The sequence below is a fragment of the Diadema antillarum genome, unplaced genomic scaffold (assembly GCF_040938485.1).
Source record: "Diadema antillarum isolate AM-2024a unplaced genomic scaffold, OU_Dant_1.0 seq00001146_RagTag, whole genome shotgun sequence".
Classification (NCBI taxonomy): Eukaryota; Metazoa; Echinodermata; class Echinoidea; order Diadematoida; family Diadematidae; genus Diadema; species Diadema antillarum.
This window is the reverse complement of record NW_027271958.1, coordinates 348855-468361: the sequence shown is the minus strand read 5'-3', so window position 1 is coordinate 468361 and position 119507 is coordinate 348855. Positions and strand designations below refer to the sequence as shown.

Genomic DNA, 119507 nt, shown 5'->3' with positions numbered 1-119507 from the left:
ATTTGCTTTATTTAGAAAAAAATAATATAATATGCTGTTATATGAAAGCAAAGCTCCGGTAGGCACCTACTTTTTAATACTTAGTTTAGGGTAATGATTAATCACACAACAGAAATTGCTCAAGAAAATTTATATTTTTGTAAATGATAGTGTGAGAATGGTGATGGCCCATCAGATACGTTACCATCAAACATGTCACATACGTTACCAATATATCGTGCAGCAAAGTTAAGTGCGCCGCGGTTTTGTGCGCGGATTTAGCCGGTTGACATTGTGCTCTATACGACTTGATAAGAAAACATGCAGTTCTAAAAAGAATTAAAAGTTTATTTAATGAAAAATCGGTTTTGAAGTGGCCAAGATATCCAAAATAAAGTAAAAGAAAGAGGTCCTAACAAAATGTGATGGCCGATCTACTTTTATTTGAACATCTTCCTTTTACTATATTATGGACATCTCAGCCATTTCTAAACCGATTTTCATCAAACAATAATAAACTTTTCGTAAGTATAAGTAACAGTTAGATTTTGATTATATTGCAAAAGACTAAAAACTGAATCCTCATCTAAACCAGAACTATTACCCCTTAGAATTATGTCATTTACAAATGTATACAAAGTGCCGTCAGATATATTATGTTAGAAATTTTATTTCTGCCTTGTTGAGGTTTTGTGTGTTTGTGTGTGAGCGTTTTGTATACCCCAATAAATTTTTGTCTGTAGAAATCAACTTAGGACCTTTAAGGGCTGAAGTGTGGTACCCACCTTATGCTGTCAACTTCACAGCAAACGAGGCTACATGAACGCTCTATACCTTTGTTTATTATAATTTTGCATCTTATCTACATAAAATGCGCTCAGTATTATGGTTAAAATCAAGAGCATTTCCTTGGTTGCACAATGCTCTGAAAATGACTGTAGGATTAATGACGTCCTGCGTTTTGCATCGGGTTTCGTTTAATCACATGATTGAGTGATCTGGGTTTGGTGTAAATTGGTAGTTAAATGTGTCAATAAACATAAATGCTTTGTCAGATACGTTACCGTCGTTTGTCGATTCGTGAGACCTAATTTATTACGGACAGGAACAAAGGGAAATTGAATTTGTGCGTATCATGTGCATAGCAATCTTTTCCAACTTCATTTTTACCGTCTTCCATGTAATTACAAAATTTCGGAACTATATCAGATAAAAAGTATTGTGGATTTCTGTTTGTTTGGTTCTCGTATTTCACGTTTTATTCAAAGTTTTGTCGAAGGGTTATCTGATCTTCTACCTATGACGAAATCCTTCTTTTTTACGTTTAGAAGTGCGGTGTTTTAACGAAAATAGTCACATTATGATGTCTTACAAGTTAAAATGAATTTATTGGCATGACTGGTGTTTGGTCTGAAACGTATGGTAACGGAACTTTTGATGCATCAGATACGTTACTACATACCGTTCTTCTTCCGATCCAGAATGTATTTAATCTGGCAGAGATGTTGCCTGGTGTTTTGCTTTTTATGAGAAGTGCAATACTTATTCATGACGTTTCATACATAATCAATGAGATAATGTATACAATTCAATTGGGGTACAAAGTCAAATTAGGGTAACATATTTCAAGCCGAAATATATTTATTTTCTTGCTTTTTATTTAGCCTTCACTTTATAAATCAGGATCATTTTTATTACACATTAGATCACAGCTGACTCACAATGTTTTCATGATATTTGGTTATGTTTAAGCTTGTAGTTTTACATAAGCATTGCCATTTTAAAGCCAGAAATAGGCAGACAATCAATGATTTTCTAAGATATTACCTCGGGTAACGTAGCTGATATATGGTACTAACATGTAAAGGACTCTGCGTTTGGGAATGTTTCTAGAAAATATGTGAGCTTTCAAAAATCAACTTTCTGAATTGATAAAACATGAATGAAATCTTTGATGTTGAATTGTTGTCATTTGTACAACTGTAATTGCACATTTTTCAGAGAATGGCCCTAGAGCAGCTGCCAGGTATAGACATCTTCTCTTCTCTGCAATGATTGTGTCTCTGGCATTCAGCATGTTGTCTCTTCCACAGCCAATCCAAAAATGACCAGGGGTTGGGGAGGCCCCTTTTTATAAGGCGTGCCCAAGTTGGCACGACACCGTCCGAATTGCGCAAACTCGTCGTGCCAATGCGGGAAGTGCGTAAACTATGCGCAAACTATGCGTAAACTATGCGCAAACTATGCGTGAACTCGTCGTGCCAGTTCGTGTAAATGTGGTCCCTGAATGGCACGCATTCGTGAATTATTCGTGAACTCGTCGTGAACTATGCATGAACTAGTCGTTAATAGTGCGGGAGCCTCCCAGTTCGTGCCCCAAAATGGCACGACTTGCCACGACAAAATCGTGGCCAAAAGTCGTGCAAGTGTCGGCCTAGCTTTAGTTAGCTGTGCTGTGCAGGTGACCTATTATGCACAGGATAGAGTGCGTTAGTGAAGGTGGGGCGCACTCGAGAGTATTGACAATGGTGCAACATGCACCATTGTTTAATACTCGAGAGTGCACCGCACCTTCACTAACGCCACGAAACTATCCTGTGCATCATTTGTTTTATAAAATGGGTCGAAAACTAACAACATTTTTCACATACCTTTGTGGGTCAGTACCAGTCAGCTAATTTACATGTAGTACTCGCTCAAAATTCAAGATGTCCGAAGATGTTCGTCCCAAACATTTACGCACGTCGCACTCGGAAATCCCGCACATACAAGTATGGTAGGTGTTCAACACACTGACCGGGTCTATATGAACCAACCGCGCTCTATAATGGCATTGTGCGTACAGAAAGAAAATGTACACATAGGACTACGCGCAACGGTGTTCGATTCTTCACTTGGCTATGCTACTGAGTAAAATGATGAACAAATAAGTATTCCCTCTAAATTACCGAAATTTAGCAAAATCGAATAAGATCTAGCATGTAACTACATATAACTAGGCTTACCTTTGCTGACTCATTGTTAGATGTAGAGTATCCTTCCGTAATAAATTTGACGGTTTTGACCGCAAAATTATCATTATACTTCTCTCTCAAACTCCGCCGCTTGTACGATCGTGCACACACGTTACACGTACACACATGACATAATTATTTTGTCGCCCGCTACGACCGTACGAGTTGTAAGCAGAAACGAGAAATGAATTTTAAAAAAACAAACCGACTCATCTAATTTATTTCAATTACGATGAAAAGTTTTCTATTTGAAAATCAATTCAAATTCATCAAATTCAGTCCTTCAAAAGTAATATTGAAGGATTCAAAATATATTCAAATATTATTGGGGAAAAAATGACGGCTAGAAAAAAATAGCAGCTTGTCGAAAAAACGCATTTAAGTGCGCTTTATACGTATTGTCAGGGTGGTCGGTTTAAATGTACAGGGCAACTGAGTGCAGAAAAAATGACACCCCACGCGTTCGAAGTCGCCATCTAGAGCGCGTACCTCAGATCGCATTTTCAGTGCGCGCTTGTGAATCCGGAGTATTTTCCTCCACACGTGAGTAAAATTTCAGGCAAATTGTGAGATTTTTCACGTTTCTATTGATAGAAAAACATTACAGTAGGTGGTCGGTGTGATGAACACCCAACCATAGTGTACGTATAAGAGTATACGTACGCCACATGTTATGCACAAGAAAGGCTGGCTGGCAGCCCGAACTAGAAGTTGTTTACAGGATTGACAGCGCATATAGTAGCGTGTGACGCACTTGTAACAACTGATTGAGTTCGCACTGCTAGTGTAAACATTGTGACGTCAGGCCGTGCATGTTAGTAAGAAAATAATGCACGCACACGTGACTCATTTCAGCGCTTCCAATTGACTACATTCTTGAACCCATTTTATAATAAACGTTGAACACTTCCTACAGGCTACGCGATACATGTAATTTAACAGTTAGGCCAAAAAAAAAAAAATTGTTGCATTGGCGTAACATGAGATTTTCAAATAGGGTCGGTCGGGCGGATTTTTTTTTTTTTTTTTTTTTTTTTTGCTACCTGCATTTTACGTGTAAAACTCGTGCTCAGCTCAGTAAACAGTTACAACTGCTGCACCGAATGTGCTGTGTTCATCTATTCTACAAATCATTTATGAGACCGATATTACTGGAATTATACCCCTTCACAGAATTTACAGATGTTGAAATCCCTATCCTGAATGTTTTCACTTCATATTTTAGTATTTTGACTTAGATAAGATAGATGCAAATTGACCCATATGTACGATCTTTTCATCGCACACGGCGATCTCTATTACAGTCCCACATATACAGATTCGTGTAAGTTCTCCACACAAGAAACCTATGGCAAAACTGTGCACAATACATCACAGTCTGAATGCTACGTATACACTGAATAAATCTTGTTAGAGTACGTGTCCGTGTTGGAAACGGATGACGTACTGATCAAGGAAGGCTTATGCGAGGCGCTAGATCTCTCCCTCATACATCCGATATCCCCAGAGCCGTTTCCACTTCCGGGTTTGTGCGATCGCGATCGCAATCAACAAGATATTTGATATCGATAGCAAAAAAAAATAATAAAAAAACATGGGGTCGGCGGAATTTTTAGGGTCGGGCGGGTTACGCCAATGCAACAATTTTTTTTTTTTTTTGGCCTTAGTTAGTTGATTCCAAGGAGGTACAGTGCACTCCCGTGATAACGAAATACTCGGGACCGGCAGTTTTCTTTCGTTATTACCGAACAAAAAAACCCAAGGATATCACGCATATTTTATATACATTATAGAGTCTAATTATAATAGGGCCTATAAAAGTCGTATAGAAAATGAGGATTTAGGATTTGGTTAAATTTTACAATTTACTATTCCAAAGATTCGGGTTTTTTTTAGTCTTTTACTAAAGTTTGTTACTTGATCGTGTCGATCCGAAAAGCTCCTTATTCCGAAGTTTCGCCATTCCCTGGATTCCGAAGGTTTGTTCATGACATTGTTTTGAAGCTTCGACAACGATTTGTTATTCCAAAAGTTCATAATTTAGTATTGTTAGTTTTCTGAAGGCTCGTTGATCAGAAAATGAAATGAGTTTTGTCATTCCGAAGGTTTGTGTATGAAAAAATGAGAAAGGTTCACTGTTCCGAAGGTTCGTTGTTACAAAGGTTTTTAAATCTGACAATGATTATTGAATAAGGTTTGTTATTCTGAAGCAGATTTGTGAATCCAAAAAAAAAAAAAAGGGAACCTAGGTTAGTTATTTCGAAGGTTCGATTATCTTAAGACAAAAAATATGAAGTTTGCAATTCCTAAGTTTTTTCAGTGAACATTGAAACACACCTTTTTCACTTTCGAATTAACAATTTTTCTTTTTTTAATGTTCCGATTAACGATCTTGTTGAATTACTATCATTTTCTGACTAACAAACCGTCGTAATAACCATATTTCATTGTCGGATTAACTAGTTAACCTTATTAATGATGAACCTTTTGAATAATGCCAAAATGTTCGTAATAACAAACCCTATTTCATTTCCGGACTAATGGACATTTAGGTGTATCAGAATCTGTGTGTTTTGTAATGAAGTACCTTTGGAACAATAAAATGAACATTGTTTGATTTCAGATTATTGTGAATACAATAATGCAAGTCCCCCTCGGAAACTGTGTGGGACACAAGAAGAGAACACACAGTGATGTGAAGTCGTCGCCCATGCAGAGACGCTATAAATGCTTGTTTCGCTACGTATTTTCGGAAGTGTTCCGCATTTTGTTATAATGGAGCACATTTCTTTTGTATTTCTTTGTCCGTGGTGCTCGGAAAAGACTTTGTTATAATAAAAATTTTGTTATAAACTTGATTGTTCAGGATATGAGCAAATTTTGTACCATAGTCCATAGACTTTAATGCCGATAATTTTGGGACCAGAAATTTTACTTCGTTTAATATAACGAAATTTCGTTTTAACTGTGTTTTACTGTTTGTTTTAACGGGAGCGCACTGTAGTGTACTACTACTAGGCGAGCTCGCTTTATACTTATAGTATCTCCTTCGTTGATACTGTACTACTACTGATCTGTACAGCGACGGGGCAGGACTGTATCTGTTAGCAGTGAGTGAGATTTGGTGATGGTTGCTCTCAGGAGACATCATTACATGGGCTCAAGTTCCATTAACCTCACCAGCGACCCTAACTCGTACCGTTACTTATAACAGTGCCCCGCTCCGGGGTAAGAGTTCCATAATTATATGAACCCCTCCCCCCTTATTAACATTTCACTGTACCACCCCTCTAGTAGCGTAGTTTAGTTACCCAGCTAGCAGACTAACATCAAAAAGACGTCATAATTTGGTCGCAAGTGGTCAAACTGGTCGCACATAATTTTTATGACCAGAAAATGATGTGATTTTAACGTCTATTTGAAATGTATTTATCATGATGATGTCATGTTAGGGACCTCCTAATGACCTAATCTTAATGTCAGTCTTCAGACATAGATACTGTTATATTTTTTCTAATATTACAATGATGTATGGAAGTAAAATTTAATTCTATTTTGTGACATGATTTTTACATCATTATAAATGACGAAAAAATAATTGTTTTTCAATGTACAGTACTCATGACGTCATGATTATGAGCAATGTAATAACGTGAAATTTACATCAGTTTTGCAATGTGTTTATTTATTAGCAATGTACTAAAGACATAAAATCCAAGTCAGTTTTGTGACATTATTCACGATATATTACATTTAAGTAAAATTTCGGCCTATTTAACAGGCTCATGCTGTTGAGAACATGAGAACATATGTCGTGAATGGTTGTTGTGTTGTTGTTGTGTGGTGTTTACATTAATCCGACGATGAGGTAGGGCAATGCCTGTTCATCAATCGAAACTACAGTCTCTATGTTGATAAATTTTCTGAGGACTTGTCAAGTTGAGTGTGTGCAAAAAAGACAGAAGTGTTCAAGAAAGACTTAAAGCCTATGCTGGGTCATAAACAAGTTTGTGGTTCATTGTCCAATATTTGTCTGATTCTTTGTCTAATTCATTCTTGAAATTTTTTATAGACGCTGCTGATAAATATGATGTATTCAGGAAGACTGTTCCACAAATTTACAACTCTATGCTGATAAAGTATTTCCTCATCAAGTCACATAATTGCTGTTTTAAACTAAGCCATGGCCACAATATGCATACATAAGTAAGGAGGTGCTCGAAGACTCGTCCATTCACAACATATGTTTTAGTAGCTGATGTTCTCACTAGCATGGCATCCAAGCCCACAGTCTTAGTAGTGGCTGGTTTGTAGGATTCTTGACTAGTGAATGCAGTACGACAGTACAGTGAATGCTAGTTTGCACGATCAGAGATTCTAACACAAGATGTGCATAAAAGCATAATCTTTCTGTGAATTTTTGATGTTTTTCAGCCACCTAAAAGTTGTAAATATCCGAAGAATTGATTTGGTAACTCAAAAAAAGGTGCAAAAATGGATGAAAAACACAAGTTTTTGACAAATATTGTTATTAGCATTTTGAAAATAATAAATTGTTTACAATTTGCCCCGGTGCCAAAATCTTGTGTGCATAAGGATGAGAAACTACTTTCTTTTTTTTCCTGGCGTTTTTGTAATGAAAGCAAAAGATTACTTAACATTGGTCAGTTCTAGCCATTTAATACTTTATCACTTCAGCATGGCATATCTAGTGGTATTGTCGTTTGAGTGGTAAAATAAAACATATTATGGGCAAATGTTTTCATGACAGGATAGTTATATAAAACAGATCATGATCAAAGATCACCAAACTTTAGCTAACATATAAAGCCATAACTCAGCTGTCTTGTCTGGCCATAACATCAGACAGGTGTGTTCAGTGGTAATGCTATTACAATAGAATGGTGAAATGAATTCACCACTGCATGAAATGATGGGATGAAATGCCACACCAAAGAACACTGATATCTACTGTAGCTATAAGAGGTTTTTAGTCATAGCATGGTACAAGTCAAATAATGATCATGAATATAATTTGGTACCATGGTCATGCTTGATCAGGAGGGCTAGTTAAACCAGTTTTTCTAAACCTAATTGTTTGAATTTCTGGTAGGTAGAGGAGTGAAGGTCATTATTTGAATGTGAAAGGACCATGCAGATCCATATATTGTGACTCTGTAGTGATGTCTTTGTTCAAATTATTTATATGTATAAGTTCAGTATATAGTGAGTGATTTCGTTCTGTATCTCTCATATCTGCAGAGCTGACAGCTGTTGTTTTACCAGGATGGATGACTGCTACATTTAGCCAAGGGGCATGCGGTGGCCCCTATTTGTACCATATCACATGATAATGATCATGAAATGATCTAGTCTTTTTTCTGTGGTTGTCCAGTGATCAGTGTACTTTCCCGACGCTAACAAAGACCAACATGGTATTAGAAAATTAAATGCTTCACATTTTAGTAAAATCAGTGGTTGAGCCATAAATTCAGTTCTTTTAGCATCCTGCTTGTAACAGTGACATCAAAGTGCTCAGAATCACCATCTCCAATTGTTTTCAGACATATTCTTGGCTATAGTTCTGATGGCATCAAAAGAGTTGTTAACTGTGTAAAAATAACAATCCCCAGCAGTAGAATAAGAACCTTTTCCCCACTGTCCTAAAGGTGAGAAGTAAGCTGGTCACTGAACAGCCACAGTTATTAAGACATCGGAGAGGCGCCTATGACATCTCTCGGGCCAAGGTCACATAGTTACTGCAAAGGTAAAACCAATTTTTATGTGTAATTGTTTAAATTTAGAATGATTCATATTTGTGTTTTCTGCTTTGCTATTGCATCAAAAAGTAGTGAGGGAAAATACAGAATGAATTGCATGAATATTGAAGTGAAATTAAGAGGCAAAGCCAAAGTACTCAAACAGTAAGACCAAGGACCAGCAGTTGCATCAGAAACTTTGTTTGGAGAAAGATATTTCATTACCAATTTGTCTGGTATTGAGAAATTGTGTATCTGTTACGTGAAAGGAGAAACATAAAAGTGTAACTTGGGAATTTCCATGTGCAATTTCAAAAAATGAAAGTTGCAGGCATTATGCCAACCTTCACCTGTTTATTACATGTTTTATTTGGAAATCTTCATGCAATAATATGTACATCATATATAATATGTGTAATTTGAGATTCTCAAAAGAAATTCACTCCTCTCCATACCCGCGTGGCCAAGTCATTGTTAGACTCATAGGTGAATCCAACATATCACTAATGAGATTAATTGATGAAGTTGTCATTGTGAATTTGTGTTGGTAAGCCTGATTGGGGGAAAACAAGCTTGTTATGTGACAGATGACGCTCTTTTGTTATTAGTAATTAGTATAACGGACATTCATTTATCTTTTCTTAATGTTTTTTATATTTTTGGATGTATACATTTTTCCCCTTCATAATTTGTCATTCTTTCCATCTGGAAATTTCAAGTAAGACTTCACATGTATACCTGTTGAGGACAGACTGATTTTACTATAACACACATTTCCAATAGACACCTGCGCAAGTATTCTCGGGACTCATCTTCAACAGGTTTAATGAGTTCCTGAGAACCTACACCTTAAAAGCAATGCTTCTACTCATATTTCACATTTATTCATTGTATTTGACAATTCACACATTCAAACTTGTAAAACATATGATAAATAACAATAGAGAACAAACAACAACAACAACAACCGTGATGGAACCATGATGGAATGATGCTGTAATTTGTTCAATTATTTCCTGTGCAGGTAAAGCCAACCTGATTGCCTGCCCTACACCATGTCCGGCCAAAGTATCCGCAGTACCAAGACGTACATCTGGTATCTGAAGGATGTCCTAGGAACGGGTGCCACAAGTTCTGTCTACATGGGGAGACATAAGGTAGGATGAGCTCATGTATTTTATCACTACTTACAACTTCTCCCACTCTTTACTGCTGTTCATTCTACTCTTTGAGTACTCACTGCTACTACAACTAATACTAACTGTAATTAAAAAGTGTACTTCTACTACTACTACTACTATCACTCCCACTACCACTACTACTACTACTACTACTACTACTACTACTACTACTAATACTACTACTACTACTGTGTACCTACTAAGTACTACTGCTACTACTACTACTACTACTACTACTACTACTACCTACTAAGTACTACTACTACTACTACTACTACTACTACTACTACCACCCCTACTACAGAGCTGTTACTACTAATGTTATAATTATGACTGCCAAAACTGTTTCCATTTTTCTACAACTACTTATAAACTCATTGCACCATGTCAATAAGTTATCTTTAACCCATGTAAAAAAAAGCAAAGAAGAAAATGATTTTTGCCAATTAAAGTCTTAAGATGCCTTATGTTTTATACCATATGTCCCCACCCACAAGAAAGGATTACAATAGTATTTTATGTGATGATAACGTACAAATATAGTGAATCAATCAAAATGCAATTTCAATATATGAAACTATAACTTATTGCCTAATTGAATGCGGTTTTCTGCAAGATGTAGGCCATACATTTGTAGCTTCATTCCCTGAAATGGCATTCTGATTATACATGTAATGATTTTGAAAGCTATCAATGCAAAATCCAAGTATGCTCTGAGACAGCCTTAGCTGATTCTGTGTTTCCCTCATTCTATCCTACTAAAGAAAACGGGAGACGTGGTGGCAGTCAAGATGTTCAATCACATGAGTTATATGAGACCCCATGATGTACAGAGGAGGGAGTTTGAAGTCCTCCTGAAACTGGACCACAAGAATATCATCCACCTCGATGCCATTGAGGATGATGTAAGTCTGAACATGATTTTGTTTTATTGTTGCAAGCCATCTGTGGAAGGTAGAGAAAATTGATACATATCACAGTCTTCTGCCATAAGAAAACTATTTTTGTATCAAATTAAAGCTGTTATACGTGTATACACAGGCAACATTTCTACGTGTTGCTACATTTGCAAGCCATACCGATGTGTTGGCTCGGTGAGTAGAGCGGCCGCCCTCACAATCGGGAGGTCGTGGGTTCAAACCCCGGCCGCGTCATACCAAAAGACGTTAAAAGATGGGAGTTGCTGCTACCTTGTTTGCCGTTCAACAGTTGAAAAGGTTAGAGCAACGTCGATCTGTTGCTGCTCAGTGGCTGCCGGGCCCACGATCAATTGGGCAAAAAGAATTTCCATTCTCGGACAATAAAATTTGGAGTTTATATCCAAAACAATTATTATTATTATTATTATTATTATTATTATTATTATTTGTGGTCCAGCAACGATTCACAAAATTCACAGAAATTTACTGTATATGCTGTATCTTTAGTAGTGAATCTATTTGTGTGTGTGTGTGTGTGTGTGTGTGTGTGTCTGTGAATTGGGACTTCCTGACAATATGGGGAGTGGTTGAATTTGTGTTTTCTTATTCATGTCGGGATCAGATATTTTCATTTGATTTTAGATTCGTAAATTTATAGCACCTGACTTGCGAAATTCGCAAAAATAAAAACTTTATGAAATATTTGGCATATACAGTAATCCCTCAGAAAAATAACATCTTTAAAATCAGCACTTTCTTGCATATTTGTATGTAAATGTGTACTTGTGTGTATGTGCATGTATAGAGTTTTCTTTCTTTGAGATTATCAGCAAAGATGCAGTGCAGTCATTTTTACAAAACAACAAAATGTTTCAGGAAGTTTACACATTAAAGGCAACTTTATTATCATTAAATCACATGCAAATGTTACACCGCTGATGTACACATATAAAATTTCTTCTGGTCTTTGTATATATCTCTGAGGATCTTATAAACTAGTACATTTTTTTTTTTTTGTGGGCTTGAGTGTTTAAAGGGGCTGTACAATACTGGCTGAGGTGGGGATTCATGTTTTGAACATTCCTAAGTGAGATAATGAGAAACTTCTTATGAAGTTTGAAAGAGCATGTAATTTTAAGAAATATTCAACATTTATTTGATGAAAATTGGTTTTCAAATGGCTGAGATATCCAATAAAGTGATTTAAGGCGACAGGCCACACCTTTTATTATGATCTCTTTGTTTCACCTTGTTTGTGGATATCTCGGCCATTCCAAAACCGATTTTCATCCAATAAACTTTAAATACCCTGTAGAATTGCATGCTCTTTGACATCTCATAGAGTGGTTTCTGAATATCTGGCAAAACGTTAAATGCTAAATCCTCACCTCGACCAGAACTGTACACACCCTTTAAATGATTGAAACTGAAGGTAGTATATGTTTTTATGGTTGCTATTTCTGAAAGGTATAGCTATATTGTAATTTGATGCAGTGTAATTGATGAGATGGTTTCTATACTGTGTCCCCCATAGTATCATCCTCGACCAATATAGTGACAGGCCAGATATATAGGTCTACCATAGTCTTTGTAGTCAATATATTTTGTAAAGGACTGTACCGGTACTGCTATTTATTCTTTACAAGATTCTTGTATGGGTTTATGTATCTTTGCTCAATAGGCGTTTTCACACCAGTCCGATGTTTCAAAATAGCGTGCTATTTTCTGACTAGGGAAATTATCTCGATGGCAAAATAGTAGTCCAGGCTAGGCTCCATAGAAAGTGCACCTAACCTTGTTTTTTGATATATACAATGTTTTTTGATGGTTTCTTGTCAATTCGAGGGTGCTGATTCCAAATCCGATTGATGCCACTCGCGTAACCTTGAGCATTTTCGGCAAAACGCAAAAATCCAAAATGGCCGCCAGATATGCTAATTTGGCCATGATAATCCCAGTTATGTCAATTTTATGACAAATTATTCCATCAAAAATTTTAAAATTTTTGTTCCTTGAGTAATTCTACTTGCACATGCAAGAAATTTTTCATTTGAAGAGGTACATTTAGTATTTTAAGCTTATTTTCAATTCAAAATGGCCGCCACTCCTATACTCATGTACTATATAAATGGCAAAAAATATGCATAGAAATAGAAGACGAATTTCCAGTCACATACCTACGCTTTTATCAAGTTTTGCATGTGCAATGCAAATCTGATGAGTGCCACTAGCAAAACAAGCAAACAAAAAAGCAAACAAACAGAAAGTTTATTGTTTTTAGGCTTATTATATTCTTCTTAATACAAAACTTCAAAATGGACGCCACTCATATACCCCTGCACAATATGAACGGCAGAGCTTGTGAAATAAACAAATTTTATTTTTTTTCTGTCACTCAGGTACACTGTTTACCAATTTGTGTGCTGATTATAAATCAGAAGGTTGTTACTAACAAAGGCTGTTTTATTTTTTTATGCAAACATCCAAATTTGCTACCTCAACCTGAAATTTTCCCTAGGTATTAGGAAAAATCCACCAAAACTTGAATTGACGCCAACATCAAGATCGTTTATCAGGAATTATAAGATATGAACATTTGATACTTACTTGCCTTGAGATGTTCAACATCAAAATATTCATTCTGATTTACTGAATTAAAAGGCTGAATCCTAGATGATGACACAAATGAAATTTCCAATTAACTGTCCTGTTCTACATTATCTAAAAGCGATATTATACAAACTTTTCAGTCCCCTCATCCGAGAAAGAACATGAGGCAGGGGAAAGTGGAAAAAGGGACCACCTCACTTCCTGTTGTCAAATCTCTGAAATGAAGACAATGCCCCAAAGTTTTTGATGTTAACCCAGATGAACATGGTAGATGAATTTTACCACGGTTTTTTTTTTTTTCGGAGTGAATGTGTTTGAGTATAGGCCTATGATATCGAGGGAGACTCTGAGATCTGTACAGTGCTGCCTTATTCTGAAAGCAGTGTTATAACAACTTCACACTGCTTGTCTTTAATCTTCAGATTCAGGATTGCTCTCGGTAACCAGACCAGCTGTGTTAGGACTCTGAATGATGGCCTCCTTAATGGTGGATGTAAATTAACTCCACTAGAGGTCTTTTTAACATATATGTGGTGACATTACATTCACTTCACGTAGGAAGTTTGCAGATGATCTTGCCTTTACGTCTCAGGGTTAAAGTCCTTGGATGACATGAGCCGAATACTGACCCATCTCAAGACAATAGTGGAGTACTTCATCTTCTGGAGACTTTGCCCCAACCTTTATTAGATTATCATCAGATCCATGCCTTCCATCTTAGTAACCATCTTGCCAACGCCATGTTCAAGACAGCCCTCTGTGGCAAGCCTTCCAAGCATAGGCTAAGGAAGTCCACCCTCCTTCACTGGCACTCAATCACTCTCCCTCACACTGGAAGGAAAGGATGGCAAGTGTCACCAGTGCCGTCAACGCATACCTTGACCTTCCAAACACGATAGCATGGGGGGGGGGGGGGGGGGCATTTCATGAAGCATTTTGTCGGACAAATTTGTCTGACAAATTTGCTCTCAGCCAATCAGATGCAAGGATTTAATAGCTTATAACAGTTTGTAAAAAAGAAAAGATCTGACAAAACACTTCATGAAATGCCCCCTTGAACAACCTGCCATCAATGCGCCTGAAATCCCACAAGCCTATAGATTTCCCTACTGTAACTTGAAAGCTTTGACCCCAAAACAGGTTGGTGCAGATGCTGGTCTGATGTCATCTCTGATACTACCCAAGTTACCGACAACACTATCTCTGGCCTGGCAACAAAAGCCACAGGGCTTCAACGGGTGGTGATCAAGCAAGTCTTCATGTCTTCATCCTGTTTCTATGGCAAATAATCGCCTTCTGACCCCTGAGGAAGTGCTGAACATCACCAGATGTGGTTGCAATTAAAACAATTGCAGGACTAATATGCATCTTTAGCCTGAGAATTCTGCAAACTTGGGGCTGATGTCGCCTGCTGCTAAACATACAATTAAATTAAGGGTTCTTTAAAGACAATAAAAATGACAGTTTTAGTTTTAAGACAACACTGAATGAGATCATGATGTCAAAGTGTATACATGTATTATCAACACCTGAGAACTGTGAGAGAACTGAAAGAGGTATCTCACATTGCTCCTTGGTTGATGTTTAATGAACAGTTTGTACGGTATTGCATTAGGACAGTTTCGTTTATGCCTTCAACAGTTTTTGTTGTTGTTTTAATTCAAGAAGAAAATCAGGTTTGCTCGATAATATCAAGGCGGCACTTCTAAATTAAATCATATCAAAGTGATGGAGATTATGATCCATTTCGAACTCGCCTCAGGACTGCTCCCTCCCCCCCCCCCCCCCCCCCCAACTCCTTGCTGGAAAAAAAAATCTACAATGTAAAGGGTTTTTAGTTGTGCCATTAATGTCCGATGTGTTTTTGTCTGCAACCATGTATCTCTGCACTTACTGTATAGGATTTTTCTGTACTTTGTTAATATGGTTTTAGGGGAATGTATATTACAAGCTTTGCTTTCTAGCTTCCCCTCCATTTTCAACATTATTTGATAAATACCATGTGATAGGCTCCTTGATATATTGTGTTAGTATTACATGTTTATATTCAACCGGCATGTAGACTATGATGGTATATTCATTCTTTGCGAGACGTTAGTGAATATATATTGTTGAGACTTTTGTTGAGACAAAATGAAATATATAAGAAATTGTGTTCAACATCGTAAGGCTTATGAATATTAAATGCTCATAATGTAGCCCCCCTATATATTGTAAGTGACACCCAACATATTGCACATACAAAACTTTATGATAGCGTAGGTAAGGGACTGGAAATACAGTAAATTTGTTCTATATTTCCATGCATATGTTTTGCCATTCATATAGTACATAAGCATAGGAATGGCGGCCATTTTGAATACAAAAATGAGCTTTAAATGCTAAATGAACCTATATGAAATGAAAATTCGCTTGCAAATGCAGATGGAGTAACTCTAGGAACAATAATGTACGAAGTTTGGTGGAATAATTGGTCATATAATGCACATTATTGTGTTTATCACGGCCGAATTAGCATATCTGGCGGCCATTTTGGATTTTTGCATTTTGCCGAAAATGCTCAAGGTTACGCGAGTGGCATCAATCGGATTTGGAATCAGCACCCTCGAATTGACAAGAAACCATCAAAAAACATTGTATATATCAAAAAACAAGGTTGGGTGCCTTCTAGCCTGGACTAATAGCACGCTATTTGATAATGTGAACGCAAATTAGCGCGCTAATTGTATCGCTCTGATCGAGAAAATTTCTGAAATAGCGGGATAGTAGCGCGCTATTTGATAATGTGAAAACGACTCGAGAAATTAGCGCGATGCATCCCATCATGCCTAGCGTGTGTGACCCGATCGATCGAGGCAAACTGCACACAAATCATGAGGAATTTTTGAGAGGGCACACACATTACTGATGTTGTTTTCACATACTCAGCTGTCGAATTAGCTCAAAAAAAAAAAATCGGGCTAATTCTCTTCGGGCTGATGTGAATTAGAAATGAAATAGCGTGCTAATTCGCTATCGCGAAAAATATCTCAAGCTTGGATTTTTATTGGGCTGATGTGAAACGCCTAATGTGTGATTCACCATGTTATTTGTGATGAGGGGACTCTGGCTGCTTATAATGAGGAAATTCAATGCATGATGTTATTTACTATCCTAATAGGATCCAGGATGTGGCATACTACGTGGTTTTGGGTAGAGTTTGTAATAAAATGCCTTTAAAGGGGATGGCTAGTAACTGATCATTGAGAATCAGTGGGAATGCTGGATGATGATTGTTCCAATCCTTGTGGGATTCATTTTAGAGTACATTATATACAATATCTATTGTTGTGTGAAAATTATTTGCTTTAGAATGGTCTCATATTCAAGTAGTGTGCAGTTCAATGTTTCCAGGTTAGCATGCCTGCACAGTGTTGGGGCGATCGTTAACAATCGTGCTAATCTGGTAACATTGAACTGCACATTACTTGAATATGAGACCATTCTGAAGCAAATAATTTTCACACAACAATATATATAAATGTACTCTTAAATGAATCCCACAAGGATTGTCCCAGAATAATCATCCCCCAACATTTCTACTGATTCCCACTGATCAGTTACAAGCCATCCCTTTAATCCTTTAGCAGCTACTTGACCTTTGTATGGAAATGACAATGTGACTTTAAAGCTGGCATAAATCTGTATGTAATGTGGCAGTGTAGGAAATATAGCATTTCATGCTAGCGCAGGGAATAATTTCCTCTTTTTTTTTTGAAACTGGAAAGCTATGTTAGGCAGTGGACATATATTTTCAACAAAATGACATGCAACTCCATAATAGTAAAATTGCTAAAAATTGCTTTACAAATTACTAAGCCAAAATGGGTAAAAGCTTAAGGTTAGAAAATATGCATAATGGGAAGCAGTCACTAAACAGGAAAGTGATCAATAATAAAGGAACCTATTTGCCACATATCACTGACATCTACCCATCCTGTTAAATGTGTTTTTGTTGGCCAGTGGTTCCTTTGAGTGTACATGTGTACTAACATAAACCTTGTGCAGTGTTGTATCAAGGAGGTACTAGTGTATGTAGAATGATTTGACTTGTAACAGAATGTTGGAGATATCACATTCGAATTCCACCCAACTGCATGTTACCTTTTGTTATTGACTCAATACAGTGCACTGAGGCATTTAAGTTAGTTACAAGTTGCATGAATGATATGCCTTCAAAACTGGTTTATTATTGTTTGTATGCTTGAACTTCCAAGTTAAAAATAGAATGAAAGCAAGCTTTAAATTATTGTTGATACAATGAATGTTTGTACATTGTATACATGTACAAGTTATTTAAGGCAAGGAGGAAGTACTCTTGTATAAATTTGTTTTTTTCTATTGAAAAGGGAATTCCCCTCCATTTTAAAGCCAGCTTCACATTTGGAGAATCCTTATACGTGTATTTACAGGTTTTACTGTCTGTTTTTTTTTTTTTTTTTTTTTTTTTTTTTTTAAAGAGACACATTGCAATTTGTATTTTGTGACTCTTCCCCCCCCCCCCCTTCAATCCCATTTTATCTGTAGATAAATGATTATTACAAGAACAGTTTCAGTGGTATTTACTTTTGGATATTTGAATCTTTCAGTGCTTTTGTTGTTGTTTATTTTCTTTCTTAATCTTGTTATGATATGGACAAATGATTTGGGTAGAACTTTGTACTACTGACCTATGCATGACTGATTTTCCCATGTATGTCTGCCTGTATGCCACAGATCCATCAATACCATTCAACAATAACCATTTTATGAATTGTCTTGGTAGTCTGTCTATTAACCCGTTGAGGACGAGTCCTTAGTACACTCGGGCATGTGTCCATGGGAAATGCGTGATTGTAGCAAAATCAGTCCATTCTCAACGGGTTAAAGCATGGCAGATGAGGTGTACTGCGCAATATTTATCACAGTCAAAAATTTAAGGTCATTAATCTATGGCTAGAGAGTCATTTTCCAGCCATAACTTCAGCTACAGTGCTATGGTATATCCGTTGGGTATATACATGTATCCGTCGGGAATATATGGTTTGTTGAGGATCGAAAAGTGCTCAATGCTGTTACTAAAGCAGAGCATATTAGGCGTACCTGTGTTTTGGTGCCTTGCCGGTAGCAGACAAGGCACCAAAACACAGGTATGCCTATATACAATATTATATATATATATATTATATATATCTATATATATATATATATATCGTCGGGTGCCCGTGCATTGGCCGCTAACGCAATACAAATTGTATTGCGTTAGCGGCCAATGCACGGGCACCCGACGATATATATATATCTATATCTATATCTATATATATATATATATATATATATATATATATATCACTATATGGTAGATAGAAATAAGATTGGAAATACAGTGATGCAATGATTAGTGTTAAGTAAAGGGAATTAAAGGTTAATCCATGAGGTCAGTAGTTAAGATCATTGAACTTTATCTGTATGCAAATTAAGGCAATACTTGTGTGGAATATAGTGATTGCATGAGAATTTGAAAGCATCCTGGTCATCTCTGTGCTGTAATTGAAGTGCTTCATTTTTTTCTTTTGTGTGTGTGTACTGGTACTCATGTATTTAGACTGCAAGTAGCAGAGATTAGAAAGCATCTGCTATGCAGAGCATTGTGTACTGCAAAGGAAAAAAAAAAACAAAATTATCTAGTAATACTGTGGACACAGTGCGGCAGAAACATAAGTAGCAAACTTGATGAGAAGTATAGGATGGTATGAATAAATTTGATTTTTTAAAATAAAATTTCAATAATATGGGGAACTTATTTTAACCTGTTGAGGATGGACTGATTTTGTTGTAATACGCATTTCTCCTAGACACCTTCCAGAGTATTCTCGGGACTCGTCCTCAGTGAGTTAAAGTGCTGTGAATACTAGTTTTGCTGACGATAGAAAGCTAGTGAATATTAACCCCATTAAAGTCACTACACTCTGTCTCTTTCTCTCTCTTTCTCAACCAAATAGAGGAGCTGAGGGATGTTTATGTATACTACACTGTATGTGCCATATATTTCACAAGGTTTTCATTTTCACAGATGTAGTGAAGCAGGTGGTATTTGTATAGTCAAGAAATCTGTGAAAATGATAACTCTGATTCTTCCATAAATGCGATGTGCATGTGTACTTGTTGAACAGGATGTGTTATGATACTGAACTCCATGATCATGAGTTTAACCACTCGCGAAATTGTCGGGAATTCCTAATGCATGAAAAATTAGACTTGCTAATATGTGGCATATATATGCAGAATTTTTCATATACACAGTATAATGTGGAGGAAGAAACAGTAAATAGTAAAAGGACAGTAAATTCTACATTAAGTGATAATATTCAGTAATAATGGGAGTGTTATGATTTGTCATTTATGTTTGAATTTGTTATCTGTGCACCTCCTCAAATGTTAATATACCAATAATCCTTCTTATCTCTGCAGCAAATCTCAAAGCAGCCTGTTATCATTATGGAGCTATGCACAGGAGGTAGTCTTTACTCTCACTTGGAGCTCCCAGAAAATCAATTTGGCCTCAAAGAAAAAGACTTTCTTGATGTCCTGCAAGATGTGTGTAAGTACAATATCAGACTTCCTTCTCCACAGGGAAATCTAAACAAACTCAATTATGATATACTGTATACGCCATATATTTCGCGAGTCTAAATTTTCGCAAAACGGGAATTCTCTACAATTTCATGAGCGTTTAAATTCGCGATCGTTAATTAAGTCCTGTGTTGAACGGAGAAGAGTACACGTGTATATGTAAGTCACATTCACATTGGGATCAGAGTTAATATTTTTGTGTGTCTTTGATTTTGCAAATAACACCTGACTCGCGAATTTTGCGAAAATAAAAACCTTGCGAAATATTTGTTGTATACAGTATTTGTAGGGTGTCATACAGGTCTTTTAAAGTTTTGGAAACAAAAACCATGAAATAATACTGCCCTTTCCAAAAAAACATACAAACTATCATGTTATATGCATTAGTATAATTGAGCTTAATTGAAAGTTTGGTTTGTTTTATTTTTAAGACTAATACTGTTGAAATGAAGTACTAGCTGCATTTTCTGTAAATAAGAATGACTTACCAGCACCCATCAAAGTTATTATTTTTTAACATTATTTATGGGGAAAAAGGTTATGCAGGATTTCAGAAAATTTCATTTGTTCAGGTTGTTGCTGCAGTTTTGTTCTACTTCTTTGTTTGTGACCTAACTTTGATATTGACATCATCACATTGATATTTTTGATGTTCATAATGAGTTTGTTCACTCAAGTTAGATTGTAATTGATATGAAGCTTACACACACACACACACACACACACCACACACACACACATGCATGCACACATAAACTTGTTTTCACACTCTTCTTAATGCACAAAAGGGCCGTAATTTTTCACTCTTGAAACATCCATTCATGCACTCATTGTGAAAGAGTTAATACCCATGTAGTCCTTTTAGATTAAAGAAAAGGCTGCTTGAAAGCATTTCACTATTAAAATGTGTATGAATTTTCATACCATGTATCCTGCCACTGCCACATATGTGTGCTTGAAATAAATCAGTTTTGGAATATCATGACTATAAGGTCGACCTTTGTAATAGTTTTCCAAGCAAAGTCATTTTTAACAACGAAAGCTCTTGCTCCCTATCACACTGAAATAACCATTGCCTCATATAGAAAAGATACTTCAAGTTCAGTCTCAGCTTTGATGGCAACTCACCCCCCCCCCCTCCAAAAAAAAAAAAAGAAATGCACTTTACTTAATTTAAATACAGTGTAATCACAGTTTTTGTATCTCGAGCAAAAATACTCCCCTCCCCCTGTTTTTGTCATTGGCAACTCTTTGATTGATTGATATTGCAAACCACCCAGGATAGAAACACAACATCGCAATTTTTATTCACTTGTGCATATAAAAGGTGTTCTGTGCTTGTGTGGTGTGTGTGTGTGCATCATCAACTCCTAACAGAAGTAACATGCAATATGCTATTATGAGATTGCTACTAGAATTGTGATTATGAATAATTACCTAATGTTTTTTGATGATATACAATTTTCATGCTCTGCTTTCCTTTCTGTATTCATGTTTGCATTTGTTATGCTGTTTTTGCATTCTTTAACCTTTCAAATAAACCCTGAAGTCTCACCATGGCTTATATTCCTCATAAAGCCTGATTACATATTGAAGAGTATAATCTCTACCATTCACCCAACCCTAAGTCTAAAATTGACAAGTACTTGCACTTGTTAGTGTACACAAAGAGACGGGGAAACATCAAATCAGTAAATACACATAGATTGCTGACACGTTTGTACAATATGACACTCTATATAGACTTTTTTTTTTTGGAAGAAATTTGGAAAATAAAAAACACTTCAAAATTTCATTAGTCAAATGAGCATAACATTTCAATGACATGTTGCCACTCGGTTTTGTGCAGTGACTTTGTTGGTATGTGCGACTTGCCAGTGCCAAAAGGAAAGTAGCTGATTTCCCCCAAAAAGATCAGCTTTTACTGCAGGAATAATAGCTGATATTGGTATACCATGTTAGCTTGGTGGGCACAATGCAAGCATGTTTCTGAAGCATTATTGGAGACATCAGAGGGCCTGTGAGTTATGTACTGGCGAGCCCATCTTGGTCCCTAGGGCTTTAAACTGCCAGGGAACGGCCCGGTGTCCATGGCAACCGCATCTTGTGGAGGAGGCTGTATCGGAAGTGTTACTTCAGCAGGAGTGACAGCATCAGTGGGAGGATGAATTCGGCCAAGTTCGTCTTCATCCTTTGTGTTGATGGTCGATTGGATCCGGCATAGAAAAAATAAAACTGGCTACAGTAGGACATTGGATACGTGTGAAGCAAGAACTGTGAAAGGTATCATCATATCTCACAGAAAGAGACTGGAAACTCTTGCCATTTTCTTGAAGGAGTGTTGACAGTTGAACGAGGATTTCATTGTGAAATTGTGACTGTTCTTGATTCAGCCAAAATTGACTGGAGACACTGCATCAGACAATGAACTATCAAACTCATAGATATGCTTGAAAGCGCTGTTCTGCTTTAAACCTTGCCTTGCCCCGTGAGGTCAAGTGAGTATGCCAAAAGGTCATGGTAAGGACTTTAAGGGCTTGTAGAAAGTACATGTATATTGCTGGATTATGCTGTGAAAATCTATTTCATGTTTTGTCAGAGTTTTAGACTTTCTATCAAATTTCCTCCCAACAATTGCACTTGCACTATTTATAAAAATAACACCACTTTCAATATGTGACCAAGAGCTTCAAATACCTTTACATGATCAGTCATTTGAGTAAGGGAATTTGATGGGATCAAATACAGCATTGGACTAAAATATGTAGCAACTCAAAATGTTGAGGTTTGGATGGAGAATGGGAATCTGAAATCACAGTGGAAATAAGAACAAATGTAGACACCTAATGACTAAAACAATCCTAACAAAATTCAAGTGATGCTTTGTAGTTTCTTTCTCAATGTAAGTGTATCAATCAACACTAATACCATTTTTGGTTGATTTGCTTCTCATCTTTTTGACATTTCATACATCAGTTATCGTGGTGTGGAAAAATATTATGTTCATTCGGCTCTATCTGGCAAGTAAAGTCATTCTGTACTCTCATGTGTGGAAGTTTTTTTGTTCTTTTTTTTCCCCCTTGTATTTATAGAGCTGTCATTCGTTCTTCACTTTCACAACTTATATTCCATACTTTGGTTCTTCATTTTAGGATCTGTGCATATGACTTGTAACGGTTTTGTGGCTGATGGTAACATTCACAATAGATTTCACTGTTTGACTTCACTTCCATTTTTAATGCTGTGAATGATAGTGAATGCACAGCTGTATATCTATCTACTTTAATATGAAAAAGTTTTCAAAGTCACTAACCATCATTTCCGTCTATTTTTGTATTTGTGATTATAATGTAGCGGCTGGAATGAAACATCTAAGAGATAAGGGAATCATACATCGCGACATCAAGCCTGGGAATATTATGATGGTTCGAGGAGACGATGGAGTCACAACTTTCAAGCTGGCTGATTTTGGAGCGGCCCGTGAACTGGATGATGGCGAGGCTTTCATGTCGCTCTATGGCACCGAAGAATATTTGGTAAGCTTATCACTTTCTTTTATATGATGATGACAAAAGCCTTTATGTATGAATATTGTGTCATTTTTGTGTAGATACAATAAGAATTAGAAAAGCACTGGGAGAGCACAGTCCTCCACCAAGCAGCTCATTTCCACCCATACACATATGTGACCCGCTACAACAAAATGATCCTAAAGTCGGGCGAGGTCGATTATTTGAAAGTTGCATGACACAATTCCCTAATCTTTCTGCTTTAAATTGATATATAACACGTCTTATAAAAATAATCGGCTGCGGAGATATCGATGTTTAAAAGAGAGCATGTCAAGACATCTGGGAATCACTGTTTCGAGAAAAGCGCCCTAAAAGTTCTCCTTGCGACGCAATCACAATCAAGAGACACGCAAGTCAGTATTCACCTCCGGACAATAGAAGTTAAGCCCCAGCAACCCCCGAAATGCTCATTCAAACACAGCGTCGGTGGTCTCCTCACCGACCAATCAATGACCAGGATGTCAGGAGAAGCGGCTAGGCATAGCGCAACCCGCCCGCACGTACCAGTCGACTGGGCAGTGTGCGAGCTTCACGCTTCGGTTAGCGGCAAGCAGCAAACTGACCAATGAGATCACTCTGGTCGTTGTTAGGGGTGGAGCCTATGTGTGGCGCTCAATCCAAATGTTCGAACTAGTTTCTGCTTCGTTGAAACGCCAAAAAACATGGCCCAGAAAAACGCTATTTTTTGGTCTTTCCTTTCATCATTTTGCTTCAAATTTTCGACAGATGATAGAAAACATGTCAGACTCTAATAATTTGTCAAATTCAGAAAACCGTAAGTTTTGACCAATTTTGATGCTCTAACTTCAAACTCGATTTTCACGGCTTCGACCGTGCGCGACTTTAGGACCATTTTGTTGTAGCGGGTCACATATAATGCTGAAAATTGCCTTATTTCCCGATATAGAATCCTTTTGTTTATGTTATCAGTTTCCAGCTATGTGGCGCCTTTCCTGAGCAGAGCACACGTTTATAGCATGTTTGCTCAGCTTGAACTCCTAAGTTCACTAACCCTGTCTGCAGAAAGATAAAAAATCCTTCAAAAATCCATAAAAGTTCCTGGGTCACCACCAAAAGTTAATCATTTGTTCTGTGTGTCATTATCAACTTTTCCAGCAAGTTTAATTCAAATGCATTCACAACTTTTTGGGTTATTTTGAAAATAGACAGGCAAACCGACACCAATGAAAACCTAATCTCCTACCTTGGCGGAGGGTAAAAAAAAATTCTCTTCAAAATCAAAAACTTATTAAAAGTGTAGGAGCTAATGAATGCTGTTTATGTAGCGCTAAGTTTGATCTGTCCAGTCTTCGTGACTCCAGGCCAGAGTTTCAATCCATTGGTGACCTTCAGTTTATACTGAGGCACCAAATTTTGACTGCTATGCAAGCTCAGACAAAAAAAGAGTGTGATTATAGATCAACATGTCATCAGGTTTGTTACTCTGGTATGCAAGTCCGTGTTTTTTTTCCACAAATCAAACTCACACCTAGAGAAGATGATTGGCAATTTGTACTAGCTTTACCAGACATCCATTACTATTCCAAACTGCTCTTATGTCATAGTAGTAGCCATAAAAGAAATCATGGGCGTACTTGAGCAGGATTCAAACCTACGACCTCCTGATTTCCAGACAGGCTCCTATCTGGAGATCAGGTTGTTAAATACAAAACTTCTCAGTTACCAAAGGGAATGGATTATTTGCAGATTAAATCCAAACAATCAAAGCTCTTGTGGTTTGCATGTAAAGGTACCATCTAGTTTTCACACATTCACTTTGACACACTTCATGGATGCACAAGAGAGAAAACCAATGTTAGACAAAGTATTAGAGGAGATGACAAAAACTAACTGTGAATTGTCAATTTTAATGTACAGGTAGAAAAGGGGTAATTCTGCCAGAATTAAAACATCATCGACCCAAAATCAGCAAAGTTGATCTTAAACCCGCCGCACACTAAACTAATACTCATGACTATACGACTGACAGACTTTGGGTCTGAAATAAACACACATGTTTATTCTGAGGATATTATGATTCATTTCAGATCCAAAGTCTTGTCAGTTGTATAAATGTGTGTGGTATATTGTGCAGCGGGCTTAAAGGACAAGTTTACCTTCACAGACATGTGGGTTGAGTGAATGCAGCAATATTAGTAGAACACATCAGTGAGAGTTTGAGGAAAATCAGACAATCCGTTCAAATGTTATGATTTTTTTGAAGTGTCTGCTCAGTCACGGCTGGATGAGAAGACTATTATAGCTTGTGATTTCACATGTGTACAACGATATAAAGAAAGTATAAATAAAATTCAACATATTTTCACTTTTTGGCATAACAAGAGAACACTCTACTTCTCTTTTTCAGAAGGCAGGGGAATAATATTACCCTTAACATATGTCAGTAACAAGGCGAAGAAATGTGCACTTTATTCAAAAAGTAAAGGTTTTGTGAAATTCTCTTTTTATTTTCCCTATATAGTACGCATGTGACATCATACAGTGTAGTAGTCTTCGCATCCAGCAGTGATTGCATGGATACTTTAAAAATTCATAGCTTTCTAACGGATTGTTGGATTTTCCCCAAACTTTCATTCATGTGTTCTACTAATATTGCTGCATTCACTCAACCCACATGTATATGAAGGTGGATTTGTCCTATAAAATGCATTCAGGAATACTGGAAAACTCAGCCATGCAACTTTTAAGTGCTTATGATGCTGGGTCATGCAAGTATTGACATGCATAATACATGTATATCAGTGTACATTGACCTTCAGGGAGACTGTCACATGCTCTGAATACAATAGAATTTTAAGTGGTTGTGTGAGGGTTTTTTCTGTTTGACAAGGTAGCTGGTCTTGTTCCAGTTTATCTGTCCATTGTTCAAGAGGTGACCTCCTGAACAATGAAGGGTATTGTTACTCCGTGTTGCAATCATTAGGGAGGGAAAAGTCACATGATATATACTAATAGTATTCAAAGAGGTTGTCATGACCACTGTCACCCTGTGTATAAGTGATACTTATGGCTTCACAGTCTTTATTTTTAGTCTACAAGAGGTTTCACTGTGAAGTAAATGAAAATTCTATGAATTGCTAGAGTTGTCGAATGAGCAAGTAAGAGCCTTACGTGCATGGTCTTTTATCCTTATTGGAATGGGAGTCAATGCATCTACTGTATATAATGCCTTCCACAAGTTTTATTTGTATTTGTGTGTGTGTGTGTGTGTGTGTGTGTGTGTGTGTGTGTGTGTTTGTCTGTATGTATGTGAGTGACTTAACAATGCCTCAGAAGTGAACCTTTTGCACCAATTAGCAAACATTCTAGTGGAATAAAAGACGACCTCTGTATCATGTTTGAATGACCTTTAAGAGTACCTGTGGCAGATTTATCTTGCCTGTTGCATTGGAAGTGCATCCGTTCAGTATGGGCAGGGAGGTGGAAAGGGATCTTTCCACCTTCCTGTTATGGGAACCTAGTATAGGGCAAGTCCAAGATAATGCGCGCGTTACGTATGGGACATTCAGAGACTTTTATGACCTGAAAAATAGTGTTAATGGCCTTTGATCATATTGAACTTTATCATGGTGATTGATATCTAGGAGAAGTATAATCATGTAAAAAATGGAGAAAAATGACCTTGACAATTATATTCTAGAAGAGAAAATATGTGCCGTTACGTATGGGACCAGAAAAATTTTGTTTTTTTTAACACTTTTTTTAACCTCAAAACTCTCTGAAAGTATTTCATTCTACAACTTGTAACTCACTGTGATGAAAGTCACAACACTCAAGATTATCAGAGGTAAGTTTCAAGTCATGAGGCAAAAAGTTCTAATTACAGGTTCTAATTAAAGACGGACATGACGTGTTACGTATGGGACAGTTACGTATGGGACACTTTGTCCCCCATTTGTTTAGTGTGTGGAGAACCATGTTAATTGGTATTTTGCATAATTATTGAAGTAAAATCAGTTGAAACTACTCAATACTGATCCAGATTGTCAAGGGAACAATATTCCCCAGATATTTACCACCATAATCATATTTAATCATATTTTATAATTTTTATGACCAACCTGAGTATGCATGCCCTTTGTCCCCCATTCGTTTAGTGTGTGGAGAACCATATTTATGGGTATTTCGCATAATTTTTGAAGTAGAATTTGTTGAAATTACTCAAATAATGATCCAGATTGTCAAGGGAATCAATATTATCCAAATATTTACCATCATAATCATATTTAACCATATTCTATATTTCTATGACCAACCTGAGTATGCATGCCCTGTATTTTTTATCAGGATAGTTACTAGTAAAAATTGAATAGTTAAGTGTTTACTTCCATTGATGAAGGGCAGTTTGCCATTCAGTTTCAATAAAAAACAAGAAATATTAATTTTGATAAATGCAATACCTGCTGCGTGGAACCCTAGTGATGGAGTAGATAAACAATATGATGTCTGTCTAGCAATTAGGTTGTTTATATGAGTCCCTCCTCATTATGTATACCCATGATTTTTGTCGTGGCTACTACTAAAAACTGAATAACTGAGATATCCAGAAAAATGGTGTCCTAATAAAATAATTTTTCATGAGGACCACTTCATTTTACTTTGTATTTGTTTGTTTTTTTGATATCTCATCCATTGCAAATTGGATCTTCATCAAATAAACTTTGAATTTCTCTAGTCTTAGAATTGTATGCTCTTTGATAATTCATATAAGGGGCTCCCAATCATCTTGTAAAACATTGAAACTGAATCTCTTTTTCTACAAAAACTGTACTATCCCTTTAATGCTGATCTTCATTGTGTATTTTGGCATCTCCCCCTCCCCCTTTCTGAAAATTGTTTAGTCAAGTACTAGTATTGATTCAATTCAAAAGTAGCTGCAAAGTTGGGATGCTTTCTGCAGGATGATTGACGATTTGTGTACTGAGAGACCTTCCCAGCTAGCTACATGCATTCACATGCAATATGTATGAGGATGTCCCATACGTAACACATTTTTCCCATACGTAACATTATTTAATTGCTTGATAAAAAATACATCTTTTACAATTTTTTTTTCTTTCTGTGGTATTTAACTTCTTTAAACAATAAATTAGAACTTCCCAGAAGGGCATTCAAATAACTTTAGAAATTTCAGAAAAAACCTAAAAAAATGACCTCAATTTGTTACGTATGGGACATCTCATGATAGGACACGAGCTAATTTGCATAATCATTTGCATAATCCCTAAATTTTCATCCCAAGTTAAACTATTTGATGAACTTCTTATGTCCACATATTAATCAAATATAATTTGCTTTCCTTTGAATAAATATGAATTTTTATAAATGTCCCATACGTAACGCTGTATTTCACATTTATGCAAATGAAGCCCTCAAAATTTGCATAAATTTGCATAATATCATATTTTCCTCCCTGGAAATCAAAACTTCAACTCATAAGCTTCAAAATGATACCAAACATGTCAATATTCAGCAAAGATGAAATTTTGCCTTCTGAGGGGACCTTATCTTGGACTTGCCCTATACTGGGTTCTCGTAGCATCAACCGATCTGGGAACCTGGTATACCAGGTTCCTAAAATGTAGACAGGAATGCCTGAATTCATATTAATTTATGTTATGTTGCCCAGAAAAATGTCTTCAATGGAAAGATTATAGTTTTTCTATCAATATCTGCTTTCTTCCTGCATGAAAACTGTGTGTATCACAGTAGTATTTGCCTTATCTCCAGTGAAGTACTAGTGTGCGCTTGTTTTGCTGTAAAACTTGTTTAAAGATGTACATAACAACCATAGTGGAGCTCAGTAGATATTTGATTTCGCTGACCCCATTCAGGTGCGTCTTTTGTGTATAACAAAAGAGTTTGTGAGCCCATCAGTGCTTGCTCTTACTAGATCATACCTTGTGCCAGATCGATATTTCGATTGTTCTATGACACATGTAGTTGACCTTGGAAAGGGGTTACATGTATCGCCTGACTGCTTTCACACAGGTGGATTACCAACTTGTCCGTTCCCAGTCAACATGCAAAAAGAATCTCATTTGGGGGCATTGAAGGTGCTCCGAGAATTGTTCAAAATTGTACAGACGCTACAATGTATGAAACTCACAGGATACAAAGATAGCATGTACAGATGATTGTGTGTACATGGAAAATTTGTCTGGCAAATATTCTCTTTTGTTTCAACATCAAAGACCTTTATTTAGTCATTTATTTTTTTGTTCCTGCCTAAGTGGTACTTTTTTTTTTCAATCTCATCCAACCTTATCAAGAAGATTAAGTGTCTCCCTTTGTAAGCAGAGAGCTGTATCTCATGACACAGACTCAATAGGCCTCAGCTTGCCAGCTTTATATATCTTTCGCAACAAGATTGTATCATGGATATATTTATCAACACTGGATGTGCAATGCAGGATGAATGGTGCAAGGTTATACAGAGTGCATGCAAGGGGAGATGAGTGATTAACCATTATTCAGCAGTCTCGTGTATGTTTGTATTACATTGGTATTGCACAATGCACCTTTTTATTTATCTTTTTTTTTTCAAGAGACAGGCACATATGGTATTTGTACAGAAGAACAGGTGTATGTGTGTCATCAGAAATGTATGATTTATGTATTGATTCCATGTCAGTTGCTTGCTATATTTCTCTGTAGATGAGATGAGGTTATGAAAAATTCAGTGAAAGCACTGGTGAAATTTTAAAAAAAGTAGTGAACATTGTCATTGATACATTTTACATCTCTCAGGGAAAGATATGAAGATTGCGCAACATCCTTTGTTTACTAACCTCATCCTGCTCTGAAAAGTTGTGGATGTTAATCAACCTCCACCATATAAACTGTACATTTCAGTTTGTGTTCATGGCACAGTTACACTAGGCTAGTGGTTTTAATAGTTGTCTCAAAAGTATTGTCAACCAATTGCCCCCATAGAATTCATTTATCTTTGTGGTAACATTATTTTGCTTTCTGGAGAATTCTGATATGGTTTAATAGTTGAGATTTGATTTGATGCTTCTTTATCTGTTTTCAAGCTGACTCAACTCTGATACTTTCTCCACTTTCTTTTGATGCAATATTATGTTCTTGAATGTGCTGAGAGGCAAAGTGTCATATTGATTTTTAAACATGAAATAAGTTATGACTTTCTTTCACACCATTACAAATAACCTTATCAATGACATGATATCGGTGTCAGTGGAAAAATAGAAAATACTGAAAAAACACAAGAACAGCAAATCACGACACCTTTGAACCCTGAAATCACATGGTTGCCTTGATTTCTCAGTAACCAAATCAGAGGGAGTGCAAGTGTGTTCGTAAGGTCAAGTATTTCAAATATTGTCTACACTTCAAGTATATGCTGTTAAAATGCCATGTGGTATGTTGCAACATATTTCAAATTGTGAGTTGTGAAATGGTGTGGAAAATTCTAGACCTGTCTTTCATGAAAGGAGAGAAGTTGTGGTGTGGAATTTAGCTTTCTTGTGCAAGATAACACATCGTCTCACATGACGACATGTCTGTGCAATCAGTTGCTATACAAAGTTCTGATGCAAGTCACCTTTAGTCGGGGATTTGTACCCATTGAAAAGGGCATACCAGTTCAAAAAAGCCACGACTATCAACATCACATGAGAACAGCAATATTCTGAAAATATTGATTGTACCAGGCATTGCAAGGATATGATGATGATCAGATTATTATGCAATGCGGATAGTACCATGGTAGTGTCATAGTAACGATTACAATAATAATCATAGATTTGAATGCTAATTAGAGTCATCATCATATGCAGATGTATGATTTTGACATGATATGATATATATTATGGAATCATGTACAGGATCTGTGTACTGTAATAAGATTTGTTGTATTAATATGATTAGAATACAATACAAGTATTTTTATGTGTGATATCCACCTAGCAAGCTGCAGTATTGAGAGTCAAAGAGGGATGAAGATGATTCTAAATCACATCTGTCTTTCATTTTCATGTGCCCCAAGAAAATTTTCAGCATGGAAAAAAAATCCACTTTCTGAGTTTACTACATGAAAACCAGTTCAATGTTTTAACTGTCATGTTAATCTTTGTACTGAATTTAGGTACATGTGAGATAAAGAATTCTATCTTGGTATATTAAAGTGTGTGAAAAGTTTTTCCTCCTTTGTTACCCCCCCCCCCCCCACGAAAATCAAAGTCTTTGTGATCTGCCAAAATCACATTGGCCAACAGAAAATAAAACTTCGTAATATTTACCATTAATGGCCATTTCATTAAAATTCAGTTTTCAGCATAGCCCCCCTCCCAGATGAAAACATATGTTTTGCTGTTTCTTTGGTGTTGTTGTTTAACTGTAAGCCTACATTGTATATTTCTGTGATCTTCATTCTGAAAGTTTTCACCTGTTTAAAAGTTTTCACCTTGAATTTATGTAAGTGTCTGTGTAACCTGGTCACATTACTAATATCATTCATCCCATGTACTTTGTTATGGAAAGAGAAGTCGTAAATGCTTATCTTTTGACATGTTTATGACAGAGATTTTAGAAGTTTGGTAGGAAAAAAAGTAAAACCAAATAAAACCCCCAGAAATTAGAAATTCATGAGCAATACTGAAAGAAGTATGGAATGAATGTAACGAGATATAGCTGTCATTCAGTTGTCTTCAACCTCCTTCCCATATACCCTCACCAGCACCCTGACTTGTATGAGCGTGCAGTCCTTGGAAAGAAAACCCAGATGCAATTTACCGCCCAGACTGACCTGTGGTCACTCGGAGTGACCTTCTACCACACAGCCAGCGGTTCTCTACCCTTCAAAGCCTATGGTGGAAGAAGCAACCGGGAAGTGATGTTAGTATCTCCAGAACTTATCCCTCACACTGGATAATTGTGTCTCTTTCATATTCTTCAAATGTCAGCATATATTCCGTAGTTACTTAATACTGTATATGCCGAATATTTCGCGAGGTTTTTATTTTCGTGAATTTTGTGAGTCAGGTGCTATGTGCAAAATTAAAGACACACAAAAATAATGACTGTTCATGTGACGTACTTGTATACATTTCTCCATTCAGTACAGGACTCCAAGTTCACAAATTTAACCACTCATGGAATCTTTGGGAAGTTCCGATTCGCGAAAATTTAGACTCGCTGAATATATGGTGTATACAGTAGATGGTAAGATATTTGTTAGTGCAATGATCAACAAATTCAAAGATGGTATGCTGTACCCTCCAAATGATTGTTTACTGGGTAATTGGTTTCATTGCTTTTAACTTATTTGACAATTTCAAGTTTCATATCAATAACTAAAGAATGAAAAGTTGTTGCATTATTCCCGCTTTGTTTAACAGGCTAGAAAATGCAGGTACAACTTCAATTCTTATTTCCCCTCGTATGTTCAGTGTGTTGCAGTTAACAGTGATTATTCAGGCTCTACAGATAAATTGCCAGTAATTGCAATATCTGTGTGACTGAAGGTAAATGATGACATCAGCAGCCTTGATGTATTTAAACAATCCTGGACTGGTCAACCAAGATGACTGCTGCTCATCTAATTCTACAGTTGTGTTAGTCATAAAAGTTCTTGACGTTTTCTTGAATAATGTGTATGTCATCAATAATGCTGTAGATATACTTTGCAATATTTCATGTGATGAGATTTACAGCAGTCAAATGAAAATTCTGACTTTCTCGTTGCAGGCACAAGATCACTACCACTAAGAAGAGTGGGATGATTTCAGGTATCCAGGAGAGTCCAAACGGTCCCATCATCTGGAGTGAAGAACTGCCCAAAAAGTGTCATCTCTCCCCCCAGATGCGTATCATAGTCACCACTCTGCTGGCCAACACCATGGAATGTGACATGTCCAAGATGTGGTCATTTGAACGCTTCTTCGATGAAGTCCAGAAGGTCATGAAGATGCGAGTAATTGACGTTTTCATAGCGCACACCTGCGAACTGCACAAGATTTATGTGTCGCCAAGCAAGGACACAGCTTACTTCCAGCAGCAGGTCGCACATTTGACTGGTATTCAGCCGGACACACAGAGTCTTCTGTGGGAGATGGCTGTCTTTGACCCCAGGAAGTGCTTTAAGTGTGAGGACCTCCCGGAGACGACCCCGGACAATCCCATGATCCTCCTGAGGATAGGGGCACAGGCCTTCCCTGGAATCAAGGCGCCCCACATGCGTATGTAATCCACTAGCTCCTACCTCGCTCCTGGCAGTGTTTGTCTGCATCTCTTGCTGTCAGCTGCTTGTCAAATTTGACGTGCTGAAAGCTTTTAGCCTTCTCATTTAGTAATGTAATCTGATATGCTTCTGTTAGTCATTCCTGTGGCAAATGAACTTAATTTCACTTCTAAACAGGTGAAATAACTCTCAATTCTGAATCCACGAAATACAAGTGCTGTTTAAAAGAAAAAAAATATTGGAAAGGACTGTGGTGTCAATGTGACTCATTAATTTTCTCTTTTTCTCTTCAAACCACAGCCACCCTGCCGAAGACAGCCACTCACTATTCCTTACAACACGATTATCCACTAGCTAAGGTAAATATCTCGTATCACAGGATAAATTTCTCATTCCGCTGACCATGGGAGGCTCATCTGATACCCAAAATGCGAAAATATTGGTATCCCGATGAGTTCCAGTGATATCTGATGCTCCAGCTCTGGAGACTCGCACCAAGGTTCACTGATACCAATACCCAATGAGCCCCAGAACCAAGACTCAAGTTAATCTGTTTGATGACTGTTTGATCGTTGGAAACTTAACAGACTGTCATAAGACATCAGCTAGACACGCCCAATAGTTGCACAACACGAGTCTAGCACACATTTGATTGACTCTACACCTCTCGGACTCACTCTACACTTATCCGACACTGACTGGACTTGCAATGGGAAATGGCTTCCGATGGCGAACTAAGCTCTGACCTTAGTTCCTTAATCAGACGATCTTGCCTCATCGGATCATGCTCGACTTGTCTGACAATGACCTGATAGTCGACCAACACAGGTTGTATTCATAAGACTGCGATACTATGCACTTCGGTGGGTGACTGGAAGCAAAAAGAGTTGCTTCTGACGAGTGTTCAATGAAAAGAAAGTATCTGTGGAACGGAGGTATTACTGGAAGCCTTCGACAGTGTGAATCCTGTACATATCCTGTATGTATAATAGCAAATGCTGCAGGGGATAAGTAGTCAGTTTAGAGAATGGATTGTTAGAATCTTTTAATCTAGTGGACAGTCTAGACTTGTAATGATTGATTTACTTCATTGTCCGCAATGGAAATTCTTTGTACACTGGATGTTACAAAAGATATGCATAAAATATTTTACAAGTACACACAAAGACACTACACAAAACTGGAACTGAAACTGAAACATATCGTACAGTATAACATACACTATCGCAATGCTATACATTATACCAAAATTTGCAACTAGAGCAAGGACTATTAATGTTTAGCTTATATGCAATTATCTGGCCTATAGCAGTGTTCATTAATGTTCTTTTCTGAGATGTGAAAAAATAATGAATAAATCATTTTGGATTATATATCATTGTATTGAAAAAAAAAACAAACAAACAAACAAGCAGAAGGATGAAAACATTATTGACTGATATAATCTGATCCTCCAAAAGCTACGCATAAAACTTATGTAATGACTCAGTCATTACGCATAAATATGAATGGAATTTGGGAAAAAAAACCCAAAACAACCTTCTAAAACAAGCATGTTGTTTGTGAGGAGGACAGAATAGGATTCCTTTCTGTCCAAATTGTAGTCACAGAGGGTGTGTGGGGCTGTAAAACCCCCTCTGTTATCAGCAGCTCTCCTGGACGCTGTGAAATGAGAGCCATTGTACAGATAAGGATTAAACGATTATGCAGTTATAAAATGTCATTAAATCCGTCCCATACAAATATGATTTTATGTAGCTTTCAACTTCACGCCCAAGTCTCCATAAAATCACAGCCAAGTCTCCATAAAATCACAGCCAAATAATATTCTTTTTAAGTGAAATGTAAGCATAACACCCTATATGTGAGAAATATATCAGCATATGACTAAAATGTTATTGTGCACTGCATGTCTACGTTAGTCACATCGATGTAGGGCTTCACGGGGGTGGGGGGGGGGGAATAACTTGTCCACTGCTTAATTGTGCTACAGTGTATGTAAATGTGAGTATCATGGATGAGTCATTTACTAAACTGGTTTTGTCGAAAGAAATCATTATTTTTATAGGCTGGTCATCTGGCTTCTGTATCTATAGTTGTGGTTAAGATTGTCATTGAACAAGCATTGATCTGAACTTACTGTATGAAAGTGAAACAGCATGTCAATGATTAACATGTCAACTATGATAATCACTAGATTTTCTGCATCTTTCTGCCATCACTTGAACTCAATAAACCTTCTCTTTGTTGTATTCTCTCCCTGCACCATGCCAATCCCCTTCTGTTGCTGGTGTCATGTGATTGCTGTCATGTGACTGATATCATGTGACATCCCGATCCAGAGCTGTGCTGCAGTGATGTGTTACTGTCAGACAATGGTCGTGATGTTTTGTACGATACAGAGTCTCATCACTAAGACTGCCAAGGCTGTGATGTAAGTTTGAATGCACTGTACCCCTATCTCTCGAGATGCCTACTAGATATCATGCTTATGACAATTTCTTGCATTGTAGAAATTATGAAAGAAAAACTCATTTTTATGCCTCCGCCACGAAGTGTTGCCGCAGGCATTATGTTTTCGGGTTGTCCGTCCGTCCTTCCGTCCTTCCGTCCTTCCGTCCTTCCGTCCTTCCGTCCGTCCTTCCGTCCGTCCTTCCGTCCGTCCGTCCGTCCGTCCGTAATCAATTTTGTGGACAGCGTATCTAAAAAAACGTTAGAGGTATCCTAATGAAACTTGGCATGTATATGTATGAGTGGGCGAAGTTGTGCCAATCAACTTTTGGGTGCACATGCTCAAGGTCAAAGGTCAAAAGGTCAAGGTCAAATGCTCAAAATTTCGCTATTTCCCCTATATCTCTGCAGTATGCCTGGAGGTATCCAGGAGGTATTTTCTTGAAACTTGGTATATACATGAACTACCAAATAAAGATTCCCCAGAGAGAGTTTCGGGTTACGAGGTCAAAGGTCAAGGGTCAAAGGTCAAGTGAAAATGTTAAAATTTCACTCTTTTCTCCATATCTCACAAATATTTCAAGGTATCTTCATGGAACTTAGTATATATGCATGTACTGACTGACAGTGAGCATGTAGGGAATTTAGGGGTCATGGGTCAAAGGTCAGGGTTCAAAGGTCAAGGTCAACTCATCAAATTGTCATTATTTCCCTCTTATCTATGCAATGCCTGCAGGATTTTTTTCATGAAACTTAGTGTATGCATGTATTACCCAATACAGATTCTCTTTGAAGTTTCTTATCAAAAGGTCACAGACCAAAAAGGTCAAAGGTCAAGTGAAAGTGCTAAATTTCACTTCTTCTTTAAACTTATGAAAGGGTCAAAAGTTGGGTACAAATCCCCAAATACCTGCACTCTTATTAGACAGTATAGCCATTCATGCAAATAAACCTAGTTCAAGGAAAGTGAACATTCAATGCATTTGTGACAAACCTGTCATTTTTAATATTTTGCCAGTTATTTGAAACTGTCATCACACATTGTCAAGACACTGTGCTATAGACCTATTCAGAGAACTTTACATTATGACGGAGGCATACCAGTCGCCATAGCGACATTTCTAGTTCATTTTCAATATCTTCATCAAATCTCCTTGAAAAAAAAGTTTGCATAATGCACACTATCACCACTCTATCTGGAGCATGCTCCGCGTGTGTGTATAAACCGTATTAATATCATCCTATCGTATGTTCCACATCAGTGTTTGATATTTGTATCTAGAGACCAGAATACTATTGGAAGATAATTGTGACATTCAGTTAGTATACAATGAGAGATAATTTCCCTACTAGATCAACTATGGATATTATGTTGCCACAGTAACATGAGCTTATACCAGAGTCAGTTATTATCTTGTTGTTTTGTTATTCTTTCAAAGGAATCATGTGTCATTGCTTGTAGAGTCTCATAATTCTTATTTTGGTTAACTTTAAACCTGCTTAAGGATTATGCTTTGGTGTTATGATGCGATGTATCTTCAGAACTTCACTTTATAATTTGATTTGTCTTGCACGAACAAAGTGTTTGACTCTGTGTTGTCAAGATTACAATGTACTACCAAGAAGAGCATATAAAACTCTGACATCATAGCCCGTAGAAACTATCTACACTCTGTGTGTAACATTGTAGTATTTGGTTTCTTAAATCATTAGGAACATTTGCATGTGTTTAGTCAGATATCTGATGAAATTAAGTGTATACTGTAGATTTCTTATGAAGAATATCTTAATGTTTAATGCAAAAGATTTGGTGGAACTTGTGAAAATGAGGTAACAAAATGATTTGTGTTCTTGAGATTGCTTAAAAAAGAAACAAAAGGACCTTGTACGTTAATCATGATATCTTCAATGAGACATAATAAAGATAAGAGAATGTCTTCTTTATTGTGCATAAATGTTTGCAGAGTTGTCCTGAGATCAGATTACTTCAAGCTTCGCAGTGAGTGCTCGCTCTTGAAGGTGGATTTTGTCCAGGGAAACACAAAACTTCAGAACATTGAGAGATTCCTCTTCACACTGAGCTTGGTTGCTAGGGGCAATGACCCCGTCCGGGCAAAGATGGAAAGATTTGAACAACTCCTTGCCTACTGCAGGGAGAGAGCATCAAATGTAAGTTCTTTTGAATGGATTTGAATGGGATTGATTTGTTTTTACGTGGTTGCTAAAGAAGCAGGGAATACTTGTAAAGCAAGCAACCATGGGGGTGATGGCTTTTTGTCTGAAAGTTTAATATGTGGAACTACCGATGGTAAACAAATAGAAAACAAAACAAAAAGAAACTGGACTTATCTGTTGTTAGGCAGTGCTTCAGTCTTTAAAAATAGACTTCTATCAATCCTGCAAGTAGGAGGATGGTCGTAGCAAAACGTTGCTTTTATGGTCCTTGCATCCCATATCTGATTTCCCCTTTCATAAGAACTGTTGGTTTCTCAAACAGCTTCTCATTTTGCAAACCATATGTTGGCACTGTCCAATGTGGCTCATTTGTGTGTGTGTGTGTGTGTGTGTGTGTGTGTGTGTGTATGTGTTTGAAGAGTGGTTTGCTCAATACAGTAGGAGTAACTAGATGTGGAATGTTATCTATGCTATTGCTATCCAGAAAAGTCCACAGATTTCACATTTTACGAAGCATACTCATTCCTTCAATTTGTAATTGACCTATTTTGAGGGTAATGTCATTCCTCCTGCTTTATGAAACAGATGTGCGAAGTGCTCTTTCATTTTACTAGAAAAACGAAAAGGGTTGATATTTCTTTGTAAACAATATCTTTATATCGTTGTCCGTGTGTGACATCACCAATCATTGTAGTCTTTTTATCCAGCAATGGCTGTACCAAAATGTACAAATACTTAACTTTTGAACACACTGTCCGATTTTCCTCAGACTTCATTGATGTGTTCTTGTACTATTTCTGAATTTACTCCATGTACATTTATATATTTGGGTTTCATTCCCCTGCAAGCAATGTGTGAAAGTTGAAAGAGTGTCAAATTATAGTTTGGTAGTTTTGGTTGCAATGTATGTCATGAATGTACTATGTAATGTAGGGAATTCTATCCTATTGACACATCACTTTTGAATGTCTCCAATGAAAAGTGAAAGTCCTTCCAGTATAGTATAGAAATGTCACTTTGTGGCAAATACAAATCATATTTCAGCAATCAATGTATGTTGTGGAGAAGCTGACTAGGCACCTCACCCTTGGCAGTGTGCACAATTATTGTTTCAGTTTGAACTTATCATTTATCATTGTCAGTGGTTTGACATAAATGATATGCATTTACCTCATCCTGTTCTCAGCTGAACGTGACATACAACCAGATCGTTGCCTCACTGGATGCCATAGCGAAGACAGCCATCTCAGATGACTATTTGTCTTCTCAATGGGAAGGCATTAGGCAGCAGCACGTTTTGCCCACAGAAAGGTTTCTATTTCTCTTTGCTTCCTCACTCTCTCATGGAACCCACACCATTAACTTAGCTGAGCATATTGATTAAAAATCACCAGAACGTTTTAAATTAATTGTGAATTCTGATGTTAGGACTTTGTTTTACCAATAATTATTAAGATTTCTCCTCCCACCCCCACCCATCCCAGCTAATGACCATTCTGTTTGTTCTTTGATATTCCAACAGTGCCATCTTGTCATGTTTCCTTCATGACGTATGAAATGTTATGCTGCAAAAGATAAAGAAGTGACTGAGGATGACTAATCTGACAATCAAAATGTGTTGCATAGTCACTGTGACAAATTCAAATTTTTCTGTTGATCTACATGATATATTTTTCACTGTGCTGAAGGCACCCCCTCCCTAGAATGTAGTGGTGAATGTCTGCAAGATACCAACATTTTACTGACTAGATTGCTTTGGGTCTTGGTACAGACAAGGGGTCATGGGAAATGAAAGTGATACTAGGTTAAGGTATCACATAAATTCTCCTTGTTTCTTTTTCTCCTACTGTTTGCCTCTTGTTCAATTACTGTGAGTGTACAAGTACTGGTTTTAAGCCCTGAATTTGGCTTATTGCACTTAGTTATCATGCTAAACAAGGCTGGAATTAACTAACAATGTATGATGATACGTCTTATAATAATTTGTGAAATATAAGGTCCCTGGACAGCATGAATGATAGAGATTCTTCATTCACATTGATATTTCAAGTAAAAGATGTTTGAAGGACAGTCTTGATTTATTGAGACCCATATCAGACCTGATTCATATTCTTCAAATGTCTGCATCAACTGTTCAATGGCTTCCAGGGAATTAAAGTTACTTTCCAAATATAGGTCAGTATTCTGTGATCCCGCCAAACTTCTTTTGCAGGAAACCTCACATAAGAAGTTTTGGAAAGAAATATCCAAAGGCTGAACAATGTGAGTGAGTTCTTCATAAATTTGCCCAGTGATTTCATAGCATCATTACGCCTGATTTTGTCTTACTGTGTCTGATACAGGATTGGACGGCTGAAAGTGCTTGTGGAAGATGCCCTAAAGATCTGCACCAACTTCAAGAAAGACAGGCAGACCAAGCAGTTGTCCTACAACGAAGAACAAATACATCGCATGGACAAGTGAGCTTATTTGTCTTTTGTTTGACAGTCCTGTATTTCACTATTTGCGACATACTGACTATACAACATCATTAGATCCTTACTGTGTAGAGGTATTAAAGAAAATGTTCTTTAGATGCACTGGGCAATAACGATTTCACAAGTTTTCAAAATTTTGAAAGTAGATTCGACAAAGACACTGTCACGTCTCGTTTGAAGTAACTTACATTTTGTTTGAAATAACTATTGTTTGAATTGAAGAAACTTAAGTCCTTGTTGGAAATAACTTGTCTTGTGTTATTTAAAGTAACTTGTGTCTTGTTTGAAGTATTATGTCTGATTTGAAGTTATTCGTGTCTGGTTTAAGTAACTGACATCCTGCTTGAAATAACTTATATCTTGTTTGAAGTAATTTAGCTTGTTAGAAATAACTTGTGTCAGGTTAATAGTAACCCATGCATGGTTCAAAGTAACTCTTGTAGGGTTTGAAAGAACATATCTGGTGTAAAGTGACTCATGCATGGTCTGAAGTAACTCGTGTTTGGTTTGAAGCAAATTATATCTAGTTTATGACATCAGTACTGTAGGAAAGAAGTTGTGCCTCGTTTGAAGTCACTCGTGTGGTTTGTATCCACTCATGTGGTTAGAATTCATTCATTCCTGGTTTGTGTAACTTGAAATAACACATATCAAGAATGGCATCATGTATGGTTGAAGTAATCATATTTATTTTGAAATAACCCATGTCTATTTTGAAGTAACAAATGTCTTGTTTGATAGCAACAACTCATGTCTGGGTTGTAATTTCTTTGTTTAAATAACTTCTGAAATGTCTGAAATTACCAGCATCGTGTTGAAAAGAAACTGTGTCAGGTTTAAAATAGCTCATGTGTGGTTTGAATCCACACAAGTGGTTACTGTACTTTTATTATCAATAACTCATATCCTGTTTGGACACAGCTCATATCTTACATCCTTTCTTATGTTTGATGTAAGTGTCTGGTTTTCCATAAATAACATCTGATTCAAATGAAATGAAATCATTGCAATCATTTATAAGGATATCCTTTATTATTTTTAGACATTTGATCAACAATGAAAGTTTTGCAGCCAGATTTGTCCCGATAAAGTGGTTCATAGTTCTGATTAAGTGTTAGAAATAACAGATGAGAAATTTAGTACAGCAAGTTTTGTTGCACTTAGCACGATTCCCGCTATGAAAGTTTTTCCCCGATTAACGGGTGAGCACTGTATTCTAAGTCTGATTTTGTTGAAAAGATTGTCATCATTTTTTACTCATATTACTCTTTATGTCAAAGCTAAGTTAAACTTGATGTGGAAGAGTGCTTTCATGGTGAGAGTTGCACCATAATCTGTTGCTGATCAATTTAACTCTTAATGAGCCATAGTGGAAACCCCCTGTGTGCCACGTTATTCTGAGACACGAAGGTAGTCATGCTTTGAGAAAAATATCTGTTTTTCCAATTTGTATAGCTTCTACAAATTTCTGTTAAGATGGGCATAATAGTAGGTAAACTTAAAGAGGAATGCCAAGCTTTGTTTCTATGTAAATTGTATGACAAATCTATTTTCAATTTTTCTTTTGAATGATCAGTTGCTACATTACTGTAAAGGCATGACTTTTGCACATAAAACCGTGACAGAAACTTAGAATGTACAAGCAAATCTGGTTGGGAACACCGCTTGATAGTCAATCACCTCATAGAATGCAAGCCGTATATTATGAGAGGAAGAAAAGCACGAGAAACGCTTTCATTGTGCCGCAGGATTAGCAGTGATTAATATTTATCGATTGGTTTTGGCGGCTTTGTTTGTTGAGCAGAATATGCGAAATTGGCACGCCGTCGACTGAGTCGGATGTGCGAATGTGGCACATAAAGAGTTAAAACTGATGTGTGATTTATGTGCGTGAGTGTATAATTTGTTTTCACTTTTCATTATCATTATGATTTCCAGGGAAAAACTTGGCAAGAAAATGATACAGGCCAAGAAGATCTCAGATGAATTGTTCACCATTCTGAAGGAACTTCACAACAACTTTGGTACATGGCACGGGTAAGCTACTAATATCGGTATTTCAATTCTTGTAATTCTGTTCTATTTCAGATATGTACTGTGGTACATATCTTGGCTCAATGTTTGTATGCACACACAGGTGGGCAGGTTAACATGGTGTGAGCACAGCACTGGTGGTTATAACTGAGTAATGTGTACAAGGTGTTCTTAACCATTTCAGAGGCATAATAAGTTCATATTCTGGTCATTATCTGTGGATACTAACCCCCCCCCCCCCCCCCCACACACACACACACACACACCACACCACACACAGACACACGCAATGTGTTATAATGTTAACAATAGTTTCCTGGAATTCCTTAAAGTCTTCAAAAGTGTAGGAAAATATACACTGTACATACTTGGCTGTTAGTTGATACAGAAATGCATCCTTCAGGTTTATTAATCTAAGAGTGAATAAATACCATTTTTTATCACTTGTTGCATTTGATGTAGAATTTATAATCACTTTATTCTGTAATGTCATACAGTTAGGATTCTTTTCTCATATCACTACATGAACTTTAACAACTTTAATGTCTTATGTTCTTTTTATTAATAAACAAGAGCTCTTTAAAAAATTGTTTTGTACCTTACATTTTGAATATGAGCATTACATTTCCACTTATTTTATGCATCCATGAATATAACCCCCACCCTAATAAATACCCGATAGTCTAATGATATGGAAGATATGAGAATTATTCATTTTAGTGTATGACAGGATATGGAAAGCTGCCATAATTTTGGTTGAGTAAAGGTATCTGGCTCATCTATGTTGCAAAGAAATTTGGGATGTTTATTGCCAAAATAAAGTATGAAGTAATCAACTGTGGTGTGACAAGGATTTCATGTGTTAGGTAAGTTAGACTGGTATGTTTTCATTTTAAGAGGTCGAGTTTTTAATTTTAAAAAAAAAATGGTATAATTATGATCTCACTTACATTCTATTTTAAGGATAACATCAGTGTTATCATAGAGTATTTTTGTTGTTTTCAGTCAAAGATATGATTAATCAAAAATTCACAATTCGTAATTGATCAATTGCTGTCCCCCATTTTATTACAACTAAAGGTATTTAATAAACCTCTTGCTGTAATCCAAATAAAAAATGCAAATATCCCTAAAAATCTCAAAGTGACCTAACAGATTTCTGGAAGAATCAAATGTATTTTAATAAACATACAGAGAAAAGAATCGTGTAATTTGCAATGACATGATCAAACACAATTGCTACTAGTAATAAAACTGATGATAACAATACATATATCAATAATATCAATAATAATGATAAAAATGGCAGTAATAGTAGTAATAGTAGTAGTTGTAGTAATGATGATATAATGATAATAGTAATAATGATGATAATGAAATAATAATGATAATAGTAATAATAATACAACATAGTAACAACAATAGTAGTCAAATGATAACAAACATAAAAAGGATAACATATCAGGTGAAGGTGTGTGAATAATTTTTCTTATTTTTACGACGACATTTTGGGAGCTCATTCTTTGCTCAGATGTATAAATGAATTTCATCGACAGACATGTCTGATACTATGTTTCCTTAAGTGTTCATCATTTAAGCTCTGTTTTAACAGAGCCTTTCAAACTAGAGTTACTGCGACAGCGTCTGGGTAATCTTTTTTCACCCTGCCTGTTATAACGGTTATTGCTCGGATGTTGTCATGATAACGTTTGCTGTTTTGCTGTCCAAGGGGGTGAATTTTGTTCTCTAGACATTGTCGCAATGTTGCTGCGGTAAGGTCTCGTAAAATAGGTCCTTAGATTCTCTGGCAGAATGAATCACGCTAAAATATACAAATAACAAAACAATGTCAATCATCATAAGATATTGAACGTGGTGTGTAAGTCAAACAAAATATATAGTTTAACAAAATATGACCTTCATTAATATATCCTCAATTTTTTTTTCTCCCATGGATATGTTGATGGTTCAATTCCAGTGGATCTTACCATGAAGAAAGAGATTTACATCACTTTCAAAGGACATCCATCACAGAAGACACGAAGGTCCACTGAGAGTGAAGAAAGCTGGTGAAGAAAGCGTCTGTAATTTTACTAAAAAGCTGGACCAAGGTCTGGTATAAGCATGAGGTCCAGGAACTCATCAAGATAGTTTCACAAACTTGATGTTGGTAGAGAGTACCATGTACAGCTATGAATAAGCAAGAAGTCATTCTCTCAAGAAATCTTAAAGGATAAATCGTTGAGGATGTACACTCCTTCTTTGGCGACAATCAGAACAGTTGTATACTGCTGTTTAATTTTATAATCTACGGTCATATTATCGTACATGTATGTATGCTACTCCATTCTCTTTATTCTCTCATATTTTCACAGTCCTTTCTAATTATTTCACATTGTTTTTACTTATCTCAAGATAGGTGTTCACAGTGTCTGTGTGTCAAATAGTGCATTAAAGATTTATGTGAACAAGAATTTACAACAAAAAGATATTTAACTTCCTTTGTGTCATCTCTCCGTCATTCCATGAAAAGTCATATTTTAGATGTAACAATTTGGACTGATGGGGACTTGGAAAGACAAATCATTCCATCTTCCTGACTATTTAACTTTGAGTCCAAAGATTGGGCACTGACTTCAGGATTTCATGGCTAAAACCCTTGGCTTTGTCTGTCAGAACCACATCAAAACAGTGGTAGAATACCATTCTATTCTCTGAAGTGACAAAACGAAGCATCCACCTTGATTTTGAGATTTTGTCTCAGTAATAATGTACTGTATAATTTGTTATCTTCGCATACAGATATTTTCAATAATGAGGAGGTCACAGGCAATTTCGCGAGATGTTGTTTTGGGGAATGGACACCGATGCTTGTTTTATTTATTGCTAACATATGTGCACTATTAACCTAGCGCATGGCGACATTTTGGCATGTTATTGAACTTGCGATCCAACAGTGATTCGCAAAAATTAAACCCTTTTGAAAATAACAGCTTATACTGTATTTACAATCAGTAGAATGTCCACTTGAGGTATCCAGGTAATAAGATTTCTGATGACCATTCTGTTCCTGATACCCTTCCAAAACTTTGAAAAAAGAAAATATTTTTTCAGATTAAACTGTTCAGGTCAAACTCCAAAGTATGAAGTATTTCTTTTCTTCCTTTTTTTTTTTTACCGGCTTAAGTTTCAGTTTGATTGTGTCATCACAGTACTCACAAAATCTATCTTATTAAGACACACTTACAGACAGGAGTTAGAAAGTGTTCTGCATGCAAACTTCAAAGGTGAACCATAGTTCTCAGAAGAGATCAAAATTCATTTTCCTCCATTTGGAATGTGCTTGCAATATAGCAAAAGGATTTACCAAGAAACTTGCTTGCCTGATGCTATTTGCCAGGATAATGAGTTGCTTTCAAGTACTTTGAGATCAGAAGTGTAAAGCAGTTTCGATCGTTTGCATACAACCTTTATTCCTGTTGGTTTGGTGAACATCACGCGATGATCAATCATGCTCTAGCAATCATATTTTCCAATAAGCGGCATGAGATTTGCTCAAGGATGGAAGATTGATGGACACTGCTGTGTCCATCAAGTACATTTTACATTTAAATGGATGTTACAGTATTGGTAGAGGTGAGAATTGGTGTTTTAACTCTTTGCGGGATATCAAGAAACCGTTTGTAAAATAGTACAGAGCATACCTTTCTACGAGGAATTCAAAGTCTACTGTAAAACGAGAAATGTTCGCGTGCATTTTAATTTTGCAAATTTCGCGAACGTCAAGATTCGCGAAATTTCTTATCTACACTATATGCATTGAACGCAAGAGGCAATTCGCGAAAATTTCTTGCCACGAAAAAGGCCGTCAGCTCCAATTCGCGAAAATTTCGTGCTGCGAATATATCATGTTTTACAGTATTTGATGAAAAAGCAGTTTTGGAATGGCTGAGACTTCCCGAAACATAGCAAAACAAAGTGATCGTAGTAAAAGTTGTGTCCCACATTTTATTAGAATTGCTCTGTTTTGGGTATCCCAGCCATTTCAAAACCAATTTTCATCAAATAAATGTTGAATTACTTTTGGAATTACATGCTCTTTCATGTTTCATAAGAGGTTTCTCATAATCTCACCCCAAAATGTTAGAAATTCGAGGTTAGGTCTCAACCAAAACTATACGATCCCTTTAAGTCAGCTTTGAGTCATATTACACCACATAAGTTTCTCCTTGATTCTGAAGAATAATAAATTCAGCCAAGGAGCTTATCAGACACTACTCTTGATTCAGCATACCACTGAAATTAGAAATGACCTAACAGTTGAGTAAATTTGTCGTTCCTATTTTGCCTCCACCATGAAGTGTCATTGAAGGCATTATGGTTTCAGTTGTCTGTCCAGCCATCCACAGTCGATTTTGTGGAAAGTGTGACTAGAGAACCATTTGAGGTGTCCAAAATAAAACTTGGCATATTTTTTATGTACGTACATAATTACGTATGATTGCACGAACCTGTGCTTATCAACTTGCGGTGCGCCGGCTCACAGTCAAAGGTCATAGGTCAAGGTCAAAATTTACAATTTCACTATCTCCCTTGCTGGAATGCCAGAAAGGATTTTCCTGAAACTAATTGCATAAATGAATTACTAGAAACAAATTCTCTAGGAAAAGTTTTTTTGCCATGGGTCAAAAGTCAAAAGTCAAATGAAAATCCTTAAATTTCCCCTTTTTTTCTCCATTATCCTGGAAATGGCTCAAGTTATCTTTGTGAACTTGAGTATGTAATGTTTTGCCTGACAAAGATTCTCTTTGGAAGTTTAGGGTCATTGGGGCCAAAGGTCAATTATCAAATGTGTGGTAAAATGTTAAAATAACACTATTTAGTTCTGAAATAGCACTGTTTATCCACACCTTGGAAATGACTTTCACTTTTAATGTAAACACTTAATCAAATTGTACATGTATTGCTACACAAAGAGTTTTGAGGGTAAGATTCGGTCAAAAGGGTCAAATGTCAAGTGGAAGTGCTAAATTTTGCAATTTTTTTTTTTTCATTCTGTAAATGGCTCAAAGTATTGTCACGAAAATTGGTGCATATATAACATGCCAGATAGTGATTATTTGGAGAAAATTGTGGACTATGAGGTCATGGTCAAGGGTCAAATGTGACCCGCTACAACAAAAGGATCCGAAAGTCCGGGGTATGACAATTTTTTGAAAATGTCATGAGATTATTCCCTTACTCTTCTACTTTAATTTGATATAAAGCACAACTCATACAACCACTCGGTTGTGGAGATATCGATGATTTTATTAGCGCATGTCAAGTGGTTAAAGAAATCAGAGTTTCGAGAAAACACCTTCAAAGTTTTCCTTCCGACGCTATCATGATCACGGGGGGCAAGACAGTTTTCACCGCTTGACAATAGAAGGCATGCTCCTAGCGACCTCTGTGATGTTCATTCAAGCTTAGCGCCAGCGGTCTACGCACGACCAATCAGTAATCAGGATGCCACGCACTGACCAATAAGATCACGCCCTCGGTGCTAGGGGCGGAGTTTAGCTTGGGCGCTAAATCCAAATCTTTGGACACGTTTCTGTTACGTTGAAAGTCGGAAAATCATGGCCCAGAAAATGGAAATTTCGGCAGATGATAGACAAAACATTAGACTACAAAATTATGCAAAAAACAGAAATCCGATTTGTTTTGACCAATTTCGATGATGGAACTTCAAACTCGATTTTGTCGGCTCAGCCATCAGCGACTTTAGGATCCTTTTGTTGTAGCGGGTCACAAATGTCTGTCCAGTCATGTCATACTGTTGCCTCACAATACCATGGTGTACTGTTTATCTGTTGGGAGTACTGTAAAAGTGGATATTTTGGCGCGACTAATTTTTCGCGCTTGGCGGAGTAAGAAGAGTTTCGCGTATTTTTAATTCCGCAGAATCGAAATTGCGCGAAAACTTCAACACCGCGAAAATTTCCACTTTTATGGTATACTAGTAGTGCAATAGAGCAAAGACATACTTGTCACCATAGTGACATTTCTGGTTTGTCCTGCAAATTTTCTGTCCTGCACTAATTGGGACTAGATGACATGAATTCAGACTTCAGACAAAATGAGTTCATCCAAAAATGTTTTTTTTTTGTGTTCTGGTGTTATCATATTATGAAGGTGGGTGAAGGAGAAATTTATTTTGCAAAATGGCAGTACCCAGTGAAAAATTCCAGTTTATTAGTCAAGTTTGAGCTTTGTTCATCTGGAATGGTTGGGGGGAGGGGGTGCATTTATTATCACACTGATGCAGTACATGTTGTCCCCTTTAGATCATTGCTAATATATCGATTTCATTCTCTCCCCTCTGCAGGGTGAATAGCGAGACTCGTCGTTTCCAGGAGCAGCTGACGAGTGCTGAGGTGAAGATGAAGGAACTCCCGTATGAATACAAAAAGCTGCTGAGTGACTTGCAAAGGGTAAGACATACAGACCAAGCTGATATATCATCTTCTACACAACATTCATTACTTTCATGTTTTCTAGATGATAGATACCTCAATGATTTTTGATGTGACTTTGTGATGAGAGAAGTTTTTTTAGCTCACCTGAGCCTTAGTGAGCTATTGCGATCGCTCTTCGTCCGGCGTCCGTCGTGCGTCGTGCGTAAACTTTTGCATTTTCATCTTCTTCTTGAGAACCCCATTGACCGATTTTCACCAAACTTGGCAGGTAGCATCCCTAGGGGTATAGTATCTCAATTTGTTCAAGTGGGCACCATACCCCACCTGGGGGCCCCAGAGGGGCCCTAACCCCTCAAAATTAAGGAATCTTAAAAAATCTTCTTCTTTAGAACCAGAAGTGATAGAGCTAAGTTAATACTATGAATTAGTACGTTATGACTGTAGTTTCAAGTTTGTTCATGGGGGAATCAGGGGTGCCCCCCTTGGGACCCAGGGGAGGGGGGTGGGGAGTGGTCCTAATGGGGCCCAAATTGTACATTTTCATCTTTTTCTTGAAAATGCCATTATGAATTTTCACCAAAGTTGGCAGGTAACATCCCTAGGGGGAAAGAATCTCATTCCCATCAAATGGGTACCATGCCCTACCTGGGGGCCCCAGGGGGCCTAGATTTGGACCGAAATTGTAAATTTTCATCTTTTTCTTGAAAATTCTATCACTAATTTTCACCAAACTTGGCAGGTAGCATCCCTAGGGAGATAGAATCTCCATTCCATCAAATGGGCACCATCCCCCACCTGGGGGGCCCCAGGGGTCCCCCCCCCCCCCTCCTGTAAGGAATCTTTACAGATTTTCTGTAGAACTGGAAGTGATTGAGCTAAGTTAATACAATGAGTCAGTATATTGATGACTGTTGTTTCAAGTTTGTTCATGGGAGAATCGGGGTGCCCTCCCCCCCCCCCCCCCCCCCACCCCCTTGGGACCCAAGGAAGCGGGATGGGATGGGGGTGTCCAAATGCAGGCCTAGATTTTCATCTTCTTGCTGAAAACAACATAATGGATTTTCACCAAACTTGTCAAGTAGTATTCCCATCGGGATAAGATCTCAAAGTGTTTGAATAGGCACCATGCTTTCCTTGGGGGCCCCAGGGGGTCCAAACCTCCTAAATTAATGAATATTCAATAATATTTTTCTCTAGTTCTAATCAAAAGTGATAGGGCTTTAAGTCTTTTTTCCCAAGCTGCATAATCCAACATTCTATAAAGTACAGTGTACTTGGCAGGTATTTTTACCAGTGTGATGGAATATGTAAATGGACACCATGCCCCCATTCTCAAAGCTACCCCCACCATAAGTTTCCAATGTTCTCAGGTAAGAGTCTGCAAGAATGCATGGAAGGTGAACTTGCGATACTCAGGTGAGTGCGTGACCCCCGGGTCTCTTGTTTTTTTAGAGAGTTTTATGTATCCGTTTATTCCGTGTTGCATAAACAGATTAAAGGCGCATAGTCCCTTAGGGTGCGAGGGCGCTGTCGGATGATACTGCCGATCACCGTTAGCATGATATGAAGATTGCCGAAGTTAAGCTGTCATCAAGAGTAAAGCGCGTAGGTGTTGCTTGGTAACGTTACCTTCGTTGTCTTCTCTGTGCATCACACAGTCTTAGTGATGCCAGGAAGCGTGCTTATGTGCTTCTTAGTATGACATCACCAAAAAAGTTTGCGTAAGCTGTCATTCCCTCAGGCGAATTATGAGCCAAACTCTGATCGGACCACTGACTGCAGTGGATCAGACTTCTTCAGACTCAGTGAAATGGGTCAAAGCGTGAGCGCTAAAGAAGAGTCAATAGCTTAGACCTCTTTAGGAAACTTGTGCTGTGCGCCAGCATACACATTCGACTAAACCACTGGGACCATGTGCCTTTAAGCTCTGTCATTGCAGAGTCAAATTGCAGGGTGAGAGATACTAACCGTTTAGAGTCTGTTGTCTTGTCTGTATTCAGATTGAAGACGATCTACAAGCCTTGGTCATTCATCACTTTGGTGGGTCAGCAGGGGCCCAGGTGGCTGGGAGCTTTGGTCAGGGGCCACCCAAGGAGGTTTCAAATACAGCTGATGTTACCACCAGCACCACACCTAGCCTGGTTCAGGTAATGAGTTGGCCTTAATAGACAGAAACTGCTGGACGTGATCTTAGATATCTGTTATCATTTTCTAATCTTTTTTGGGTCTTTTCTCGATATGTATGTTATTCATCAAAGCTGAAATACAACTAACTTGCCTTGACTCTGTGATAATGAAATCTTGCTTAACCCCCCATATGCCAAGTGATGTTTGTGCCTGTGTCACATCCATATCAAACTCAACAGTAGTAAATTTTGGCAGAAGACTTACCAAATTTACAAGCAAGTAAAGCTTGGATACTAGGGGATTTGATTTCCGAGATAATAGAATAAGTCGTAAATACATTGTACATCAAGACCAGTTGGCATAATGCAATCCTTACGGGCTGATTGCATGAAAACATAGACACCACATTCTGCAGACACTACACTCTATCGAAAGCTAGTATGCATAAACTTAGCACTGAATGTAAATTTATATGGATGTGGCATGTTAAGTTAAGGTTTAATTCTTCATGTATCTGAATACATACCTTGGAGCTATTCTAGTAGCTTTCAGTGAATTCATTATAAAATTAACATTGGGGTTTAGACAACCTAATCATGTAGATAAATCCCTATGTCTGACAACAAGGCAATTTTCATACATTGGGTACCTGTAGGAGTTCAAACCAGGAATCCATGTTTGTTGACAGATAATCAGTAGACATGTCTAAGGGGATGTTGCAAGAAAGTTGCAATTGATTGCAAGTTACAATCGATCTATCTATTGCAAAGTTGCAATAGATATTTGCAATCAATCGCAACTCGACTTTCTTGCAACACCCACTTATAGTCACAATCAGTGATCTTCCATTGTGACATGTTACTTTTAATAAAAGAAATGAACTATCACCATGTTGAAATAGCCTGTGTCTTATCAATAATCTTCTTCCATTGCTATGTTGACTTCATCTGTGTAGAAGCCTGTCACCTCTGGCCAGCCTGCTCTTCCCCCACAGAGTGCTGCTAGCAATCAGGCCAGCCTCATGCTGTCAGTACAGCAGCTCATATCAGATCTCCCTTACAACAGTCTAGGCATGGTGCCAGTCCCTCGCCAAGTCAAACAGCTGTAAGTGAGATGAACTCTTTAGTGATCTGTGTATTTGGCCACGTGTGAGCCATGGGTACCCTTTCACTACTTTCACAGAATACTTGTCCATTTACCACTGACTGCTTTGTGCAAGTTGATCTTGAATGTACGAGTAAATTAATTTATTTCAATGTCTGATATCACGCACATACAAACACATAAGTATTCATACCCTCTCCAAAAATGCAAGAAGTTCCAAACATTATAGACATTTTCTATACCTTAGATACATTTTACTTAACTGAAAGTGTGTCATATGTATCATTTTACTGCTGTTTAACATTATAAAAGGAAATATAACCAAAACAAATGTCTATTCAGTCAGTACAGAAATATTGGTAGAACATTTGAAAATTAAGGAAAATTGGAAAATCCATTCAAAAGTTATGGTTTTGGTTAAATCCACATGCTATCATGCCAGATTGAGAAGACAGCAACAGTTTGAGATGACATGTTGGTAAAACAATGAAAAGAAAATATGAAGAGAATTACACAAAATGTAATTTTGTATGAAAAGTACAAAATGTACATATTTCCTCACCATATTGCTGGCATAATATTACATTGAAGGTTAAGTTTTTCCGTCTTGCCTTCTGAATGAGGAAAGTTGAGTGTTCTTTTATTATGCTAGAAAAATTAAAGTGTGCGAAAATATCTTTATATTTTCCTGACATTCTTCCCCTTATGTGACATTTTGGACTACTATAGCCTTCTTATCTAGTGACCGACTTATGGGTAACCAAAACCTCACATTTATTTTTCAGGTAAAAGCCTCTTCAAGTGTCATTTAAATTTGACCCAAATCATCAAAAAAAAACAAAAAAAAAAAACTGGTAAATCGACATCATTCAAGTTTGTGCACAAAATGTATCATCAGATATCGCATCATTTCCTTAGGCTGCAGCAGTATGAACACAGCTTGACCAACCTCAAACAACAGCTGGACATGGAGCCAGACATCTCCACAGCATTCAAGGCTGGAGCTCAGATTGGGACGTGAAGGAAGCCAACAGCTATTTTTGCTTTTTCTTCATCATCTCGAGCAGAATCTAGAGCAGAATTGAGGATAGATCAGCACTTCGGTTCAAATGGCCTTGGCAGTTAGAGTTTCCAAGCTTCTAACATCCATTTGTCTTGATGACATTACTGCACATGCAAGCAATCTGCCGGCATTTGTGAGATTTCATTTGCTTTTTGATCACAGAGATATCATATATTCTATTATTGATATTAAAATTATTAAAGAAATTTAAAAAGTCAGTAAAAAAAAAAAAGGGATTTTTGGAAAGTTGTGTTTACTGAGAATATTATGGATTTATTTTACTTACATAAAAAAGGTACAATTGAGCAGGTTGATAAAAAGAAAAGAAAGAAAATGGATTTTTGGAAAGGTGTATTAATACTGGGTATATTTTGGATTTATTTTGCCTTCATGAAAAAAAAAGTACAATGGAGAAGTTAATAAAAAAATTGAAACTCTAAATATTCAGATCGATGTTCAAATTGTTGCCGGCTAATTGGCAGTAGAATGTTATTATATCTTGGAAAACATTATCAGTGCTTGGCAAATATACAGTAGCTGCGAAGAAGTAACTGATAATGCGCTGGAAACTCGTTAGTATGTAATAATGTAACGTAGGTTTAAACTCGAGGCCAAATATGATCTCTGAGGGATCAGTTTCAGAAACACCAATATTTCAAGGATTCTTCAGGTGTCCCGGATGATAAAATCATGGCAGCATTGTGGACATTGTCCAGGTCAGCAAACACTGTCCAGCTCAATGAAAACGGTTTTTCTCTGTGGATGTGTTCCTGGACAGTGAATCGGATTCAGCTCCAACCTCTTTTTGCTCGGCCAGGTGAGAGAGGTTTGTGAGGAAAATCTGACCATCTGCGCCAAGGAGAGGTGTTGGAGATGGAGGATTTGAAACAGAAAGAGGATGTGATTCGAAACCATTTTCATTGATTTGGATGCAATTCATTGCTAGAATACCTGGTGACAGTGCTTGAGGCTCTCACACCTTTGCTTCAAGTTTCTGATGTGTGTTTGCATGCCATAACAAAAAAAAAAAAAAATGTTCGCTTCTCCTGCAAAGATATGTGGATTCAGCACTCCCACTGACACAGACATCTGTGTGCTGTCATAGTGGAAGATATTTTTGATCTAGAGAAGTGAAGAAACCATGATCCTCGTCCAAGGCGAGATTCTTAGGAGGTCTTTTACAGTGACATGAACAAACTGAATGACATACAGAACCTATATTGATGTGTTCTTCACTGGACGGATGTGATGTTGCCTTGTGCTATTGTGTTGTGGTGATGAAGCTGAGACTCTTATCCAGTTTTCTCCAAAGGGATCATCACTATTGCCACTATACCTATTCTATTCAATATTCTAGCTTCTTACATCGTTCCTGAGAGAACAAAATAATCACAGTGTTCTTCTTACATCGTTCCTGAGAGAACAAAATAATCACAGTGTTCTTCTTACATCGTTCCTGAGAGAACAAAATAATCACAGTGTTCTTCTTACATCGTTCCTGAGAGAACAAAATAATCACAGTGGTCGAAGTTACATTGCCTTGGCATCACCAGCCCACTTCAGAAATGTGTTAATTACCACAGTGTCATATTTGTATACCTGCATATGCTACTAGCAGTTTATACTCGAGGATGAACGATGGTTGCAAAAAAAAAAAAAAAATGACTGTGTATCCAAATCAACTACTCACCGCTGTATGTGTGTAATCATCAATCGGGGAGCATCCAAGTCTCATGCCAGAGTGGTTCTGTAACTGTAACTAGCTGTTCCTTCTTTGGAGGCATAAATGAAGAAACACCCTGCTTTGTGTTTCCAGGGGTCCAATTTAGCTCACTAGGTGTAGTGGAAGATACCTATTATACTTAGGGAAATTATACAATATATTATGTGCATCTCCTCTTGTCATAATATACTATGTCCACTGCAGTGCCAGCAATAATCTAGCAGCTTTCTGTCTAACCAGATAGTATTGTGTGATACCTGCTTAGTCTAACTGTGACACATTTGATAAACTGATGCCCCACTGGAAAAATATCTTTATTCTGAATGGACAAATTATCCTTTTGGAATTCATATGTAGTATAACTCCCAATTCCAACATAACTTCCGGTTCCAGTTTATCTGACGTAAAAAATTCCAAGTCAGAGAGAGAAAAAATCTAAACATTGTGTAGAGAATAATGATATACTTGTGTTGAATGTGGGGGCGTCTGTTTGTTTGTTTGTATGTTTACTGTTCTTGCTGTGGTCAATGTTATCTAAAAATGAGTGTAGGTAGAGTGATGTGTCTTTGATTTGAAAAAGATTTTGTACACAAAGCATTTTCCTATCTGCATGAAAAAATCTCAGTCTGTGACTATTCTGCTTTAGAAATTCAAAATTTGTTGTATATTCTGTTTTGTTTTGTTCTTGCTTACAGTGCTTTGTTTTTGGTGGATCTTTAGGAGAATGCATTTACTTGTTTTAGTGACTTAGGCATATATCAGCTTGTAGTGTACTTGAGGTGTCACTATTTATATTATTATTATTATCATGGTATTATTATTATTGTTATTATTATAACCATTCTTATATAGTGGGTAATACCTTTGGCAAGTTCTCTATGCGCTTTAGATAGTCCCTTTCACTTGCTCTTCTGCAAGCGTTGTGTTAGAGTGCCTGTATGTTTTAAACTGTTAAAAAAATGTGAAATATGTGTACAGTTGTAATAACAATGCTTCATACCACTACTAGACTAGCTTTTAACAAAAATGACAGCTAAAGGAAGTTAGGGCTGGAACTAAAACAGCTATAGTAGTTAGAAATGTGAATGAGACCAGTATGCGTGTTAAAACAGATAATGGACTGCTCATCGTAATAATATGTGTCACTGTTTTTTGTGAATATTGCCCATGGACTGAAACCGGCCTTACAAATGGCTGCATTCCATCAATTTTGCAAATAGCCAATATAGCAAAGAGCCAATATTGTGAGTAAATAATATATCATCAGTCTCATTCAAACTGGTATTAATCCTATCACAGATAATTTCTGTGTATCTTTTTGTGTTAAGATCAAACTGTGATGAATATGATAGTGATTTCTATGAGATCCATTTTTTTTTTTTTTTTTTTTACAATTCAGGCAAAGGCCTCCAAAAAAGTTTAGTTTACATGTAGTCACTGTAAAATGCTCTTTACCTTACCATGTGATGGCATAGATAAGACAAGTTTTGCCATCTCATCAATAAGAAATTCAGTAAGATCGTAGTAAGAGAGCTGTGGTGATATTCTTGATAAAGAAATCAAGATGCAGTAGATAGCATTTTGCTTTAAAGTAGCAACATGCTCAAGCATGGGATATGGATGTTTGGCTGTTTCCTCTTTGCATACAAATTCTGATGTCAAAAGTTTTGTGAATCAACTGCAGTTTAATCTACTAGTAGATAGAACAACAATGTTTCGTGTAGAACATGATAGAGATATCTGTAAAAATGTTTGTTTTGTTGCTTGAAAAGTTTGTGATGTTTGGCAGTGAATAACCGTAATTATTATCTATTTATTGTTTATTATAGTGATCAGTGTATAGCTCTTGTATATAACATGTAATTATGGGAGAAAGTCCAGGGTCAGTTTGATTCTCATCATTTTGTTGATCAGTTTTTTTTTACATTAAAAAGTAACAAGCATGCTGACTTTTCTCAATAAAAAGAGTACAGATTTTATGATATACAATATATACTTTTTCTCATGAAGATACTAAATTGTTATAAACTGTGCACAGGTTGTGCATAAACTGAAATGCCTGAAGTTTGTTTTCTAAGAAGCTTGCACTGGCTGCAATTTTTCAAGTTGTATACCGTTTCAAATATTACTACTAGCTTTTGGATGTTCTTATTTGCTTCCTTCATGCTGTTTGAGCTGACTACTTCAAATCTACACACCAGAAAGGAACCTTCATTCAAAAAGCAAAGACTTATTTGTTACTTTGAAAAGAGAACCATTTTTTTTTTCTTTGTGGCAAAGGAACATATGCATAAAATGCCTCTACTTTATGGGATAATCTACCTCAGAATCTAGAATAAATTACCAACATCAATAAATTGCAATCTGCCTTTAAACGGCATCTTTTTACAATTTAAGCAAAAATTAAATTTGGTACTGTGGCAATTGCATTTTATGTTATGGCCTTTCCTTTTCTTGAGAGCATATGGAAATATACACTGTGTTATGTGCTATAGAAGCATTGTTCAGTATAATGATTATTATCAATATTTCCTTATTTACAGTGCTTGACTTTGGTGGATGCCATACTATGCCAGTGGATTAATATTTAGGGCAAGACTACTGGTATTAAAGGGATCGTATAGTTTTGGTTGAGACTTGTCTTAGGTTTCTAACATTTTTTGATGAGATGGGAAACCTTTCATGAAATATGAAAGAACATGTAATTCCAAGAGGAATTTAACATTTATTTGATGAAAATTGGTTTTGAAATGGCTGAGATATCCAAAACAGAGTGATCATGGTGAAAGGTGGGACCCACCTTTTATTTTGATCACTTTGATTTACTTTGTTTTTGGATGTCTCAGCAGTTCCATAACCGATTTTCATCTAATAAACTTTGAATTCCTCTTAGGATAGTATGGCCTGTACTATTTCATGAGTGGTTTCTTGGTATCTCGCAAAAACTTAAAAGCCCAATTCTCATCTCTACCAATACTATACTAACCCTTTAAAATTGTACAGAAGTAGCTATTGAATCAAATAGAGAACATTGATGTGATGCAGGGACTCCAACCCCAAGCACCTTCTGATCTGGAAAAACCCATATCAAACGGAGACTCCAACTTGATGTGCGCGAAGAGCACATCACGAGTGTGAAGTCCCTTGTGGTCTAGGGTTCTAGATGCTCTCTCGTGCTATCTATTGGCTTATTATTCAACATACAATGAAATTCAGTAACTGCAAAAATGGACTTTCGGCGGGAGAACTCCCGTCGAAAGCGGGAGAGTTGGAGTCTCTGGTCATGTCTCATGCACAGATAATTGGCAAGCAAAGGGAATGATGAATCTATCAACTTTGGGGTAGAGAGATTATCTTTAGTGGTGTTTTGATTCTTCGTTTGCATGCAGCTTAGCGCACCATAACCACACAATGTACCAGTAGCATACCCATACTATGTCTGTACCCATATGAAACCCTCACAGTGTATTTTAGTTTAACCCTAATCAGGCTGGGGGGGGGGGGGGCGGATTCCGCCCCCCCTCGACGTTTCGCGCAATATCTTCGCAGCGCGATAAGCTCCCGCCGCGATGTTTCATGACTTTTTTCTTTCAAGTATCGCGCAACTTTTGAGACCAAAATTGTTGCGCCCGCGCGTACCGTTTTGACGCGATGCCCGTTCGAAAAAAATTTGTCAACCCCAAAATTGCTCCAAAACGTGATTTTGTGTATACAAATCCAACGCAAATTGTGTTTTTTCAATTAATTCACATAAAAATTCATATCTTGACTTAGAATGGACGAAATTAATTTATTTTAGCATAATAAAGCTTCGAAAAATGTCTGTGACAAATTTTGGCCAAAAAACAAACAAAAACAAAAGGTCGAAAAACAATGAAATACATAAGAAATAAAAAAACAATCAAATACATAAGAGTTTAATTTCGATACAGATTTTTTTTTATCCTATGTCTCAGGAGAATGATACAAGAAACATTTTTAAAAAGAAATTAGCTTAATTAGAGCATTAATAAGTGATTTAGAGCCCAAAGCTGATTTTATGCATAAATTACAATAATTAATTAATTTAAAATATAAGAAAAATTTTTCGGAGAAAGCAACCATACATTTTGATAGTATACGTCGCGGGCGTCGCATGTGCCGATTTTCGGCGCGATCACGCATTCCATAGGCGAGATCTGAAGGGGGGGCGGAATCCGCCCCCCCCCCCCCAGATATAGCATAGCCAAAAAAGCCCAGCCTGATTAGGGTTAAGGGTTTTACAGATGTATAAAGATTTTTTTTCCCTGTAACATTAATTTCACATTCACCTCACCCCGGGAATACTTGGGACTAGTCTTCAGTGGGTTTTAAATAGTGTAATAGTTCTTTATTAAAGCTATATCAACTTGGTCCTAATTTACGTTCAGTATAAAAAAAATCAAAAAAAAAATCTCTGGAATGTGTGTGGAATCTAAGACATGATGAAAACGTTTTTCATAAACCAGTGCCAGCATAAATGGAATACATGTAATTCCAATTTTGTTTTTGATAATTGTTAATTATATCATTGTGTGATGAGATCTTGTATTCTTGATCATTCATACATTCACATCTATAGATTAACCTGTTGAGTGGTTTATGTCCACAGCCTTTCTTGACAAAGGCACAGAAATACAGTATTGAAACTTCTATTGAGAAAAAGAAGTACATGTACATGTACTAGTATTACATTAGATTGCATGCTAAGTACAGGAATGATCAGACAGAATTTACCTTGGCGCTTTATGGTTTCAAAAGCCACATGTTCCTCTTTCGTAAAATTGTTTGATTCAAACCATGATTGCTTTGCATCTTTATGGGAAATTTTCTTTAAGGACAATGATATTTGAACAGTGGCAGTGCAATAGAAGTAACAAGGTCAACTTTAAAGGAGACCTCTGGATGATTTTCAGATTTTACAATGAACAACCATGAAGTAGTTATACTATAACAGAGTTTCATGATTTATAATGACTAGGATGAAGAATAAGAATGTTTTCAAAATGTATAACAAATTGCAATGAACAAGGATAATGACATGGCAGCGTCACCGCAAGAGCGCATGAACTGGGGCTCAAGGAAGCAGAACAAACGAAGAAGGCATGCATAGATTGTACTAGGGTGAACTTGCAAGCTAGTAGTATTGTAATGGGAATTACACTGCTACATTTCTGAAATATGTGAGGCTCCTATGTCATCATCATTGTTCAGTCTAATTCGTTCAAGGTTTTTCAAAGTATTGTTCTCTACTCAAGGACCACAATAAATTCCACAAATCTACAAATGGAGCTGTCGATTTATGTACTACATGATGTGAAATTATGAAAATCATGTGGAATGCCCCTTTAAGAAAATCAATTACCAAGATTATCAACAGTGATTACAACAAAAAGTCAACTAAGAAAATGTCTCATTTGCATCTCAAAACAGTTATTGTAGACATCGTATTGAAATGGTTGAAGGAGTAATTTTTTTGCTGGTCACTTGTGTCATCTATACCTAATATTTTTTGTTTGTTTTTCAAAGACACTGGGCAAATAAAATGAGAGTAATGAAAATACAATGTATTCAAAACATACAAGACAAGTCACTCACTAACATAGCCATTCCTTTCAATCCATGGGATCAATACTAAAATGCACATGGGTGTTACAATAGTTTTTGATGTGTTTTTCTGTGCTTCAATGTGCCTGTACTTTCACTACTCTCTATATTGGCTTCACTCAAAGGGAAATTAAACCCCCAATGTATGTGTGGATTTAGTGAATACAGCAATATTAGTGGAACAATCCGTGAATTTGAGGAACATCAGACAATCCGTTCAAAAGTTATGAATTTAACAAGTTGTTATGCTGTCTGTCACTGGATGAGAAGACTACTACAGGTTTGCGACATCATTATGGAAAACTAGAGAATGTAGAAAGAAAATTTCACTTATGTTCACATAGCATAATGAAAGCACTTGACTTAATACCTCTCTCAGAAAGCAGGGGGAATATTACCCTTGTCAAATGTCAGTAACATGTCAAGGGAATGTGTACTTTTCCTCAAAATTGATTTTGTTGAATATTCTGTAGTACATGTATGTGTATTTTGTTTATACTGTCCTCCATATGTGATGCCACAAACAGTAGTAGTCTTTCAATCCAGCAACGCCAGCACCAAAACTTAAAAATTGATAAATTTTGAATGGATTGTCCCACTTTTCAAATTTCAGCTGATGTATTCCCCTATTAAAATATTACTGCATTCACTCACTCCACATATTGTATTTGGTGTGCATTCCGTTTTTAACAAGCACAGTGAAAAATCAGGTTACAATGAAGTAAAAATTCAGGCCGCAACAGTATCCACTGTTTTTTATTACTTGTTCGTTATAATGAAATTTTGATATAAAGAAAGAAAACTGCTGGTCCTGAGGACTTCTTTGTAACAGGGAGTCCACTGTATACTAGTACATGTATTCATCTTTCAAATCTCATGGATGTCACAGAAAGAAGCACACACTTGAAGAACATACTGCTTTCAATTGCAAACTAACTTTATTTCTAACATCCATTAGGGTAATTTCTTCATAAATCTACTTTTGTATAAGTTCAGGGTATCAAATGTACCATTTCAGTAACTAGAGACCACGGACACAAGCAAGTATGTCTGCTATGTGTCTGTGCTAATTCTACTTTTCCACCACCTATGATTAGGTGTACCTTGCAATTCTACATCTACTTGTGTTTAAATACATGAACATACAAATATCAATGTGCCACCATACTCGTGTAGCTACCTCTCCTGTTCAGTGGAAGGGCCCTGCTGACATGAAATAAACACAACGAGCATTCTAACCAGGCAGCTCTATCATACTCCAGAGAGGTAGGTTCATTGCAAATCACCTTGCTGTATGTTTCACAGTACAAGACAATGGCTTGCATGTCATACTTTGCAAGACATACATATTGTCATGCAACTTTGACTTGGCTTACTTGAAATAACTTTGTTAAAATGACTAAACCCTTCCTAGAGAAGAATTGCACAGCCAAAGAAATGTGTAAATTCAATGTGCAACTCAGTTCTTACACATACATGTATGTAAATAATGGCAGATGCCGTTCAAAGTAAGTTTCATCAAAATCTGTATTACCTAGACTACACAGTTTCTATGGTAATAGTGTTTTTTTTTTCTTTTGTGTTCTCAACAGAAATCTATCCTGAGGCAGTTTGTTAGTAAGGTTATCCAGATGACAGTAAGAAGCTACAGCTGTCATTGTCAAGGCAATTACATGGGACTCCTAAATAAGAGTACTCAAAAGTCACAAAGATGGAGAATGCAGCGTCTTGGCAGCGCTTGGTATATCATATCACAGTTGTCTATCAAAACACTGATACAAGCTTGCATTCTGCCTATTAAGGAAACTACACATACCCTGCAAGCCAGAGATAAACAAATCTCCAGAACAAACTCATTTCATCTAGAAATTTCTGCAAATATTTCTTTAAATTAGGAAATCTTGAAATTTCATAGTTGCCAATAGTGAGGAAAGACGCAAATTGGAACATTTATAGCCGATAGCTACTGCATAAAACACTATGCAGATTACTTCTCACAAGCAGACAGTTTTCAATATGTCAATAATCAGAAGTTGCAAAGAACACTGATCACAAATGTACAGACACATAAAGAAATCATTTCCTAGATCGAATTATCACACACAGCTATGTTAGACATTGGTCTGTTTAACGGAAGATTGACAAATGAGGTACTACCAATTTCAAACACACATTGCATCTCGACAATAGTCATTGTTCACTTACCAGCTTCAAGAGAGTTTGCTCATATTAGGGAAGATTTTGCTGTGCCAAGCAGTCATAACATTCAAATAAAAACTTACAACTCCTTCACCCCACACCTGACACTTGCTCAAGAAATAACATAATATGCAACCTTTGATTTCAGTTTGTTACACTACAGTGTACATGTGTGTGTATTTGTGTGTGTGTGTGTGTGTGTGTGTGTGTGTGTGTGTGTGTGTGTGTGTGTGTACATGTGTCTTTAATTAGGTATGGCCTAGCATCAAGTGCTTTGGAATAAAAATGTGCAAGAAACCTCTTCCTGGCAGAAGAGTGGTCATAACTATTCCATAATTTCACATACTGCCTATCACAAGTATCAATATCTTCGTCGTCGCTAATAGTTGCATACACATGACACTCTTACAATACATTTCATTCAGTGGCCAGTAATGCTTACTGCCATGTGCTGAATCAGTCCGACAATCTGCTTGAATTTCTAAAGCATGAAAATTGTAATATACATTTTGCACCAACGTCCACGTTAAGAACAAAAGTACCTTTGTTTATCAATAACGTTACTGCGATAATAATGGGATACGATTCATTTATCAAAAGTACAAAATTTACTTTGACAAAAGCTGATGTAAACAGTACAAAATATTTCCTACAGGTTTGTTTGAATAAATATCTCCACAGTATTATACCAACACAACACACACATCGAATGTATATCAAGCAATATAGTAATATCATAAATGATTTTCACATAATCAGAATACCAAATGAAAAAGGCAATGTCTGGCTATTAAAACAAAAAATGTAAGACACAGAAACATTTCACATTCTAAGGATAACACCATGTTTTCTGGGGGAATATATACATACAATACATGGTTTCTTGATTCTGTAAACGAGCATGGATATAGAGTCCGTCCTACACTTAGCTACCATCTCAAAGTTTAGGCAAGTTGGTATTCACATCTTGAATAAACATCTGCCACATAACATAATTCATGAGATATCATGTGACTAAATCGTTAAACATAAACTGCAGCATTGAGTCTGATAAACTGAATACACACATTTCTAGCAGAAATGAGCAAATTGTTGACTGTTGTGAGCTTTCTAATGGGACCACAGTTTGAGAAAAATGTGTGTTCCTTTCTTCATATGGTAAGTGATAACACATGTCTACACCAGTGATGATGACTCCTACATAAAGGTTACAATTCATATTCTGAAATGCACATAGGGTATGGTCAACTTATTCATGAAGTCATAGACCTAACATGAGCAACTGAAAGGTAAAATGTATACAATATCACTGTACAAAACACAGCGAACAGGAAGATGCTTTATAAATTATGCCATGAAATTTCCATTCCGTAGCAAATTAGTTTAGAACTTGTTATCAAGAAAGTGTAGCAAAGGAGAGAATGCTTCAAATCTGGAGAAAATATGGATGTGACAGAGTCAGATTGATAGGATTTCTGGCTATTTCCCCCCTTCAAAACAGCATCAAATCCATCAATTGTCAAAAGTAACATGACTTGAATGTAGTGATGCTCTCCTTAAATCCTAACACATTCTTCTATACATCCACGATGCAAACAGTTTCCTCAAAGTACTGTCATGAATCTGTACAACAGTGTTTCTATGACACTGTCTACCCTAATACTCTAGCACCCAGCTGGCATGGACAAGGTTTGTCTCAGTGTAAGTTGAGTCACTTTATGCACCTAAAGATTGTTTCAATTTCATTTTGAGTTGACCCGTCTACGGCATTGCTAAGCTCTTGACACTCTTTCTGAAGACCAGTGCTCTTTTCTAACATTACGAGGTGCGATTAATATCCAGTTCTATCATTAAGAACATCACTGTCACAGATATTTTTTTCTCTCTCTTCTCTTTATGGCTGGTCTTGGAGCCTCTGGAGCATGAGGCTGTCATTATCCATACGCATGATAAGGCAGCACGAGTTTCTCAACTTTCTGGATCTGTTGTCATCCCCTTGCTAAATTTCCAGTGTTTGAAAATGTTTAAGGGTTAAGACGTGTAACTACTCCACTATTTCTATCTTTGTGATGAAGGACTGATTAAAAAAAAAATAATAAATTGAAGTACAATCAATCTTGATAATGGAATGTACTCACAATATGCCAACATCCTATTCCAGCACCTGTGTGCTGAACAGTGACTTTATTCAGATTAGAGTGACATGAATTTCAGTTCTCTCATTGGACAATGACAGTATCTGCTGCATAAATGAAAGATGATCACAGATATTACCTTTACAATGTGAAATATGCAAACAGCAATATAATACAGATATTTAAAGGAACACAAATTGACTGACAGTGTAACTACAGCATCAAACAAATGGAATGAATCAATACTATTTGGTATGGTCAAAAGAAAAGCAATCACATATGTGCATACAACACGGAATTAGCAACAGACACATACACACAAATCATATCTCACCCCCACTTACACACTTTGAATCAAAATCAAAAGCTGAGGCATTAACACAAGATTATTGAGTGTTTCTCACTACAAAGTCGTGTCAGTCAATAAAATATTTTCAACCACAATGCTACTATATCAAAAGAGAAAAACGGAGAAAGAGATATTAAGTGTATTTTTCTTGGCACGTACAATATTGTGGAAATACTGGTCATCTTTCTTACCTGATGCATTAGCAGATGGGCACATGAAGAGTGATAAATGGTCAGCAGATTTATACAATACAAAGCTGCTTCACGCACATGTACTAAAGAATCCAATGTGCGTCGGAAAGAGACCTCTCTATACACAGATTTGCATGTTAGTCTGGAACATGTATCGATGCAAAGGTGTCACATGGACAAGAGATGATACATGTATAAAAACACAGGCACATTCTAATACATTGGTTTTAGAACCCAGAGTCACACAACCTATTTGTATGTCCATTCTCAGATGGCATGTATACAAAGTTAGAATAACAATGGAATCGGTGACATAGACATGTACAAATGTAAGCAAACGTTACTCTTGAAGCAAAAATATCTCTACTAATACTATCTTCTTGAATTTTTAATGGTGTTATCTATTGCTCTGTGGTTCTCTACACAGTATCTAGTTCTACAAGGAAATAAATAACATTTGCTTTGAAAAAATCTTGCAAGTGTAATCTACATGGTAAACCATTTCTATAATTTAATTGCTTTTCAAAATATAAAATAAGTCTTCATTTTCACTGTAATCAAAATAGAGATCTGTACTATTACTATATTGTATAACTTAGGATTCAAGAAAATTGAAGTGCTGTAACATACATCCACTTTATTTTTTCACAACTGTGATATATTTCTATAACTATCAATACGAAATCACATTTCTCGCTCTCTATTATGAGTACTGCATGAATCTACAGTAGTTCATGACTTTCCTGTTATTGAACAGATGTGAAAGTGAAACATTTTTTGGCAAGATCATAGAGTTGGTAACATCATATTCAGGCTCATACACAGTGAGACCATGAATAAGTAAAGACAACTTGGAAAAGTTGGCATACTGGCACTGCACATGACCAACAGTGATTACTTCTCTGGATTAATTTGGATATTTTTCCAGTGCACTCGTACAGCTACCACTCTCATTACTGGGCATGGTGCTGAATGCACTGCTCAATTGCACCAAACAATTCCATGCCATGGAACTGATGATAATTCCACAGCTGCTTTCACTTTTCTCATTTAAGTGAATGTCTAACGCATCAAAAACTGAAGAACAAATTGTCTCACCCCTTCCTCAACAGAAATGGCTTCCTTCCACCAACTGATGGGAACACAAAATCCCAACTGAATGGAGACTGTAAGGAGACATAACTGAACCAGTGTAAGGTCTGCTACAAACTGAAAGTGTTATGTCAGTGAGTGATGATGAATTCAATGCTCTTCACAAAGGCCCGCACGACTGTGCTTGTAGAGGAAAAACGACACTTTTGCTCCATGAACTCAACAGACAATCTTGTTTTCAAGTGAAACTAGATATTTGTAACTGCTGCATTAGAGCCTCGCAACACTTACTAACAGTGTAGGAGTACCAGAATGCTACACCCTCTTTATATTTTATATACACACATTGCAGTCAGATAATGTCTAGCACAAGAACACGTAATCCCTCTATATGCTACCACACAATGTAGCTATATAAAGCAGACAGATCAACTACACACATTCTAGGACCCTTCCAATATCAACACGTATTTTCTATTCCAATAACCACTGCAGACAGTGAGCATGCTGTGAATACACTCTCTGACCAGTTAACTGCCTTTCTCCGGATTACATCTCATCTTCAGCAATGATTAGTATGTTTTTTCTCGCTTGGTTGAATTTTCCTCTTCAGCTGGTTGGTGGGTAATGTAAAACCAGGTTTCTTTCTCTCCTGGTTAACTCTGAGGATCCCTCCCTAATTCATCACCAATCCACACAATCTGAATACTGGGAATCTTCCTCACTATACCCACACTCATCAGCTTGCACAGATTTGACCGTATCACCAGCGCCATCACATAACACTCCCCCCTCCTCTATGCAAATTCCACCCACAACTATCTCCTCCTCATCTTCCTCTTCCTCCTCCTCTACATCCTCCTCCTCCTCCTCCTCCACTTCTTGGTGTGCTTCCCTCTCCTCTCCTTCATCCTCTCCATCACCCTCTCCCCCATTCCCATCCTCATTCCCTTCTTCCCACTCATCATCAGCATCCACCTCTCCATCCTCATAGTGACCCTCCTCCAGTGGTCCAACATTCTCCTCCCCATCTCCAGATGTTGGGATGTCACCACTCCAGTCCGAGTCGAAGTCGTTCTCGCTGTCGCCGTCGGATCCCATGTACTGCAGGTAGTCAAGAAAGTCATCAGCCTCACTCAGCTCGCTGAAGTAATCCCATTCGTCATGCCAGAGGGATGACCCGAACAGGAAGAAGTCATCTTCATCACTTCCAAAGTCAAAGAGGCTGTTGCGTTGCTCGAAGAACTCCCAGAGGAGGTGGGGACGCAGTGTCTTGATCTTGTTGCTGGATGAGCGGCAGTGACGAATCTTAGAGCGGTCCTCCTTGGTGCCGTCTGGGAAAGCATGCAGATAGAAGCAGTCTGCCCCAAATGGACACTTTCCATTTCCCTGGTCAAAGTACTTGCATGGCTTGGAACTGAAGACCGAGGCAGAGATGTAAGATATACATTAAAATCCTTCTATCAAAATATTACCATTCGTACTGGACATAATATATTGATTCCTGCAAAAAAAAAGAGATGATAAATAAGACTGACACTTTCATTCATAATGTTTATTACATGGATTGTAAACATAACAACTGATTCCAAGCTGCAGATATCCCCACTGATCTGCAGATAGGGCCTCTCCCTTCAAAGCTGGGAATAAATTCCCTGGTATCGCATAGAAATTTACTATATACTTTGGATATAACTGCTATATGAAATGACATTTGTGGAGCACTTTCATTACACAGAATTGTACACTTCTTTGTTGGCAACATTTGCCCACTGACTAAAATTACCATCCAATTTCAAGAAGGGAAAGTATTGCCTACAATGGCGGACATTAAGACAAAATTAGACAAAAGAGACATACCTCAGAGCAGCTTTGTACTTTTCAATCAGCTTGAGCTTCTCCTCAGGGTCCTCCACCCAATAGTCACTAGGGGTCACAAAGTTTGACATCTTGCGACAGGTGGGACAGCCCCTGATACATGACATATGACATACACAGACAAGGACAGAGTTAAGAATCACGTTTCTTTGGTTCACGTCAAGCAAAATGCGTAATGTCAATAGATATGTTGGTCCCTTTAATAGTATTGATATCACCAAAGATCTGAATTGCACAACATCAAATATTCTCAAACATGTTATCTCCCTGTGGCAAGTAATAGATCATTCACAGCATACACGTAATACACATGGCATACTCTGCCTCATGTGACCTAGAAGTCACGGCAGTGTACGTTAAGTATCTTACCACTGGCTGTGCTACCGTGTATGTGTACGTATTATACAGTGCACTCCCGTTGCAACGAACACGGTTATAACAAAATTTTGTTATAACGAAGTAAAATTTCTGGTCCCAAAATTATCGCCATGAATGTCTATGGTACAAAATTCGCTCATAACGAACACGGTTATAGCGAAATTTTCGTTATAACGAAGTCTTTTTCGAGCACCACTGACAAAGAAAAACAAAAGAAATGTGCTCCGTTATAACGAAATGCGGATCGCTTTCGAAAATACGTAGCGGAACGAGGGATTTATAACGTCTCTGCATGGGCGAACGCCTCAAATCACTATGTGTTCGCTTGGTGTGTCACGCAGAGTTTCCGAGGGGAACTTGCGTTATTGTAATACAATAATCTGAAATTGATTAACTATTTGTTTTAATGTTCACATAGCTTTCCAGTGCATGACGAGTATTCAACAAACAGAATATCATATATGCATGGCTTCCTTGTTTTCGTTATATATTGTATTTGTTCGGTTATAACGAAATTTCATTATAACGAAATAAAACTGCCGGTCCCGAGCATTTCGTTATAACAGGAGTGCACTGTAGTACTGTGACCCACTGCTCAAGTACAGTGCATTCCAATCATCGAGGTATTCATAATGTGTATAAGTGTCTTAAAGTGCCTTCTACTGCACTTTAGAGACTCAGATGCAAGTGTGTTAGGTTGAGAAATATTTAGGACAAATTTGAAAACCATTCACGAGGAAGTGCGATACTACAACTAGCTTCCTAGCGTGATAGTGGGTACAAGTACATAACCATTGATACACAAGTGTTGTGCAGCGACAACTTGTCCATTCATGACATCAGTGCTGATGTTCTCTACAGCGTGCCGCATCCAGGAACACAGTAGCACAGTACACACAGCAGCAGGTTTGTGGATCATTCTTGCCCAGCGGTAGGATAGAGAGTATGCACTATCAGAGATTCTATTAACTCAACACATGCTTCGGCACATGTATTTCCCGTGTATTTGCGGCTGCCCAAAAATAGTAAATATAAAAAAATGGCAACTAAAAAAGGATGCAGACAGGGATGTGAATTACACAATTTTGATATCTTCATCAGATGAGCGCAGGGACAAGAAACTACAGGTACATCGTACTTTTTCTCTTTTTTTTCTTGGCTTAAGCTACAGAAGCATGCACATTATCGATTACAAGAACATCACTTCCGTTACTCGTTCATTTGGTATAAAAGTCATAAATCTGCTGCTTTGCGCCTTGCTCCAAATGGTTGGTGATTTTCTGCTTATTTTGTTTCATCAAACCTCCACACCAAACTCCTTTGTTCTTCTTTATTTTTTTTTGCTCACAGTTGCCTTGCAATCTCAAGAAATAACACTTGGCCATAGGTTAACACATAATAGAAATTTAGGCAATGACTTCCCTCATTATATATGCAGTTTTTGACTTCATCTGACCTTGTCCCAAGATTCCCCTTTATACAATGAAATGGTGTAGAGCCATGCTTCTCAAAATTCCAACCCGACACCAAATTTGGCTTCCACAAATCTTTTGAGGCCCAGTTAGATCCCATACGTATTTTTCTTTTCTATTTGATTCTGGCCTACATTGCTACCCCCTGCGAGCGCTTCGCGACCCACTGGTTGAAAAGTGAGGGTGTAGAGCAGATATCTACACATTAATCAGCAGCAAACTACAGCACAAGAGACACAGGTGTGCATTATTCATCCTACCTGATGATAGTCTTCTCAAACTGCTTTCCGCTCCGCCACTTCCTGATGCAATCCAAGCAGTAAGGGTGAGTGCAGTCTGAGAGGATGCCAAATTTGCGTTCCCGTGGCGACTTGTCCATGATGGTTTCCATACAGATGCCGCAGACTATATCTTTACTCTGCTGGTACAGAAATGCCTCCTGCATCTCTTTCTCATGCTTCTTGAGGCAATCCTGGGATACAATGTGAATTATCATTTTAAACATCCAAACACTGAATGATCATCACAGATATTTAAAGATTTTTATATGTCTCTCTCTTCACAAACACAAACATACTTGCATTTTGCAAAGATAGAATGACGTATAAACTGGAATATCATTTTCTTTTTTACAAAAGTTTTCAGTAAACAGGAAAGAGAAGAGAAAAACAATTCTGCAAAATTATGAAGGTCTGTAGATATCAAGAAAAAGAAGACCAGTCAACAATCACTCAGTTAACTAACTCTTGTCTTTCTTAATACAGGCATTTAATCAAGTATCACATTTTACAAACTGTAATTTGTGAACAAACTCTCTTATGCTACTGCTTAAATTCCACATAAGCACTGTCAGTTTCTATTTGAATTATACATACTCTGTCTCCAAACTATTGACTCCATGGTAAGAGACAGTAATGACATACACCTGAACACAATACAACACAACAATCCAGAACAAAATATGTGCACTGTAAGACAAAGGGTGTTGTTATCCCTGAAATATATGAAAAAGAGGCTAAAACATGTTCCCTTTTGAGGATTTCAATGTGTGTACAAATGTCTGAATCATGGAAACAATTTGTTAAGTGGTCTTGATCAATAATATCTACTACAGCCTAAAGATTATAGCTAATGTACAAATCAAATACTTGTCTGACCACATCAGTACAAATAAAGTCACCTTAAAGATAGGAAAAAGACTGCAAACTTTAGTCGCCAGTAAGGAAAGCCTTAAGAAAAATGCCATTAAAGCTCTCAAGTATGATTTGAATTCCTCTGAGATGATATGTTAAGAATTTGAACATACATTGGTATATACAGAAAACATTTTCTTGTTTATCTTGTCTGGCATCATTGTATTAAATGATGACTTACGAGGAGAACAGGAATACATACCAATCGATGTTGCTTGTTTTGCTCATCATCAAATGGCATCAAGCAAGCCTCACCACAGAGATCACAGACCTCTCCATGCATGTAGAGACACTTGGTGCCATAGCGACAGGTTCCCTTCATGGCATACGGGCACAGGACTCCCTGAGGAGGCCCAGGACTGTCAGGTTCTGCTGAGATGACCAGAGCATTACTTTCACCGGTCTTCTTGGCTGCTGCACTGTAGGTTGGAGGTACTACATTTCCGGGAAAAAAAACAAGAGACCCACGGGTCACGCGCTCACCTGAGCATCGCAAATTTACCTTCCACGATTCTTGTAGATGTCTACCTAAAGAACATTGCAAACTTGGGGAAGGGGCAGTTTAAGAGTTAATAAGTGCTACTAAGTTACTAATATCAGGTTCATTTCACCCAGCCGTCAGTCTTTTATTCGTTGAAATACAGACACCTGTGGTGGAAGTACAATACTGATATTATACAAATAATACACAGGTCACTGATTTTGGATAGTTGTTCCATCCCCCCCCCCCCCCCCCCCAAGGTCCCCCAGGTGGGGCATGGTGCCCATCTGAAACAAATTGAGATCCTATCTCCCTGGGGATGCTACCTGCCAAGTTGAGTAAAAATCAGTCAAGGGGTACTTTTCCTCAAGAAGAAGATGAAAATATACAATTTAGGCCCCATTAGGACCCCTCCCAACACCCTCCCTGGGTGCAAACGGGGGGGGGGGGGGGGGGGGGGGGGGGGGTGGCACTCCTGATTAGGCCATGAACAAACTTGAAACTACATCATCAATGTACTAACTCATAGTAACCCAGCTCTATCATGTTCTAGAGAAGAGTTTTAAAGATTCCTTGATTTTGGGGGTTGTGGCCCCCTGTAGGCTCGTCAGGTGGGCCATGGTGCCCATTTGAAACTGATTGAGATCCCAATCCCCTAGGGATGCTACCTGCCAAGTTTAGTGAAAATCAGTGATGGGATTCTCAAGAAGAAGAAGAGACCCGCGGGTCTAGCGCTCACCTGAGTATCGCAAGTTCACCTTTCACGCAGTCACTAATCTAAATTATTCACAGCTCTACCAAAATTTGACCAGGCATTCTCAAGTAGAAGATGAAAATGTACAATAAGGGCCCAATTTTTTTAAGATTCCTTAATTTGGGGGGATTGGGGCCCCCTGGGGCCCTCTGGGTGGGGCATGGTGCCCATTTTGATAAATTGAGATCCTGACCCCCCTAGGGATGCTACCTGCCAAGTTTGACAAAAATCCATCATGAGGTTTTCAGGAAGAAGATGAAAATGTACAATTCAGGCCCCCATTTGGACCCTTCAACCACCCCCCCCCCCCCCTTACCCAAGAGGGGCACCCCTGGATCTCCTATGAACAAACTTGAAACTACAGTCATTAATGTACTCACTCATAATATTATCTCAGCTCTATAACTTCTGATTCCTAGAGAAGATTTATAAAGATTCCTTCATTTGGGGGGTTTGGGACCCCTGGGGGCCCCTGGGTTGGGCATGGTGCCCATTTTAACAAATTGAGATCCTAACCCCCTAGGGATGCTACCTGCCAAGTTTGGTGAAAATGGGTCATGGGGTTTCAAGAAGAAGATAAAAATGTACAATTTAGGCCCATTAGGACCCCTCCTCATCCCCTCCCCTGGGTCCCAAGGGGGCACCCCTGATTCTGCATGAACAAACTTGAAACTACAGTCATCAATGTACTAACTCATAGTATTAACTTAGCTCTATCACTTCTGGTTCTAGAGAAGAAGATTTTTGCGGATTCCTTAATTTTGGGGGGTTTGGGACCCCTGGGGGCCCCCTGGGTGGGGCATGGTGCCCATTTTAACAAATTGAGTTCCAAACCCCCTAGGGATGCTACCTGCCAAGTTTGGTGAAAATGGGTCATGGGGTTTTCAAGAAGAAGATGAAAATGTACAATTTAGGCCCCATTAGAACCCTTCCCCCACCCCCTCCCCTGGGTCCCAAGGGGGGCACCCCTGATTCTGCCATGAACAAACTTGAAACTACAGTCATCAATGTACTAACTCATAGTATTAACTTAGCTCTATCACTTCTGGTTCTAGAGAAGAAGATTTTTACAGATTCCTTAATTTTGGGGAGTTTGGGCCCCCTGGGGGCCCCCTGGGTGGGGCATGGTGCCCATTTTAAGAAATTGAGTTCCTAACCCCCTAGGGATGCTACCTGCCAAGTTTGATGAAAATCGGTCTTGGGGTTTTCAAGAAGAAGATGAAAATGTAAAAAGTTTACGCACGACGCACGACGGACGACGGACGACGGACGACGGACGACAGACGACACACGACGCACGACGCACGACGCACGACGGACGCCGGACGAAGGGCGATCGCAATAGCTCACTTGAGCCTTTGGCTCAGGTGAGCTAAAAATGAAGAGATAACAGTCATTTAGTTCATTAACGAGTTTCCATTAAACTGAACTTTTCAATTGATGCTCTCCTTTATTTTGCTCTTGAAACACATTCAATTTGAAAATACAATATGAAATGTTCCATTCTCGGTCATATGTCCTACTGCATGTTTTCTCAGGGAACCACCAGAATGTCAGTTTTATTCACTTTGTTATCACTAAATGAACAAAATTAAGCTAATCAGCTTTCTTGTTTACATTGGAATTATGAAATTGTGGAACTCTGACACATTAGGTAATCAAGATTTGATGCTCACAACTAAAGTTTATGCAAATATATATGATCTTATGGTTCATTAAATCATAGCGCTTACTTCTCTTCACATAACACAGAATCTCTTAAACTGAAAAGTTTCATTGTTCTATTCTAAACATATCATCAAACTTGTATCCTGGACTCTCATTGTTGCTTTTGTATGATTGCATAGGTCTTATGACTGAGGTGATTGCTTCAACTGTGATAAAATTTCTTCCTGTCAAGAAAATGTATGACACAAAATGTGGACTACTCTATAAAGCTCACCATACACATTAAAACCAACTGCACTGCTGAGACTGTGTAATGCCCCTACATAGCACTTTTTCACATTATCTTTTGTTTGAAGAATCCCTTTACATATATGGAAATATTTTGGGTGATGCTGTTCAGCAGTCAATGTTTCTTTATCAAAACCATTAAGAAATTTGTGTCTTACATGACCCTTGGAATGGTTGACCTGGGATGAACTCTTTGGCATTGATGAGGTCTGCCATGCGGTATTTGCTGCCCGAATCTTGATGCTGGGCATTCTCACTCTCTTCCTTGCCACTTTGGCCCAGAGTTGTCAGGTTTGATTTGATGTCCTTGTCTTTCACCGACACCACAGTGGGTGATGGGCCGCTGGTCTTCTGGTTGGCTGGTGCTACATGCTGAAACCTGAAACAGGTATCAAAACATGTTCAAATAGCTACATGTAAGTACCTTTCATTCACATTAAAGTGAAAGTATATTTCCATCTGTATGTATGATGACTTGATAAACTCACAGTGTGTTAAATCAAAACATAATTCTTATTTTGAAACATGTACTACCTATTTGGTGTGGATGGTTTTTTTGGGAACAGGGCAACTGAATCTAAGAAAATACTACCCCCCCCCCCCCCCCCCCCCCCCCCCGGCCAAAAAAGAAAAAAAAAACCAAAACAAAATTTTAAGACGAAAGAATATCACCATAAAAATCTAGCACTGCTCATTACATAATAATGATGTATACATTGTAATGCAACATTGCTTATCATCACATGAATTTCAGTCTTTGATTTCTGAATCTTCTTACAGTAATGTCACTATTCCATCCATAACACATTGTATTCCATAACCATGGTCTTATACAGACAGTGTGCAGTGTGCTCATTCTCAGCAAACCCTTTTCTTTTTTGTGTATATCTTTAAAAGTAAGACCAGGGGGGCATTTCATCAACGAGTTCGGAGATTTTCATCGACAAATTTGCTATCAGCCAATCAGATGCAAGGATTTCAGTAGCTTTTAACAGTTGTCAGTGTAAATCACTGACAAAAAGTTTCATGAAACGGTCCCCTGACCAGACAGAAAATATTGGTGGCTGCTTGCACAAGTACATTGTACAACTGTACATGTATGTGTGTCATTGTTTCTTTGAACATGACATGCTGCTTGAAGTCAACAAAATTTGCATACACAGATGCCAGAATCATGTCATGAAATTTTTGTAGTCTGTTTAAAGATTTGGCAATGTTTACTGAATGATTGTATATAATCCAAATACTGTGTGGGGGCCAAGGTTACAGCAAAATCATCAAGCTTTGTGGGACGAGGGTAAGGTGACTCATGATTAACACTTCTAATACTAAAACAAAGGCAGGACAACTAAAAGTATAATAAATGATACATTTACAGTACAGAACTGCACAAGGACTACAAGATGAGAAAAGCTATCAAAATCATACATTTTCGCATGTAAAATCCAATGTGAAATATTTCTTGCAGGATAATCTTTTAAAGACTGTTTCATACACATTGAACTGACATTTTGGACAAGCATTGTTACAAACAACTGGCAGATGGCCAAGCATCTCACTGGTCTCACAGATCAGTCACACTGTGACACACATGCCGTATGCCCTATACTATACAATGTCGTAATTTGGCAGGCTGTCTAGTCAGCTGTGTGCCCCAATGATATTACTCATAATTGGACAAATTGACTTCAGCAAAGCATGCAACCCAGGGTCATGACTTTGACACAGTAAAATGCTGAACAGTTTCTGCCTCAATAGGAGTAAAACTACGATTGTACTTGAATGGAACGCTGCAAATACTTAAAAAGGGTCAACTTGGGACACATTTTAAACACAAATCAACACATTTTATCTCCATAGAAATAAGCTGTTTCTGTGCATTAATTTTAACCAGAAAAAAAGAAGAAAAAACAAAAAAAACAACCTGAAACGGGATTACGCACCAAGCTTCTCCTTACCCTGGTTAAAAGATACCAATACTCCAAACCCAAATACTGCACATGCTTCTATCATGTGCAAATCCTCACAGAAAGTTAACAGTGGTACCAAAAAAAAAAAAAAAAAAAAAAAAAATGATATTAACTAACCAAAGCACATCTACAATGTAAGATCCGAACTTAAATAGTGAATTCTCACTGCAATGCTGTAAATACCTGTGTGTATGAATATTTACACTGTAGCATGGAAGCACATATCTTCTTTGAATAAAACAGGCTTCTCCTTTATAATTCATCAATGTCATTACATATAATATACAGCTCCTCCCCCTCACACATGAACTTTCCAGCCTGCAGTGGGCTACGGCTCCAACGGAAACAAGCATGAACCCTTTGTATACAAGACATTTAATTGTAAGTGACAATATACATGACAGATTGCTTACTTGCAGGCTTCTCCATAAAGGCATTTCCCCTGGAGGTAATAGCGACACACATTGGACTTCACCCCGGGGTCAGATCTGTAGTGAGCATACGCACATCTTTCCCCTTCCCTGCACATGCCATGGATAAAATACCTGCAGAGCAAAGGACAAACACAAACACATATATATCATGCAAGATTATATATATTCCATAGGTCATGGCACTGTGGCATCACAGCTTTTTTTGCTAACTCACCATAGCAGAACTCCTACCCTGCACTTGAATTCTTTCTCCTGTATTGAAACATTTCTTAAAATTAGCTGCATTGTAATACAGCACCACTGGGGTATTTAGGCAAGTTAATGCAAAGAACACATTATTGCCTCCTATTCATACAATTGTATGCACAGTGTACATTGTACATGTACTGTACGTCATTTTGTCTTCTCCCTGCATGTAAAACCAAATCTATATATATAATAGCGGAAGTTGTTGTTGTTGTCGCGGCCTTATGTATTTCCTGTTTTATTTCGGCGTTGCTGGTTTCTCTATCTCCTCCCGAGCCGTCGGCTCCGGGCAGCTGCGACCGGTGCCGTCGGCCGCAGGAGAGTATCCTACATCGAATGGCGCGGGTTTCGTCCCCTCTCCACCTCCGTGTCGACGTCGAGGACGAAAAAGAAAAAATAATTAGCCAAATGCATAATGCATTTTTGTGCGTGACGAAAGAGCCGAGCGTTTCAATATTCATCGATCCTGCGCTGGCCTCCTGCTTTCTCGATCGTCCATCTTTTAGCTTGCAGAGACAGTGGGGATACTAAAGTCAAAAAGATGATGGCGTGCAGCGAAATCTCTGTCATATTCCGGTGGACACGCACGCACACACACAATGTACTCTCGGGTACGGTATGCCAGTGTGTGGCCTGAGCCTGTGTATGTATTGACGATGGTTACACGAAACACTATCTGCGTGCGCGTGATATGGACACTCAATATGGTATATCAAGGAGGCATACCTCCTTGGGTATATCAATACACGGCGCGGTCATTGTTAGTACAAGGGCATTTACGTACAGCGACGTTCGCCATTGGCGTGCCCAAATGAAAACAACGAATGCTGTTATTTTATTGTATTTTGCACAACTGCAGGATACTGCAGCTCAGGTATGTCATTTAATTTACTCTCAAGTTGGGTATCATTGTACTCAGACTGTTCAGGAGGGCTAAATATCCACTTAAATTTTGTCCTTGCCGATCGTACCCTTCCATATCAGAGTACACGCGCCCGCTGTTCATTCGTTTACTATGGCTGCTGTAAACATGAATATTCATGAGACGAGCGGACGCGGGGGAAACCCTCGCTTTGCTGACCGCCAATTTTTGAAGTTACAAGTGGACATCAAAATGTGTGGTTCTATGGTGCATCAAACCAAGTTTTGGTGATAAAAATAAAAAAAGAGGGAGCAAATGACGACAAAAATATTTTTCTTTCTCCCATTACGTGGGAAAAGAAATATTAAAGAAAAAATACGAGGCCCTGAGACCCATGGATTCCCACAGGTGCCTACTTATTAAAGCTATAATGACTATCATCTCCCCTCCAAAAATAATTTTATTAAATGAAATTAAATGTAATAATAGTATTCATAATAATAACAATAATGATAATGTACAGTCTGAAGCAGATAAACGGGTGAGGATTATGTAAACATATTGTTGTTGTGTGGGATTCTTTTTTTTAAATGATGTGTTAAAAAATAAATATTATTCATGACATACGCCATTTTTTAGCTTTTTCATGAAGAGAAAAGATGTGTACGTGCGTTGGGGCAAGAAAGGGCTCATGTTTTTTTTTTTTTTCCAACGGGCGTCGAGACTGAGGGTAAATGGCATGGGGGAGGGGAGATATGCAGGGCAAAATGTCAATGGCACCCCCTTCCCCCGTGCTTCGACGGGAAGAATCTTTGGGCAAAGAAGACAATCCTCGAATTTCCACGGGTGCTGCTAAGTTGATATGTGATAACAGCAAGCGGGGTTATTTTAAAGTCCCATTCCATGGACCGGCTCCTCAGCTCATGTGTTAGGAGGGGATGGCCATGGGTAGAAGAGGGTGCAAAAGAAGGAAGGAGAAAATAATAAAGTTCTTTCTTTCTGACTACTAAAAACGTGGCGAAAAATAATATAAATAAATACCCACGGATGCCTGCTTATTAAACCTATAATGACTATATCATCTTCCCTCCCAAAAAAATATTTATTAAATGATGATACAATAATAGTATTCATAAAATAATGAAAATAATGATAATGTACAGTCTGAAGCAGATAAACGGGCGAGGATATGTAAACATATTGTTGTGTGGGTTGTATTTTTTTTTTTGAATGACGTACGTGGTAAAATGAATATTGTTCATGACATACGCCACTTTTCAGCTTTTTCATGAAGAGAAAAGATGTGTGTGCGTTGGGGACAGATAGGTCTCATGTATTGTTTGTTTGTTTTTTTTCAACGGGCGTCGAGACTGAGGGCGAATGGCATGGGGAAGGGGGAAATATGCAGGGCAAAATGTCAATGGCACCCCCTTCCCCCGTGCTTCGACGGGAAGAATCTTTGGGCAAAGAAGACAATCCTCGAATTTCCACGGGTGCTGCTAAGTTGATCTGTGATAACAGCAAGCGGGGTTATTTTAAAGTCCCATTCCATGGACCGGCTCCTCAGCTCATGTGTTAGGATGGGATGGCCATGGGTAGAAGAGGGTGCAAAAGAAGGAAGGAGAAAATAATAAAGTTCTTTCTTTCTGACTACTAAAAACGCGGCGAAAAATAATATGAATAAATACCCACGGATGCCTGCTTATCAAACCTATAATGACTATATCATCTTCCCTCCCAAAATAATATTTATTAAATGATGATACAATAATAGTATTCATGAAATAATGAAAATAATGATAATGTACAGTCTGAAGCAGATAAACGGGCGAGGATATGTAAACATATTGTTGTGTGGGTTGTATTTTTTTTTTAATGACGTACGTGGTGAAATGAATATTGTTCATGACATACGCCACTTTTCAGCTTTTTCATGAAGAGAAAAGATGTGTGTGCGTTGGGGACAGATAGGTCTAATGTATTGTTTGTTTGTTTTTTTCAACGGGCGTCGAGACTGAGGGCGAATGGCATGGGGAAGGGGGAGATATGCAGGGCAAAATGTCAATGGCACCCCCCCCCCCCCCCCCCCCCCCCGGTGCTTCGACGGGAAGAATCTTTGGGCAAAGATGATCCTCGAATTTCCACGGGTGCTGCTAAGTTGATCTAGCTGTGATAACAGCAAGCGGGGTTATTTTAAAGTCCCATTCCATGGACCGGCTCCTCTGCTCAGGTGTTAGGAGGGGATGGCCATGGGCAGTGTCGTATATACGGCACTGGCCATAGGTATATAGAAGAGGGTGCAAAAGAAGAAAGGAGAAAATAGTAAAGTTCTTTCTTTTTGACTACTAAAAACGCGGCGAATAATATGAATAAATTCAAAAAAATATGAGGCCCTCAGACCCGTGGATTTCCACGGGTGCTGCTAGTTAAATATAATGATGTAATAAACTCCCAACATTGTTCTTGCTCAGTTTGCCTTTACTTGAAATCAGTCTGGCAGAATACATGTACAAATATATATCAATCATCACAATGCTAAATGTTGTACAAGTGTATACACAGTGTACACTGTACATGTACATACAATAATACATGTTCATGTTCAAGTGTACTTCGTTTGCAAATGTACTGTACATGTATACAAGACCTCCAAAAATGTAGCGCAATACTTGAAAAATTTCTCTCAGTCATACACAAATAGATAACACCATTCAGCCAATGTTGTCTCACATAACCATACATTGTACCTGTCTGTGTTTAAGTGTAGCTACTATTGTTCACAGGACAATACAGTTTCTGTACTTCTTTACCACCTGATAGCTGATGCTGTGCACCAACAGACTACCGGTACATAAGATTGATATTCAGTATGTTTCTGACAGTCTACTTTGGCTGCATGTATGTATGCATGCCTGCTTATAAGATAAATATGAAGTCTAAAAATGACAATGATGGTGAACTTTAGTCATCACTATTTCAACAGAGTTCAAGAACATACTGTACATGTAATCATCTATACTGCACAGTGAAATATATACAGGGACTGGTACGTTGTGTGTACAGTAGATCCCAACAACAATAATCCATCCCAAACTCATCTTCAAATACAGAAAAAAGCTATATTTAGCAGAAACACCACTTTCTAGTTGATTATGTAATCTCATATTACTATACTGTACAGATATGTGCTATGATTTAAACCAGCACTACCCAAGTACTCAGAGGGGCACTGTGTATTCAGTGTTACTGTAGAACAATGTCATACAGTGTACAATGGTTTAACAGAAAATAATCATCACAGTATATTCCTATACATTTATCGTAGTGTACAGATGGGTATAGGGCAATTACACCCTGGGCAATAACCCAAGACTCTGACCCTGACCCTAATCCTGAAACTAATCCTAATCCTAACCCAAACTCTAACCATAACCCTAATCTTTACTCTAACCTTATCACTAACCAGTATTTAGCTGGGGGGGGGGGGTGGTAATTGCCCTGATACGGTACAGACAGCTTAGCTTGCCTCAAAGCAAAATGTTCAGTTCTCATGTATGGATTTCTTTGATTAATGGGCTATTTCCTTCTTGAGTAGACAGACTTAGTGTGGCACTGATATAATCTCGCTTGCTCTAAATTCCTGGCAGGCGATATCATATTGATTGTGCCCCATGCATAATTTGTCAGTTTCACTAAGAATTACTAGAAAAATAAATTTGTGCCAACTGCATGATCACTAAACAAAAACACACTTCCATGCTGGATGTTGCTATGCAAATTTCAAGTGAATAATGTTGTTAAATTGAAGAAGACTGCAAAGAGATGGTCAAATTTGACAATGTAGGGCTCAATGTATGTAGGGCTAACAGTACCGGGTATTTATTATTACAATGTACACTATACAACTACATAGTATAGCAAGTGGATGTTTAAAGTGAAAAGCATGTTCTTTGCTAATTCTTTATGCAATGAAAGATACATGATCCGCATACAACTGTAAGGTGTAAAGAAAAACAACTTATACATCTACTAGATCTTTGTGTTGCCTCTGAGACAGAGTTACAAATATAATTTATGTTCATATGAACTTTGAGTGCATTTTTTTATATAACACACTGAGTGTATATTGTAATTTTTGATATACACATATACCATGGAGGTTTATGACTATATGCAATTCCATTTAACTGGTGACTTGTTTGCAGACAATGTCAATGGAAATATGATGTGGAGGACCCAAGGATGTTGATTGACAGAGGAAGAATCAAACAAGTAGAACAGTAGAAGTTTCACTGATATATGAGGTATACTAAAATATCAAAATGAAAATATATTATCTTCAGAAATTGTCTGGAAGCAGTGATATTGGCCACAATCACAATCAAGGCAATGATATCCTCTCATAATTCTCCCCTGGTTTATCAGTGCATACAATTGTAGGAAAATTATGAGCATCATGGTTTTGGTTAAAAAAAAGAAAGAAATGTTGTACTGAGAGAAGCCCCACCCTTCAAAGTCATCACTGCTCTACTTGAAAACGTCTTAAAACAAGACAATTTCTCCCTTGACTTCAATAATGGTTAAAAAAGGGGAATATTAGTGAAGATTGATGTTCAGCAAAATGGGACACACGTTTTAGTAAGGAGAGTATTGCTATGAATATTTGCATGATAAATGTCAATGCCGTACAAAGAGAGTCTGGACAACTGCTAAATTGGACGCCATGTCGTCACTACGCGTATTACGCGTAAGTGAGTTAGCGTGTACGCTCAGACATCATAATGAAAGTTAGCCAAATAAGGAGTAGTGAACAATGGACACTGCGTGCAAGCGCACTCTGGTAATGACATGGCTCCACGAAGATAATGGGACCACTTTTGACCAATCACAGGCTTCAAAAACTCATAAGCCGAAAATAAGTTGGCCAGACTAGAACACGCAGTGAAAGTTTGAGGATAATCAGACAATCTGTTAAAAAACTATGAATTTTTACAGTTTCAGGGCCACCATCACTGTATCAGAAGACTAATTACTACAGATTGTGATGTCATGTATGGGCAATGATATGGAGAAAGCCTAAAGAAATTGAAATAACAATGAAAGAGGCATAGAGCACTTGATTAATACAATGTGTACCTCTTTCTGATAGTGCCAGGGGAATACTATTACCCTTGATCTGGTATGTCAATAACACATCAAAGAAATGTGTACTTTTCATTAAAACTTGAATTTTGTGGAATTGTCTTTATATTTTCTTTATATGTGATGTCATAAAGTCCACCTTCTGAAAATAAAGCCACTGAAATCAATCTCTGTACAAAAAAGTAACATAATATTGTAGCACTTCTTGATGTAGAAAAAAATACAGCAGCCAAAAATCTGATGCATGCAGTTTTGAAATTTTGTACTCCTTCAGATATTTCCCTGCTTGCACGCTTTTAGTAAAAAATGTAACAGGCATTGCTGTATTGCCATTAGTGCATTGTACAAAGGACAATTATAAAAAGTAACATAATATTGTAGCACTTCTCGATGTTGAAAACAATACAGCAGCAAAAAATCTGATGCATGCAGTTTTGAAATTTTGTACTCCTTCAGATATTTCCCTGCTTGCACGCTTTTAGTAAAAAATGTAACAGGCATTGCTGTATTGCCATTAGTGCATTGTACAAAGGTCAAAATAATTGTCATGAATCACCACCAAAGAAAGTTGTCATGTGCAGTCCTCAATGACCATCTCTAAGAAAAAAGGCATCCACTACCCTCATGTTAAACAACTGGTACTCTGTACCATATTCATAAGCAGCATTCACTAGCATACAAAGTAATACTGCACAGGGGGAGTGAGTTTATAGTGGAGATGCAGCACACTCAAGGGTATTAACTACCGGTAGTTGCATTGTGAATTTACATGTACCTGAGAGTGTGCTGCATCTCCACTACAATGACAAACTTAAATCTGTGCATTATTTGTTTTATGAAATGAATCTTATGAACTATAGTATCAGCCATTAAAATTTTGTACAGTGTATTAACATTGGGCCAGTCTTCAATCAACCGTGCAGACTGTGTGAATCACAGTGATTGTTTGGGTTTGTGCCACTCACACAGCAACAGAGCATAATTTGTCATCTAAAGGGATAACATGGTGTGCAGATATGTCATGTTAACATAACCTAGAGAAGTCTACGCTTTTGATTTTTGATTGAATGTTTTGATGAAAGCCTTATCATTTACAATAGCAAAAAACTGTACATGTGATTACACTATGGTAACAGTGTGGGTTGCTATGTAGTTGTGTACGGGGATCCAATTACACATGCACACAAGGAAATCAGTAGTGCATACAACACATCATGACACACGCTGTAACAACTGACTTTTTGCTCAGACTAATCAGCAAAAGACATGGAATATTATTCTCAGCAAGATGTCTGCCATATTCATGTGACACTGCTATTAAGTGATACTGGATATTTAAAGTGCTGCAGAAGTCATGCAGACACTTTCAATCCAGTCAAATTCAGGCTACAGTTCTTTTTTTCCCCCGTACACTTGGGCACTCATTGTATAATCAGCATCAGAGTTCAGCTCAATTCTAACATGTTTCTAGTCAGATAGTGAGGCTATCATTTGGAATTCTAATCTAAGGTATTTAAAGGGTGTGTACAGTTCTGGTCGAGGTGAGGATTTAGCTTTTAACATTTTGTGAGATATTCAGAAACCACTCTGTAAGATGTCAAAGAGCATGCAATTCTAAGGGGTATCAAAAGTTTATTTGATGAAAATCGGTTTTGAAATGGCTGAGATATCCAAAAACAAGGTGAAACAAAGAGATCCTGATAAAGTTGTGGCATGTCGCCTTTTATTATTAGCACTTTTTCGGATATCTCAGCCATTTGAAAACCAATTTTCATCAAATAAACGTTGAATCCTTCTTAAAATTACATGCTCTTTCATATTTCATAAGAGGCTTTTCATTATCTCACTTATAGGAATGTTCAAAACATGAATCCCCACCTCAACCAGTACTGTACAGTCCCTTTAAGCTAGATAAATCTAAAACAACATTACTTTAAAAAGTGAATAAATCTACATGTATGTCTGTATGTTAAAAAATCATCTGTTCATTCCATAGTTTCATGCTTGAGCATGTGCAGAAATACTGTAGGCCTACATAGTACAACATTCCGAAACTATCTTTTTCCTTCTATTTTTCTCAGCGCTTAGAGGAGACATTTTTAATTGTGACAAGTGCTTTATGAATATTGTGAATTATTATAAACTAGAAACTTTTTTCTACTTCTGCACTGACAGCAGTTTCTGCAGCAGAATTTCACACAAGCTTGCTGATGTGAACCTTTGCATTAGACTTCTAGTTTTCTACTTCATTTGTTACCCTACACTGTAGCAATGTCAGAGGTCTTAAAATGTGATTCTTTTTCCTGTTTCTATTCCGAAAATTTAATTGGTTGGCTTGCAATTAATAGATCTAGATCTACACAGTTTGAGAAAATTCTATGTGATCAGCACAGCTGGTTTACTTGTAATCTATAGCTTAGCTGTGCAGAGTGTCACTAACATCAATCACAGTCATCACACTAAAGGTACAGAAATGTGATTGGAAGAATAAGAATGGTTCAAGTAGATTCTAACTAGCATAGACTAGTTACTAGCAAGGACAGTATGGTACCAAATATAGGTAGGGATCTATGACTGCTCGCAGCATGCTGCCACATGGCTCACCAATCAACAACTACTCTGAGAATGCAGACCTCCGCTAAGCAGCTAATCTCCACTGGGTCTAAGATCTTATTCTTCCATAGAGATCAGTGATTTCCACCCATCCGATGCACGCTGAAAATCCTCTAAATTCCCAATATAGAAACCTTTTGTTACGTCATCAAACCTCAGCTGCGCGGCGCCTCGCCCTAGCAGAAACTAGAGCACACACTTTAGTGCGCGTATGAAAACCTCAAAAATGCGCAGCTTGAACACCCAAGTTCATTGATCCTACCTGCCAAAATATCAGATATCCACCATAAATTCCATAAAAATTCCCAGATTACTACCAAAATTTAATCATCTATTATTTGTGTCATTCTCAACCTTTCCTCTAAGTTTCATCCAAATCCGTTCAACCATTTTTGGAGTTATTTTGCACACAGACAAACAAATCAACAAACCAACGCCAATGAAAACATAACCTCCTCCCTTGGTGGAGGTAATGAGTCAGAAGTTGTTGTTGTTGATCAGTTTTATTTATTTCTCTATCCACAAAAACACAAGCCAAATAAAGTTAAGGCACTTTCATAGCCATGTAGGTACATAATGTATCTCCAATTCCAAGTCAAATCCCATCAAAAATCACAGGCATTACCCAATCACTCTAATTTGCCATCACGGTGGACGCTGCCAGCACAATCTGAAACTGAAGTAAGCTGTCTAAAATTATGTGACATACAAGGTATTAATCCACGAGCATCTACAATTATCATGACATGTTGAAACAAGTCATCTGAGTATGCATGTGTGTGTATGTCTGCCTCTGTATGTCTGTATCTTTGTGTGTTCATGTGTGCTCTACGATCTGAATTTCCAACCGACTTCATTCAACTTGCCATATCATTAATTTTTAGCTCCTGGTTACCGGTACTTACAATGTACTTAGTAAGCTCTTACTTGAAATATATGTCACATAATATTAAAAGGTTTAAATAATAATTTCAGGTTCACATAGTGCAGGCAGGCTACGCCGCAATGGTGAACAGAGGCTCACAAAGAGCTAGTTGTTTTGAGTGGCAACATCAAAGTCGACATCAATACCCTAGCTTTAAAGCTTGCTGACAATAGATTTGAATCAAATTGAAGTTAGTGATTGGAAATGATGAGCTAGTTAGCATATCCTGTGATTTTGATGCAATTTGGGTTTGCAGATTTTGAGATGCCAACGAGGATATTAAAGAATGTACATTAGTGCCAAAGTTATCATGAACACAAATTAGGGACCTACTGCAATGTGCAATGCTGACCTTTGAAAGTGACATGATTATCAACTTTTTGATTGCAGTTGCTTTACTAACTAGGAAGAAGAGACTTATCTCTGACTGTAAGATGTGTACACGACACAAAATGTGGATACAGTACTCTCTACTTAATCAGGTACTGCTTAATCGGATACTACCCTTAATTGACTTACATGCTGAAAAAGAGTTTCTGACGCATGTTTTCTTTACCGCATAATCGTGTAGGCATTTTGGATAATAAGTGGCTGTAAGTGACATACAATGTACATTGTACATGTAAATAAAAAGCAAGCTGTCTATGAAACATGGCAGCAACACCTTCAGACCTACCAGCAGACCTGGCTGACTCACCCTCCCTCGAGGCATTCAAGTCCTTCTTGAGGGAGACGTAACTGCAGCTCATATAAGAAATTATGGATTTTACTTGCACTCCGTGTAGATATGTTGTAAATACACTACTTGTGGAATTTGACTGATGGAGCACACATACCGCTGCACGCTCTCACACACTACAGTGCGTAATCTTCACCGTCCACGATTCTACCGCCAGGTACACTGTACATTGTAAAGTCGATGTTTTTGGTTTGTGCGCAATCAAATTCTTGCACAGAAGGTCGAATCTTGGTGTGGGATTTTCCTGTGCTGTGTGTCAGGTGCAGTAGAGGTGTGTGGTGATTGGTATGCGGCATGTGCATTGTGAATGAACTATATCTAACATGCTTTCTGGTTAATCAGGTATTCCGCTATAAATTTGGTAAGAAATGCTATGCCTAAGCCAGACACTGGACCTACATGTACGCAATGCAATTAAGTGGAGACTAAATTCACTGTACTCTACTAGATTATTCTACTAGCTACTGTACTAGTTTCACAAGAACAACACCCATCTCAGATTATGTGACCCGAAATGACCTGGAGGTTACCGCACCAGCGACCCCAACACATACGTGTTTTACACCGCTCCAGCCAGGGTTAACCTGGGGGTGGAGCTGTGTCCCATTGAATGTCTCATCTTGAAGAAGGCAGAATTTCTGTCCCCTTTGCAGCTCATTCAAACTGGCCTGGGATTAACCCCGGGAGGCTCCTTGTACACAGATGTTTGACATACTGTGGGAGCCAAACGCTTTGCATTCGAGCTGGTCGCAGTTAGCCTGGGATGGGGTGCGTGTGCATGATTCAATGGCCAACAGTGACGTTTGGGAGTACTTACAATAAAAAGTGAAAGGTGCAAGTAAAAAGTACAAAAACTAGAAAACCAGAACAGAAGGTGGTTTTTTTTCCTTTATAAGATGGCTAAGTAATTTCCAGCTTGCTTATTGGTCAAAGCGTACCACGCGAAAATATCCACTGTTACAGTATTCAACACAAGCTGGGATAATCTCGGATAATCTCGGCCTACTCTGGACCATTTTCCAACGGTAAGTACAATTTTTAAATCTTTGATATTTGATTTATTTCATTATTTCTTTCTCATACAAGGTATATTCACCTCGCATTTGAAATTACTTAGCCATCTTATAAAAGGAATAACGCATTTTCCCCGTCGTTGTTCAGCGATATGCAGTGCACTCGTGTGGAGTGCGCATGCTCAGAAGAAACCTCTCGTGCACTGCATACTCGCTAAACAACTCCGCGGAATGCGTTATTCCTATAATCATTCACTGCCAATCACCAATAAAACTCAAAAAGATGGTCTCAGGCGCCCTTTTAGTTTTGAGAACATGTCCAAACTCTGTTTTTATGCTGCTTCATTGTTCTAAATCAAAATCAACTGTTATTGTATGACCAAGCGTTGTGGGACCAGACGCGTATTGTAAGTGCGTCTGTAATGAAAATGACGCACCAAGGATTTCTCACGCTATTTTTAGAAATTAGAGTAGAAAAAGTTCTATGTTGTCTATATATGAGGAGTCTATATCAAGTCTTTGAGGTAAAGAAGGGTGCATATTCTATGTGAAATGGGTAAACGTTTAAGTTTTCACAACCCCCCCCCCCCATCATATCTAACGTTAGATTTTAGAATAGATTCTTTCATAAATTACATGACAACACTCACAGTGTCAACACCACGCAGTAGTGGGTCTAACATAGAGAGATGTAAATCAATTGGCTAGTGATCTTGGATTCTTGCATTTGTCAGACTGATGTTTATCTCTGTCTGATTTTCATGTAAAATAGAATTTAGTAGATACGTAGACCGTCTAACGTTAGACAGTAAATTTAAACGTCAGAGTCTATTAAACGTTAGAATCTACATTTAAAGTTTACCTGCAAGTGATGTTCTTGCGCCAATCAAAGTGTGAGTGTGTCGGCATGTCGACCTGCATGAAACTACCAGCGGCAGCCATGATGAAACGCACCTCAGAATTATCTTCTGCGATGCCGGGAAGGGGATCGACAATGGGTGAAACTATTTTTTTTCGATGAATCTGTTTGAGGACGACGACACCACCCAGACAGCAGGAGGACTGTGTAGTTTTGTGTGAAGATTGGTCTCACTTCAGCTTCTTCTAGCTACACAAGTCGTCGTCTGTCCCAGTGAGTCAGTACGTGTACGTTCGCCTCATAGCTCTGAATTGTGTAGTCAATCCATTGCCCCATCGCATCATAACGAAGTGTACGTGTTTCTGCTGCTGTCTGCCCTAAATGTTATTGTCAATTTTGCAGATCGATACAACGTAATACGCTTGATCGATCATGAACAGCTGCGCAGGGGTGTGCGCGCGCGCTAGAATGCGGGCATGATTGGGCGCGGCCTGCGTGTATCCTTTGACCTTGCTTTTTGCTATAAGGGGGGGGGGGGGGGGGGGGCTGGGGAGGGATAACCCCCTGACGATGGCCATGGCCGGGTCATGACAAGCAAAACAACAACAAAAAGACGTTCTGGACGTTTAGCTGAGCCTGAGACTGAGTGCTGGGAGCACACAGTGTGGATCTGAATACAATCATATTATGGCGTTTTCTTTTACGATTACTAGTATCACATTTTCACTTGACAGCCGAAGGAGGAGGGGGAACTCCTACTCCCCCCCCCCCACCCTCCCGTAGATCCGCCACTGGGTACTGTACTTTCCATGGTGGGCAAGGAACTATTTGAGGCATCCTCTGAGAAACGAAGATTAATTTGTGTAGCTGCTTTAACGAAGTAGGCCCCTACTTACAAGTGCTCAACAACAATGCTCAAGTATACAAATTTAGCAGCCTTATTCCTACGAGCTTCTTTCACGAGATCATTGAAAACAACCCTCACAAAGATATACACTGTACTAAGTAGTCATCGTAAGCTAATGTGCCGAGGCAAATTGCGCCAACATGCTGAAGAATGCGCTTATTGATGAACTTGTACACATGCAGGTGCACTGCGGAAGTTTGAAATTCTTAGCATTTTTGCTCCTGAAGATGTCAGATGGGTACCGGCAAATGATCAAGATTGATCGGAAAGCTTCTATACTCTACTGGCCCATCGTTAGATAATAATGAAGAATTTGTATTTTACTAACAAGGGGGAAATTCCTCCATAGTGGCGATGCAAGTCCAATCACGGCAATGCAAAGACCCAGATTTTAGTGATAAAATCACAAAGTTTAGATCATCTTAGATAGCCCGAATACCTCCGAGCGCACTCGACCACAATGATCACCTCGAAAGGTACATATACACCCACACAAGTCATACACTTAACATGTTTCAAATAATTATTTTGATTTTTAATGAGATGTAGCGCCACTAACTGACATAAGATACGATATATAATTATAGGCCCTAGATACAATGATATACGAATGCCCACATCTGTCACATTTAACATGTGATGTTTACAAAGCGTTTGATGACTCGATCAATCCACCTCGCCTCTTACTGTTGTCCTATTGGTAACCCGAACGATGTTACATAACCTCATGGTCTCGTTGAATCGAGATGGAAGTCACGTTTTCCAATATCAGACACTAATTCACACTATAATAACACCAAGATCAAGTGAACCATTTTATACTTGAAAATCAGGAGCGTCGAACCGTTTTCAGGAAGGGGGAGGGGAGGGGAGGGGAGGGGAGGGGGAAGGGGAGGGGGCAAAAATTGGATGATTTTCGCGAGAGGGAGAGCACCTATACTGACTCTAGCGGTGACGCGAGAGGAAGGGTATCCCTCCACTCCCCCCCCCCCCCGTACACACACACACACACACACACACACACACTCAAAGGAAATTTCTTGCATGCATGGACACTTTGGGCGAACTATCAATGTTTGGAAACTTTCTTTATTCAAAATAATTGGGGAAATTGTGAAGAGCATCATTAATAAATGATTCTTGCATGCGCCACCTCTTAAAGGAGAACTTCAGATGATTTTCAGACCTTTACTTTTTGAACATCTATAGGCCCTAAACTGGTTATTACATGGGCACAGAGCTTCAGAATTTATTGTCATTGGGCATTGGGATAAGGAACAAGAATACTTAATTAAAAATATAACAATAAATTCACAATGAACAAGGATGATGACGTGCAGCTTCACCATAAGAATGCACGAGTGGGGGCTCGAGGAAGCAGAACAAAAGAAGAAAGCATGCATTCTACACAGGATGGGTGACAGCGGCATTGTAATGCGATGGAATCACATAGTTGCTATTATACATTTCTGAAATTCATGTGAGCCTCAGGCTACTCATAAATTCTTACGGTGAGCCCCCACTCATGCATTCTTGTGGTGAAGCTGCTCTTTAACACCGATCAAGCTTCAATAGAGGACCACAACCACATTACAGGTGTAGAAAATGTATTGTGATGGTGTTAAAAAGTGTTCACCTGGCACTTCGTGGTGTTAATTAATTTTGACACCGTGGCTGGTGATATTTTTGACACTGGGCTAGAGTTAATTCAATAATGACACCGCATGGTGTTGATTTGATATTGGTGGTGTTAATTTCAATGGTATCACACCCGTCCAGCTTCAATAGGAGACCCCACCAACTGGTGTTACTGTGGTGTAAATGTGTTTACACATTTTTTTTTTCAAAAATCAAGTGCTTTATCGGAAAATTCTTTATCGTCTTGTTGAAGTTCAAAATCAACAAGAAGTGCAGTAACTAAGAAACTATTAAAAGAAATAGTTTTATATTTTAAAATGACACCCGGAGGTGTCAATCTAACACCATGAATGAGCACCGGAAATTTAACACCAACTCGGTGTTTCATATTTAACACCGGAATTTTTGCAGTGAAGGATCGCAATCAATTCCGCAAAATTTAATCTGAACATGGAGCTGTCGATTTATGTGTACTATCCATGATGTGAATTTAATTGTGAAAACACCCTTGCGTGCTTTCACTGGCGTTTATACAAGTCTATGATGGAGGAGGACGGAAGGGGTGATTTTTGAGGGAGCTTTTGCATATTTAGAATGGAAATTGAAATAACGATCTGGGGTGCACACGTTTGAATATTTGTAAATGTTTCAATCAAAAGCGTGCTAAATTACCTCTCTTGTTCCCTCTCACTGCGCCTTCACTCTGTGAAAGTCAGTCGGAAGTGCACAGAAGGGGGGGGGGGAGGTATATGGAAGGGTATTCTCCTCCCACTTCAGACTGGTTTCACATTTTTAGAAAATCTGGTGCTTTCTTTCGGTGGAAGTAAATGGAAAGTTGTGAAGCAGATGATAATTAATACCTATATAGACTGGTTTACCTATCTGCTCACAATTGCCTCTTTTTTGTTTAGCTTATATTAGTTTTGTTTCGTTTTTACTTATACAAATTATTGTGTCGCATGCATAGCTGAATTCATATTTTTATAAGGTCTTCAAATAAGCAGGTTGTTATACACCGGAGTAAGACACCTGCCTCTTTGTATGATACAGCAATTTGAATTATTATAGTTATTGATATGCCATCATAATTATAATTTATTCAAAAAGAGATAAAATATACTTGACGTCTATAATAATGCGCTTGCATTAAAAAGTGGCTTATTTTTGATGAAAGCGACGATGTTTGGTTCTACGCTGATGCAAATTCTTCTACTATCACCAAGAAATAGACTTTATTATACTACAAGCTTATAAGACTCAAAAGTGGCTGTATAATCATGGGCGTCACCAGGGGGGGGGGGGGTGCGTTGGGTGCGAACGCACCCCCCTTCAGATCCTTAAAAAAAAAAAAAAAAAAAAAAAAAATCAGTCTGCGACCGACCTCAACGCCGGACGCTAAATAATTATTCTTTTCTATTTAAAAAAATATATATATTTTGCACCAGGGACACACACACACACACACACACACACACACACAAAATCGTCGGCAAAAACAATTCGCACCCCTGGTTCTGGCAGCACTGATTTTATACATATTCTACAGTGTTTACTATTTATCGACCGTACTGTACATCCGTACGATACGGAGCACTTATACACGCTTGCATGTACGTATGCTACTTACAAGTATGTAGGGTCTATGTACGTTACTTCTGACCAATCCATATTGCCAGCCCAAGAGCAAGCCTTAGCCTCATTAAAAAAAGAAAAAAAAACATGGAGGGGCAAGCATATTTTAGTTTTGCCCCCCCCCCCCCCATAATTGATAATTCCCGAAATGAGAAGATTTTCTTGCTTTTGAAAGAAAACAAATGTTGCCCCCATAAAAATATTGGAAGGCAAGCGCACCATTTGCCCCACCCCACATAATCATAATTCCCGCGATGAAAAGATTTTCTTGCTTTTTGTTAGAATTCAAGAAATCTGTCCAATTATTTCACCCAAAAGCAGTGGCGTAACTACGGAGGGGGGGGGGGGGGGTGCGCCCCCTCCCAATCCGCTGGTAAAAAAAAAAAAAAAAAAGATTTACCGAAATAGTAGTTCAAGTGTTAGTAAACTGCTTTTGAATGAAAGGGTGATCCAGAAATAAGATATTTTTCTATGATTTCTTTTAACCATAATTAAATAGGTATATAGTGTGAAACATTGTTCAAAAAGCCCGGACCCGACAAAAGATTGTGATTCCTGGTTGGCATTCTGCATATAAGCAGGATGTGCGCAGTGTACTCAGTACATCCGAACGAAGAGTCGCTACAATGTTGCGCAATGTGATATAGAATGTACACCTTGTTACCTTACGCTTCGTTTATCATTGATTTTGCAGTGTTGCTTTACATACTATAGTCTATATGAAAATGTCTTGCATTGCCAATAAAAAGACTTGACATGGGCTAATTCCTAACTTTTCCATATATACAATACACACACACAAACAAACACGCACAATTAGTTTAGGGGATGCTCTAAAGTGCAGATTTTGGACATCCTTTCCCCGCTTGGTCACTTCGACGCCACCTCGCTGGTCATACCTCCCCCAGTCATGAATATAAACCCTCACCCTTGACTACCAGTGGCGGATCCAGGGGGAGGGGCGCACCGGCGTCCCCCCCCCCCTTTAATTTCCAAAGCGAAAAAAAAAAAATATATAGCTGCAAACGGCAGTTTTTGGACAGTAAAATGTCAAAATTTTCAAGCTCGCTCGCTCCTCTCGCTTGCATTTAGTCGTAATGCCATTCTCCCTGAAGTTGCCGCCAGTAATTGCCGGCTGTTGCGCCTGGTGCGCCCCCCCCCCTTAATTTCCAAAGCGAAAAAATATAGCTACAAACGGCAGTTTGGGGACTGTAAAATGTCAAAATTTTCAAGCTCGCTCGCTCCGTTCGCTCGCATTTAATCTTTATGCCATTCTTCTGATGTTGCTGCCAGTAATTGCCTGCAGTTGCGCCCGGTGCGCCCTCCCCCCCCCCCTTAATTTCCAAAGCGAAAAAATATGGCTAAGAACGGCAGTTTTTGGACTGTAAAATGTAAAATTTTCAAGCTCGCTCTCTTCGCTCGCTCGCATTTAATTGCTATGCCATTCACCTGATGTTGCTGCCAGTAATTGCCAGCAGTTGCGCCCGGTGCGCCCCCCCCCCCCCCTTAATTTCCAAAGCGAAAAAATATGGCTTCAAACGGCAGTTTTTGGACTGTAAAATGTCAAAATTTTCAAGCTCGCTCGCTCGCTCGCTCGCATTTAATTGTTATGCAATTCTCCTGATGTTGCTGCCAGTAATTACCGGCAGTTGCGCCCGTTGCGCCCCCCCCCCACCCCTCCTTTATTTCCAAAGCGAAAAAATAATGGCTCCAAATGGCAGTTTTTGGACTGTAAAATGTCAAAATTTTCAAGCTGCCAGTAATTTGTCGTTTCACACCGTCATTCCATAATCCATTTATAGGGGGTACAACCCCCTCCGGCACTTCCACACCCTCCCCCCACCCTTGCTCGCTCCCTCGCATACTACCCCCCCCCCCCCCCCCCCAGATGAAATCCTAGCTACGCCGGTGCCCTTTCCCCGGTTGGTTTCCCTCAAAAAACAGTAAAAGTCTAGGGATTGAGAGCTTCCTATATTCCAAATGTCTGTCCAAAAAATCTCGTAAACATTTAGTGTCAAAACGCACCCCCCTTGAAAAAAAGCTGGTGACGCCCCTGATAATTTCGGTACTTAGAAGGGGAAAGACGTTCTTCGATCCGTAAATTTGAATCATATTTGAATAAGAAAATAAAAACATCAAAACCCATGTTGTCCATGCAGAAGTTTTGTTATCTTGCGAGTTTCTCGAAGCCACTCTCCATCAAGCTTATTGCGTTATTGATTTTTGAATTGGTATATAAAGCGAACGATATTGAGAGGAGTTGAATCAAATCAATTTGAATCACGAAAATAAACAAATGTGATAAGAGACAGCCAAACAGAATTCAAAATACCGATTCGTGAAAATTGATAGAGATACATGTGGATATATTGTGAGATCAAAATCAGACATGAAATTGTTCGGTACAGAGATAATGGTTCTCACATTCAAATCGATATAATAAAGATGCATAGTCAGCGTGAGATGAAATTGTCATTACTCTCAATTCTCTGAATGGTTTGGGAACAAAATTAATATCAATTAAAACAAAAGTAGTGTTGGGTGGAAAACAATGTCAACAACTACAGGCATCCCCCTACATACCATTCAAAGATAAAAATCAAAATTATCAGCATTTTTATGATACAAGAGGCGGAGCTCTCCGCGCCCAGCGCGCGAACACCACGTAAACCATACCACCGTACGAATTGTGTACACGCGTACACCGCGAACACATTCTCCGCTTTATATATTTTACAAATTTATCTTATTTTGGCACACCGACCGAAGCGTCAGGGCATACCCACCGCCTGTGTCTGGTCATTCTCCGCACTTTGAGAGGTAACGGTGTAATTTATGAAATATCAGGATTGAACAGTGACATTGTGATATTAGTGATCACCTACCCTTGGGTTGTTGAAAGATTTTGCAATTATGGTGGTGTTTGTATCGATGGAATTTTGGTAACGTTAGATTCTACCGGACGCCGTCGACGTCTACGTCTGTACAGCGACGGGGCCGTATGGCTGTACTGGGTATGGCTATGCAAGTACGACATAGCAGGTGCAGGGAGGTGGGATTCCCCAGCCCCCATAGTAGTCTCACGTCTAAACTGTACTATGTTTACTATGTCGGGTGATTGTTGTTAGAACCCGCCCATCCGTTTGTCGAAATGAGTTGAGGGCTTGGCCTCCTTGGATGGCACTGGCCACTAGCTATGCCGAAATGGGCGGGTCAAATAGCGCGTTAAGGTTGACAAGGGCAACAGATGAGTAAAGTTATGAGAAGGGTAATTTGCCAAAGCTGCTAGGACACGTTTTCACTCGGTATCACTATCAATGATGACACGCAATATTAACCCCGGCGCTGGGCGCTGTTTAATACATTACAAGTTTGGGTCGCTAGCTGGTGTGGTTAAATGACACCCAACTTCCTTGACTAGGGCCTAGCTAGCTAAGCCCTACTCGCTACCGATGAAATCGAAATTAGTTGGATATATGTGAAAACCGACAAGTGACACTGTAACGTTAATCATGGTAATATAACTAATGCGAACGCTCGGTTAGGTCTGGGTCTATCTAGCCCCGGGGCGCTCCTTAACCCGTTGAGGACGGTTTGACTTTGCTACAACACGCATTTCCCATAGACACCTGCCCGAGTATACTCGGGACTCGTCCTCAACGGGTTAATTGTAGGGTTGGACCTACTACTCATCGACCGCCTAATGTTTATTTGCTTGATAAGAATATTTAACACTGAAATTCACTTGAAAAACTTGACCTACGTGATTGAGAAAATCCAGCTCTATCAAATGCCGTTGTCCCCTTTTCGATTCGAAGTTTCAGTGCAAAAATATCGCCGATGAACTTGCGTGGCCTCGTTTCAGCTCCCCGCTGTAAATCGCGTTATTAGGATCGACCGCTGTTTTTGCATTGACAATGCACGCAAACCGAGTTGTATTGAACACTGTCTTGTACGAAGCTTTTTAGAAGCCTTTTAGAAACTTCCATAGACATTACATTGTGCTGTCATTACGATTCGGTGAAAATATTCATTTGAAATTTTGTCCTTGATTAAAACCATTAATGAACAGTGAATTATGGCTTTTTCCCACACCATCCTCTACATTCAAAGCCAATCCATTTTTATGTGCTTTGCGCGCAGAGAAGTGCGTACTATGTGTTCAGTGCGCCAATTATACACGGTCGGTTTAAAAGAAGGTGGTCGATATGTACTGTAGTAGGGCTACCATACACATATGTATGCTAATGTGTAGTGTTGGGGCTGGTCGCAGTTTGTTATTGACAAATATGAGGCTCAAATTTTGTATTTTACACGTATGGCAGCGTAAATGTCTAACTTGTTCACATGATAAAATCTTGTGATAAATCAACATTTTCTTCTAAATCTGAGCCGACTTGGGTGAAATGTGAATTTCTTAGCTTATGGTACTAAATCTAAGCATTTTTACATTTTTGTGTTACATGTTTTGCGATTTCAGTCTATACAACACTCTGTGAGACTAGTCTGCAAAGTCCCGCGTGTATTGAATGTCATTAGTACGCAAAAAAAGGTGCGCATCCAGAATTACCGTGCTGTCCAGTACCGGTATATGCCATCCATACCTGTGATATGTAACTGTGTGAAGGAGCGCCCTGGAGTTACAGTATGTCTATTCTAACTGCGACCAGCCCAAACGTGAAGCATCACAGTTATAATTGTGTACAAAGAGCGCTCCGGGCTTAATTTTAGGTCTATTCAAAATGTACCATTATTGTATTACCAGACACCAGGGTGCATGTAATTCTGGACTCTAGTCTTCATATATCTCTGCAACTCATTTGCCATTCTTTCTCTCTGACTTTGTCATTTGCTTGCTTATGCGAACGACTACGGTATGTGGTATGGATATGGTAGGTGAATCGTGGGTAGTGATTTTCAGTGCCAATCTCATCACTCAAAACAAACGCACCTTCAGACATTATCATGCAACACATGATGGGACATATCCCAATCATCGTAGTGGACCGTAACTTTTAAGTCAGTTTGTGAGACAAAGAGCGTGTTTCTACTGAGCGACGAAAATTCGAGGTGATGCCAGCCGATGTGTGGTGATACCGGCCGATGCCGGCCGATACCTGCCGATGCGTGGTAACACCTCAAATTTTTCCTCAGTAGAAACAGATCGGGTAGTGGCCGATGCCGGGTGATGCGAGGTGCTCCGTCGTCCACCTATTGAGGTGGTCGATGCGTGGTGACGCGAAGGACGATTCTCAGTAGAAACACACCGGGTAGCGAAATTCGTGGTGTATCGGACGTCTAGAATTTCTCCCCGCGCTTTTCAATCGGTTCATCGCACACACTCCTTCGACACATGTGTACAAAATACGTGTGTACACACAGCGACCGTGTTCGCATCATGCTTTGTTTGTACCAACTCGCTTGTGTACGTGTTATAGGCCCTATAAGTTACCTTACATTATGTATTGTGGCATTCATCGTCTATTGTTCGCGTGATTAACAGCCTAACTTATTACATTACTAAGCCCTCATCACTTACTTTGATTTTACACTGCGTTATTTTATTTTATATTGTCTCGAATCGCGAGAGTACCACATTCATTAGTATATCGCAGCCTTGAAAAAATCTCAACTGGACCCTCGATCTCCAAAGATTTCTCATCAGTCAGTGGCAGGATACCAGTATGTTAGTTCGGGGTATATTGGATGGGAAGACGAAGAGAAATGGCTTATCAAAAAATAGCCGACGCAATAGCAAAGCAGGCAGGGTTCGGATCGTATTAACGCGTGACCCAATCTGTGACTTAAAAATACCTTGACTTCCGGAATCGCCGCATTTGCACGTCACCTTTGCATCACCTCATATTTTAACGCTCAGTAGAAACAGCTCGAGTGGTCGTAAAATACGAGGTGCTGCGCTGGACAAAATTCGTGGCGATGCCAGGGATGTGAGCTGCTCTCAGTAGAAACACGCTCAATGTCAATGACTGGTGCCGTGCTGGCACTGAGTGCTCAGCAGTGGTTATTCATGCATTGGCAGTATTCAACAAGTTGCAATATCAATCCTATTGTGGTCAATATCAATCAATTCAATTCAATTTCAATTCAATTCAATTTATTGATAATCATAAAGGTAGAAATATTTTTTTTTGTATAAATTTGGTAATAATGTGTAAACCCCTAGCATGATTATACTTTAAAGTGCTGTATGTGAGCACATATCTTATACAATGTAGTGTCTAAAGTCAAGACTATACAAGATCATTATGTATGCAGATGAGATGGATAATGTATACTGACCCAAACAACAAGCAGGTCAGTCTAGCACACGGCACACACATGCAGACGATTATGAAACGTGAATGAAACGTTCGGCAAGATGGTTGAAAGCAGTACAAAATAAACAAACATGAACCTGGATAAATAGTGCTCAATTTGTCATTTATTTGGACTGGATCCTGTCAGACATATTGTTCGGTGAGTGGGCAATACGGGTACCGGTACTTCATCTCATTTATCTAGCCAAATCGATTATCTGGACGCCTGCCGGTCCCGATGGGGTCCTACTGTCACATAGTACTACAGGTCCTGGCAGGTGATTCCACAGTTTTATGGCTCTTGGGTAAAATGAATACCTATGAGAATCAATGGTGGATTTAGGAACTGTGTATTTGAGTTCATGATTGTGCCTTCCGATGTACTTTAATAGCTGGGATGATATCAGGTGGAAAGAGCATGTCCACCTGTCCAGGGGATGCTGGATTTTGTAAAAAAGTACATATTGGGCAAGAAGGTGGCGAGAATGACGGCTGTCCCAGGAATTTAAAGGACTATTTCACCTTCATATATGTGGATTGAGTGAATGCCACAATATTAGTGGAACACATCAGTGAAAGTTTGAGGAAAATCAGACAATCCGTTCAAGAGTTATGAATTTTTAAAGTATCTGCATAGTCACTGCGGGATGAGAAGCCCATTACAGTGTATGATGTCATATGTGTACAGTGATATAAAGAAACTAAAAAGAGAATTTCACAAAACTTCACTTTTTGAATAAAGTGCACATTTCTTTGACTTGTTACCGACATATTATGTTGAGGGTAATATTATTCCCCCTGCCTTCTGAAAGAGAGAAGTCAAGTGTTCTTTTGTTATGCGAGAAAAGTGGAATATGTTGAATTTTCTTTATTCTTGCTTTATATAGTTGTACACATGTGACATCACTATAGCTATAGTAGTCTTCTCTTTTACCTGTGAGTGAGCAGAAATTTCAAGAATTCATAACTTTTGAATAGATTGTCCGATTTTCCTCAAACTCTCATTGATGTGTTCTACTAATATTGCTGCATTCACTCAACCCAAATGTCTATGAAGGTGAACTTGTCCTTTTAATTTTTTTTCTTTAATGTAAGCATTGTTACAAACCTTGTATGACCTCAACGGACACAAGGCCATCAATACCCCTTGTGCAGACGATTAAACGTCATTATCAAAATAAAACAAAAAAAGTATAATAGATACACATTTATCAGAATTCAACTTTCACTCTCAGTTCATGGGTCTTTCCCTACAGCATGAAAAATGTTAAAGTTTGTTAATTGGTAGACTTTACTAGTGTATAAGTGTAATATTTTATACTATAGTGGTATATATGTAATATGGAATTAGATTACCGGTACATTGAAAGAAGGCCCATTATAGTTTTTAGGACCACGAATATTTTTCTTATTGGGAAAGTTAATGAAATTTTTGATTTTGTATGAAACGAAATCGAAAAAAAAAGAGAAAAAGTGCAGAACATCGACCGATCATTAGCTCATCTGGAGTATGAAAGTTCCATAAAATAATGTTCGATATATGAATATATATATTTATAGAATTGATATAAATGTTATAACGTTTGTTAATGTTAAATATTATTGTTGATACTGGCGCATTAATCTCATGAATGTTATTTGTATTGTATGTTCTTGGAATTGTTATTTGTAATTTTCAATGTATGCCTGGAATTATCTAAAGGGATTTACAATTGACCTGGTTATGTATTTCATTTTCTTGAATTAAGAAATGATTCAATCAAAAATACTAGGACTCTAGAGGGTGGTAGATCATGCATTTCCAGAACAGACTCTTTTTTTTTTTTATATTTGAAGTATATTATGATTGGGACTTTATTCTTAAAGCATAGTCACCATTCACTGGATGAATGAATGACTTCATGAAGGAGTAATACTTAGATATTTTGTGGCATTGCGCCCTCTGTTGAATTTATGTTACCTTGAGCTGTGTGTGTGACTGTCATAACAACTCCTTGAACTGTAACTGTAAATCTCAACCTTCGTCAACCCGGGGCCCACATTGGCTCCTACATATTTTTTTTAATTTTTATTTTTTAGGCTTAGTTACTAGAACTATTATTACCTTCACCAAGAAAATCGGCATTGGTTTGTCCATTTGTAAATTTATAGAACAACTCAAAAATTTGTGAATGGATTTGATGAAACTTGCAGAAAAAGTCAATAATTAATGACAAATGGAACAGATGATTGAATGTTGGTGTGATATGAGAATTTTTATGGATTTTTAAAGGATTTTTTAACCTATGGTACATATAAAGGTCATTGAACTCTGGCATGGGTAAGGTACAGTTCAGTGCGCTTTAGGAGAGTGCTTGAACGCACCCCGTGTAGTTTGAAAGAAGATCATGGGTACTTAAACCACTCTTTGTATTAACTATACATAGTCCAGTCGCTGTAATAACGTGACAGGCTTTTTACAGTGACTGGGCTGTGTATAGTTATCTTTGTATTCAGTAGCCAGGTTGACGTATGCTTGATATCCTAATTCTGTGAGGCTCAAACAAATGGCTCGTTTGGCTATCCGCACAGTGCATTTGTGTATTTATATTTCTTCTTTTTTTATACAAAAATATTCTTTCACAATGGACAGACTTTGAAAGAAACCACAGATTTGATGTGAAGGTGAAACTGATCACTACCGGTAATTGCTTACTCACAATTCTAGTATTTTTTTTTACCACATCTTTTGGGGTGAGCTTATTCTCTGTATTTTTGTTTTGTTTTGCATGGTTTTGTTTTTCTCCAGATCTTCAGTTTTGAATGTGACTTAAGGAGCTGAGCTTGTTCTAAAGTGGATGCCATCACATGTCCTGTAGCCAAACATGATCCCGATCTTCATCAAGCGCCTTGCTATCCTGGATGTGGGAGCGAAGGTTCTCACCATACTGCTTCTGGTGGTTCAGGCAGTTCTCCTCAACATCTTCTTCATCAAATTTGACAGTAATGCAGGAAAATATGCATGGTTTGTTGGAGATGGGATTGTTCTCATCATATGGATTGCAGGCCTTGTGCTTGTCAGCAGGACTGGAAACCCCAAACAAAAGACCGACACAGTCGAAGAGACCGGAGCACGGAAGTGGCTCACATTCTGTATGGGCGAGGTACAGTATGCCTACTTTTCCTGGATATTGTACAGCATAGTTGTGACAGCCAAAATCTGGTACATGTTTGGAGACTTTGCAGAAAATCTGTCCACCTTAGGATATTACAATATGACCACAAGAACAATTGGCGGAATACTCAAGTTTGAAGACAGCATCCTCTACTCCTCAACATCCATGAAAGTTATCCTGTCCATTTCTGGCCCGTTGTTTCTGCTGCTGGCGTACTCACACCACGATGAGGTCCACAATTCCAAGTACAAGCTTCTGATGGAGAAGTTGGGCACCACAGCCAGCATGGATATACTTGATTGTCTCATGCTCCTTGCCTTGCTCTTCATTGATGACACCCTGTTGGTCCTCCCCTACTCCTTGGATCATGCCATCAAATTCTTCACATGCTGCTGCTTTGCTCTGCCAACACTCCCACTCTTTATTCTCAGACTCCTTGGGAAGAGGAAGGCTGAGGAGAACAACTTCAAGGTGATTCTGGCAATTAACTCTGGGCTGTATCTCGTAATTGTTAATGTTCCACTTCTCATTATCAGATGCTTTTTATGGTTCAGACATGATGTCGACATCTCGACATTTGTCACCAAAAATGTGATGTCCCTTGTTAGATGTGGCTTGGATGTGTACAATGAAGTGAGACAGTGGCTGAAAACAAAACAGGGGGCTGTTCCTGCTGAGCCAAGTGACCTTGCAGACCAGGACATTGAATTAAAAGACCAACCGGCCCGTGTCTAAATTGTGAAAACTTGTCCCCAACTCTTTGGCAAAAGTGTTTGTAAGGTAACTAGTGTGGTTTGTCGTTGTGAGCATTGTTTTATGTAGCACTGTCAAAAATAATACCCTCCCCCTCCCCCAATAAAAAAAATTAGACTAAAAACTATAAATTAGAACAACAGCATGAATACATGATGAGATATTCACCAGACCTGCCAGAAATTATTCCCAGGGGTATTGGAAATGATGTCCTTTGTTATCATAATTGTTGGTAACCTCACTAAATATCTATATCTAAGTAACATAATTAAAGTGACAAAAAGAAGAATGAAAGAACGAAGAAGAAAAGGTGCAGGTCTATCAATGCAGATTTATGCACGATGTACTGAATACACGTACCATGATTGTATGAATGCTATCTGCTTCAGTGCAAAAGTTGCTGCAGTGTTGGTGGAGGGGAAGAATGTTCATGTTTTTGAGTACTGCTGCACATTCTTCATTATATTACTTAGTATTGTGAAATGTTATTGATATCCTTTATAATTATGGCTGTTAAATATGGTACATGTACTTGTATTATATGGGTTACTATTGACTGTTGCTGGTACCGTATTGCAGTTGTCATGTCATGAAATAATTAACCTAAATATTAATGTCACATGTTTGGTACATGCATATATGACTGCATCTTTGGGATTCTTTTATAAATATTTTGTTACAGTTTCTGTACTCGGGGAAAAAAATTGCAGTGTAACATTGATTATCTTGGGGTAGTACAAAGTATATTTTATAATGCCTGTGTTCATCTGTTTGTCATTTAGTAGTGCATGTATACCTGATTGTCCCGTTCATTGCCGTAGTTAGAGTTTGTGCATACGTTACATTTCATTCACACTGAAACTCACTGTAATTCTATAAAATCCTACACAGGAAAACTGCTGTAAGATTCCGTTGGAACTGTAAGTCCAGTGATTGACACCAGAAATTTGTACATGTATATTGTTGTCAAATGCAAATGATGTGGAATAGTTGTGCGCTATTAGGAAGGGGCTTGCACTTTGCCACCCTGCATGTACATCTAGACAAAGCATGTACGTGTGCGGGGGACTATGATGATACTAAAGCACGTATTCCAGTATAGATTCAAGATTTTCAAGAAAAACTGCCCGGTTTTTACCTCAGTTTGCTTGGTTGTGGTAACCCTGCAAAGTTTCAAGCGTACTGAACACAGTGAGTCATGTGCGTACATTTTTGTTCAGTGCACTTCTAGCAATTTTACAAGGTGTGGCAGATTTTGAAAAATAAATTGTAGGGCCCCTGGCAACGTGCAGGCTCCTCACTATACTCAGAATGGATTGATGTATTGTTGTGTTTAAACATTAAATTACGAGTAATGCATGTCATTTGTGTTTAATGTGTTATACTGCATCATAATGCTACATTTCCAATTCAGTGTTGTATTGATTTTTGAACTGTTTTGATGGGACAATTCATGTTCATCCTTATCTTCCCATCTGCAGTATTGACTTAACTGTTACTATTCAAGCTTAACCAAGTGAAGTACAAAATAGAAACTTGTTTTGTTTTATTCAGGTACAGTGTACGTAACTATGACAGTCTAGACTTGTATTGCAATGATTCGTGTATGATTTAAAAAAATCTTAAAGTACTGTAAATCTGCATTGAAAAGGAGAAACTCATTGTAACAAACAATGTAACAAGCACTGATATGCTGATATATCTACATTTCTGAGGACATTTTGTATAGTCAAAAATATAGTCCTAACTTTTCTCTATACACTGTAGTAAATGGCAATGCATTAAGCTAGTCTTATAACAAGATAATGCTGCAACAAAATAACTGCTTTGTAAGTGAAAAAGTCCCAATGTCTACAAGTCCTTAGAAGATTTTCCCTCAGCCACATTGGTGTTGGTGACATTATGCTGCTGTAGTGCAGTAGCGTATAGAGTTCATGCACTGAGGCAACACACATCCACACAACACACCCACCTTCAAACATGATGACGCAAATTACAGTTGTTTTAATGAGGATCTCTGCATGTCTGAAAAGTCAGAAATTCATGAAATAACCACGCAGATTAGATGAAGTATCAATTCAGTGAATATATGCATACATTCATGTACACGAATACATGAAATCAGTGTGTACAGTCGTATGTATTTTCAATTGAATTTAAAGAGGTTTTTTATGCCTCCGCCACGAAGTGGTGCCAGAGGCATTACGTATGTTTTCGGGTTGTCCGTCCATCCTTCCTTCCATCCATAATGAATTTTGTGGACAGCGTAACTAAAAAACCTTTTGAGGTATCCTAATGAAGCTTGGCATGTATGTGTATTAGGGGGTGAAGTTGTGCCTATCAACTTTTGGGTGCACATACTCAAGGTCAAAGGTCAAAAGGTCAAGGTCAAATGCTTAAAATTTCACTATTTCCCCCATATCTATGCAATGCCCAAAGATATTTTCTTGAAACTTAGTGTATACATGTATTACCCAATTAAGATTCTCTGGTGAAAGTTTGGGGTCATGAGGTCAAAAGGTCAAAGGTCACAAGGTCAAGTAAAATGTTAAAATTTCACTTTTTTCTCTGTATCTTCGAAATTGTTCAAGGTATCTTCATGGAACATAGTATATACAAGCGTATGCATGTACTGACTGGCAGTGGTTATCTAGGGAATCTGGGGTTCATGGGGTCAAAAGTCAGGGGTCAAAGGTCAAGGGCAATACCGGTACTTCAAAATTTTACTATTTTCCCTATATTTATGCAATGCCAGCAGGATTATATAATTTTTTTTTTACTTGATGTATGCATGTATAACCCAACAGAGATTCTCTGGGATTCTTTTTTTTTGCCAAGAAGGTCAAAGGTCAAAAGGTCAAAGATCAAGTGAAAGTGCTGAATGAACTTCTTTCTCCATATCTCGGAAGTGGCTCAAGTTATCTTGAAACTTAGTACATATTTATGTATGTTCTGCCTGACAGTGATTCTCTTACAAATCAAAGTCCAGATGAAAATGATAACAAATTACTGTTCAATACAGAAATTGCACTTTTTCTCCATACCTTGAAAATTACTCAGTGCATAAACTTATGAAAGGGTCAAAGTCAAGTTAAAGTTCTTAAATCCCCAAATACATGTACATGCTCTCCTATTCATCCAATTAAACCTAGGTCAAGGAAGGTGAACATTCAATACATTTGTGACAAACATGTAATTTTAATATTTTGCCAATTTTGTGAAAATGTAATCACACATTGTCCACATGTACAGTGTACTATAGACCTTTTAGGAGAATCATGCATTATGGCGGAAGCATACCAGTCACCATAGCGACATTTCTAGTTGTTTTTTTCTACAGGCTTTGTACTTACTGGCAGTGATTTTGTGAGGTAATGATACTGTATATAGTATACAATACAATGTAACATGTTTGTGCACCTGTGAACACGAGTGTGTTTTGTGCATACATACTGTGTAGTAAAATATTGTCTATACCAAGGACTATAGCATGGTCCCAACCTCATTGATGCATCAAGTTTCTTATGTATCTAATGTGTAAAATGGCATGTATATATGATTTTATTTTATCATCTACATTTTGTATCTCTTCCACAGATAGGGTGGGCTTTTTTTACTGTAGGAGAAATGTGAAGCAACACATCTTTGCATAGTAAAATGTTTTCATTTATCTTTTTTTTTTCATTCATTCAGGAGTTTGTATCTATCATACATGAAGGTGCCTTTTGCCTTTCAAATGTTTCTGATCATGTGTGTACTCATACATTGTAAAGTCATCATGCTTCATTTCATGACTTGGTGTTGTACTGTACATAAGCAACTGTTAACTGTCTTTCTTGTTTTGCTGAGATAACTTTTTTCATTGAAATATTTTCATTCGCAATATGCCATATTTGCTGATATAAGGTCAAAACAAGGGAAAAGTCACAAATGATAAACTGGGCTTTCTTGGCTTCAAGGACATACAAGTTGTACAAATTGTAGTGTTAATCTACATTTGTACATGATCAGTCCAGGTAGGTGCAACACCTCCCTGGTCAGTCTACAAATGTCAGAACTCTATGGAGCTATGACTGACTTGAGAGTTAGGATTGTGGCCATATTTATAAACTGATGTCAAGTTGACTGTATATGTATAGGTTACCCTTTACATTGTACCTCATTCATTGACTGAAGTATTTAGATCTTATTTGATATTAGATTTGTACGGGAAGATATTTATGCAATGTGGTCATTATACTTTCAGGTTGCCGTGATATGTGTTTTATGTGACTGACTGTCGGAGGGGTCTTTGGTTTCGAATCTGCCTTCTTTATACATCATGTGTACAGTCAACATTGCACAAGTTGAAATTGTCTACATTGTAAGCTGAAGTGAACTTACACCTGATGTACATTTGTTTCAATGTACCATGTACGTCAAAAAGTTTTCACTGGTCCCTCTGGATTTTTTTTCTCAGCCTTGAATGAGGTTAGACACCTTTTTAAAGGATGATTTAAAAAAAAAACTGGAAACTGAAAAAATATGCAACTATGTTTTTCAGCTGTCTCCTGTGAAGTTTGAGTCAACAGGGATGTCTGCTGATGTCAGCGGAAGGACATGCTAAATAGGAAACAATGTAAGAAGCCTCTATTGAAGTAACATAACTCGATTAACATGGGTAATTCTTTATGTGCTTCCCTGATTGGTTTTGGCTGTCGTGTGAGTTCACTGTTCTCTGAAGATTGAGTCGTATACTGTATGTTACTTGCTCACCATCTGTTGATGATGCAAGAAAATCTTGGCTGTAATGTACAGAACTGGTGAATACATGTACATGTAATATACAATTGTACATGCATTTTTTCAATTGATACTTTTAGCATGTCTTTCCCTTCCTCCAGTGTAACAGGGTTTTGATGTGCAACATTGATTTTTAAAAATTCTGAAAATATGCTTTTTTATGCCTCCGCCACGAAGTGGTGCCGGAGGCATTATGTTTTCGGGTTGTCCGTCCGTCCGTCCTTCCGTCCGTCCTTCCGTCCGTCCTTCCGTCCGTCCGTAATGAATTTTGTGGACAGGGTAACTATCAAAACCTTTTGAGGTATCCTAATGAAACTTGGCATGTATGTGTATTAGGGGGTGAAGTTGTGCCTATCAACTTTTGGGTGCACATGCTCAAGGTCAAAGGTCAAAAGGTCAAGGTCAAATGCTTAAAATTTCACTATATCCCCCATATCTATGCAATGCCTGAAGATGTTTTCTTGAAACTTAGTGTATACATGTATTACCCAATTGAGATTCTCTGGTAAAAGTTTGGGGTCATGAGGTCAAAAGGTCAAAAGGTCAAGTAAAATGTTAAAATTTCACTTTTTTCTCTCTATCTTCGAAATTGTTCAAGGTATCTTTATGGAATAAAGTATTTATGCATGTACTGACTGGCAGTGGTTATCTGGGGAATTTGGGGTTTGTGGGTCAAAGGTCAGGGGTCAAAGGTCAAGGACAATACTTCAAAATTTCACTATTTCCCCCATATCTATGCAATGCCTGAAGATATTTTCTTGAAACTTAGTGTATACATGTATTACCCAATTGAGATTCTCTGGTAAAAGTTTGGGGTCATGAGGTCAAAATGTCAAAGGTCAAAAGGTCAAGTAAAATGTTAAAATTTCACTTTTTTTCTCTCTATCTTGGAAATTGTTCAAGGTATCTTTATGGAACAAAGTATTTATGCATGTACTGACTGGCAGTGGTTATCTAGGGAATTTGGGGTTTGTGGGTCAAAGGTCAGGGGTCAAAGGTCAAGGGCAATACTTCAAAATCTTACTATTTTCCTTATATTTATGCAATGCCAGTAGGATTATTTTTTTAAAACTTGATGTATGCATGTATAACCCACTAGATATTCTCTGGGATTTTTTTTTTTGCCAAGAAGGCCAAAGGTCAAAAGGTCAAAGATCAAGTGAAAGTGCTGAACTTACTCCTTTCTCCATATCTCAGAAGTGGCTCAAGTTATCTTTAAACTTACTTGATATTTATGTATGTTCTGCCTGACAGTGATTCTCTTATGAATCAAAGGCCAAATGAAAATGATAACAATTTACTGTTCAATACAGAAATTGCACTTTTACTTCATACCTTGAAAATTACTCAAGTGTGTAAACTTATGAAAGGGTCAAAGTCGAAGTTAGAGTTCTTAAATCCCCAAATACATGCTCTCCTATTCATCCAATTAAACATAGGTCAAGGAAGGTGAACATTCGATACATTTGTGACAAACATGTCATTTTAATATTTTACCAATTTTGTGAAAATGTAATCACACATTGTCCACATGTACTATAGACCTATTAGGAGAACCATACATTATGGCGGAGGCATACCAGTCGCCATAGCGACATTTCTAGTTCTTTTCAGTAAAGAATTATGCTGAACGTGTGCAATTTTTCCAATTCTGAGCCAAACTATGCCATCTGCAGTAGAATAACTGCTCTTGTCTGGTGCATCAGTGTACTTTCATAATGGTTTGCAGTGGACGACAGCCCTGCATAGAATGTATTCGTCTACTCAGGCTTCACAAGGAGATAGAAACTTCTCTGAAACACCTACCAATTATTTGATTTAATTGACATCAGCTTGCATAATGTTGACTTTGAGAGATAGTCAGCTTCTGTGCTTGTGGGGATAGTTCCAGATGTCATGATCTTTAGATGAGAAATGTTACAGATGGAAGATACATATATTGCAAGTCACAGTGCTTCTTGCCATAGTTGCATAGCTTACCACTGATAAATGTAGTTAAATTGGTATAATGCTTGTTGGAGGGTATTGAGGTACCATGCCACGAACAAACATGGCTTGCTTGCCAGCTGGGGACATGGGCAAAGTCAAAACTGTCCATACACACTTTGTCACAAATCTTTCGAGTTTTTGGCATTACATGATTCTGTTTACCTTTATTCTTATGTAGAAAAATTGATGATCTGCTCAGTTAAATAATGACAAGGTGCTTTCAACCTAAGCTCCTTAACTTGACTTTAGATTTCATGTCACACTATATTGTCAGTATACTTTCTAGTACATTAAAGAGTCATTGTGTGTTTATAACCAAGAATAAAATGAGCAAAAATCCTGCTTAATTTGAGTATGAGCGTGTCCTTTTAGAGTGCGTATAGTTCTTATAGCAGAGAGCAGAAAAGATTCGTATTGCTAAGCTTTTGTATCTTTGAAATAAACTCAGTTTAACCCCATATGGGTTTAGCTCCATTTCAAACATTTTGATGTAAGTCCATCATCAGACAGAGCAATATAAAATGTTTCCAGTGATACCCAACTTGTTACAAACATGTAACAAGGAATATTCTGGAAGTTATGTATAAGGTATTCCATTTTTTTAATCTTCCTCTTCTTTTTTAAGCAAACTTTTTAAAGGGATTTTGTAGTTTTGGTTGAGACCTAATTTCAGGTTTCTAACAGTTTTTGGTGAGATAATGAGAAACCTCTTATGAAATATGAAAGAGCATGTAATTCTATGAAGAATTCAACGTCTATTTGATGAAAATTGGTTCTGAAATGGCTGAGATATCCAAAACAGAGCGATTCTAATAAAGTGTGGGACGCACATTTTATTACGAACTCTTTGTTTTACTTTGTTTTTGGATGTTTCAGTCATTCCGAATCCAATTTTCATCAAATAAACTTTGAATTCCTCTTAAAATGGTATGCTCTGTACTATATCATTTTTCTTGGTTTCTCGCAAAAAGTTAAAAGCCCAATTCTCATCTCCACCAATACTGTACCATCCCTTTAGAATACATGTATTAAAATAAAATGGAGTTACGTCGTTTTGCGACCAAACTCGTCATAATTTCTATTCTTGCTCCCTATCTGCGTTTTATTGCCTCGTGTCTCCTTTTCGGATGTTCATCGTGCATGGCTGTGCGTGTACGTGATAATGTTGTGTGCATGTGTGTGTGTGTGTGTGTGTGTGTGTGTGTGTTTATTTCTGTGTGTGCTCGTTTATTTGTTAGTCTGTATAAACATGTGTTTGTTTTTGTACTATAGTATGTTTTGCATATGTGTATTTGTATATTTCGGAGGAAATGAGGATGGTATAGAGGATACGATATCAGTATGAAGTCGGGTTTCCATTATTGATTTTATGATATTGGCTTGCGGTTGTTGATGTGAATTGTTGCCTGTGTCCCACTGAAACGTTTTACAAGAGTCGATTTCTCCTCTCACCCACTGCTCTTGCAAGGCTGATCAGGCTGATTACTATCCACAAATTACTTCAATCTTCACGCAACCGATTCAACAACACATATTCCTCTATAATGAAAATACTGTACGTCATTTCGATTGACGGATATCCTGAAGACTGATTTAATCATCCTGTTATCTGAACAATATCTTGCTTTTCTGCTTTCTGACTCTTCTATCCACGTCTGCCAGGATATCCTTAATCCATCGTGTCAAAGGATTGACAATTTTACCTTCGTCTCCCCGTTCCCCATCTCCCGATCTTCACCATCTCTTTTTATCTCATCCTGACTCTCTCTCTCTCTCTCTCCCTCCCTCTCTCTTTGTCCCCGCTCTCGTGATATTGTATCTGCATCGTAACCATCGTAAACTGTCATGGTGTATTACAACCCGCTGTATCTCCCCCCCCCCCCCCCCCCCCCAAAAAAAAAAAAAAGAAAATCTTGCACTTTCTGTCTTTATTTCTATCCGCCATCTCCGGATTTCAGTCAAATTTGTTATCATGAAAATGCCATGCTAATGCAAAATTTAGCGGGATTTGTATTTGGTGCTATGGCGCCCTTATACTTCCCACTAATATACAAGTATGATAAAAAATACAATGCACTATGCTGAGATCAGGTGAATTTTGATCAAATTATAATAGGCTGGGTCTTCAGGTCATTCGAATTTGCCATTAATTGCCAGTGATGGAAGAAGAATGGGGAGTGAAAGAATTTATTCTTTCGGAGCCTCTCAACCCTCGAACCAGAGAGTACGGGTGCTGAATATGAAGCAGATAATGATTATAAACAAAATAGAAGAAACACACACACACACACACACACACACACACACACACAACAAGAACAACAAGAACAACATTAGTTACAGTTTGTTATTCCGAAGGTTAGTTAATCCGAAAATAGAATAAAGATCACAATTCCGAATATTCGTTATTTCGAAGGTTCGTTAATCCAAAAATGAAATAAGGTTCGTTATTCTGAAGTTTTGTTTATCCGAAATTGGAAGAAAGTTCGGTATTCTGAAGGTTCGTGGGTATATACGCACCTCTTTTTTTGTTTTCGGATTAATGAACCTTCAGGATAATGAACTGTATTTCATTTTCGGAATAACGAATCTCCTGGATAATGCCACAAACCCTGTTTCATTTATATTTCAATTTCGGCTTAATGAACATCGAGGTGTAGGGAATTTGTATGTTTTAGAATAACGAACTGTATTTCATTTTCGGATTATTGAACCTCCTATGTAACGAATGCAATGTCATACAGAAACAACAGAAAGTGTTGGGAATACAATGCGCACATACATTATCTCATCAATGATTGCAGTACACTGCATATTCTTCTTTAAAACAACATATCACGTTACAACACAGAGTATAGATATACTGGAAATGATCCTACATCCAGGGCCCTGTTTCATAAAGCTGTTCGTAAAGTTACGAACAACTTATGAGCAACTAGTGATCAGTTTTGATGTGATAAACTTATCAGAATTTCCATAATTCAGCACAAGAACTGATCACCAGTCGCTTTGAAGTTGTTTGTAACTTTACGAACAGTCTTATGATACACCCCCAGGTTGCAACCAATGCACCTGATTTCTTCTACGAGTAATTCAAGTTTATTCAAATGGATTATTCAACATCCTGTGAAATGTGCTATTCACGCCAAACATGGTAAGATCAATCATGTGCTAGATGTCATCATAATTATACTGCGATATAACAAGTTTTGGAAAATTTAAGAGTTGTGTGATGTCGCGTAAACATAACATTATCGTCATTAGTCTCGAAAACGGAATACATAAGATGGGTTATAACGCACTGTTCTCTGTTGTCAAACATATTAATTCCCATATACTTAACCAACTGTGTAAAACAAAATATCAACTAATTTCTCATATTCCGTGTACTTAACGCCCAGCTCTGCCATTCTATGACTTACTCTGCATGTAATCATTTAGAATCAGACAGATTCCCGTATTTAACTCTCTCCAAACCAATCCCCCACGACGTCCGTGCAAACTATAATGTGATGTTGGCTGTCATCTCACAAACACCAAGGTATTTATCTCATATATGCATTTTTGCCGAACAAGCATAACCATTATATTGAAAGATAGGTCCGTACTTACGATATCGATCAGTATTCACCAACAGCAATGGATCCCTTAGGTTAACAGTGTATTTTAGTTACATCACTTTTATTCCCCAAATGTCTTACAATACAATGATTGTTACATACAGCTGCTATACAATGAGTATAGTTGAAATCACCAGATATGCAACCAACAACAATGATTAATATCCATACCTGTAAGTACAAAGTAAGCTAATTTGCTTTCTCTCGTGGCTCGCTTCACGAACCCTTGTGGGTGACACGCGCGTACTTTTCATGGTGTACCGCAGAGCCTTTTTGAATAAAAGTGAGCAGCATCATCTAAAATTTCCATTTCAAATGATGATACGATATGCACAGATGATAATGCAACATGTGTCACATGAATTCATTTACAGCTATCTCATAATTTAGTTTAAACAAAAATGAAATGAAATCTTTTAACAGACTATACACCTTATAGAAGAACACCGTATACTCATCATTTCATCATTCAACTAGTCGTCGCAAGTATAATGATATGCAATAAGTGATGGCCAACTCGCAGACGGGCGCTAACATCTTGAAAACTTTTGTTTATATTAATGTGACAACCATACATCGTTCAGACCCATTGCAATAAAAAACGTGACAACAGTAAGCACCGACCTTTAGTGTGTTTAGAATGCACTGTTCATGATTTGGTTTTGCCCACTGCACGTATAAACGTATGGGAAATCCAGTCCAAAAATAAGTTAGTGTGATAAAAAAGTAAAACCTTACGAGTTCAACAGTAAAAATTTGACTGAAATCGGATACAAAATAAAGAACATTGAAGACGTTATGAAATTTTGAAGTTTTGCTAATTTCTGCAAAACCGTTCTTGTACAGTGGATATGAATAATAACCTCACAATTTTCCATTGATCGATTGAACGAAAATGCAATGTTTCTGTCATTGAAGTCTGAAACATGTTGTTACTCCTGGTTGAATAACTTCAGAATAGTTAACATCATTTAGATATAACAGGATTTGAGGCTCAGGCATAATTGCGTTTGAATTTAAGACTGGAAATTTCAAAATTGTATGTGCAAACTATATTGCTAGTTGTTGGCGGATGCTCACTTTGTCATTTACATATTCGTATTGACCGTTCAAGAACTGTTTCCTCAAAAATTAGTGAAATTTCAAAATGCCATAACTTCCTTATTTTTATGCGATTTCGATCAAAATGATATCGTTGAACTCGTAATACTCTTTCATTTTGTTTTATCAGACTAACATATTTTGGACTGGATTTCCCCTCTAACGCAAAAAGATAGTGTTGTCTCAAACCAAAAACAATAGACATCCAATGCTTCGATATAGCACTGATCGTGCATTTAGATTGTCTCCTATAAGACTCGTTAGTATTGCCATAAAATAACAATGAGCCACAATCGCAGAAATCATTCAGCGGCTAAATGGCATCACCAAAATTTACGTCTAAACCATGGACATGTATTTAAAGTGCCACAATTTGTACTGATTCATTAATTTTCCACAAATTATTACACTCATGTTTTTAACAAACACGACATAACAATGCAATATCAGACTCTAATACTAGAGAGGGGCCGTCAAAGGCGGCAGACCCACGCCTAAGTACAAAGTCGGGGTAAACATAATGTGCATTCGGTCATCTACCAGAATTCGGCCACTTAATTGCCAGTGTGCTTTATCACCAGCCAGTGAGTTCTACAAAAGATCGTACACTGAAGTGTACGATCTTTGGTTCTACAGTCACATCACACGCAAATCACATCATTACACATACGGTATTAACACTCATTCACGTACAGGAAAGTCCTTAAGTCTCCTCCAAAAATCCATCGAAAATCCCAAATTCCACCGTCAAAAGTGCAGAATCGGAACTTTTCCAAGCGCGCGCGAATTAAGTCCAGTTTTAAGAGTATTGTCTACACGACGGGTCGCGGAAAAAGCGCTAAAAATCGAGAAATACGCCGTTTTCTTACGGGATATTTTGATTATAGCAAGCCGAGAGTGTGATGATATCAAAGGTCGTATGAGTGTACGATCTTTGATGGTATCCACAAAAGCAAAAAAGAAAAACAAAATTTACGTACCCCTAGGCAATTACCCCTATGATTAGTGTCTACGGGAATTATTCAATGCAAGGGTTGAATGCAAATGTCTACTGCACCAGTATTCGGCCACCAACGAGCGCCGCAACGTCCCCGGTGCAATTTTGCACCAACAGTGTAGAGCGCGATGCATTTTCAGCGGCCTTGCACACGCATTGACATTGAGCACGCATATCGTGCAGTGTGACTGCGACCGAGCAAAATGCTCCTCTAACGAAAAAAACAATCAATGTTAATTTGAAAAATCATCAAATATCAAAGGTCGTATGAGTGTACGATCTTTGATGGTATCCACAAAAGCAAAAAAGAAAAACAAAATTTACGTACCCCCTAGGCAATTACCCCTATGAAATAGTGTCTACGGGAATTATTCAATGCAAGGGTTGAATGCAAATGTCTACTGCACCAGTATTCGGCCACCAACGAGCGCCGCAACGTCCCCGGTGCAATTTTGCACCAACAGTGTAGAGCGCGATGCATTTTCAGCGGCCTTGCACACGCATTGACATTGAGCACGCATATCGTGCAGTGTGACTGCGACCGAGCAAAATGCTCCTCCAACGAAAAAAACAATCAATGTTAATTTGAAAAATCATCAAATATCAAAGGTCGTATGAGTGTACGATCTTTGATGGTATCCACAAAAGCAAAAAAGAAAAACAAAATTTACGTACCCCCTAGGCAATTACCCCTATGATTAGTGTCTACGGGAATTATTCAATGCAAGGGTTGAATGCAAATGTCTACTGCACCAGTATTCGGCTACCAACGAGCGCCGCAACGTCCCCGGTGCAATTTTGCACCAACAGTGTAGAGCGCGATGCATTTTCAGCGGCCTTGCACACGCATTGACATTGAGCACGCATATCGTGCAGTGTGACTGCGACCGAGCAAAATGCTCCTCTAACGAAAAAAACAATCAATGTTAATTTGAAAAATCATCAAAATACGGGCCAGTTTGTGATGACGGAGAACGAACTTTCATAAATCTAGAAGGACATAGTCCCTCAAATAGGCCTAAACGTAAATTTCGGAATTCTTACGAACATTTGAGCAGCGAAGTCGGATCGTTGGGGAGTTTATGTGTTCGTATGGTAGCGGAAAATCGCAAAGTGAGAAACGGGAAATTTTCGGAATGGTCACTATACCATGGGGTCAAAACTTCAAGGTCACACAGAATTTGCAAGGGTCAACCGATTATCACCAAAATCTAATCGATTCTTTCCTGTCATTATCCAAACATTCCCTGAACATTTCGTGCAAATCCGTTTACCCGTTCTCTTGTTATCTTGTACACAAACAAACAAACAAACAAACAAACAAACAAACATACAAACAAACAAACAAACAAACAAACAAACAAACAAACAAAAAAAAAACAAAAAAACAAACAAACAAACAAACAAACAAACAAACATACGGAACCCTTTACATAACCCCCTGCCGATTTTCATCGGCGTGGGTAATAACATAAATCAATACGGTACTCAGAGGAGATGATTTGGGTTACATAGTACCTCCTGCGAAGAAACAGGGTCGCTTAGATTGCAGCCCAATGGTTGCCTGTCCACCTCTCTGAACAGTCAACAGAGCAATGAGGCACATGGTCATGTGCAAGCTGCTATCAGGAAATGTGCCCCGCCCACTCACACCGACCACATATCAAAATAATAACATTATTATATTCACAATACTCATAATTCCAAAAGAACTAAGTATATTTGATAGACTTGACATAATATTTATTATGTACTAGATCATCATACTCAGGCGATGTGCATCATTATCAGGTCATGTCAGCCCGTGCGTCAGCTCGTGCCTGATGTTAAATCATTAATGGATTAAGATTCTTGATATAGTATTAGACATTTGTTTGAATGCACATCCCACTCAGAAATTAATCATAGAAATCCAAACAAAAAACAGGGTAATTGTTTCATTTCAGTTTTACTGCACCAATTATTATCCCCCCGTACGCTTTGTTCGCTCATTCTTTTATAGCTTTCACGACAACAATGTTGCACAGTCACTATAAAGGGAAGCAAAACGACAGACAATGAATAGAGCAGATTGAATATTAAAGATTGCAGAAAAGAATAATCATAATTCATCGTTTCAAGCATTCAAATCCAACATTTGAATCGGCGAAAACATCAGAAATGTTGGTGTTTATGCTGAACGGCAACACAGCGCGTTTGATAATACTTGCACCGAGCATAATCTCATCCGAAAAAAGAAAAACAAAACAAAACAAAATGCCACAGATGGAATATAAAAGCACTTTTCTCGACATCCCGGACAAGTTGAAAGTTAGTCAACTTGCCATACACTTGTAGTCTGCACACGAAATCTTGATTTTTTTTCCGTTTGTTTGTTTGTGTGTGTGTTTTAAATACAATTATGCCCCAGTCTAAAACCCTAATGATCTGACTAATCGTCATTTTGAAGGTGTTTAGCCAGAAATATTCGCATTTACATTTTTGCATAGCAGAATATTGAATTTCCGTCAGTTTTGTTACACGATTAAAGAAAAATTATACGAGATGTACACATGATCAGCTCACTCATCTGCATATTCATCTC

General features: G+C 38.0%; 3 protein-coding genes across 4 annotated transcripts; 2 read left to right on the top strand and 1 right to left on the bottom strand.

Moving 5' to 3' along the window:
* Positions 1 to 8261: 8261 nt before the first annotated feature.
* Positions 8262 to 58597, top strand: LOC139744207 (serine/threonine-protein kinase TBK1-like). 2 transcript variants are annotated; one of them, XM_071654657.1, is made up of 17 exons: positions 8262 to 8760; positions 9777 to 9909; positions 10698 to 10838; positions 19953 to 20082; positions 23469 to 23650; positions 32409 to 32566; positions 33419 to 33909; positions 34212 to 34270; positions 36254 to 36345; positions 38327 to 38531; positions 39724 to 39848; positions 40880 to 40996; positions 42953 to 43051; positions 49419 to 49524; positions 51510 to 51656; positions 52592 to 52740; positions 53659 to 58597. In XM_071654657.1, the coding sequence occupies exons 2-17, from the start codon at positions 9808 to 9810 to the stop codon at positions 53759 to 53761; spliced, it is 2406 nt and encodes an 801-aa protein (XP_071510758.1). In that variant the 5' UTR covers positions 8262 to 8760; positions 9777 to 9807; the 3' UTR covers positions 53762 to 58597. The 2 variants fall into 2 exon arrangements, with proteins under 2 accessions (XP_071510758.1, XP_071510759.1); XM_071654658.1 differs by lacking the exons at positions 8262 to 8760; positions 9777 to 9909; positions 10698 to 10838; positions 19953 to 20082 and adding an exon at positions 21905 to 22612.
* Positions 58598 to 62221: 3624 nt separating this feature from the next.
* LOC139744206 (probable E3 ubiquitin-protein ligase makorin-1) lies at positions 62222 to 90305 on the bottom strand. Its single transcript, XM_071654656.1, has 7 exons — positions 90036 to 90305; positions 77613 to 77744; positions 75388 to 75608; positions 72241 to 72473; positions 71106 to 71317; positions 68978 to 69088; positions 62222 to 68534 (listed from the first exon to the last, which is right to left on the bottom strand). Exons 1-7 carry the CDS (start codon positions 90113 to 90115, stop codon positions 67802 to 67804), a joined length of 1722 nt encoding a protein of 573 aa, XP_071510757.1. The 5' UTR covers positions 90116 to 90305; the 3' UTR covers positions 62222 to 67801.
* A 6633-nt stretch (positions 90306 to 96938) lies between these two features.
* On the top strand, positions 96939 to 105084 carry LOC139744196 (uncharacterized). The gene is made up of 2 exons (XM_071654645.1): positions 96939 to 97029; positions 103315 to 105084. Exon 2 carries the CDS (start codon positions 103391 to 103393, stop codon positions 104414 to 104416), a length of 1026 nt encoding a protein of 341 aa, XP_071510746.1. The 5' UTR covers positions 96939 to 97029; positions 103315 to 103390; the 3' UTR covers positions 104417 to 105084.
* Positions 105085 to 119507: the final 14423 nt, after the last annotated feature.

Excerpts from the sequence above, each read along its gene's own strand:
- LOC139744207 (XM_071654657.1), top strand. The coding sequence starts at position 9,808 with ATGTCCGGCCAAAGTATCCGCAGTACCAAGACGTACATCTGGTATCTG. Across the intron at positions 10,839-19,952 it reads TCGATGCCATTGAGGATGAT|CAAATCTCAAAGCAGCCTGT; the intron begins GTAAGTCTGAAC and ends TTATCTCTGCAG. Across the intron at positions 49,525-51,509 it reads TGCTGAGTGACTTGCAAAGG|ATTGAAGACGATCTACAAGC; the intron begins GTAAGACATACA and ends GTCTGTATTCAG.
- LOC139744206 (XM_071654656.1), bottom strand. The coding sequence starts at position 90,115 with ATGGCTGCCGCTGGTAGTTTCATGCAGGTCGACATGCCGACACACTCA. Across the intron at positions 72,474-75,387 it reads TCAACCATTCCAAGGGTCAT|TACCTCCAACCTACAGTGCA; the intron begins GTAAGACACAAA and ends CCGGAAATGTAG. Across the intron at positions 69,089-71,105 it reads TTTGAGAAGACTATCATCAG|GGGCTGTCCCACCTGTCGCA; the intron begins GTAGGATGAATA and ends GTCATGTATCAG.
- LOC139744196 (XM_071654645.1), top strand. The coding sequence starts at position 103,391 with ATGATCCCGATCTTCATCAAGCGCCTTGCTATCCTGGATGTGGGAGCG.